Genomic DNA, 102,302 nt, shown 5'->3' with positions numbered 1-102,302 from the left:
AGCCCTTCCTTCTTATGTCTCCTTCTGCAGTCCTTCACATGAAGAAATAAACTAGTTGCACCTTGTTCTGTCTGCTAGCGTTTTGTGTTTTATTAATTCAGAGACCTATTTATAACAGCCTAGCCATGGCTGTTGATCCACTTGGATTGTTGATCCAATTCCTTTTGTATTTGAAACTCTTTAGAGAGCACCTTATGCAAATCTGTTGGACCTCGCTTACCATAAGAACTTCCTTTGCACTGAGACTGATGGTTTTGGCAGTTCTGACTGCAGCTGCTGGCTCAACCATGTTCCTTTTTATTCCATAGCAAAGCCTCAGCTTTCCTTCCAAGTGGGTAGTAGGCTAATTGCATTCTTTTGGACCAAAGATTTTTCTGCTCTCATGCAACTTGCGGTACAGATTTACTTACGTTATTTCTGATGCTAATAATACCATTAGAGAAAATGGAAGAAATGTGAGAAATACTTTGTGTTAGCTAATTTCCTGCTCACAGGTTGTGTCAGAGAGATAAATATGTTCCACATGAGAAAAGTCTTTCAACATAAGCATAAAAAAGTCTGTAGTAGTTAATATCCCCTTTAAATAAAAGATTTGATGTTCCATTACTTCAAATAAAATATATTTTCTCTGAATTTATTGTAACATATATATATTTATGCATGCTATAAATCCACAACAAATATTCTGAGGTTTCTTATAATCCTTTATGTTATTTCTTTTTCACAATATAGTGTGAGATATTTTATTGCAATCTGGCCAGTTAATATCATAAGCATGCTGATTTATAAGGGTATGGGAGAGGCACATGGCTCTCTCAGAGGTTTTTGGCTGAATAGTTTGATTGTATATGATTCTTCTGAAGTCCAGAAAAAGATGGTAGACAGACTACTTTGATGCTTTCAGGTAAAAAATGGTATATAATCAGTCTCGTGGTCAAAGCAGAGTTAAGGATTTGCCAGAACTGGAGACCTGAACTATTCAAATATCTGTTGGGAAAGAAAGAGAGGAGGACATGGGTGATTCAGCAAGTTCTGGGAATGTGTTAGTGGCAACTTCTTTTTGCAGAGGCAAAGGAAGTTAATAGATAAGTGACAGTAATTGTATCTCTTTGAAGTTAAATTCAGACAGAAGTCACATAGTAATGTGAATTATAGGCGACTACAAAACAATACTGTTCCAAATAAAGGAAGGAAGTGCTGAATCAAATTAAAGCAGAGATGTAGGAGGATATCTTTAGAAGGCATTTCAAAGATTATCTATGGAACAAGAAAACAAGTAGGAGACAAAAAGCTGATTAAAAAGAAGGTGCATTTGCTAAGAGCAAAACATCCCTTTTCAGCTCTGTTTCCTCTTTTGCAGGATAACAGCTTAAAGAGGAGGCAGTGGTTGATTATCTCAGATTTAGTAAGGGTTTTGAGGAATGCCATAAGTAAGCTTGGAAAACATGATGGAGATGATGGGAATGTAAAGGCTGATGCTCAGAGAGCAAATTCTGCTCATGGAGGAGTCAAAAATGGAGTTCTGTGAAATGAGGGATATTTCAAGGCAATGTTGCAAATTTAGTTCCTGTAAATGGCTTGACTTTTCCAAATCCAGTAATTTAGGTTAACAATGTATGTGATGGACTAAGGAATAGATTAATAAATTTATACTTCAAATTGTATTAGAAAGGGTGGAAGCACTGGAGACAAACCACAAAGGTCAGAGTAGGTTTGGTATGTTGGGGTGATGGTATGTGACTATAAATCCAAGAAAGAAAATATCAGGAAAAAAAATTAGTGTCGATTAGGGAACTGATTAGGCAATAGCAGCTCTGCCAGGCATATGGAAAACAAAATCACCCAGAAATGGAGTTGGCAAATAATGCAAAGCAGTTGCAACTAAGACAATTTGCATTGCATATAGTAACAGGGTTCTTGTTCATATAACATGAGAGGTACTTATTCAACTGTATCCTTATTGGGAAGACTTTATCTGGCACTGAAAATTCATTGGGTTTCAAAATCACATTTTGAGAAAGATGCACATAAATTGGAGACAATACAGAATAGATATCCAGGAAGAAAATTTTTGGAAAATATGATTTATTTGGAACAAATTTAAACAACTGAGTTTGTTTATATAAGAAAATACTAAGGGACTATTGCTTAAATGATAGCAGACTTCCAATATGGCAAGAAGGTAGCAAACAATAATTTTCTGTGTTAACTGGATTAAGACAAGGAGTAATCTCTTCAGTTTTGCATGGGAAAATAAATATTTATATTCTGTATTAGGGAAACTCTACAGCAAGTTTTTCTAGTTTAAGGGCAGAAGCAGACTATGATGGGGGGGATTGTGCACTGTTTTGGCTGGGGTGGAGTTAATTTTCTTCACAGTAGCTAGTATGGGGCTGTGCTTTGGATTTGTGAGCACAACAGTGCTGTGAATACAGGGATGTTTTAGCTATTGCTTATGCAGCATCAAGGCCTTTTCTGCCCCTCATCACACCCTAAGAGGGGAGAGACTGGAGATACATAAGGAGATGGGAGCCAGGATAGCTGGTCCCTGCTGTCTAGAGAGATATCCCATGCTGTCCAGAGAGATAACCACATGGCATCATACTCAACATATAACAGCTGGTGAAAAAAGAAGGAAGTGGTGGACTTCCTTCTTGTTTGTTGGGATGATGGCATTTGTCTTCCCAAATCACCACTACCTGTGAAGTAGCCTGGTTTTCCTGCAGATTGCTGGACACCTCTCTGCCAGTGGGGGTGGAGAATGAATTTCTTGTTCTGCTTTGCTAGCTTTACCTGTTTAACTGTCTTAACCTCAGCCCACAGGTTTTCTCACTTTGACTCTTGGAGTTTTCTTCTGCATCCCAATGGGCCTGGGGAAGTAAGTGAGTGGCTGTGTGGGGCTGAGTTGCCAGGTGGTATTTAAACCCTGACAAGGGCACTAAGAATTCTCTATGAGTATGTTAAATCCATCTGAATATTATGATCTAGCAGATGTACTTGATGACAAAAGCACAGATTAGATGCCCTTGTGACATCTTTCAAGCTACATCCCAGCTTTTACCTTCAAGGTCCTGCAAGGGTTTATGGAGTCACTCCCCCTTCATGCAAACAGAAATGTACACATGCATTAGTTTAACGTGTCAGGTTAGGCACTGAACTCTGTAGTTCAAACAGCTTTATCAGAGTCTTATGGACTACTTCAGAGTCAACCTTTTCTTTGTGTGCACTGAAGCAGAGAAAACTTTGGGTTTTTTTTCCCCCTCAGTAATCCATCAGACCTTTTCCTGGAGCAGGCTGGAAAAATTCCTTAATCAGAAAAATTTAAGTGAGCAAAAACCAGACTCAATCTGCAAGTGAGAGCTGAGTCCCTTCCAGTAGACCAAATTTTCCCTTTGCTTCTCTTGAGGAAGAGATGTAGTTTAACCTCTTGACAGAAATACCAGGTCTGCTTTTTGTTCTCTGAGGTTGAGCTTCATTATTGAATGTTTGAGCTCAGTATGCCATAAAATCTGAGAGGTTTTCTCTGGAAGCCTTAAGTGACATTTACAAATACCAGGATGCAAAATTCACCTTAACACCTCTTCCTCATGCTGCCTTTCTAAGTCTGTGGTCTGTGGACACAAATACACATTTTGCATAAACATACATTTCAATTTTAGCTCAGATCCACAGATCAAATAACAATATAGCTCTATAACGAACTTTGTGATTTTGCATTTCCAAAAGAACCTAAGGACCTTTATTCAGCATTTTCTTACTTTCTTTCTAAGCTTCTGACCTACGTTATTTGTTTTAACCAGGCAAACACTGCAGTTTCTTTACTTCACTGTTTGATTTCTGGGTGATTTACAAGCAGCTACTTTGGCTGCAGGAATTTGGACGTCAGCAGCTGGTTAACAAACAGGTTGAGTTATTCACATTGACACCCACATTGATCATGCAGCCTGTGAAAGTTGCTCAAGGCTTTTCTATTGAATCAGGGTTCTGATTGTCCTCTGGTAGTTTTGTAACCAGTCTCAAATAAGCACATTTGCATTTTCAGTCGCAGGTACTGTAAACCACTGATACCCCTTGGAAGAAATTAAAAAGGAAATAAAAATATCTTCCAAAAAGTAGATCTGAAGTTTATAGTTCAGAAATAAAAGGTCATAGCCCCTGTGCAGCTTTCTAATGGTTATTCACCATAAAAATATAATTGCTAGTCAGATCATTGCCAAATAAAATTAATTGTAAAGCAAATTCCTTTAACAAAATTATTCCCCTCACTCTTTTTTCTTCCACATTTGGTTGGTTTATGGGATTTTCACATGTTAAAGTTGAAGATCAGGTGGAATCAACTCAAGTTATATTCTAGGGATAAAATCAATTATAATATGATAAGGAAGAAGATCTTTTCCTTGCCTTGCCCGCACACGTCCAGGAGGGTCAAGTGATGGAGGTTGGCCTGTGGTTTTAAAGCTGGAGATGGTACAAACCATGAGCTCCTGCCTGCATGTGGCAATTGGCCCATTGGATTGGGAGGCTGCAAGAAGCCTCTGCAAGGCTGCAAGGAGATGGACCCTCCACAAAGAGCAAAACCTGCTCCCATTCCACACACATTTTATCTGCACATCCTTGCTGAACATATCATAACTGTGCCAGCTTGGTACGTGGCTTGGCGCCCAGCCAAAGTTGGCAACCATCCATGTTGTGTTACTCTGGGCTGAAATTCCTGTAAGGATTAGTCAAAGGCTGGGTGAAATTTGCAGTTATTGGCAAGTGTGTTGTGATGATGTCCTCACCAGCAGCCATGGAAAAAACAAGGTCTGAGAGCACAGAGCAGCTTTTAATTCAGCAATGCAGATGGCAGCGAAGTGCTGGGGAAGATCCTACAGCTTTCATCAAGTTTTTTCTTTGAAAAATAGAACTCTCTGAACTCAGAGAGATTGTTCAGTAATAATTTGGCTAAAAACTAAGTGTTAGGCCTGAGATTAATTGGCTCTTTCTTCATTTGGTACAGCTTGCCTGTATTCCTAATTACACACAGCTGTCCTTTCAGTTCATACCTAGTCTGCCAGTTGCTGGTGACCAAAATGTGCCTATCATTCAAGCACATATCCTTTCCCAGCACATCTCAGAAGTGGGATGCTGCTCACATCTTGGGATGCTGCTTTGAAGAAGCTGCATGATTTTTGGAGGTGCTGAGACAAGGACATACCGCCCTGACAGCTTTGGTAGTACTATCTAATTAAGTACTTGTGAGAGCAAACTGTGCTAGATGTGGTCAGGCAGGCAGAACAAAACCAGCCCTGTGCAAAAGCAAAAGAGAAGTTAATGTCCATATGCTTAGTTCTATGATTTAGGTTAAGATAATGCTGGAAGGAGCAAGGAGCTGACTCAGTGATCCTTATGGTTTCCTGCCAACTTGAGACAGTCTATGATTCTGAAAGTTTAGATTCAAAGCTGTGATTCTGGAAAGAGGCAATGCCTGGAGAAAAGGCAGACAGGTTGGCAGCAGCGTGATCAGAGTATAGGTACTCATATTTGTTTGATTAACACTTAACATTTTTTTTTCTTAGTACTGTCCTAGCTTCATTGCTGCTCCTTTTCCGATTAAGGGCTCAGTGGGCATATGAGCTCAGCAGATAACTTAAACCCAAAAGTGAAATGGCCTTATAAAAGTTAGTTCAGGAAAAACATTCAGTGTAAGGAGTGAGAGGTGCAGCTTCCTGAAAATTAGTGGAAACATTTTTAGCAGAAACCGTGCACACATTTCCTGCTGAGACTGAGATTCCCAAGGGCAGTTGTGGATTGTTATTGTGGGCTGCAGTTTGCACGAAATACAATGCATCAGTAATTTCAGTCAAGCAGTCTAGTCTGGTAGTTACTCATTATTTCTGCTATATTAGTATCCCAAGCAGAATCAGGGCTGTCTTCGGTACTTCATATTCTGTACTTCCAAATATGAAGAAAAAGAGAAACTGATTTGCCTTTATACGCATATGCATATATCTGTGTATCTTCAAACTTATTTAAAACTCCATTTTTTCCCTCCAATTTTCCATTGACATCACCCTGTAAGTAACCAGCCCTCTCCAATAAGTTTAGTCAGAAGCAGATCAGGTCTGTAAGCAGAAGCTGCATGAAAGACATGCATGCTTCACTGTGATACATAGCACTTTCCTGTGCAAAAAGATGTGCAATGAGACTGGCTTTCAAAAGTGAAGTGAAAAACCAAGTTACACTTTGGGGGATGGGGGGTGGGGGGGGGGGGGTGGAGATTTTCCTTAAAAGCATTTGGTTGTGACATGTGACAGCTCTTCCTTTAAATGACTGTTTAAGAGAGATGAGAGCCTTGCAGATGCCTTTTCCAGTTAATCCATTTGCCCAAAACTCTTGCACAAAGGGCTCAGAACAAATAGGACTCATACTGGAAACAGCATGCTGATGCAGTTCTTGCATAGTAGGGGTTTAAAGGTTTGTTTCAATAATTAGCACACACAGTTGGCTACCAGAGAGTACAGCTTGCTCCCAGTCACTGTCATGACACAGGAGTAGATGCTGCAGTGAACCTGAATGGAGCATGGAGTTTAAAGGGATGAGTGATACTTGAGGCATACAGTGGGGTACAATCCTCTTCCCACTCAGATTAAGGGCAGGGCTTCCACAAACTTCAAAGCTCCTGTCCTGCATGCACAGTGAGAATTGCCCTGTTGGCACATTTTGAGTATGAGTGAGATATGTGACAATATGATTGCAGAAAAGCAAGATTTCACTTGACTTGTACTCCTATAAACGTGGGCTTGGAAGCTTCCCACTTTTCCTTACCAGTCCTTGAAATATTTAAGTTCCTACTACATGAAGACTGAAGCTAAGCAAGAGAATAAAAGCTTTTTGCCTTGAGGGGATGTGATTACTGCTCCAGGCAGGCTTTACTTGCCATAACATGGGCTTTTGTACTGCCAGCCAGAGCTTTGGTTTTGTTGTGGCTCATTTAAGGTCCCAGTAATACAAATAACATTGGAAGAAGTGGTTTTATCTTTTGTATGTCACTGTCAAATGAAATAAATTATAAAAACACAGAGGAGGCTTTTTGGTTTTAACATGCTCTGCAAAAGACAGAAGCAGCTGGTCTCAGTGCTTAAGCAGTTAGGATACTTTTTGGCTGTGTAATGCAATGAGTAAATTGATATAGTTGGGCTCAAATTAAAGTTGTTCTGACTGAAAGTGATTTAAAAGTAAAAAAGAAACAGGAATTTACTTAATCAGACAACCCCATAAAACAAGATAGAAAGTTTTCCTTCACTGAGAACAGAGTTTTCTTGATTAAAACTTCAGTTACTGGAAAATACTGATTTATTAAAACCTAAACTTATCTTAAAAATTAATTAATTTTGGCCAAAGTAATTTCTGTGAAGAATTTTTTTTTCTGGGAAATGAGAGAGCCAGGCTGAATTCTTTGTCCCAAAGTGAGTGAAGCATGAGATTGAATCTTTCTCACCCTTGCAATTTTGGCTTTTCTTCAGGACTAGGATGTTATTTAGGTTTCTGGTGAAAAACTTAGAAAGAATTGTCTTCAAACCAATGTGTGAAGAAAAAAAATATCCATTGCTTCGATCTCTTCACCAAAAGGATTTTTTGGTTTCCTCATAAATCCTTTAGATTTTGGAGTGAGATTCCACAGGCTTTTTGAACTAATTTACATAATAGTCTGGTAGTTACACTTCCCATTCATGTCCAAATTCAAGATACTATTGGAGCATGTGTCTTGCCACAGATCTTTTTGGATTTCCTCTCAATCTGTACTGATAAGACAAGAAGAAAGAACAATATTTTCACAACTCACTTGGCCTCCTCATCATAGACTGCAATATTTTGATCATCACTGGCACAGACCAGGAACAGCTTCAGAGTGGCACTGTGAGAAACTGGAGCTTTTATAACATCAAACCCAGCTCTTTTATATGAGTCAGCTGCAGGACAAATGCAATTCACGTGAGAAAGCATCAATCCTTCTCCCCTCTCCTCCTTCTCCTCCTTCCCTCTCCTCCTTCTTCTTCTTCTCCTTTTCCTTCTCCTCCTTCTCCTTTCTCCTTCTCCTTCTTCTCCATCTACAAGGGAGAGAAGGGAGCAATATCTGCTTTCTCACTCACTGTTGATAGGGGTATTTTAGTCTGAAATTTTATTTGAGGGCTATTAGGAAAAGGTGGTATTTCATACTGCCTTATGCAGATTCAAGTCACTGATGCTGCTGACCTTAGGAGGAGAGATCTCAGAGGGATCCTACTGACCTCTGTGCTGGTACTTGAAGTTTCTTTTTCTCAAAAAGGCAAGGTGACAGACTTTGCATGTATTCCAGAATTACTTGGGCAACTCAAATACATTAAAACATACTGTAAGGACTGTGAAAGGGTCTTATTAAATCTTCTTGCAGAACCATCTGATAAAATGAGAGGTTTAAATTTAGTGTAGAAAAATAGAAATCCTGTGGAAAACCAGTATTAGCTGTACTGGAAAGAGTAAGCACTGTCCAAACAGCTGGCTCTTCATTAGCTATGTTCTCACGTGGATATCACTGTGACTAGTTCTCTGAAAGCAACAGTTCAGTGATGAGCAGCAGTCTGTCAGATGGGCTCTCTGGTGTTGTTAGGAAAGGAATGGAGAATGGATCCAGGACTCAGTGTAGGTTCAGGTACATAGAACAAGTGGCTGCACCAAAGCAAGCACACCAGTGCCTTGGGAAAAGCATAGAATCCTAGTCCTCCAAATGCTAACAAAATACAGCAGAGAGGAGGGTGTCACAGATGATTGGTGGTGTGGGATGGCTTTGCCAGAAGGCTCTTCAGCTGGGAAACGCAAAGAGGATCCTCTGAGTCACAAATGGTGATGGAGAAAGTGAGCAAGAGAAGAGGTGTTCATGCTTTCTCACATAATCAGAGTGAAGGCTGCCCGGCTGTTACAGAGGGGCAGATGAAGAAAAAGCAGCAGTGTTCCTTTTTAATCATAGTGTGTGTCTAGTGTTGAATGATTAATGTGCAAGTCATTTCCATGGGATGTGAGGGCAAGAAAGATAAGAAGTTTAAATAGAGACTAGAGAGAGCTATGAAGGGAAAGTTAATTTGTAGCTACTAAACAGGGACATGACCTTTTGCTGATGGGATGCCTGAAATTTTATTACTGGAAAACAGGAGAGTATAGCAAACACAGACAAAACTCTCATTAGCCTTGCTCAACTGCTGTTTTTACAAGTACCTGCAGCTGGCCATAGTGTGAGACAAGAGATTGTTTCAGGGGTTATATGGCCTCCAAATTTGGCCTTATATGTCTGTTCTTCTGCCACATTGCCTCTGACAAGTGGCAAATTTGAAATGCTTTTATTTTGCGAGCCCACAAGTTACTATGTTGACCAAATGTAGGGACTGTATTTTCTTTTCCAGTGGCTTCTGGAAAATTAAAACTATTTTTAATATAAACTGATGCAGCATCAGCATGAGATCAGATAATGCTCTATTTGTACATATGAACAATAAGAAAAGTGGGAAGGCAGTGCAGTGGAGGTGAATATGAAAAGGTTTCAAATGGACATGAATTATTAATGACATAAGTCTGTGCTTAAACCAGGCTCGAACTGAGTTATTTAGTGGAAAAATAAGAAAATGGGGTTTAGACAGCACAATGTGCAGCTTCCTGGTCATCAAAACATAATGTTCTGACACCTTCTGGGGCTCCTTGGGGACACTCCTTACTTAGTTTCCTGTTTGGACTCCTGCGCTAATTGCCCATTCGGCCCCATAATTTGTACAATGCTCCTTGATTGCTGCGCCAATTGAACACCCCCTACACCTCGCACGTGCCCAGGCGCGCTCTGCAATTCCCAATGTGACGGCCATTCCCGAGTGGGAATGATCGTCACATCTGCTCCCGTATCAAGAAGGCCCCTGACCCGCACTCGATCGCTGCCCCTTTTCATAAAGCAAGTTAGTCTTGGCTTGGTTTTTCCAATGCTCTCCACCCAATTAACAGAGCGCAAATTGTTTCTGCCGCTCAAGTTAACTTTTTTGCGGAAAGACGGGAGCCCTGAACGTTCTTCGGGGTCGTCTGGGTCCCATTCTCCCATTTGAATATAATCTATAAGGTCTACTGGAATGGCCTGAGCGACAATCGTCCCTTCTAAAAGGACTGCAGGCGGGTCGGTGCAGCGAATTTCTATGTAAAAGTGCTGTGGGTCAGAGGCCGAGAGTGCTGGCCAAACGTGTATATTAGGTGGTGTGTATTTGGTGTCCCCAATGATGAGGTACCTGTTGTCCAGGAGGTCCCAGGTGTTCGGGGCCTCAGGCGAGCGCGATAAACAAACTGGCTCAGCATCTCGCAGGTGTAGATCTTGAGATAGCTGGAGCCTAAAAGGAGAACAGAAAGAGAATGTTAACAGAATCGGTAGATGGGGTCGAGCAATAATAAATGTCCTGTCCGGGAAAATGTCATGATCGGTAGCAGTAGCAACTGGAATAGTTTCAGCCACTGATGGAGCTGGCTTTACTGGCGGCGGGTCCCCTTTCTCCCCCTCCCTGCTTTTTAATGTTGTGTTGCTGTCCCCGCCACATTTCTGTCGTAGCGCAGGGGGGGGCCTGCGCTGGCGACTTAGTTTTTTTGTGGTTCGGGCTTGGCCCGACTCTCTCCCTGCCTCTTGCCCCTTTTGAACTCTTGGAACTCCGCCCGCCAAGGGCACTCGGGCATCCAATGTCCAGTCTTTCCGCAAAGGTGACATGGCGGAAGGTCTCTTCTCCCCGGCCCGGGTGTCGCTGGGTAGGCTGTCGCTTCGTCTAGTCCTTCTTCATCGAAATGATGTTGTTCTAATGCTGCAACCTTTTTCGTGGCGGGCCTCACTGCAGGTCCTGTTCCAGCAGCAATCAGAGGAGCCTTGACTTCACATGCATCCAGCATGTCTTGGAGTGTGGGTGGTGGATGCACAGGCAAACTGAGGAGTACAGACTTGCAAACAAGATTAGACTTGGTCAAGGCAATCTCTCTTACCAAGGGGGCCCTAGCTGGTTCTTCTAGAACCTGCTGCTCCACCGCTCTACGCACACGCTCCACGAACAGCGAGAATGGCTCGCTGTCATGTTGGAATATCTGCGTGTACGAGGCTAGTGGAACAGCAGGCCGCAGGCCCAAAAATGCTGCCTCCGCCGCCCGCGCGGATCTCTTAAGATTTTCAAACAAGATCTCGGCGGCTGCCACGTGCCCGTCTGCCCACCGGCCCCTCCCCATGAGGTGGTCTTTAGAGATAGTTTCCCCTTCGCTGTCTGTGGCGAGCATTGGGTCCACCCATATAGATGGTAGCAACTCCGTTACCCTCTTCTCCCACCCCCTCTCCCACACCGAAAAATCGGTGGGGTTGAGGAGGCAGGAGAAAAGGGAACGGAGGTCCGTGGGAGTTACCACGGACTCAACTAATGTGGCCCGCAACAAACCTCGAAAATATTCATTTTCTCGGCCGAATTCTTTTTGTGCTTTGCACAACTCACGGACTACGTTGTGCGGGATGGGACTCCACTGAGTAGTTGTGCCACCATCTAGACTGGGGTAATAGGAGACAGGCGCAGCTGTGATGGTGATGGCCTGTTTGTGTTCTCGTTTCCCTTTGCCACCACCCCCGGCCCCCGGCTGCTCAGGGAGAGCCGCTTCCCCACTGGTTCCCGGCGAGGAACCGTGGGAAAACATGGCAGCTCCGTGGGAACCGGATGTGGGGGCGTGGGAAACAGGAACTTCAGGGGCGGGGCTTCTAGTTGTCTGGGCAACAGGGGTGGAGTTTTCAAAAGAACTCTGCTCCGCCTCACGAGGCGGATCAGGGGGCGGGCACGGGCAGGAGGGCGGGTTCGGAGGAGGGGCCGAGTAAGAGGGAGGAGCTGTAGGTGGTGCCGAGAAGGAGGGGACTGGAGATGCGGGAGGGGCTGAGCGACCAGGGGCCGGGTCAGGGGACCGAAAAGGATTGGAGACAGGGAGGAAAGGGTTCTGGGATGAAGAACTTGGGGGGAACGGGGGAGGTTGGCGCCACTCTGCCATGCGGTCCCCACCATCTTGGCCTTGAGAGCCATTTTGTGATGTACTGCAGGCGCCATGTTGAGTGGTGGGGGACCGAACCTGCGAACTGGGAACTGCAACTGGGAAAGAGGGGGACAGGGAAAAGGGGTTCAGGGAAGAGCCCGCAGCAGTCCGGGCCCATGGACTGCTGTGGGTGGGGAGCCCCATACTCTGAAGGGAGCCGGGGGACTGATGGGCTCCCCGCCTGGTGCTGACAGGGGCTGCTGCTTTCAGAGGCTGGGGAATTGGAGGGGTAGCAGGGAAGGGTTTAAATCTAGGATCTTGGGGAACAGGATAACCGGGAAAACGCTGTCTAGCGGGCGGACCTTTTCGTTTCTCTTTCTCTTCTTTTTTCTCTAATGCGAGTCTAATTTGGTTGGCCCAGAACAACATCTTCGCGCTCGAGGCTTCTCCTGCTTTTACTGCGCTCTCTAATTTCGCTATCACCCCCTGCCAAAACTTGAGGCTTTGGAGGCTTTCTGGAGAAGCCTCGGAGAAATGCGAAAAGATCCACCGCACTAGTAACTTTAATTCCTTCTTATTGAAGGACAAATCTGCACTAACTAGGTAACTAATAACTTTATAAACAGCCTCCTTCTGGGCCGTGGAGAGGCGCGCACCCATCTCGCTGGTATGACACGGCCACACTACAACAAACCGATCGCAACCGAAAAGGGAAACTCAAACGCACAAACACCAAAGCTCCGAAAACCTTCGTCAAAGAGGGGTGCCGCGGACACCGAAAAGAGAAGCCACTCCGGGGCTGGAACACCGCACACCGGAGGGCTGAGGGATCCCACAGAGGGGCTAAAAACCGACGAAGGGGGCAAAGGAACCGCCGCCACCGACAGCAACCGCCAACCCACCGAGAGGAGCGGGGGGAAGCGCGGGAGGAAGGGGGAAGCGGGTACTTCACCGATTCCGGAGCTCTGGAACAGAAAACCGGCTGGAGATCGGCTTCGCTGACGAAATCCGCTCCTGGGTGCAGGGAGCCGGAAATCCAAGTCCCCGGAGCGAAACCTCGGCAATCTGAGGTCCGCTACCACGGGGTGGGCGAGCGGCCAGGGGGCTCCTTCGAGCCCGTCCGGGGGTCCGAAACAGTCCAAAGCTCAAGGTCTTCGGGCTCTTCGGGCCCCACGTTGGGCGCCACGCCCTGCTGGGGTTCTTGCCCTAAATCCCGGCTAGAAGAAATGGGCAGCACGCTTCCAGCAGTCCCAGGGGGTGGCTAGCTGCAGCAGCAGGCGATAGCTCTGGTATAGAGACGAGCCTGGCAGGCTAGCCACCTGAGGATGTGACTCCCTGCGTCAAGGCAGTGAGCTTCACACCTCGACCCTCGGATGAGGGACAGAGAAGGCCGCCAGCCAGTCAGCGAGTAGTGAAGAAGGAGGCAGCAGACCACCTCAGCAGAACAGGGTTGGTTTATTAACCGGGGAACAGGGAGGCGAACAGGGGAGCGGCTGAGGAAGTCTGCCCACAGGAATACAGTGCACATAGGTTAAATACAGAGTAGGATGACCCCTACTGAGTGAAAGTGATTGGGCATACAAAGAGAATGGCAGAGCATGAGACAAATGAAACAGACAGAGGGGAGGTGCAAGGGTGTGGCCAGGAGCCAAGGGCCAACCACAACCCAGGCTGGAGAGAAGCTTCTGGACCCTGGGCTGGGTTGGGGGATGACAGACACCTATAGGGAGGGGTGGACACCCGAGACAGACAGGAGAACTAAAACACTGATTGGGAGATTGGGAGAGAGAGAGCATGAGTGATGGGAGGCAACTTGCTCAACCATAAGGGGGCTGGCTGGGATAAACCAACTTTGAAACAGGGAGAGAGGGAGGGAATTGGGACAGACCATTGAATAGTACATAAAACTGAACCCGTACAACAATTGTGGATAAAGAAAAAAAAACGCACGCACCGCAACAGACTCCCTAAAAGACACAAGTAGTAAATGATGAATCATAAGGAAGGGATTATCATCCAGACAGTGCTTTTCTTCTTTTTTGGCTCCTCCTGAAACACAGCAATAATTTTTAGGAGCCACAAAAGTGGGATATCATGCTGCCCATGTGCTTCAATATCTAAGTGCACAAGTTTGTGCACAGGATGTTTTAATGAAAGGACTTTTGTCCTAATGAATTCTGCCATTAATTTATTTTAAAGGACTGGCCACAGATCACGATTATTTGCTAGAAGTTATGCCTTTCATGCAAGAAAGAAGCAATGAAGCAAAGATGTGGATCCTGCTGTGCTTGTGACAAACCAATCTTTGGATTAGGTAATGTTAGTCAGACATTTGAGATTTTTGTAAGTGTTTTTAAGCTGACAGGATGTCCTCTGGATCTTGGCTAGGAGCTAAACCAGAGTGGGGGTTTTTAATGGGGTTTTTGTACATCCAGCCAGTGAAAATCAAATGACATGACTCAACTCATCTTTCTAAGATAGTGGAAGACAGTAGATTTCTCTTCCACACCACAAATTTAGGATGAGATCTCCAAGGTGTAAATATAGATACACAGTTGAATTTATATTCTCCAGTGATTTCTCATCACTGAAGGCATTATAACAGGAATATACAGCTAGTTGGTTTAAATTAATTTTGTTACCTGTGGATGGGGAAAGGCATATTAACAATAGTTCAGCATACTGAGGTATGAAAAACTGATAAATACGAGAACAGTGAGAATTATACCAGATATACCCATAATATCTTCTGGAGTGAAACTGTCTCCTCCAAGTAATGACAGCTGCTGACCAGGTCCTTTGCTTAGATCGTTGCTCCAAACACATGGAAGCTGTTAATGGGGTTTTTGTACATCCGGCCAGTGAAAACAAAATTATATGACTCAACTCATCTTTCTAAAATTAGAAGCAGCACCCTAGTGAGTAAAGGATGCAGGAGATTTACAGTTTTTCAGAGATGCTGGATAGGCCCACGCAAGGGTGTTGCACAAACCATGTAATTGGAAAAATCTAACATTAACTTGATCATTTTAAATCCCAAGTTGTGCACCACATAGTCCAGACCTGTAGATCTGCATGGCTCACACATAGGTCACCTCCTGTTAGCTCAGATTTACTCTCTGCTTTCCTTTTATTATATACTCCTTACTATGTTTAAGTTGTCAATATAGCATAACCTTGCAGCTGTGTTATTAAAATGCACAGAACAATCCCCTGATATTGCTAACATGAGTTCAATCTCACAAGCAATTAAAACTTTTTATCCTGGTGCTCAGTCTCCATCAAGTTATTCAGTCTAAGGGTGAAAGTGTGAACTGCTTCATACAGTATAATAATCACAGTTTGGCCAACTACTTGAACTCTTAATTAGCTAACATTTTCAGCCTCTAGACTCAAAGGAGGCTTGTGCTGTGTCATCCCCTATTATTCTGAGTTTCTACATATTTATACTGTGAATTTGAATAAAGGAAGAGTATCACTTCAGCTCTCAAAGTGAGGTTTATTTTGCATAGAAAACAGGGGATGAGGGGTCCTTACCATGTACTGAGGTGCCTCCCCAAAGAGGTTGTTAGCATGGCTGAGGCCTGTAGCTGGACCTAGTTCTGGGTACTGAGACCTCAGCACTAGAGGCAAGTTTAGCTATGGGTGTCTTCATAAAACAAATGTGAAATGATCATGGGAAGCAGGGGGAAGACAAATATGGTTAGAATGTATGTTTAAAATAATTTTCAGAAATTGTGGTTTTCCCCAAAAGAATCAGCCCACATTGCTCAGAAAACTTCAAATGCTTAGGGCTATAATGTGCTCTCAGTTGCCATGTTACACAAAATAATTTCTGTTTCAACAAAACTTTTTTTCCCTGTGGCTTATGTGGTCTCATTTCTGTAATTACCTTATAGAATGATACCTTACAAAAACTATTTGCAGGAGGAAAAGCATCCCATCCCCTTGGGAATAGACAGCACAGAGTGATGGTAGTGTCTGAGCCACCTCATGGGGTGACTGTTTCCATTTCCCTTTTCAGTTTGAAGGGACATAAGAATTCTTTATCTCTTGAAACTCCAAATGTTCTGTAAAATCTCCCACTTGTGTTGCTTTTTTGACCTACTTGGTTAACCAAAATTCAGCATCCTGTGGGTTGTCTCTGTCTCGAGGAGAGGTTGATGATGGACTCAGATATCTTTGATGCACTTCTTGTTTTGCAAATAAAGTCTTATTTCTTCACCACAGAGTGCTTTGTGTAGGAAACTGTTTTCACTCACAGTTCCAAATACTCTTTATGTGAGTTTTATTTGATAGTTTATGAGATTTATTCTTGAACTATAGATTAGTTGTGACTGTGCATTCTTGTTTTAGTTTAATTATATGCTGCATATCTGCTATATAACTTCTTAACAAGCATCAGTTTGATGGTTGCTGTGTTTGAACAGGTTGCAGAAAAGCAGAGCTACAAACTGGTTACTACTGGTCATTATTTTGATCCAGCTGGCTCACAGAAAATTGTTTCAAAACAGGAAAGCATCTTTTGCAAGGCTGTGGAGTGAGACTGCTATATAATGCTGTGTTGTGGAACAACATGAACAAAAGCACAAGTGATCATCTAGCACTATTTTGCTTAGCAAAAATCAGAAAAGTAGAATGCCTGCAATACTGAAACTGTTGCTGGAGTCACCAACAATTGGCTGCAAAACAAAGAAAAGGCAGAACAACCCAGTATGACAAATCTTGCTTTACCCAGTATGACTTGGCATCCCAAGAGCTATAGATGTTTCCTGCAAGTGATGGAGAGGGTATCGATTGCAGGAGCTGATGGCTTCAGGCAGCAGTGTTGACCTGACTTCCTATTTTCTGTTTTTATAGAGCTGACACTAGCAGGGAGATAGAGAAGGGATACTTATTATATCTGTTTGTCTAAGAAAATCTGTGCAGTGTCCTGAAGACATGAATTCCTCCTAAGGCTGATGACTGACCTTTCCACAGAGGCCTTGTTGCTACCTTGTTACCTGCAGGGCTTTTGTGATTCCTTCTGGATAGTTTGAGCTCCACTAATTCTATGCCTTGTTGCTTATATGACAGTTTCTACATAGTGTGTGGCATATAGCCATAGAATTGAAAGTCATCATTGTCCTGCAAAGCTCTGCTAAGGGCTCTGCTAAAGCTCTCTTCTCCAACTCTCTCTTCTGATGAAGGACACAGAACTGTGGGACAGCAGAAAGTGAGTAAAATACAACAGCTACAAAAAGGGTCAAGGTTGAGTTCCAGAGTGCTCTTTTCAGTTGGGCTTCCAGGTGGACAGCTGTCAGGGATCAAAGACATTTTGACCTCCAGGACGGTCAGCAGGCATGAATTTGAGAGCATGGGGTGTTAGCAGAACATGGAATGGTCCTGATGGAATTGGAGTCAGAATGGATGAGAGCTCTTATGGACTCCTTAAGGACCAAGCTCTCCTCACCATATGGACTAGGAATGTATTTTTCTGTGTGGTTCATACACTGCGGAACCAGGACTGTGAAAGAGGATGGAAGAGCTTCAAGGATTAATAATCAGAGAACTTTAAGCACATGCTGTCGAGCAGGAAAATCCTGTCTGCGTCCTGCACAAGGTCTGAGGAAGAGAGAGACTAAAACCAGGAGTTTTTTAGCTAGAAGAATAGAAAAACATGTTCAAAGGTCAAATATAAAAGGGCAAAAAAAGCTGAATATAGCATGTAAGCAGTCCTTCACCCTCTTCTTCAGTGGGGGCTTCTGTGAGCAAAACCCACATGTACAGGTTCTGGAGAATCAATGGCAAGCCAGAGCAGCGAGGGCTTCTTTTTGCTGAATGATGTTTTCAGAAGGAAAACCATGAATGTTTGGATAAAATCAGAATAGACCAGATAAAGCATTAAGTGCACTTAAGATAGGAAAGCAGAGAAATTAAATGGAATGTTGCAAAATGAAAAGTGAAGTGCCCCATGGAATGCTCTGCTAATTTTCAATGGTATTTCAACAGAGTTTTGTGAGTTCTTCAGTTCATGTGGATTCACAGAAGATACACACCCTGCAAATCTTGAAGTGACTGCATGCTTTGCACTTCCATTCCTTGAGATTACTCTTTGAGATAACTGAGTGTCAGAATGCTGCCTGCTTGTCCATACTCTCTCCCTCTCTCCCCTGTGTAATCAAAGGGAGTCATCACTTTGAGTTATTTTTAACATTTAGCAAGAAAACTCCTAAATAAGTTGAAACATTGTGTAACAGGAAATGGAATAAGTGGGTACTGTGGTTTAACCCCGGTCAGCAGCTGAGTGCCAAGCAGCCAATTGCTGGCTCCTCCACTCCGCCCCCAGTGGGATGTGGAGGAGAATTGGAAAAAAGAAAATCTTGTGGTTTGATATAACAGCAGTTTAATAATTTTAAAAAATGATGATGATGATGAAGATAGCAGTGCTGAAAAGGAGAGATATACACTACTAATAATAATATAATAATACTAATATAAATCTAATCCTTTTAATGATAATGATAAAAACAATAGTACTGGAAAGGGGAGAGGAATAGACCCCAAGATGCACAAGTGATGCACAATACAATTGTTCATTGCTTGCTGACCAATGTCTGGCCCATTCCTAAGCAGCTGTCAGCCCCTCCAAGCAAACTTCCCCCAGTTTATGTACTGGAAATGATGTTCTGTGGAAGGGAAATCCTTTTGGCCAGTTTGGGGCAGCTGGCCACAGGCTCCCCCAGCTTTTGGTGCACTGGTGGAGGAGGAGACACTGAAAAGTCCTTGACTTGAGGTAAGCTCAGCAACAACTGAGACATCAGGGACTTACCAATGCTGTTCTCGCACTGAATCAAAGCACTGTACCAGCTAGTAAGAAGAAGATTAACTCTGTCCCAGCCAAAACCAGGATAATGGAGCAGATATTTTTTTTTTAAAGTGCTTAAAATTTTACTAAGGGTTCATGGGTTGAGATAAGGGCTGGGAGAGATCGCTCATCAAATACCATCACAGGCAAAATAGGCTCAACTTAGAGATATGAAGTGAATATATTACAAAAAAAAAAAAAAATCAGAGCAGGATAATAAGAAGTGAAATAAGTCCTTAAAAACATCTTTCCCCCCTACTCCCTCCTTCCAGCTCTACCTGTTACTCCAGCAGCACAAGGAGACAGGGAATGGGCGTTACGGTCAGTTCATCACCTGAGGCTTCTCCTGCTGCTCAGGGACAGGAGTCTTTCTCCTGCTGCACTGTGGGGTCCCTTCCACAGGAGACAGTTCTCCATGAAATTCTAGATGGGGCTCCATCTCACGAGCAGCAGTTCTCTGCAAACTGCTGCAATGTGAGTCAGTCCCATGGGCAACAGTTCTCCCAAAACTGCTGCAGCGTAGTCCCTGTTATGTGGGGTGGAAGTCCTCCAAGGATAGGCTTCTCCAACATGGGAACAAGGGCCCCCTCTCTCCACTGGGGCTCCCACAGGATCACAGCCTCCTGCAGGCATCCACCTGCTCCACATGGGCACCTCCCCTATGGGCTGTGGGTGGATCTCTGCATCCCCCGTGGATCCCCATGGGCTGCAGGGGCACAGCTGCTTCACCATGGTCTTCACCACAGCCTGCAGAGGAATCTCAGTTCCAGCACCTGGAGCACTTCCTGCCTGTCCTTCTCCACTGACCTTGGTGTCTGCAGGGTTGTTCTCCTCACATGTTTTCATGCCACTCTTCTCTAGTCCCAATTAAAATTGCATGACAATGTTTGTTTTGATTTTTTCTTAAATATGTTATCACAAAGGCATTGCCACCATTTCTAACTGGCCCAGCCTTGGCCAGCAGCATGTCCATCTTTGCTAGGGACTGGCTTTGTTGGACATAGTGGAAGCTCCCAGCAGCTTCTCACAGAAGCCACCTCTGTGTGCACTCCCACCCTCAAAAACAGGCCATGTAAACCAAACACATTCCACCCCTAGCCAGTCTAGGTATGGTCAGTTCTGTCAGGATTGGGCACAGCAGTGTTTTTCACTCGGCTTTATAAAGTGTGTATACATATAGCTGCTAGGAGGTGCAAATATTCTCCCCAGTTAGAGGCAGAATTTCTTAGGAAGCCCCTGTTTCCCTCACAGGGCTGAATCAGGTTATAGGGAAGAGTGAGCTGATGCACACTGGGAAGAAGCATCAGCCTGGGAGTGCCACTCATCTGGCAGCTTGGGGACACCTCCAGGGCCCCTGCATTAGGGCAGAGATGCACAATGTGAGAAGACAAGGAGCACTGAGTCACTTTTCCAATTCTGAAGCTGTAAGAGAACTAAAAAATTACCTGCAAAGGATGTAAATATTGTGAGAATTAGGGAAATACTTAGGCACACTGGCAATTTTTTTGGCAGCTAGAGAATTGCTCTGAAGTTGAATGCTATTGTTCTAATCTAAAAATATGCAGAACTTGACAATGGAGGAATATGGTTTGGCAGCATCTTCTCCTCTTCCCAGCCACACACAGAAGAAGATAAAACAGGAATCTTCAGCACATCCCTTCATTGTTATATAGTTTTCCAACTGCCTGGAAATGAGGGAGAGAAATGTGAAGGGGTAAAGCCAACACTATCTCCAGAAACATCAAAACAACTTTAGCTGCTCATAATTTGACACATTCACACAGTGAAAATGACAGTTTCCAATTTCTAATGGATTTATAAGTATTTCTAAGTTATGCATGGGTTTATAACCTGTAAGGCATGAAAGAGAGAGAAAAAAGATTAGGTGGGAAAGGAAAAGGCTATGTAAGGGTTGGGATGATGGCAATCATTTCAGGCACAGGTCTCAAGGTTTAGCCAAAACTAGTTTGAATATTGGCAATGTCACAGCATGATTTAAGTAGTGCCTATTATGACCTGGACGAAATCCCTCCCTGTTGAACAGCTGCATTTTATATTATACAAAAATGATCTCATTTCTTTGTCAAAAAATATTGTCTAATGTGATTTTGTGTAATTCTGGAAAGAAATTCTAGATTAAAATGACTGCCTGGTTTCTGTTTTAATTATGGAACTTTGACCTTATGCTCACTGGTAAACAAAGGAAGAACTTTTTAATCCTTTGAGCAGACCTTGGCTGTCATCTTGAGTTCGGACTAAATGATGCCATCCTGCACCACATTTTCTTGTAAAATTAAGGTAAGAAACCATTTGCATTTGAAGACGGCTCAGCTGTTTATTCAGTACTGACCTGCTCCAAATGAACAATGAATCTGATCTGTAAGACTTCACAAAGCATTTCACCTAGTGAAAACAGTCTATTATTTTTAGTAAAGATGTTGTAAAGTGAGCACTTATACAAAAATACTGGCTTGCTTGGCACTGTGTATGAGAAAAATGAAGCCCCAAGAAGCTGTCTTCAACAGAAAGGACAACCAAGCATCAAAGAATCACAACTCTGTTGTTAAAATGGGTAAACTGCTGATTATATTTAAGACAGTGATTTATAAAGGTATATATCCTGCTTACTAAATCAGGAAAATTTCCATCACTAATTGGGTCAGCTAACCACAAAGGCACATGCCTCACTTCCTCTTCAAGCATGTCCTTTGGTGGCTTCTCAGAAAGTTGCAGCTTTCTGGCAATGCTTTGAAACACTTCAGAAACATCATCAATGTTCCTTTTGCAGTTATCTTTTCTGTATTTTTCTACTTTACCCCCCTTTTATTTTTATAATTGTAAAATAAAATTCCACTTTTTCATCTTTAATATGTTCAGCTATTTTTTATGAAATTTTGAACATTTGGGGTTTTTTTTCTCATAATAACACCCTTTTCTGTAACTTTTTTAAACAATTTTTTGGTTTTATAAATTCTTATTTCTCTGTGTTTTACATTTCTTCTCTGATAAAACTGGGCACACATGGCAATTTCTCCACTTATATCCTCAATTATTTACAAGTTCAAAATACTTTTTTTCTCCTCCTCTTTTCTACCTCAGGTTTGCCTTCCCATTCTTCTCTGATTTGTTTAATCTTGATTTCATCCATATGAGAAATTAGGAACTTTGAACCTAAAAAACCACAAAATATCAGTGTTGTTAGCTCAAGTATGAAATGTATTTGAGAAATAGGGTGAGATGATGTCAGATGTTAAATGTCAAATTGCTGCTTTTATACAAAATGGAAAATTGCCCAATATGGTTTTCAAGAGAGTTCTGAGGTTTAGCAACCTACAGTTCTGAAGATTTCAGCCTTAATGAACACGCTCCATTGCTTTGTGACTCTTAGTGCTGAGAGACGGAACAAGTCTGAAGAGCAATAGGACTCTTCAGTCTAAGAAGAAATGTGGACATCTCCTTGTATTTACTACATGACAATCAAGCTGAAAACTACTACTAAGAGAAGTAAACATGGTCTCTCCTCAGATAATGGTGCTAATCCCACAGCTGGAAAGTGGGCAGCGGGAATTAATCTCCCTGAGTGCACAGGGGGCCTACACCTGGGCCAGAGGGAAAGGAGTGAAAGAAAGAAGTACATGATGAATCTCAGAGAAGAAGTTGAGGGGTGTGCCTGCACAGTAGGAGATCTGGGGAAAACTGAATATGAAGCCTAAGACTGAGAAGAGAACTAACTCCCATTAAAGTTGGACTAGGAGCAAGTGGGTCATATTCTGGTGAGCAGTTTGAAGGAACAAAAAAAAAGGTGGGTAGGAAAGAGAACCTGATAAAGAGAAGGAATTTTTGAAACAGGTGAAGATTGTCTAGCCAGGGAGACTGGTATTAGCCACTTTTGTAGGTAGACAGAAGCAACATGCGGAGAATTTGACAGGAGACAGGTGTACAGGGATTGGGAGACAAATAAATGTGTGTAGGAACTAGAGAAGAGGAAACTGTGAACTGGTGAGAATACAGGGAGGGTGTGGTGGAGGTATTGTTTGAAGGAGGAGGTGAGTGAATATATTTGGAATGATAGTCACTGGGGAGGAAGCAGCTCATGGACAGCTGTACTATGGGAGCATCCAGAAACAGGGAGACTGGAGACACCTGCTTTGGAGTAGGAGAGAATTAGACTGCACATGAAAGAAGACTATGATTGGAGTTAGAAATCAAAGAAAACAGAGATGATGATAGTAAACTCCATCTCCCAAGACTGAGAAAGTAGGCAAAAAAAGGTCAGATAAATGTCATGCAGATGGATGTAACATAATGCATAATAATCTAGCCCATATCTACACAATTCTGAATGTAGAACTGGCACTTACAATTCAATAAAGAAATTGTGGTCTAATGTGCTGAATGCATCTTTGTAATTACTGACAACACTGACAAAAAAAAGGAAGGGCACACCATAAACCTGCCAGTAGAACTTACCTATCTCATATGTCTTAACATCAAGAAACTTAATATCAACTAAACAATAAAAATTACAAAAGGCCAAGCAAAGATGAGATACATGAAATTCACAGACTACAAGTGGCTCCCATCTCTTCAGAATGGGGGATGCTCGAGGAATATGACTTTAGGAATGAAAAGCAGCATCTGCTCATGGGTCCCAGCTGCTAGTCTGCACATGGGTCACATTCATATTGCATATATGGGCCCCCATATGCAGTTGAGCATAGCTGTGAACTAACTTGTATGTATTGTAGACAACCAGGAAACTAGCATCCTGTTTGACTCAGCTTGACAAATACTATAAAATATCTGAAAATGTTGAACTGAAAAAAAATGGATAATGTTAAAGCACTTCTTTAACAAAAATCAAATTTGCAACATGTGCAAGTGTTGATGATACTTTTACTGCTTATGACCATGACAGTTTTTCCTTTAATGAGTGTTACAGGGAGAGGCAGGAAGCCTGGCAGACCACAGAGGACCAAGTGCAGTGCGCTGGCACCTTTTGACAAACTTTCCAGTCTAAACTGCCTTAGTGCTGCACTGTTTGCTACTGTGTCCTATATTTGATGTGACACACATGATTGCCTTTGTGTAACCCTGTGAAAGCTTCCCCAAACAGTAGCTCCTTCACAGCAGCCTATCAATGCCACCATACAACTCTGCCTTGATTACACCGTTTCTTTTCCCTTCTCTGCTGTGGCTTTCCTAATGATTAGATCTCCAAGGTTAACAGCTAGGATGGATAGCAAAGGTCATGGGGAGGTCCAGGGAGGAAGGTACTGGACACAGAATCTTCTGGAAGGCCAGGAGACCTCCTCTGACTGAGACACAGCCTGCTAATCATGCTCTTTCCCTTCCCCACCAGATGCATTTGAATGTTGGATAAGCAACTTCACCTGGTCAGCACAAACGTATGTCAGATTTATAATGTTTTCAGCAAACTGAAACATGTCCTTGAAAAGCTGCTCTTGAACAGAGCAAAAAAAGCTTTGAGAACCTTCTGCTAAAAGAACAATGGAAAACACAAGTTTTGTAACTTGTTGAATCTGTGCGCTTAACTTTCTGAAAATGGAGATGAAGTCTGTTCTACAATAAGAGCCATGCTGGAGACAGCTTATCTAAAGCACAGATTTGGCTTCTCTCCTTTAGCTCTGTTCTTTCCCTTGCAGTCCTTTTTATCCTTTGCCTTGATTGTTCCTCCACCCAAGTATACCATCATCCTACAACTGTTCCCTGCAACGCTTCTGAGCAACACAGCAACAGCAACACACAAAGGCTGGGGAAATAAAGAGAGCACTTACAGTTGAATCATGTGAACAAAAATTACTGTTTCCAGTTTGCCTGCATGTAATGTGAAATTCCACCCTTGGTGTGTCCCTGTTTAAGAAAAAAACCCCAACAATGTGCTGTGGTCTGACTCCTCTTCCACTTCAGGCTGAAGCTCAGGAAACTGAAATCAGGAGGATGTGAAGTTCAGTCATCACCTGGTGGCATAAGGGAGGCCATAAGGAGGCTGGGAGCATTCAGAGCTCAGAACTGCTGCTCCTGTTTGCTCCAAGGATGGACAAGATGCTTCCTTGCACGGCATCACCTTCCCAGCTCTGCGAAGAGTGGCCACTCTTTTACCTGGAGAGGCCACTCTGGATGTGTGGATGGAACTGGTCATTACAGTAAGTTAAACTTTTTAATACATTTTAAAAAGGCATTGGAAAAGCACAGCTGCTTTGTCCATTTGAATTCACTTTCAAGCCCTATGTTTAGTACTCATGAGAGGTTTATATTACCAACTTAATAGCTTACACTACCATCAGCTCAAACTACAAGTGTGACTCCAGTTAAATGCTAGACCCTGGTCCAGGTTTTTGTCTCTTCTTACATGATACTCTGGTCAAGTTAACAGCTTCTCAGACAGTTTAGTACCAGTTTTAGGGAATGGCCCAAAGGAGTAATCTTTGATGTGAACAGAATGTTCTCTTAAACTGATTACATTGCTCAATTTCACAGGCATTGACCTTCACCATTTTGGTGTGCTCACTTTGAGCAGGACAAACATCAAGGCTGCTGTGAGCAGTGGTGAATGAGATGGGTCTGAATTCATTACATTAAATTAATTCCATTCAGTATTGAAAAAAAAAAAAATCAGCAAAAGTGGATTTCATAAAAACAGTAAAAGAAAGCAGTTATATGGCATGAAAGAAAGCAGCTAGTTGACTGGAGGTTATGAGGTTACTGTCACAAGATTTCTTTGCAAAAGGATAGACAAGAAGCCCCCCAAAAATCCACATCAATGATGATCTTTTTTTGATTGCTTTGAATCCTGTAAGTAAGATCAGGACTCCTCAAACAATATTTGCTCCCACTTGGTCCTCGTGATTATTTAACAAGTTTTTGATACTTCATGTAGACATATAATAACACCCTGGCCTCCAAATCCGGAGAGTTCAGTTGAAATGAACAAAAATGGAAAGAGTGACACGTTTCTCTCTCCAGCTACACTGGTAAAACAGTGGTTAACCTCTCAGTCAAAGCTGTGGCTGCTGTTCATGCTGCTCCACCCCCTTGCCACAGCAGCATGATGAACACTGAATGACGGATTTGAGTAAAGATTCCAGTTCAAATATTTGTCTCAAACACATTCTCTAAACTCTTGATTGCTCTTTTGCAGGAAATCATGAAGAAACCTTTCTGTACTTGCAAGCAAGCCTTACTATACTTTGTAATAATATTTCACTTTACTTTTTTAAATCTTGCTTTTAGATGTGGTCTCAGAAATCTGACTCACCCTCCTTTCTTCCTACTAATTCAAACTCTCTTCTTGCCATTCACTCAGCATGATAACACTAAAATTTTGAGAAGGCTGTCTCTGACAGTCTGTGTAGGTCCTGCTCAACTTTTTCTCTTCTTTATATAAGTCTGGCTGGTCTGATAAGCTTTGAAGGTCTAAGACAAAGGTTGAGACAGTAATACTTCCTATAAAATTAAAATTATCAAAATATAAGGAGGTTTATCTCAGAACGGGATTTGGAACACACTGCATTGTCTCCCTTTGGAGACTATAGCAAGAGTCCTCCTTTATTGTTATTAAGGCGGTCCTCCCATATAAATCTCTTGGTGATATAATTTAATTTTACCTGTGTTCCATGCTCTTCAGGGCAAAAGTGTACATCACAGATGTTTGTGCCCTGCTTTGCATAATGGGCCAAGACATGACTGAGATGCAATATTATAAAAAGGATGATTATAAGTAATACAAATAATGGTTACGCTCAGTTAAAAAGGCAAGAGACACTAGAGTCAGAAAGGTGTATAATTAAGGGATTGCAGCACTTGAATTTCTTTGCTTTCTACAGTATTAATTTAAGCTCTGCACTTTGCAGCAGGAAGGTCTGGGTGCTTCAGAGGAAGCTGTTTCTTTGGTAGGATGCTGGGAGGCAGGAAGATTTCAACCTTCCTATACTATCACCCTCTGTTTTGCCTTGACATCTCAAGAAAGAAAGGCTTCAGCTCCTGTGCAGACAAGTCAAATTATTTAAATTATTTTCACCTATTTTCACTATGAAATACTTGAATGCAGGCTGCATATGGGAGGTATGTTCACTTTTGTTTCTAAAACTTGTACAATATTGGAACCTGGTACTTTACTTGGGGCATGAAATAACTTGATACACTGGGAGGAGGTGAAGAAAATAGCTGAATATAAAATATTAATCTTAATCCTCTAAGTTCACCAGCATTAAGCATTACACTGGTTAGCTGTTTTAGTTTTGTGTAGATCCAGCTCAGGCTAGTACTGTTAATTCCTGATAAGACACAGCCTAGACTCCTTAGTCTTTGAGAAGACACAGCTTTGCACAGTTCTCCTGGCTTGCAGAGCAAGGCTGATTTCAGCCAGGCCTACCTGTTGATGATCCCTGAACCAAAGCAATTTTTGCCCAGTGAGAGTGGGGTATCACTCACACTCACACCTTGCACCTTTTGCCTTTGTGAGCTTCTCTCTCTCCTCCACTTCACTGCACAGCAGAATGGAAGTTCTGACCATTGAGGCTTCTGGGTGCAGCCCCCCCAAAGAAAATCCAGCAAACACACCAACAAAGAAAGGTTAGCGAGAGCTCCGAGACATCCCTGATAAACTCAGACCCTGACAAACTCAGTCCAAACTTCCCTGATGGGGAGCAGTCAGCAGAACAAAGAATCCCTGATGGATGCAAAACAAAGAAACTGACCTTCCATGAAAACAGGAATCAGTAACAACTGTTGTAGGAACTGACATCCTACACACAGATACCTACGCCATAAAGGTATAAAAAGTAACTCGCTGCCTACCCAAAATGAACTTCTCTGCAAATCTTATTCTGCATTTGATTTCCCAGACTGGGGGTGCACATGGATGATCTTCGAAGTAAAACTTCTTCTCTGTTGTCAACTAGAACCACTCTTCAGAGTGGTTTGGTGACCATCATACTGGTAGCACCTTGCATAGTATATTTACAGGCATGCACACAGGTAAAAGTTTGTGAGTATGTACTTGTTTCACTCATTGGAATTCTGCAGTAGCTTCTAATATAACTATATTTGCTTTACTCTTGTAATATAAATACTTGTTTTCATAGTAATTTTGTAGTGACTTCTAGCATATATTTATATTTGTTTTTACTACTATTAGTAAATTTTTTTTGCAATTTGTAACAAAGAAATTCACAGAACCCCTGACTTCTGTGTCCTGGTGTATTGCCAAATCCTGAGAATGCCATCTTTACACCACCATCTTTACACACCCATGAGTCAGGTAACCCCCACAGGTAGAAATTGCTGCAATGCCCATCTCTGCAGGTACTCACTCTGAATTTAGAGAAAAGATAGAGGACAAAAAGAGCACATGGAAATCCAGAGAAGAAAAAAATTCAAATTCAAAGAATTTCAAAATGAACTTCATGTATTTTGGAACGTGGCAGCTTACTGTACCATCTGCAGCGGTATTTACTGTGAGTGGAGACCTAACTTGATTATCAAAATCCAGGCAAAATATTATCCATGCCAAATAACTCAATAAACAGAGCACCAGTATTTTACTGTAACTTTCTTATCACAAGTCAGTTGCTAACACAATTAATCAAGGATCATGGGAAAAAATGTGACTAGCTGGACAAAAGCATACACACAAGGTTCTTTACTCCCATAGCAAGACAGTCCCTGAGTGACTGCCAACAGGAAAAGCCAACAGGAAAAATGATGAAATTTTAATGAAAGTGAGCAGAAAAGCTCCCGAGGCTCTTGAAAATAACAGTATTGGAGTTTGCTTGACTGTTCTTGAATTTTTCCTTTTTCTTGCCCCCCCCCTTGTCTTCAAAAGCCAATTTACAGCTGTGGTCCAGTTGTGTTTTATAGCAATGAAAACACACATAGTGAACGTCTCCAAAGGAGAAAATATTAGTGGGAGCTGGGATTGCTTAGCACCACTGTCGGCATTTGCCAACTCATTTTTAAAGGTTGCACTCACAGACAACCAGCTCATGAATTGCTTCTGTATTCCACATTACTGTTTACTTTCCTTTGGCTGAGGAGAATTGCCAGGTCTTTAGGCAATGGAAGGTTTCCTAGGAGAACAAAAAAAGCTCTCACAAGTTCTTCTGGAAGCCACAAAAAATTACTATCTCAAAACATAATGCAACACACAAGGGAAATTGTTTTCCTTCTCTTCTGTAATGTGCCCCAATGAAAGCAATTATCATAAAACAAATTATTAAAATAAATCCATAGAATTTGAGAACCTGTGGACTGTTCAGGAAAGTCTGAAGTCTGGGTTCATCTTCCCCCGCATACGGATACAGAATACACATTTCTGTGGCCGAGATAATTTTGAAGCAGACAAAGAGGAGCAGTTTAGAGAACTGCTCCCCACAATTCTTGCTGGCCACAGATGGATTATCTGATGAGATGAAATCTAAGTGCTTAAGTCAGGCTTTGTGAAAGTCAGAGAGACCTTGGAGCTGAGAGGTCTGAAGAGCTTGCCCTGAAAGGAAGGGAGGAATGTGACATGTGCATCTGGGGAACTGGAAGAAGGAAGATCTTAGGATAAGTGTGGCAGGGAGCACTCTTGACAGAAAGAAAGCTGGAGACTCTTTTATTCCCTGCTAAGGCCTGTAGGACAAGACTGGATGTAGGAGAAGCTATTGTGCTGAAAGGAGTTGGTCTCCTTTGGGTAAGATGAGAGGATTGCAAATTACTGTTATGAAGTTTGAGCTAATGTTACTGTTTGAAGGACATGTAAGGAAAAGGGAAGAAGCAAAACCATCTGGTAGTGTTATGTGTGGTGAATGCTGTTAATCACTAAAAGCCTACTGAGAAAACAGTTGTTTCTGATCAATGTCTTACAATGAATTACAGGGATGCCACAGGTAAGATTTTTTGGTTTAAATGCAGGAATGGAAATTAAAATCTGCCTGATAGGCTTTAAATATTTCCATTTTAAAGGCTGATCAATCTTAATTCGGCCTAATATAATGGCACTGAGAAAAAGCTATGTCATGATACGGCCACAGCAGTTTTCTGTCTAAAGTGATTTGATTTTGCTCATCTTCTTCCACATGTACTGCTAATTAGATAACTGCAAACCAGTTTCTACTTCTTATTTCTGATCAGACTCTTTCTATTGTCTTTCCTGTTTGTCTGTGGCTCCTATTTTTGCAACCTAGGTTGATGGTAGGTTTGGTACAGAGTGGTTGCAAAGACAAAATTGTTGTGCCAAGAAATGTATTTTAGACTTCACAACATATAGCCAGAGAATCATGGAATGTTTTGAGTTGGAAGGGACCTTAAAGATCATATACTAAAGAATAGTGGTTAGGTGTTATAAATAGAGAAATAAAAAAAAAATAGGAAGCATAATTTATTATTGAGTGAATGAGCAAGTTGTAGTTCCAGCTGTGTTCAGCATTCCAAATTATTTAGGCTTTTCCTAAGACTTCCTTGCAATTAGTTTAACATCAGAGCACTATTCAGCTTGTGCACAATGCTTCTGATGACTAATCAATTAAAAATGACTAACAGTGGCCATGCTATTTATTTGTTACAACACTTTAGCAAAAACAAGGCATCTGCAAGAGCACAGTGGCAATGCCAGCACAAACTCTGAAACACGTACCCAGCAGACAAAAAAATTGACTTCTTAAAAAATATTAATCAAACTATTTTGGCCAGTCTCTGGAAACATTTGAGGCAGCACTTAGCACAGTGATTCATGTTCAGCCTTAGAAAGACAGCAGATTACTCTCCAGAGGCAAAGGGTTTATGCTCCAGTCATGGGAAATCAATTGATACAGAGAATGAATTCTTTTATCACAAGCATTATCTTCCAAACAGCTGCTACTTTGATTTTCTTGCCTTTTAGCTGAAAGGAATGTGAAAGCTCAGGCAAAAGTAGCTTTGAATTTGGTTTCCTTTGTCTCAAACAGTTCTAAGCTTTTGCACTGGTAGAAGAAAGCAGCAGTACAGTAATTCCTGCATACTTCTAAGGAAGTAACCCTTCCTAGAGTGAAATCACCAACACACCCTAGTGTCTGCTAAGAGTTTTATTTTTCAAAGCTCAAAAGTTACTGCTTTTAAATATTCTTTCTGTTTCAGCTACCATATTTCAGAGTCTTCTGTAATTGTGGATGTCCTTTTTGTGCTCTTCTAATAATTTAAAGATGAACAGTCTTTAATGTATGTCTTTCCTTGGGTCATTCTGTTACTCCAGTTTACTTGTTGCTTTTGTTCATGTAATGACAGGACAAGGGGGAACGGACTCAAACTGAAAGAAAGTTAGTTTGTTTAGATTAGATATTAGGAAAAATTCTTAAAAAAATTCTTTACTTTTGCCCAAGGAATATGAGGATGTTCCATCCCTTGAAGTGCTCAAGGTCAGGCTGGATGCAGCTATGGGGAACCTGGTCTAGTGGAAAGTGTCCCTGCCCATGGCATTGATGTTGGAACTACATGATCTTTAAGATCCCTTTCAATCCACACCATTGATTCATTCAGCCATGATTCTGTGAATTTTAGTGTACTCTAGCATGACACTGGGTAATCTAAGGAGAGACATGCAGCCACTGTACAGTTTGTCCAGAGTTTATTGTGTGCTGTACCTTTCTGGCTGGGTGAGAAGGCTAAATCTTGAAGTCCTTTGCTCACAGTTCTGGGTTTCTTTTCTGCACGTTTGTCCTTACCATACAATATTTAAGAGTAATTTCTGAGCACACATTGTACAAACTAATGAGCAAAATGTGAAAGCAGAAGTTAGAGAGCTGCTCCATGATAACACCAGACAGACTTAGACAGACTTGTTTGTTAACAGATGAGGACATTTTAAACTCACTATGTGTGTGTGTATATATACACTTATACATGAGGAATAAACCACAGCATTCATCTTACAGACCTCACTGCAAATTAATTACAGCCTGTTTAGTTGCACTTCTGCTGACTCCAAGAGCTCTAACCCACAAAACAGGATAAGATCTTGAGGTGGATGTGTTGGGCAGAGATATGAACTTGTGAAACTTGATTTTCATTTCAATGACTCAACTACTGGCTAGTGAAGGCATTACTTGCTTTGGCTCTGATGAGTTTTGTTAGTGCCAGAAACTGTCTCCACCTCAAGGAAGTTTTAAGGAGAATCTTGAATCTATTCCAGGATCTGCCTTGAGAACAGCTTTGGTTCAAACCAGAACTATTCAGGTAATGTCAGTAATACAAGGATAGCTGATTTACTGAAGCAGTAATGTGGTAAAACTTTGGGCCTATTTAGTCACAGTGGAAATGAACAAAGCTATAGAGCTTCTGTGTGCTGAAGACAAAAATGAAAATTTCCCCACAATTTTCTCAGAAGTCATGGTAAAGAGTCACAGAATGGATAGAATAGAAGCATTCTGCAAAGATATCCACAGTGAGCTTGGGTGGTACAGAAGGAGAAGGGAGCTCCTAACATGCATTCCTGCTTAGGTGTGGCAGTGACAGTCACATAACTGCCACAACCTCCTCTGCAACTGCTTAAGCAGCAGTTGCACTTGAAAGGATGTGAAAAAGTGATTATGATGTGGAACTGGTGGAAGATTTTCTAGCTTTTTTAAAAAAGAAAAATTAAACCTTGATTGTTTTTTTTATTTTAAACCAGATTCCAATTGCAAAAGCTGTCTCTTGAGAGAACTGGTATGTTCATGCTTTTCACTTACTTAAAATGTCAGTTTGAGACCTATTGCTCTATCCAGTATGAATTTGCTGTAAGTGCAGATGGATGCACCTGAACAAATATGAACTCTCTCTCTCTTTCGCATGGAAATGCTAAACAAACAAATCTCAAACAAACAGATACATGAGAATCTGTTTTAGGTTACTGCCATGTGTCCAAAAATAGGTCTGATGTGTCTTTGCAGGAGTAATGCTAAAAGCACTGTTATGAGTGTCTCTCCTTATGCTTCTGTTGCTACCTTGTCCTCTCTAAGAAGAGTGAGCTTTGTACAAGAGGGCATTAATAGATGGGATTTACTGGGATATGTAGTCAGTTTTGATTTGGACTTTAAACTTGGATAATAAGACAATCAACCACTCCCAGATTTAAGATTTTCCAGAATGAGGACCTTGGTGGCCACGACTTCTGTTGTTGTGGTAAAGTCGCTGTGTTCAGACTGTAGGAGACTCAGAACTGGTTTGTGTTTCCAATGATTTGTAGCTTTTGGTGATGCAGCAAGTTGTAGTAAGATTTAACTAAGTATAAATAGTCTTTCTGACATAAATTTGTGTTTCTTGCTTGCTTTCCACATTAACCTATATTAAACTAGAAGTCAAAAGAGCTCCATGGAGGACTTTGGTGGAATTACCAAACAGTCTTTGAATTAACTCCTGTGACACAGTCACTGCTTACAACATCAGTGATTGATGTGTTGGGAGAGGAGCTGCACCTTTCAGGGCCAACTGGAACATCTTACTTTGTTGTTCTGAAGTTCACCCTGGACAGTGTCTCCCGAATATTGAATGACACAAACCTCTGTCTGGCCTCTTGGTGCTGACTGATTTCTCAGCAATGAAGTCTTGATAGAAGCACAGGCATTGAGACGTCAGATGCCTGCAGCTGGATGCAATGACACATTTTGTCCCAATTGTGTGAACATGTACATATATTCAGCACACAGTACACTCAGACAACTGATGCAGCACTTGAGGCAACAGGTTGGGTTGTAAAACTACTGAGGAAAACAGCTCTACAGTGGAAGAAGAGCTATTTTTGCAAAATTACTGCTTTCTGACTGGAATCTTAATAATGTTTCACGATTGATTCATTCACATCATTCTTAAAAAAGTCTAGGGAAGATCCTCTGCTCTGTGAAAAATGCATACTTTGCTCCTGAATCACAATTTGGCAGTACTGATTGTTACGGGCGTTCTTTCAGAAATGTACTTTCAGTTCATAGTGATTATTTTCTCTAAAATGAGTGCCAGAGAGTACTTTGGGGAGTTACTTTAAAAGTGTGGTCATGACGCATATAGAATATGGATATAGTGATGTGTGCCACATTCTACAAATAACCATTTCATCTAGAATATCAAATATTGCAGACACCCACTATATAAGTTGTTACACTTCCTTGAGACTGATGGGTTTCTAGCATGCTTCCTATTCTCTTGCTACATGGTGGAGAGCTTTCCTGCAGCTTAATTTGAAGCACTGCTGTTATCCTCTAGTTAGATATTGTGAGGAAACATATTGGGCAGATAAACACTTAGAAAAATATTTGTTTTTAAATTTCTATGGCCTATGAAGTTTTCCTGATAGAGTCAGTCACCTTAACATCAAAACCAGTGAAGGCAAAAGAAGATTAAAAAGTATTTTGTGCAGCTAAAATAGAGTTTGCAAAGGCTTACAAACACACAGTAATAGGAATAGAAGTTTACTCCTTTAGCTCATAAAGAGTTTTCTCCCCATTTATATTATGATAATCTGGTAAACATTTCACAGCTTTCCTCCCTGAGAGCTCCATTGCTCAAGCCAGCCCTTCATCCTGATACTGAAAACATGGAAGAAGCAGTATGAGAATCCTTTATTTCCTCAAATTAGTATTGAAACCAAGAGGGTAGAAAGCTAACCCTTCTACTACAAAAAAGTCCAAGCTTTCCACTTGGAAAAGAGTAATGGTTCTATGAGTCTGGATCACAGATCTTGTTTACCATTTAAGAAGTTAAAACATGCCTTCCCACATTTTTCAAACTCATAATCAAGTGCACAGTCCTTTCACACTCATTTGGAAATTGTTCAAACCTCAAGTAGAAGCTTCTTGTTACATTAGATTTTTATTATTCCTATTAAAATGTATGTTTACTTAAACTAGAATGTAAATAAAGTTAATGAATGTGGATCTTGAACAAAAGCAGATATGGGGATAAGCAATCACTGAATACCCTACAGTCATGTCTTTGAGGAGTGAATAAAAGTAAGCTTATGGGAACCAAAATGTAGGAGATGAAGGCAAGCACAGGGGGAAAGGTTCTGAAAACTATGGACAAGGAAACAATTCCAGGGAAACTTCACCCTGGAAAATTCAATTTCTGCTTGAATAAGTTTAGCTTTACCACCAGACTAAACAGTGAGAACTGTATAGAGTTTCTACACAAACCTGAAGGACGAAACTATTGTTTGAACTAAAAAAGTGATATCCTGGCACAGTGGAAGGGATAGCTGATCAAACCAGAAAAAAAGTAAATACTTAAAATCATAGATTCAAAGAATGGTTTGGCTTGGAAGGAATCTTAAAGGTCATCTGTTTCCAAGTTCAGTTTACATGGTGAAGTGCAAATAGAACTCTGCTCTAAAAAGAGAAGGTGAGCAACTTCAGGTGATGGAACAGAGGAATGGTGGCAGCAGACACTCACATTGCCTGTTCCGGTCAGTAGCAGACAGACGTGACAGTGCCTGGACTCACTTCATGAGTGGGGTGATGGATTGCCAGGGACTGGTTTCTCTTGTGTGACAGTTTCTCAGAGCAGGCATGATTAAGCCTGGCATGCCCTGGGTGCAGTGGTGTGCACAGGTACAATCTGTTTCTTTGAATGCATGAAATGCCTCTGTTTCCACCAGACTGCCGAATGGGCATCGGTTCTGCTGTGCAGCAAAGCCGGGCGCTTTCTTTCCAAAGTCAGCCCAGCTAAGGCTTGCCATGAGCCCCGAGAGCAGCCTGAGCGAAAACAACGCTGAAGTCAGCTCGGCAGCCCGGGGGATCACAGTCTGAAGGGGAGCTAAACCCAGGAGTGACGGCGAAAGGAAGCGGGCTGATGCCCGAGAAAATTGGTTTAGCCAAGCTGCGGGGAGATGCCTCGCAGGAGGTCACACAGGAGGCCGCCGTGACGACCAGCTCGCCCTATGCTGCATGCCCTCGGGACTCGGCGGGGCTCCGCAGTGCTGGCCGGCTCCCAGCCGCCATTCACCACTCCCGACCCTGTCCGCCGAGATCGGCCGGGCCGGTCCGGGAATTGTCCGGGGGCGGTCCAGGGGCGGTCCACGGGGGGCGGTCTGGGCCCGGTCCGGGGGCGGTCCGGAGGCGGTGGCCGTGGCTCCCGGGCGAGGTAGGGAGCGCTGCCCGCCCGCCTCGCTAGTGGAGCGGGCAGGGGCAGCCGGCGGAGAGCGCAGGGAGGTGAGGAAGGGCGGTGGGCGCTGTGGGGACAGTGCCTCGCTCGTTCCCTGGTGCTGGGCTCGGCTCGGCTTGGCTTCCAGTGCCGCCTTTGTGGCGGGGAAGAGAGGGGAGGGAGGCTGGGTGGGCTGAGGGGCGCAGGCTGGGGCCAGCTGGGCTTTTCCTTCCCCGCGTGTCTCCTGCCGCGCCGGGGCCCGTTTGCCTTCCTTGGTTCCGTGGGGAGCGGTGCTGGGGGGTCCCCCGGGCCGGCGCCCCCAGGGCGGTCGGGGTGCCCTGGCCAGGTGAGGTGCAGTGCTGATGGCTTCCAGAAAGCCAGCACCGAGCCCCTGGGTTTGTTGCTTTCAGCTGTGTTTTGAGGCCGTGTATATTTCTGCGGGGTGTGTTGGCGCAGTCTCCCAGTCTCTGTAGCTGCTGGTTTCTCAGCTTTTATGGCCCCAAATATCTTCCGTGGAAGTAATTTTTTATTTTGCTTTCGTGTCTGCTTCCTTCTTGTGTGTCACATTGTACAAGCTCAGGTAGGAAGTACGATGGACAAATGAAGGCTGTAGGAGTGCTAACGCTGCCACATTTTTTAAAGTACTTGTAACAGGAAGCGGGATAATGCTTGCCGTAAATCCTCTTGACCTGCTAAAACACTACAAAAACTATTTCTCTATTTATTTATTGCATAACGATGATCAGACGGGGGGCTCTTTATTAACTGCTTGTGTGACAAGAGCAAGGTTTTGGGTGAAAGAGATGGCTGTGTCCAACCCAGGAAGGAGCTGCTGCTCTGGCAGTCCCGGACCTGTGCTGGTCACAGCCTTGATGGTGCTTGGCAGCAGCCTGGGGAGCCACAGCTTGGGAGGAGAGATCTACTAAAAGTTACCGAGCTGAATCAAGGCTCTAGTGTGCTTCCAGCAGCAGCTCTTAAGTTATAGGATTTTCTTCAGGGACTCGAGAAAGGAGCAGGATGTGTTTGTTTTTCTTTTTCAGAAATGCAGCACCATCCACTTAATTGACTTGGACCATTTGTACATGTTTAGATCCTTAAAAAACAGGCTAAAAGGTCTTGCACAAAAGTTGCAGAAAAGTATTTTAGAATGCAGAATCCTTGAGTCAGGTATTTTAATTCACATATTTTATGAGAAATGAGACACCTATTACTTATTTCTTGGTATTACTGGTTTCCTCTCTCCTCTTGAGATTAAGACATTATTTTTTTAATACTTTACATCACTGTTTTTGATAAATATAATTTTGTCTGTATGAGCTATGCAGGTTCTTTTAAATGCCTCCTAACAGTACATTGAGAATGTTACTGGATACTTAATAACTTAATTTGGATTTAAATAAACAATGCATCACATTAAAGTTCTCATTACTTCATATTGACAGGTATCAGGAGTTAAAATGACATAGAAAAGTATTCAAAGTATGGACTGTGAAATTAACTCCTTACACGTGATACTGAAAGAAGGTACTGTTTTCAATTTATTTGAATATTGATAAGGCTGCCCTTTTCTCTGGGGTTTGGATACACTCGTTGTCTCCAGTTTGAAGAAGTACACTTTCTTCAAGTTCAGATTTAGAACAGTTAATACTGTCTCAAAGTTGAAGTAGAATGTAGCTTGCAAAGACTATTGCAGACTTCTTTGACTGCATTTTGATGTAGCTTCACCAGAATGCCTTGAATAATGGGTTTGTCTTAAAGGTACAACTTTTCTGCAGTTCTGCAGTTTGCAAGATTGTCTGAAAAGGAGACACAAGAACTAAAGTTTGTGGTCATTGTGTCAATGTCCCAATACCCTTATTATAATGCTAATTATTATCTTGCCCTAAATTTAAGTATTTATTTCCTTTTAGTTGTTGAACCTATCTTACAAGATTGCTTGACAGATATGTAACATTATGTTGTTTTTGGCAGAAACTTCTTCTCTGGAAGATGCTTGCTAGAATTCTTGGTCAGTCTCTACTGCAAGTTTTGTTGCTCTTTTAAGTCATCCCTCTAATGGACAGGGGCATGCTCTTGCTTTTACATTTAGGATGTCTGTAGAAAATTTAGTTTTGTATGTGTATGCTGCTGTCCAAACTACATGTTTTGTAAAATGTTTTTTCCCTTTCTCTGCTTTTTACAGGTAAACTGAAACTCCAAAAATGATGACCTGCTCATTGGCAAGTTACAGGAAAAGCAAGGCAACTAAATAAGCACTGTGGTATGAGGATTTAGTCAGATAAACTGTCCAAAAGAGCTGTTTACCTGGAGGCTGTTATATTAAATTATTGAGCTCTGCACTGTGTGACTCTCACTAATACCCCAACACATCTGCATATGAAATGCTTCAAAAGAAGGAACTGCTGTGGCTTATTTGTGACTGAAGTGAATTACATTGGATATAAAAGTAAGTCACAGCTTACTTTTTCATGGAATAAGTTATCTGCTTCCTGCCATTTGTGGCTGCGTAGAAGGCAAATATTAACTAGGACCTGTGCAATAAATGTTTTGCAATGGAATGCTACATGTGAAACCAGCTTGCTTTAGAGTGAGAGGCAGCAGCATGCAAAACAATCAAAAGCTGAGGAAAGACAAGGCCACTGAATGCAGATCTTAGCCTACAATGACTGCCAGAAGGGGAAGGATTTAATTGTTTGCCACCTGATTGACAGTAGAAAGCTTGGGGAGATCTCTGATGACACCTTACCAAAAAAATGCTGGTGCATCTGAGAGGGGAACAGGGCTTGATGAAGGTTCAGAGTTTCATAGAAGCCACTTGTGGGCTATGAGGGCAGTGGTTGTGTGTTCAGTCATGTCTTTGTTGGAGAAAACTGAAAAAAAGACCTGAGATGTGAATTGAAACTACAATTTATGGACACTTTTTTTTTGTGTGTCTGACCGCAGCAATTCATATTAGCTGTGGTTTCCACAGATATTTGGCTTTACATGCCAGTTTTAAGTGGCAGATGACAATGAAGTTAGAGTATGCTTGTCCTTCTGCAAAGAACTGCAAGTTACTGTTCTTAAAAGCTGCCTCAGCTGTATAAGAGCAGTTCAAAGAGGGAAATCTTGTACATCTCTCGATTGTGACTCCTGAAAGCATTTGGAAAGAAGAGTAGATTAATCAAGCTTGTTTTTAAATTATGCAGTATAGCTTAAATCACTATGCTAGCATAATTTTTCTTTGCTTGAGGGTATTGTTTTTTTTTTTTTTTTGCTTAACTATGCTGGTAAAAGGCTATTACACTTATGCAAGAGTAATTCCATTGGGATAGTTCTAGTTCCAGGAAAAGTTCTAGTAGAAAGCTGAAAACTGAGCGGCTGTTTGTGAAGGCCAAGAGTTGCTGTAGTTGAAATCTTCAGTAACTGGGGCTAAATTACCAAATCCATGTTTTCCCTCCCCAGGATGACTAATGCTTCTTCTGATTTTTTTTTTTTCTTAAGGAGTAATGCAGGGTGCAGAGAGCAGTGCAGCTTGAGCAGTCTTACCACACCAATGGAAAAAACTTCTGGTTTGCAGCAAAATATGACATCAATATTTTTGCTCATTGGTCATCTCATTGTACTGATACCTCTCTTCAGTGCTGGTAGGTTAAATGCTTTGTTGAAGCTGCCATTTTAAAAAAGAAAATCTGCACGAGATGAGTTATGTCTATTTAGTAGGAAAGAGTTACTGAGAGCAAGCAGTGAGATTAGGGTTTGTTTTTGCTTTAGCATATTGACAATAGCTGGATACCTCTGCTGGGTTCATATTTCACTGGGGATATCATGGACAAATGGAGATAATTTTTTTTTTTTAAATTTAGGGCTCTGAGGCTTTGATTAGCCTCTCCATGTTTCTTGTGAAGAAATCCCAAAGTGATAAACTTCCTTGACCTAAGGTTAACTATAGAGTGCCTTCTTCATGAGACATTCTGTATGTCTAGTCTTGAAAGCAGTAAGGCTGAGTTTTCTTTGCAATTAAATTAGTAATATTTTTAATGATAGGTCTAGTATTTCAGTAAAGTTTAGAACTACATAAGTTAATGATGCTTGTCTTGCTACTCTTGGTATAAGCAGTCTAATACTAATGTGTCTAAATTAGATTGAACTATATGGAGACCTACTTGGAAGTCTTTAAATGGGAAGGCAGTGATATTAGAAAGATTAATGAAGATTTTATTTATTTTGAAATTGAATATGTTAACCTTGTATTTGTACAGCCATTCAGCCAGATTTGTAAAATCAGTTCAACCAGATGTTTTGCAGTTTCATGAAAATTCAGTGTTGGACATAAAATCACAGAATGCTTTGGGCTATAAGGGTCCTTAAAGATGATCAGTCACCAGTCCAACCCCCCTGCCATGAGCAGGGACACTTTTCACTAGACCAGGTTGCTCAAAGTCCCATTCAGCCTGGCCTTGAACATTTCCAGGGATGGGGCATCCACAGCTTCTCTAGACAAATGCATGCAGAAGCTTCAAAGTTTTACAATCTGCTTTATAGCCAAAAGGTCAGCTCAGTTTGTGCTACAGTAATATTCTCCATTAAGTTTTTGTTTGCATGTTTGAGCTCTTGATAACTTCTTGCAATATCTGTCCTTTTTCTCTGATTTTTTTTTTACTGGTGTTGAAAGAAATGCTTGCTAAGCTGCATGATTGTGTCCTGTCAACTTGTTACACAGGCATAGTAATGGGCATTCTGGTTAAAGGTGAAAATGTAGGAAGGAAATAATACATTATAGTCAAGACTTCTTAATCTAAATGCTTTTTTTTTCTCCAAATTTTTTTCCCCTGATTTGTTTTTGGCCCCACAGTCCTAGTGGCAGAATACTGTCAGGAGCTCTGCACTGCTGCTGTTTGCTCTGTGCTTTACATAGATAGTATTTACTTTAAGAATCTGGCAATTCTGCAGAAGTACTAGCATGGTTAAATAACAAGGACATGACAGGTAAGTTGGGAAGCTTGGAGTTGCTTGATGAATCCCATGGATCTTCTTACACTCTGTTTTGCAATGAGGCTGTTTGACTTATATGTGCTTGTCGCTGGCTACCTTAACAGAGGGAAGTTGTGCCTTAAGCTTGTAAAATATGTGATCATGTTCTCAACTAGAAGGGGGCAACAAACAAAAAATAATAACCTTGTGATGTTTATTGTTACAAAAAGTTTTTCTAATTCTGTGTAACTTGGAATGGGTATTAATACTTCCTAAACATGAAAGTATAGAAATTAAAATATTGATATTTTTTCATTTTTTTTTTTTTTTTTAACAGAAGGGTGTGTTATTTGTGATTACTTTGTGCTTGTTGGAGAGCCTATAGCTATTACTTGCCCAGTAATTACATTGCCAGTGCTTCACTCTGATTACAATTTGACATGGTATAAAAATGGTAGTGCTACAGCAGTGACCACAGAGAGAGATGCCAGGATCCACCAGCGAGAGGGCTTGCTTTGGTTTATTCCTGCTATGCTGGAAGATTCTGGACTTTATGAATGCAATGTAAGGTAAGGAAGGAAACAAGTGGATTGCTAGTGTTTGCAAGTGTGATCATTAATTTGTGAAACTTGAGTGTACAAAACTTTTTGTTTTAGGTAAAATGCTTGGATCAGTTGAAAGCATTGTTTTCACCGTGCCTTTAGTTTCTGCATGCTGCCTGTGTTTCTCTGCTATTCCATGCATTTAGTAGTGCAAAAGTGGTTCATACAGAAGACTCTCTTTATCTTAAAGCATGACAATACTAAAAATGGTCTGTGGGGGTGGTTGGTTGCTTTGTTTATTTTGGATGAAGTGTAAGGTCACAGGAAAAGGCCTTAACCTCTTTGGCTTTTCCTGTGTTCAAATTGCTGTTTGATACTGACAGATGAGAAGAGCACTGGTTTCTTTGTAGGACAAGGCTAAATGTAGGAGAGCTCTAAGAGGAGCAAACAGTGCATTTTATCACCACACAGACTTTCTGGAGAGTTTAGCAACTTTTTGGAAATCTTACTAGAAACCCACAAGTTAAAAGGCTGAAAACAGTTTTTATGATGTATTTTAAAATATTGCCCTTACTGGTCAAAAATGAGAATACATTAAAAGAGCAAAGCAGTGTGTTAGGTAGCTTTAGAGACTGAAAATAATGTGTCTCTACTACTAATCAAATAATCTGAGTGAACAGAGAACGAAAAAGGAATATATTGTTTGAAAAGTATCTATATCTAGCTTTTTTAGTACTTTAAAGTTCTGGCTAGATCAATCTAGCCAAGCACTGGACTTCACTACTGAATTAGGTCATCAAATCTTTTTTACAATGGTTGAAATTCAATGTGTGCTGAACAGGAAATTAAGTTTGGGAAGACATACATAAAATGTTCCTTTCCTCATGGTGTTGCCACAACACACACAACACACACGAGAATAACCAATACAGACGTTTCAGGTGCCCTTAAATTTGATTTAGGAGTGTGTAGTTACATGTTCTGGTGTGCATACAGTTGTGCTGGATGGGTTTGGGTTGTGAGTGATCAGCAGAAACTTCCAGTGTTGCAGGCACATTCCTTCACTGGATTTTACCATGAAACCAAAATTGGAAGTCAGAAGACATGTAATCCATTCAAAGCTACCCAGCTACATAATTTTAATGTAGCCTTTTACTGCTATGGTTTTAGTTACTTGAGGTATGAGATGTGTTCCTGTGGGCGCCTCACATCCTTGGCTTACGTAATATCAGTAGAACAAAAAACCTGCTAAGGTTCAGTCATATTAACTGTAAACAACATTTTGTGCATCAGACACTTAAGCCTTAACTGGAGCTCTGAGAAGTCCTGATGTCCCCTCTCATGTGTCCAGAGCAAATTCCATTTCTGCTCACAACAGAAACTCAGAGCTTATTCCCATCCCTTCACCTGGAACAGCAGCTGAGAGGCTGAGGATGGTGTTTACAATCTAAGGGAATATAGCAGGGGTGTTATAGAGGAAAGGCTGGTAGAGATGCTGAAGTCTCTCTTCCTGACTTGCTAGAAATAGTGCACTGTTAATTACATTACTTGTCTGCTGTTCTAATTACAGGAGCCTTAACAACTCTAACAAAAAAACTATAAACTTAACAGTTTTTAAGAACAATAATGGATTGTGTTTTAATGGAAAAATGAAGTTTGAACAAAAAGTGACGAGCACGAATACTGGAAAGATTATATGCCCTGATCTAGAACAATTTAAAAATGAAGACAATAATCAGGCTGAAGTACATTGGTATAAGGTACTGAGCATGTATATTTCATATATACAAGATACAAAATGTATTATCTAAAATGTCTTATGAAGTAACTGTGAAAAGTTACTTCCCCCTCCTTTTGGAAAGGAAGGTTTATTTTCTCTACAGTTTGAGTACGGTATAAGTGTGAATAAGATTTGTGCAAATCTGGTTTATCCTTCGATTATTTTATGTAGATAATAAGTTTTTAAACTAATAAGTTTCTAAATAGTAAATAATTTAGAAACTAATAATAAGTTTCTAAACTTGTATATTTCTGTAAATAGAAGGCTTTGCATAATTATTTCAGTTTCTCAGAATATTAGACATTGTTGACTATGCTGTGGCATTCTTATGCTGCTTACTTTGGTTCTATGAAAATACTCTGTAGACTCTGTGCAAGCTTGAAAACATGTATTTTACCTGTTTTAAGGTAAAAATCTAAACAGTTCAACTCCTAATTCTGATGCTGGTATTAAAGCAGCTACATGGGCCTATACATGTTAAATAATCTGCGTGCCGCACCTATACATCTTTTGAGGTGAAGAGATTCTCTACTGCTTGCAGGTCAAGGAGGAGAAGGAAACTTTTTTCCCAGAGTTTGCATTGCCACAGAAATGGGGATACACCCAAACAGCAGGAGGCGCTGCTACAGCAGCTCTTCATCACAGAGAAGTAGGGGTGGAGGCATGTGTTCTCATAAACTCTGCTGCACGTGTAGTAACTTCTATTACACCTGAGATAGAAAACTGTCAAGCTGTGGACTAAAGCACAGTGCTTGAAAACTTAAAGGGTTGGCTGCAGTGATTTTTTTTAAAGTGCAAATGAGCAAGGTGTTACCAGACTTTGTCAGACTGTAGTAATGCTTGGAAAAGAATCTGCATCATGGCTTTGAAAGAACTCAATGTTTGCCAAATATTTTAATCATCAGTAGAGTACAGTAACTGCTTTGTCAGATTTTTTTAGTTCCCTTTAAGTCACATGTACCTTTGGTGTGTTTAGGAGTGTAAACCTGGATTTCTTGAAGACAAGCGACTTCTTTTGGCAGAGGGTGAAAATGCTGTCTTGATTCGTAATGTAACTGTGCAAGACAGAGGAAACTACACGTGCCAGATGGTGTACACATATATGGGAAAACAATTTAATGTTTCAAGAACCATAAGTCTAGAGGTTAAAGGTGAGTGCATGAGGTTATTCTCTTTTTGGCTCTGCTGTAAACATCTGTATGCAGGCATAAGATATTTGGCAAGCTACTTTTCAGCTCTGTGAAATTAGAGTTGTAAGTGTTCTTTAATTTATTCCTGAACTTAAAATTGAAAGGCAGTGTGGCATGTTGCTACCCTTGAGCGTTGCTTTTGAGGAAGAATTGTCATGAGGAAATGAGTAATGCAGGGTTAGGAATGAGAATTAGAAGAAAGAGTGGTTCCTGGGGTGGAGGTATTGCTTTTGCCAAAACAAATAGTGCACAATTAAAGTAAATAAACTTAAAAAAAGAAGTTTTTTCTTGAGAGTATCACAGCAAATGACCTGCTTGAAGCCCTGTTGGTGAATTTGCTTCTCCATTGATGGGAAAGGAGATGTGATAAGCTGTGTAAATAATAAAAAAGTTAATAAATCTTCCTCTGGAAGGGGTTGGCTTACTGTTAGTACTTGGTTTTGCTTTTCTGCTGTCACTCTGCCAGTAGTGTAATTTATTGCATTTACCATTGTGATTATGTCTTTATGGGCAATGTTGCTGGTGACCTGGCTAGTAACATGATAAAAGTCCTATCAGAATAGTTGTCTGGAGATAGCAGGTCCATCTTTTTAGGTTTAACCAAAATTCTGACTTTATATAGGAGATATAATAACAGTGGGTTGTTGGCAACCAGTCTGTACATAATGCAGAATAATACGATTCCAGCCCAGTTTAAGTATGTGTTTTTTTAAACTTTTAGTTAAAAAAATATTCATCTTATCTAGGAAGTCATTGATACAACCCTTTTCCTTATCCATCTCTGAAGAAGTTAACTGTGTTTTTTGGTTTTGTCTTTGTTTGTTGGTTTTGTGCTACTTTCATGTCTGCTGCCAGAAAACTTGAGATTTTTTAAAAGCATTTTAAGGTTGTTTTTTTTTTCTGTTACCTTGGAAGCTAAGATAGAATAACTTGGAGAGAGTAGGGCAAATATCTTATGAGACATTTCTGTTGTAAATTTGAAACTTTTAGTAAGTATGGCACTACAATAATACCAAACAATAAAACCAAACCCACTGTAAAAACCACAACTATTGTCAGTCGAACTAAGTTTTGGATCTTTTCCTGCCTGAAGGTTTTGTTTTCTTTGTTTTGGTTAGAAAAACCACTGCAGATGCAACCAGAGTTTATTTATCCAAGGAACAATACAATTGAAGTAGAACTTGGTAAGTAGTGACTATTTAAGAGATCATTAATGAAACAAATACGCTCCTGGTCTTTTTGAAAATATGTGTGAACAGTTCCACAGACTTCAGCAAGACTGGGAGATTAGTATGTGGAGTGAGACTATCTGGAAGGCAGAGGATAGGTAATAGAACGTGATTCCCATGAATAATTTGTGGGGGGAGGTAACTGTGCCTAAGATTGGAATCTCTTGACCAGCAGTGTTGTGCAGGATGCATATATTTATCTTCTGTTATTTCCATCTATCCTTTTTACCATTTCTCAGTGTTTGTGTGTTGATGTATCTTCAGGATCTGTGGAAATATGGTTGATGTACATATAGCACATTAGGATAGTTAGCAGTTGACCCATTCAGTAGCTCTTTCTCTTCCTGTATGTTTCCTGTCTCCCTTCCCTCTCCACAACGTGGATTTTATTCCTTGTTTTAGGGTAATACAGATTTTGGATACTGATGTTTTGTGAAACAGTGAGCTGCTAGTTGATGCATATCCCAGGTACTGTTTATCTTGGAAATGTATTAAATAAGAGATTCTGGGTATAAAGAATAACTTCTTCACAGAGAGGACAGCTGGGCAGTGCAGCAGGCTGCCCAGAAAAGTTGTGATGTCTGTCATTAGAGGTTTTAGAACCTGACTGAATAAGTGTCTGAGCAGCCTGATCTGATCTCAGAATCAGGCCATACTTTGAGCAGGAAATGGATTGAAGACCTCAATTGTTCTGTAATTCTCTGGGCCGAGTATATGGTGTTGCAGTCTTTTCCCAAGCAAAGTTACATGTGTTTAAAGTGCACCACATATCAGACAGTTGTGTTCTACTGACGAAGTCCAGAAGAATGATATTGGAGCTACTTAAACTGTATTTTAAAAAATCATTTTGTACCAAAGGGGGCGGTTTCAAACAAAATATTTGATTTAAAAGGGCATTAACTGATTTTGGAGAAGCGTGATTGGCTATTTACTAGAATTTCTTAGTACAGGAAACAGTTTTGTAATCATTTGAGGAATTAGATCATTAGAGAAGCTCTGAGTAAAGGTTGCATTTGGACTCTGACAGCACATGGGAGGTTAGTCCAGAGCATTGTGGATTATTTTTATGTGCATCACCCTCATGGAATCTCACATAACACATCTACTTCTGCTGTTGCTTTTTCTGACATGAAGCTTGTAAATTGTGTGCAGCAGGTGTTGTTTTCTCCTATTAAAACTTCATGTTTCTTTTTGTATATCATGTGAAATAGTTTTGTCTGTCCAAATTCTAACCTTCAGTATATATGGTGTTAAATTGGACAGCACTGAAACACTAGTGGGTTTTGTGTGTGTGTTTAGGGTTGTTTTGGGGTTTTAGTGTTTTTTTTGTTCTGTTCTTTTCTTTTTGGCCTCAATAGCTTGTGAAAGATAAAGACTTATTCTGAAGTTGCCAGGTTTTGGTGAGCATTGGTAGATTTTGACCAGAACTGTGATTGTGCTTTAACAGAAATTATGTTCTTCCAAAGTCCAGAAGGCTTTGTTTTAAACAGTGAGAATATTTAGGATCTGATACAAAAAGTATTATTTTGAAAGCTTACAGTCCCGTGGTCTTCAGATGGTTATTTAATTCTGTTGAAGTAATCTAGAATCACTCATCAGCCCCTTGTTTTGTGGTAATTATATCTTCTCTGTCTTCATTACAAAAAATCCATGCCTGAAAAACTTCCAGTTCTTTCACTGTTAAGGAAATTTGTTCACCAGATTTTGGATAAAACAGGGAGACTTTCCCTAGTAATTATTTTACCTCACATAACCCTAATTTTTGTGTGAAAACTTGACTTTTTGTTTGTAACTGTAACTATGGAAGAAATGAAGTAATGTTACAGTTGGACTTCCCTGTACTGTATCTCCCACCCATGAAAGTATCATGTAAGTCTCATCCCCAGTTTTGGCTGGTAGTTATTTAATTCAGAAAAGTTCTTTCTGATGCAGCCTCTACTCAGGAGGAGTCTGATCTGCAGGCTTTTAAATTTACTGAAGGCAGTATCAGGGTTTTTTTTCAATGCTTGGTAGTATTTTCTGAGCAATTTATTAGTCCAGGGGCTGGCTGCGACTCTCAGCCTGAGTCATTAAGACTGTGTTATAGGACAACTTTTTTAGACTCCTTATTGTAGAATTTGGTCCATATTTGTTACAACTTGGACACAGCATTAAATAAAAGTTGTGCTGGTGTATTGTTAGGTGCTTTGGACCACCTAGGATGAGCAAACCTTGATTGTTTTACAGACATTAGAGTAATAGCCACAGGTGAGACTAAAAGGAGACTCCAGCCACAAAGTGGGTTTGTTGTGACTACTGAGATCTACAAATGATTCCCTATTAGAGGAACACATATGGGGGACACTTCTTAAAGGAATTTGAGATTTGGTTTCGTTTGTTTTAAAATGACATTGCCATTCAAATATTCAATATTCTCTGTTCAGTACCTTCAGTGGGGTACTGGGGAAAAAAATAAAACCTCCTACTGTATGCCTGGCTGTGGGGCAGAATCTCTAAGCAGCTGCATGAACACTTGTATGGAAACAGCTATATTATTTTTGAATGAGAAGTGGCAGAAGGTGGTGTAGAAACTTAACAGTGCATTCATGAATGTGTGGGCATGGAATGCTTGAGGGGTTTTTTTTGAATAATTGTGCAATGCACTAAACCACATCTTAAAAAAATTAACTGTTGTGGTAGAAGGACATGAGGGAAGAGATCGGGGAGCATCTGTGATTTCTGTGTGAACTCTTGTTCCAGTAACTGCTTTCCATGTGAGCTAAAGGTTTATTCCATACTTTTGTTAGAGACCATCCCTTGGTGGAAGCATCTAGATCTGATGCGGTTCTAGGAAATGAAAGACTAAGATCTTTACATAGGCCAGCTGAGAGAGCCCACCTTCTGCTATCAAATCCTAACTTCCATGGGTAAAATACAGAAGGAAAGGAATTCAAGAAAGCTGCTTGCCTTCCTGTACATGGAGCTCGCTGAGGTACATTGGCAATAAATACATTTTGCAAATTGGCTTGCTTAATACTGAGGTGTTCTGTAAGATCTGGACTCTTGGTGGCAAAGGAGCTGAGTGACAGGCGAGCTTGCTCTGGAGGTAAAGTGTGATAATATTCAGAAACCATCCCAGTGGACAGTGCTGGCCAAAAGATCCTGATTTGGTGTAAAGATATGCAAGGTCACTAAGAATGGGATTCAGCTCCCAGATGTAGGTTGTCTGCACATGGGTATGTGCATATGATCCGAGGTCCTTAACTCAGGCCAGTATCAGCAGGAGCTCAATTCAGTTGCCTACACAAAGAGTGCTGTTTTGGGTGGTCTGGCTACTCTAGCCATGCGGTTCTCTTGAAGATCTGGAGTCTTGTCTGACAACTCCATATGGATACCTTGGATGCTTGAGAGCATCTCAGATGTCACCATAGGTGTATGTGCAACTGATTCGAGCCCTGGCGATCTTTCAGTGAAGTCTGGAGAGTCATTCAGTTAAGGTATCTGCTTTAATGTGAGTGGACTTCAGCAGAGATGAACTCTGTTACTAGCTTAGACAACTAGCTTTTATGTAGATGTGAACATTTAGACACTTATATTAAGGGTGGAATTTATATCCAGATTGTAGACACCCAAGTTTGAATTACAAATGGATGAGTTTTAAGGACTTTGCTTTTCATAAAGTAAGTAGGTTTCTTTTATATCCCTCCTTTTCCCAGCTGTTCCCTCATCACCTGAAGGTCCTATTACAAGACCTTCAGTTTCTGTGTTTACATTTGTTTTTTTGTAGGCTCTCATATAGTTATGGTGTGTAACATATCAAGTGGCATAAATGGCTTGATTCCATTCTGGCAAGTTAATGATGAGGATGTTGATGTCTTTGATGAAACCTACAGGGAACAGTTTTATGAGTAAGTATCCTTATACATTGAATTTGTAGTGCATATGTAGGTGAAGTAATCTGCAGTAGTGTGCAGGGAATTCATTATAAAGTAGACTACTAGTCAAATGCCACTAGTCATTGAAAGGCTGATTAGAAGTCTGTGTCAAACACAAGTATGTTCTTATTGCTTGGTTTTAAAAGAATAACATTTTATTATAAATACTGTGTCTGATACAAATAGAATGAAGCAATCATGTAGATTTTTATAATACTATTGTGAAATACAATTTTGTAATACTTAGTTATGTATTTTTTCCTTATGTGATTTTTTTTTTAATAGTACGTTAAAGCCTGTCCTCTGTCATTAATATAGGAAGGATATATTGTTCCAAAATAAAAAAGTCACCCAAATTACTGTTATTTGTGAAAATGGTCCTTTTTAAAGTACAGACGCAGCTGCTAATCCTCAAGAACACAAGGCAGAAACTCTTGTTGCAGGACATTTAGGTTCCAATGTTTGACCACCCTGAAGTAAAAAAGTGTTCAAGTGGAATTTCAGATGGGAAGGTTATTCAATTTGTGTTCATAGCCTCTTGTCCAGTCAGTGGACACTACTGAAAGGAGCCTGGCTCCCTCTTCTCCACTCCTTCCTCCCATCAGGTATTAACTCATGTTGATGAGATCCATCTCCTGCCCCCAAACCTTCTCTTCAGGCTGAGCAGTCCCTGCTCTCTTGTATGACAGATGCTCCAATTCCTTATCTGTTACATCACTGCGCATGACTTGCTCCAGCAAATCCATCCATCTCTTGTACTAGGCAGCCCAAAACTGGCCCTACACTCCAGGTGTGACCTCACCAGTGCTGAAAATCACTGAAAGATCATTTCCCTTAACCTGGTGGCAGTGTATTTCCTAATGCAGTCCAGGATGCCTGGGATCTGGTTATTCCTGCTCATATGAAGGATTTGCATTTTGCTTTGAACTTCATGAGTTTTTTTTTTTTTTTTTTTTCATTTGTCAATCCTGTCAAGGTTCCTCTGGATGCTGGCTGTTGTATCAGACATCCCTCTTGAGTTTTGTGTCACCTGCAAAACTGCTAATGGTGCACTCTGTCCAAATTGGGGGGGGGAAACTCAGCAAACTCAACCCAAAAAAAACCTGAAACAACTAATCCCAGTATATTTTTAGTTCATGAAATTATTCATTACAGGAGTATATTTACTGTGCTTCACTAGCTTCTTAGGGTTATAGAGATAAAAAAATTAATGTCTTTGTATTTGTGGATAGATGAATCTGTCTCATATTCAGCATAGATATGCAGTTATATACAAATGTTTTCCTTGTACCTTTTCTTATGACAGGGAGGGGTTGCCTCATGGACTTGCTGTATCTGGAACAAAATTTAACATTTCAAAAGTGACAGTAAAGGACTATGCTCATAAGTTCTTCTGCCACTTCATATATGGTTCTCAACAATTCACAGCCTACATCAAATTAGAATACCCAGGTAAGAGATCCCTTCTTGATAAAATGGTGATCATTGACTTACTTGTCAGTTAGTTTGACCATGCCCTACTTAGAATTAAAGCTGTGTGATATACTTTTATGCAAAATGGGCAGTGCATCTCAGTACCTTTCTTTGTAAATTTTTTCCTCACGTTCTTAGCAAAATGAAACAAAACAGTGCTTTTGATTTGCTTTGTCTTCTCTCATTCAGTATTTTGGGACTGAAAGTGAATATGAACTCTAACTTGTTACATGACTATAATTTCTTCATAAAGATTATCAGGGTAGGATTTAACTTCAGAAATTCTTTAATGCATTGACTAAAACATGCAGTTTGTGGGGGGTGTTTTAACGACAGTAAATGAGTAGGTTCACTGACAGGTCATTGAAGGCAGAGACAATGAAATGCTAGTTGGTCTGGGGAGATTAGGTCAGGAAATCACCTCCCCACCTTTCCGACTTCCTTGCTTTCCGACTGACAGAATTTTGTACAAGAATTCTCATTCTACTGCTGTGCTATGTTATATGTCAATATTTTGTTTTGATGTTTCAGCTGAAGAGGAGCCTCATTTATTATATTGTTGAGGTATTTTTTTCTCTGAAAGATAAAAGTAGGCTTATCAGATAACAGTAATGTCAGAAAGCATAAATTAAACAGTTTGTCCTGTTCTTTCACTCTTTTTAAAACAAAAGTATTTTAATGATTAAACAATTTTGTACAATCCTTGTCTTTCCCTGGTTCTAGCTTATAGTTGTACTTTATTTGTTTTCTTTCCTATTCTGTGCTGCTGCAGCTCGAAACATTCAGGGGTACTTAATTGGAGGAGGAGTTTCCTTGGTATTTTTAGTGTTTTTTACTCTCTTTATCTACAAGATCTTCAAAATTGATATTGTGCTTTGGTATCGGGACTCCTGCCATCCTTTCCTGGGGAAAAAAGGTATGTTTATGTAACAGTGCTGAGTGTTGTTTTGAGCTTCCACCTTTACTTGCAAAGCAGTGAGTTACTGTCATGGATCATGATTGGTCTTCCTTCCGGTTTTTGAAAGGATAATAGTGTTTTTAGGATGTTTAGAATTAATTCAGATGACAAGAGCTGGGAAAAAAATCAGCCACTTCCCAGGAATCCAGAACTATCATTTCTTTTCCTGAAGACCCACCCTAGTGGTTTGAATACTGCTCTGACAGCAGTTTCTCAGATCACTTTTTAATTACTGTTGTTACAGAAAGCAATAATACATTAGAAGTGTTACGTGTTTTTTATTTTCTATAGATGAAACAGGGAAAATATAACTTGGCGTTGTTTTCTATTTAAAGGCACTTTTGATTATTTTACTTTCTGGAAATTTTGCTTTCCTGGCATTCAAAAAAATGCTGAAAGGGTGTTGTCTATGAGAGTATGCTGAAGTATGGGTAATTTCCAGCCATCTGAGAGGAGATACTTTGTTTCTCTAGCCATGTATCTTGTGGAGGTATTGATATTCTCTTAGATTTTCTTCAAAGTCTTTTAAATTATGTCTTTCTGAAAAGTTTGATCAAAAATATCCAAAACAATTCAGATCTTGAAATTTGACACTTAATTTGTTTTTGTTGTCATGTCTAAGTGGTTGCTGTGGTTGAAACTCCAGGTTGCAACACCACTTATAAGTATGATGGCAAATGGAATTTTAAGTATCAGTTGTACCACTGGGTCCACTGTTTTTCAAATAATTCAGTGATGACTTTTTAATTTTGTGTTCAAAAGAGAAAGTTTCAACTTAATTTTTCAGGTCTCTTTTGCCTATTCAGATTCAGTATCCTGAATTCTAGAAAGCCTGATCCTACAAATATTTCAGGCTTTGTATAATCCTACATGCTTAGGTAATATAGCAGGATTAGGATCTAAAACAATGATTCAAGTAAGGGAAAACCCCCTAGAGTTTAGAGATTTTGCTTGTTTGCTTGCTTGCTCTTGTATCTTTAGAATTTATTTTTATGGAAGTTCTATTGTTCACTCCTTAGTTTCAGATGAGAAGATCTATGATGCTTATGTTCTGTATCCAAAGAACAGAGGAAGCTGCTTGTATTCATCAGACATTTTTGCCCTGAAGATACTGCCAGAGGTCTTAGAAAGGCAGTGTGGACATAAGCTCTTCATACTTGGGAGAGATGATTTACCAGGAGAAGGTGAGTTAGCTGAAGACAAATTTGGCTTGAGTTTTCTTGGATTTTGGCAGTGGTTTGAGAAGGAAGGGTTCCCTGAGAAGTAGAATCTAAAGTGCTGCTTAAATTTTTCAGCTTGAAAAAAATGCAGTAGTCTGTTCTCAGGGTTTAGCCATGGGGTTTTGGTGTAGTATTTTACCATATTTCACTGTTTGTGACTTAACTGACTGGAATGCCATTGATGGGGGGAATCTTTTTTTCCTCTTCCACTTACTGGAACAAAACCAGTTGAGCACATCAGAAACAGACCGTTTAAGGTAAAAACCTCCTGTGGTTCTGGAACTTGGGGGTTTTTTGCATTTGTACCTATGATGGTAATAAAATGGCATTAGCAAGATTAGTAGATAGTTGGTAGCTCTTCTCTGTACTTGCAAAACAAGGATATAGACATATAGACTCTAATGGGGTCAGATTGTGTTGCATTGGCCAGATTTCTATGGTAGGCTAACCGAAGGTAACTGCTTGCATGTTCATATCCTCTCCCTATTTTGATGTAAAGTGTGTCAGCTTAAATATCAAACAGTTGATGAATCAGCTGCAGAATACTGGTAACAGAAAATAGAAACGTAAAATCTTAATTTTGCACAACCTTTTTCTCTACAGCTGTGATCAGTGTTGCTGATGAAAAAATCCGTCAAAGTAGGAGAGTGATTATTATTTTAGTACCAGAGCCCTCCTGTTACAGCATTCTGGAAGATGAGTCTGAAAAGCAGCTAGCCATGCATAGTGCTCTTATCCAAGATGGCATTAAAGTAATTCTCATTGAACTTGAAAAAATACAAGATTATGCAACCATGCCAGAATCCATCAGATATATTAAGCAAAAGCATGGGGCTATCCGATGGAAAGGGGACTTTTCAGAAAGGTCCCACTCAGCAAGAACCAGGTTTTGGAAGAAAGTGCGCTACCAGATGCCATCCAGAAAAAGTGGCTCTTTATCACAATTGCATTTGTTAACAAAAGACTTGAATGTTCCTTAAATAACAAATGAGAAATGACACTTAATGACTGATTCAGTTCACACAATTGGTGATGGATTGACTGAAGGTCACATGTATCTGTTTTGTGCAATCTCATCCAGATTTACTGGAGTGAAGGTACTAAAGTTTCATCTACAGATGTGAATCTTTTTTACTTCTGGCTGGATCAACAGAATACCGTGAAATATCGTCAGTAGCACATGTAGGAAGTACACAAGTACTTTTCCAAGAATGATTCTGTGAAATTCCCTTGTATTAAAAAATGAAAGGACAAAAAATTGTCAAAAACTTGAAGCCAATGAAGAAAATTTGATTTTCTCCCCTGCAATTAAAGTTTCAATATGAAGGGAATTACACTCATTATTGTTGTGATATTACATAAGGTGCATGGCTGGTGCCAGTAAATATTTGTTTCCTTTTTTTTTAATGAAACGACACAAACATTTTCTATGTTACAAGTTTGTTATTTGCCTTGTTCAGTTTGCGGAAAGATAAATCCCCATGTTACTGCATCAGTGTGTTATCATCCAGGAGAATTCACAGAATTCATATCCAGGAGAAAAGGTAAGAGAATTCCCGCCCTCTGAAATTGCTGTTGAACCTGACAAAGCTTAAATACTCTTTCTTGATCTCTTTTACATGTGAAAGATCAGTGCTGTTTTTAGTCACTTGTCACATGCAGATATTGTAAAAATACCTTTATAATCTGTATCGAGTCAAAGAATTGATCTCCAGAGAACTTTTTCTTTCCAGTTAAATGGCTTAATATATTTATTTACCCAAGTGGAACAATTGGCTAATGACACAGTGTCTGTCATGGGAGGTACAGGATGATTGACTTCATCCACCTTACCTTGAGGACCATGTCAAGGGCACAGAGAGAGAGATGCCCCTGTGTTACCCCCTGCAGCTGCTTGCTTTTCTCCTTTCCCTCTGCTCTGATATGTAAGGAATCTGAGATGATTGTGTGCTGAGGGCTGCAATCATGACTTTCCAGACAAAAGGGAAAGGAAGTTGTGTAAAATGTTGAATCCTTTCTCTTTCATTTTAAAATATTTTAATAGTATTTTGTATGCCCAAAGTGTTAACTCTAAAGTTATTTTTGACTTGTAGGCAGTGATATAGTTTGCAATCATTAGTTCTTTTTTTGGGGAAGAGAATCGATTTGAATTATTACAAAAAATCATCAGACCTCTTTAATGCTATGTTTATAGCTAGTAATTTTATAGAAACAGGAGATGAGAGCCAAATTCCCCATGTAATTTCAGTCTGTCCTTGAACGTTATGCTTTTAGGTTGTGAGATCTTGTTGTATAGGGAAGCCTCAGGAACTCACTGTTACTGCTGCTTGCAACTCTGAATGTTTGTGTCCTATCAGCTTCTTTCTTGCAGCACCTTTTGCTCTCCTCCCATTCAAACTTCAACCTGTATTTTCTTTTGCAGCTTCTTTGTCTTGAAACAAGCAACTTGCTTTTGTGTCAACCTCCATCACTTTCCAAGCTCTGATTGAAGGCTCTTGCTAATACAGTATTAGGCAGAAATTTTCCCTCTGGTATCTCCACTTGTTTGTCTGAAAAAAATTATATTCTGCAACCTTTAGAATTCATCTATTCATTTACACACTGAAGTGTTGGGTTTTCTTCTTTCATGGCTCAAGCAATTTTCTTATGCCTCCATACTCAACCAAACAAAACTGCTCTGGCTGATAAGTGACAAAACCAGTGGAAGTAAGTGCTTTTCACAACTAAATTAAGTGCGTGCTGGAAACTAGAAACAGTGCTTTTGAGAGACAGTGCCTTCTGAGCTTTGTGAGTTGTGTGTGTTTGGCAGAATAGAATAAGAATCTCTTAATTTCAAGAGGAAGGGGGGAAAGTGCATTTGAAATGTCAGACTAATTCAAACTGTTATGGTACTGAAGTGTTTTATTGATGAATGTCATGTATGTACAGACCTGTGCAGATGCTCATAGTCTTCTCCCATTGTGTGTTTTAGTCACAAGAGGAGTGTCAAGGGACGATCAGTCCTAGTCACGAAGTGCCACATTTACTTAGCTGTTCATGCAGTCTGCCTATATATGGTGTGTGTTCTGTGGCAGCCTGTTGTAGGGTAAAAGAGCTTTGAGATCCATCTGAAGTTACTGAAAACCATCTGAACAAGGCTAATTGTTATGGTTCACGCTGATAGAAGAATCAAATAGAACAGAAACTCCATGGTTTGGTCACAAAACTCTTCTTTAAGAAGATGCCTGTATCAGATGTGAGGACCAGACAGTGACATTATAGTATTTGTACTCTGAGAACTAGGGTGTGACACTGACTTTGTGCTTTCACCTTGACAGCTCACAGTCATGCAGGCCAGCCAACAGAGTTCCAGCGACCTCAATCCTCCTAATTACTTCTGCTGACTGGAACAGATTGAAAGGAGAACCGCTTGTTATCCCTAACTTTAGGAATGGAAGGTTATTTTACTGAGCCAAAATGGTGGTTTTTAAAAAATACTTGCTCCTTTTGATATATTTATATAAATGATGCTAAAGTTTTCATGTGAGTTATGTAAAGGCACTTTGAGGAAGAGTTCGTTTTAAAATTTAATAAAGGCACTACTTATTTTTTTCATACACACTGCTGTTTCTTTTGCCCTCTTTCTCCACTAAAGCATACTGCGAATGGACAATGGCAAGCAGCAGTTGTGACTCAGTGGCTTAACAAGACAGCTGTGATGGATCTTCATTCAGGCTGTTGCCAGTCAATCTGGCTGTGGTATGACACTAGCACAAACCACCTCACCCTGTCTGTGCAAAGAGAGGCTGTGAGCTTGGCTCTGCTCTCTCTGGTACTCTCCTTGCAGCAAGGTGAAGCTAGAGGAGTCCCAGGGCTGCTGCATTGCTCTCTGGGACCGGCATGGTCCTCAACAGTGCCATGTTGAGCAGCCTTTTGCTGCAGCTCCTCAGGAGCTGGGGAAATGCAGGAGGCCTCAAATGGGGGAAATGTCAATTGCTTCTCAGCAGCAGTGGGGAGGCAGCCTTCTCTGCTCAGCCCCTGGGGCAAGTGCTTACTCTCTCAGCTGCTCAGGGAAAGCCAGACCCTTGTGTTGTAGCAGTTGGGGTGGCCCAGAAACCAATTGCGTCCTGAGCTGCATCAAAAGCAGCATGGCCAGCAGGGTGGGGGAGGTGATTCTGCCCCTCTGCTCTGGTGAGGCCTGACCTGGAGTGCTGCATCCAGCTCTGAGGTCTCCAACATTGACCTGGAGTGGGTCCAGAGGAGGCCACCAAGTTGGTCAGAGAGATGGAGCACTTCTCCTCTAAGGAAAGGTTGAGAGAGTTGGGATTGTTCAGCCTGGAAAAGAGAAAACTTTGGGGAGGACAAATAATGGTCTTCCAGGGCCTGAAAGGAAATTACACAAAAGATGGGGCAAGACTTTACAAGAACATGTAGTGACAGGACAAGGGGAGTGGCTTCAAAGTGAGAGAGTGTAGGTTTAGGTCAGATATCAGGAAAAAATTCTTTACTCTGAGGGTGGTGAGGGACTGGAATAGATTTCCTGGGGAAGCTGTGGGTGCTCCATCTCTGGAGGTGTTCAAGGCCAGGTTAGATGGAGGTTTGAGCAACCTGGCGTAGTTGATGGTATCCCTGCCTGTGGCAGGGGCTTTGGAACTAGACAATCTTCAAGATCCCCTTGCAACCCAAACCATATCTATGATTTTGTGAGTCTGAGTAGCCTGGCTGACTTGTCCTTGCCTACCAACTTGAGTCCCACACAGGCTCATGCTGATTGCTGTGGCTCCAGTGCATAGATATAGGGCAGTGAAGAGGGGAGTGCTGTGCTCCTTCTGCACCTGCCTCTTCTGCAGAGTGGTTTCACTGCAGGATTCAGGTTTTCAGCAGGTATGAGTGATTTGTCCCAAGTTACACCTCATCTTTTTTTTTTTCTTTTGTCTGAAATTTCTTACATGATAGAAAAAAAAAGTAGTGGAACCAGAAAAATGAAAATGTGAGGAGTGGGAGGATGGAGGCAATGGTAATTACTCCTTTTTAGAAGATTGCTTGTTTTGTATTAGTACATCAGACAGCAGCGAATTTGATTTTAAATGCAATGCACTTCCCTAACCTTGTGCACTGATTTCACTAGAAGTTAATGATGAAATAGTATTTAGGAAATAAGGATGAAATAATGTAAATGTGACACACTAAAATGCTTACTCAATGGTTTTCTCTTCATTATGTGACAAACTGTAACGAAATATGTTTAAATGCATTAGCACTTAGAAATGCTGATGGCTTTTATTCTTATATTATTTATTATTATGGCTGACAAGCTTGAATATTGTGTGTCCTTATCAGTAGTGCTTCAGAGATGAGAAAGAATGCACTGCCCATTCACTGATACAGGGTGTAAGACATTAATCTGACTGACTCTACCTAATTTTTAATTATGGGATTTATTTTATTATGTTTAGACAAAAGGGGAAATAAATAGTCATATGAACTTTTTTATAGCATAATTGAAATATTTTTAATCATCTAAATGCATTGTGATTAAACTGAAACTTTATTGTGGCAGCACATATATCCATTTTCTTTTCAGCTTCTACTTAAATAGTAAATGCATCCTACTGTAAAAAAGCAAAGGTGTTGTTTAAGTAAGAGCAACTTTTTATATCAAGCTTTTATATTTCTTGGTTTAAATATTCAATATTCTAGGTTATTTTCGCTGCCCTTCTTCAATTTCTAAATTGCATTTAAAAAGGACACCCTAATTTTTTGTCCATATAAAGACACAAAAAGTGATAGTTCTCTTGGCTAGAATGGCTCTAGAAGTAAAGGCGGCTCAGTGCATCTGAAAAGCATCACTGAGCCCCAGAAACTTTCCCACACGCCTTGGCTTGATGGACTGCTCCAGCTCTGCCGGGGTTGTAGGAGGCTTCTCAGCAACTCGTGGGCAAAACCAGCAGTTAGCAATGATACTTAAGGTGGAAAAACCCCCAGTTTTCAGAGATGTTTTAATGTGAAAAGGATTGCTATTGTTACCAGCAAAATTACTTTCCTGAAGGAGTGTTACAGATTTTGAATTATTATTTCTATTGTCTATGTTTTAATAATTAATTGCTGTTGCATTTAGAAATTTAGTCAGCCTAAAGACAAAGTGTTTCATAGTTTCTGAGGGGATCTTGTTCTGAATAATTGTGGGTCCTTAAAGGGCAGTCCTGGACCACCTACTCTGAGGTAGCTGATGCTTGGGATACCCTTGTGCTGAATTGTGGTGAAGGAAAGGCAATCAGTTAGCCTTCAGGCTCATGTACAGGCAACAACGATTTAAACTTTATGGTAGGCTGATGGTCTGTAGCGGCAACTTCAACATTTTTGAACAACATGTAGCAGCCAGTGGTTTCTGAACAGCTTGTGGATTAAGCTTTTCTGGACAACATGTGGGAACAACAAATCAAACTTTTAGGAAGAGGAAGAAAGGAAGAAGGAAAGATAGGATAATAGAGAAGAAAATATCTGGGTCACAGGCCAGAGTTCCAGCACTGTCTCTGGTCCCGTTCCCGTGGATGATGAGTGCAGGGTTCACACCCTGTCCCTCTCTGTTTTGCTACTTATAAACCAGTCCTTGCCCGTGTGCATTTTGTTATTCTTTAACTTTTCGGAAGGAGACTGGGGGGTCTCGTGATTTCAAATGCCTTCCCCTGACAGATGCAAGTGCACTGCTGTCTCAGCCTTGGTTTTAGAAATAGTTCCCCAAGATAAGCAAGTTGACCCCAGAAAAGCACTCTACTACCTCCACAAGACCCTCTTTTTTTAACTGCACCTTATCTAGATGGCATGGTTTTTGCGGTATTTAATTCCAATAGCATGGTAACATTCCTTTTACCTTCTGCCAAATGTTTGCAACATTAACTCTTTCAAGTTTCCAGTTTCTCACACTGATATGACTGAAAAAGGAGTGGAAGGAATTGCTTAATGCAAATCACATATGGTTGCTTGGGAAAGCGTTATTTGCATAAAAGTTACTAGTCAGTCTTCAGTCTTGTGTAAAAACGTGATACAATTCCATGGATTTTTCTGTAATTTCTTTATCTAAATCCAAAAGTTTGATGTGATGATTCTATGTATTCACGAGGAATATTGAATTGAAACACCCAAGTTTTCTTCAATTATAGTAATCCTTTCTAAAATATCAAGTTGTAATAGAATAACTAACACTTTTAAAATAGGTTTGTGTTTAGAAGCACATTCACTTTCAAATTCAGAGCCCAGGAACCCAGACATTACTCAACTGCTCTTTAGCTGGTGCTTCTTGCAGAAGTTTAACTATGGACCTGATGCTGAGTTCACAAATAGTCTATGAACTATAGGTCTGGTTGCATTCATAAGAGACAGCTGGATTAATGAATAACAGGATTTATTGGCTGCAACATCTTTGGTTCTTTTGGATTGCCAGTGATAAAGGCATTAACTGCAGAATAGCTGTATGTAGCACTAACAATATGATTGCAATCACAAGCTAAATATCATGGATCAACACTTGGCATAGCTGAGGACACAAGACTTACCAAAAGGTATCCCTTCTGGGGAGGGCAAGGAGGACAAACCCATCAACCCGTCCCTTCAATTTCATGTCACGTTCTCATCCCCCACTTAGGTATAAAATGTACCCCAATTTCATATCTTACTAACCACTATTTTGCAAAGTGCTCCAAGTGGGGCTGCAGTCAAACCTTGCATTCTTTGTTGTTGCATTGTACAGAATATTTTTCTATAGGAGGTGCACTTGGTTTGTACAAAATATTCCAGGATATCAGGTAGAAGGATGAGATCCTATGGCTTCCACCTCTCTCCACGTTCATTACCCATGACAAATCACACGACCTCCATTTGGTTTTCATGATTACATTGTGGCTCCTCTGATGTACTGAGCTTTGCATTATCCAACAGTGCTCTTGCCACCAGTTACTCTTTTCTAGTCAAATGATGTTTATGAGTGGAAAGTGACAATGTGAGTGAAAATCACCATCCCAGAACTTACTCAACACTTATCGGTTCTTGCAGGGCAAGTGTGATGGGTAGCAAGCAGGTTGCAGTATGTGGTGGTTCATAAGGCTGTGAATGTGGGCAGTTTAGGTGCCCTCCTAGTACTGCATCACACCTTCATTGCCTCAGGGGTGGAAGGAAAGCAGGTTCAGGCAGCCAAGTCTTCTGGGGTTGAGCAGAACCATAAATCAAACTTTTGAGAGCTGTCTGTGACTCCAGTATTACAGAGTGTTTTAGTTCTTCAGTGCTCTTCAGCCTAGCTGCCCAGCACAGCTGGGATGTCATGTGGATTCAAACCACCTCTTCGGCTTTTCATGGAAGAAAACCCAGTCTGCAGCCAGAAGGGAGTCATGAGCATGCTCTGTAGCAGAGCCCCAGCATGCAAATGGTCAGTGCTTTGAGAAGCTGAAATATTACGAGAATTTCCAGTGCAAACCCTTGATTAACACAGAAGTAAGGTTGACAGCCTTCATTTCCCATTTCATAAAGACCCAATCTGTCAGAGGCTGCTACTTTGTTTTTCAGTCCCTCTTTTCAGCTCTTGCTTGATTCACCCAGGAGCCCTCAATGTTGTTCCTTTCCTGAGCAATCTGTTCTGCCTAGACTACCAGTGTAAATAAAAATATTGTTACAGTTTCAGTGTTATGGACTTTTTCCAACCAACTACTGCTATGACTACAAACTGAGCAAATAATGACAGAAAACATCTGTTTGTTAAAATCTTCCCTAATATTACAGAAATATTTTCAGTTGGATTTTTTTCATGCAACTGAAAAAGGCACCAGGGAGTTACAGAAGTCTTGATGCCATATTAGTACCATGTTTGTCCTAAGAATAGATAATTACTCAAACAGTGAAAGGTGATAGTGTTGGAGCTTGCTTGTTTCTGGCTTAAAAAGAAAATAATGGAAGCTTGGTTCTTGGATTGAGATCATAAACTAATCAGCAGATGAAGTACTTAGCAGTCAAAAGACTACTTTTCTTTTTTCTTTTTTTATTAAATTATTCATTTTAATGTGTGTCTACTACATAGGTAAGGTATTTAACAAGAAAGCTGTACCTTAATATAAAATAATATTGTTCAGGTATTTCTAGTTAGAACAATGGTTCCTCCTTTTCTTCCCTTGTACATAATATTTTGTTAGATCTTCTAGGGATTTTTTGTTCAATGCTATATTCAAACATAACAGCCCAAACAAATAACAAGTGGAATGACATTTTAAAAATAGTTATACCAGACACAAATGAGAAGAATTAATCTGCAGACCTATTTTTTTTGTTTTGTTTGTTTTTTGTTTGTATTTTTTGTTTGTTTTGTTATGTTTTTTTGTTTTTTGTTTTTTGTTTGTTTTGTTTTTTTGCTGTTCATTAGCAAAACAGAATGTCACTCTATTATCTGCTAGTGAAATTTCTAGGCTAGTGCTGTCCCACTTGTTTTGGTACATATTTTTAGGCTAGTACTTTTTTCTCAGATAACATTTTGTATTTGCATCTTCAGGAGGAAACTGAGCTTCTTTTTCTTGGTAACTACAGTGGAGCTTAAGGGGGAAATGCCAGAGAGGAGACATGTCTGATGGGGAACATGCGAAAAGATTTCTGTTAGAGGAAATTTAGTACATGCTGGCATCTGGTAGAAACTTGTTTTAATGACCTACACTGAAGTTCTTACAAAGATGCTGGAGTAATTTCTGACTAGTTTTAAATAATAAAAGAACCCACTACAATTGGGAGATTTGACTGTGTCATGGGTTTACAGGAAGCAGGTTTTCTGGGAATGGAGTGGCCAGAGGCCAATAGGTGTTCAGATTTTAAATTGACACCAGGCTTGGCCACTGAGGGTGGATGCGCCTCTGAGAACACAGGGGTTAGAAGCAGAGCACTCCCTTGGGCTCCCTCTTTGATTTCCGGCCAGCAAAGAGGCAAGGCCTCCCCTGCCCGGCTTCGAGCTGGGCGGGGGAGGGGAACACCTGCAGCCCGGCAGAGGTAGGCCTGACCCCTCGGGATGGAAGGGTGGTGGGGGCACCAGGAGGCGTTGGGCAGCCCCCCAGGAAAGACAGAGGGAGAGAGGCCCCGAGAAGATTTGGGCAGCACCCCCCTCCTCCCAGCCAGAAGACGAGAGAGAGAAAGCTGGTACAGGCCTGTGGCCTTGAAATGATATCAGCCTGTGAAGAAGGAGGGGGAAGGGGGGAGTGCAGCAGGGAAGGAGCCTGGCCGCGTGCAGAAGTTTGTTAACCCCTTTCTGGACAATGAAGACCTCACAGAGCATTTGGACCTTTCCCGGAGGGGAGATGGAGTGGATGATAAAGAAGAAATGAGCAAATGAATGACAGTCGGAGCAGTGAGTGAGGCTGGGAGAGTGAAGAAGAGGCCGGAAAGAGATGATGGAGTAGCTGGTTGCTGGACTCTTTGGTACAGCCATGGACAGAACCATGCTTCCTCGCGACACAGAGGCTGCATGCAGGGGGGAGGCGATGGCTCAGAACTGAGAGGGTTCAGTTTTGGAGACCCCCCGGCCCCAGGGGGTAGACAAGTATGGGGGGGACAAGAGGTCCCGAGATGAGAGAAAACTCTGCTTTTTTTGGAACTGGTCAAAGCACCCTTAAAAGGATAACCCTTGAAGCAGCTCTGTTCCTTGTCCAGTGGTGAGAGCGCTGGGCATGCAAGGAAGAGGTCACCATGGCCCCAAGAAGGACTCCTCTCCTCTTGATGGACTGAAATTGAGTATTTACAGGGTGATGGATGGAGAGTTGAAATTTGGAAGATGTATTGGAAATGTGGTGGGGGGGAGGAGGAAATGCTTTTTGTGGAGTTTTCATTTTCCAGGTGTGTGTGTGTGTGTGTGTGTGTGTGGTTTGTTTTCCTTTTGTAGTTTAGTTAGTAAACTTTTTTTTTCTAAGGTAGAGGCCTGCTTTGCTTATTTCCTGGTCACATCTCACAGCAAACACCAGGGAAGTATATTTTCATGGGGCACTGGCATTGTGCCAGTGTCAAACCATGACAGACTGTCTCTGAATTGCCCAAAAAAACCCTTTTAGGAAGTTAGAGACCTACATTTTGTTTTGCATTTTCTTGAAAGTTGTGGTGATTGATGCAATACTTTCATTATGTACTTCTTTCCTGTTTCTCATTTAGCTCAAAGTTCTTGTTAGTTGGTTGTAGGACTCCTTGCAACAGCATTTTTAAATGTTACAAGATGGCATTAAACCCTGTCCTCTGCCTGCAGAAAGGGGTTGTGGTTGCATAATTGCACAGATAAAGTGCAGTTAAAGTGCAATCCTGGGTCTGCTGAGAACATTTTAGCTAAGTAATTGTGAAGACTTGCAGGTGGCAACCTCATGGAGAATCTTGTTTGGTAATTTCCATGTAATCTTTTTATCATTTAAACTGTAAGGCCAAATGCTGCCTTCTAGTTTTTAGAGGACTTAATCTCAAACCTCCTAGGTACAATTTTATGACAGCGAGTGTCACATGTATTTGATTATAAATGCATTTTTTTTCCTTGTCTGTGACCAAAAAATTGGCAGTAGATACCTGTGCAATGTGTATATATAGCACCTGGAAGACATGAGCTTAGGAAACACAAGATAGGAAGGGGCTGCCCCTGCCCTTTGGCTAGCTCATTCCTATCTCAGGTATCCAGTTTTGTTGTTCTCTCTGTAAGTTACCACGCTTCGTCCTAACAAAGGAGTTGTTCATTGGTATATACTGGATGTATTGTTTATAGGCAGAAGTTGTAATCTGTCTTCAATTTAACCTAGATAAGCCAAATTAACTTAAAACTTTCCTGAGATGTAAGCTTCTTATTTCCCCTATTATAACCACAATTCAGTGAAGTCTCTTGGGATTTGTGAACATATTAACAGGACAGAGCACAGCATTTCATCTGAAAGTGGGCCAGTGCCCAAAGAGTGTGGTCAGGGATGTGTGGACATGCAGAAGTTACTGATCCATGAGAGCTGATGCAAGTGGGTGCAGGCCCTGGGCCGTGTTGGATGTACCCTGTGCTGCAGGTACAGGTGGAGCCAGCTCACCTGTGTGGGGGAGCTTTAGGCAGCTCGCACTTGGCACCTGGTGACAGCTCCACCTTTTGTCTCAGCTTAACTTGAAGTGAAAGAGCCTGTTTTCATACACTGTCCTTTTTTCATGCCAGTGAAGATGATGAATAGAGTTTTCTACTTCTGAGGACACCTTGTAAAACTCTGAAGCCTTCAGTGCTGGCAAATGTGATGGGATTTGCATGATGTGGCATGTGCTGATGAGAGGTCTGGCTGAGGCTGCACACCTCTGGGTTCCCAGCATTGGAAGAGACATGAGATTATCTGTGCTATCATCTCCTTTTACCTTCTCAGATTATCTCCAATAACCCCAATTTTAACCAATATCCCATGGGTTCTGAGCACTTTTCTCAGCACTGGACTCTATAATAATGACTTGCATCAGTGCATTGCAGATGCTTTTACTTCTCTAACTCTACTGGAAACAGTTCACCTGATTTAAGGCAGCATTTCGTATATTTTTAAAAAAATTTATTTAAAAGATGTAATGTACTGGTGAATCATAGGAATCTTGAGCACAATTCTCCTTAATCTGTGCTTCTGGATGACAAATGGTTATTTTTGTGTTTAAAATTAAAGAAAATAAAATAGTGATGTAATTTTTGAGTCCAGGAGGAGTAAATAGGTAAAAATCAGTATGAGCCAAGCTGCAGGGTCACATACTTCTTTTCTAACTACTGTGCCATTAGTAAATTACATAGGAAAATTTCTATTTTTTTTTTGTACTGCCAGGACTAATGAAAACATTGATATGAAGGCCATGGCTAATCCCCTGGCAAGTTCCCTCCATGGCAGTAACTACTGCCACACCTTGGCTTCTCCCTTTTCAAGCATCTGCTGCCATCTTTTGCTAGGTGGCTTTCCAGTCAGCCCTGCAATTCTGGCTTTGCAATGAAGTTCAACTTTCTTTGCTCACCATGACAACTGGTTACCACAATGAAGGCAATAAGGATATTGAAACAAAACAACAGAATAATGTGATGCAACCAAACATTGCAACATTACTTTTATATTTTGAATTTCCAATTTTCCTGTCCTAGCTTAATGTCTCTAAATCAAAATATTTGCATACCCTGCAGATTATACTGTTCTTGAATATTTCTTCCTCAATAGAAGACTTTTCTGTTCTGAAATCATGTATTACATATGTTTTATGCAGCTCTAAGTGTACATTTATGTAAATAGATACCTTTAACTTATGTAAATAATTACCTGCAATTACATTTCTTGATATTTTTATTCCTGTAGCTTTAAAAGATTTGTACATACAATGGTAATCCTTATGTCTTCATCAAAGTTACCTTGTGCAACAAAGCTTAAAGTATAAATGGTATAAAAAATTACATAAAGTACTTTAAAACTCTGTTAAGTTTTTGTTTGCCCTGCTCAGTTTCAGATCAGAAAGATATATGATGAATTCATATGTCAGCCAAACCAAAAAAAATATGATGGTTGCTATAACCACAGTTTTGCCCTAAATATACGTGTAGTTGTCTTAGAGACATAGTATGACTCTTCTCATATAGAAGGGATGATTTACCAGGTGCAGGTAAAACATGAGATTACTGGATTCTGTAATTGCCTTAAAAAAACCTAACAACTACATTTGCTTGTCATTGGCACTTGTCCTAAAAAAAATCAGGGCAAGTTTTGCCCTGATGTTTGCAGTTCAAGTCAGTTGGTGTGGAGGACCTGGTGACCACACAAGGCATGCTTGAAAAGACATAATTTCAGACTAACTGCTGTCAGGTACTGTTGATAGGTCACAGATGTTTTTTGGTCATGCAAAATAATACAAAAACTAAAAATCTTGCATAATCTTGCATTGTTTGAGAATTAATGAGAATTATTTCCAATATTAAATATGGATAGAAGTAGTGACCAAAGAGAAACAAGCTGACTATATAAATCCTTCTGTGTTTGCCAAGTCAGGAATGAATTAATTTTCTGCGTACCTCCCAACAGCTTCGGAAGTCTTGCCATGTGCCTCCAGCTAGCACTACATACATTGATAAAAGACAGTTTATGTGGCTACAGCAGGGCATAAGCTTTCATCTTCACTTATCTGCAGCTAGTGGGCAGGATGTTTGAATGTTTCCATTTGATAAATATAATAAATAATAAAATAGTACCAGAACATGAAAGAAGTACCAAAGCAGGATGAAAAGGGGTGGAAGGGACAGGACATGTCTGGATTATTCTCCACAGTTTTTGTAGAATACTTGCAATTTGCTTCGCAAATGTTATTATGTATTTTTAACAACAATGAGAACATCTACCTTGATAGCTCTGTAGTCCATGATTGTTGCCTGCTTTGTGAAGAACATAAGAAAGAGCTTTCCCCTACCTTAATATCTAGTTTAGTAGTTAGTCAACAAGTAAGTGGCAGTGCAGTGTTAAAATTGCCCACATTAACAAAATAGTTTGAGGAACTTCTGCTTTGAAAAACTCTGGCTCTAGCTGTGTTGTGAAACAGAGAACTAAGAATCACCAGAACCTAGAGAACATACTGTTCCCAGAACAGCCACAAGTTAAGTGATCTATGTAAAATACCAGGACTACTTAGTAGCTGTTAAGTTTGTAGATAAAAACTTAGGGACTATATGAGACTAACCTGTATGTTCAAGCTTCCAAATATCTCAGTGTCAGTCTGGGCAGGTCAGACCAAGCAGCCAAAACAGCCTACTGAATAAGCAAATAAATCAGCCGATGTCCCCAAGATGCTCCTGCCAACAACCTCCAAGGAGTCCTGAAGGGCTCTTCCTCTTCCAGTGACACGGTCTCTTCAACTGGGGAGGTTTGCACCTGCTCGTACTTTGAAAACAAACAAACAAACAAACAAACAAACAAATGTCAGTCACCTCAGATCTTGCAATCTTGGAGGATTTCCTGAGGCGGAGGCTGAGCGAGGGGCTGGGGTGGCTGCTCAAACGCTTTGTTTTTCGGACCTTGCGTTTAACCAGCCCTGCTTACCTGCGCCGGGAGGGGCAGGGAGGGGACGGGGGGTGGCCCTGCCCTGCCCTGCCCCGGGGCCGCCGCACCGCGCTGGGGACAGCCAGGTTTGCGGGCGGGGAAGGTGAGGCGTCGCTGGGAGGAGCCGCCCGTGCCGGGGCAGCGCCGCCACGCTCCCTCGGCTGCCGGGGCTATCTGGGAGGCGGCAGCGGGGCCGCCCCGCTCCCGCGGAGCAGGTAGGGGACTCCCCGGGCCCTGGCCCGGCCCCAGCGAGCCCTCAGGTGTAACGGGGCTCAGGGTCTCTCCCGGCCCCGAGAGCGGCCGGGGCGGGCCGGGCCAGGCAGGTGCGGCCGGGAGGGCTGCGCTCCGTGGCTCCCGTAACGGGGCGGGCGGCCTCAGCCGGGCCGGGGTGATCCGAGCAGCACATCCATAGAACTGCTGCGCCCGGGGTCGCACTTTGCTCCCATGCCTCGCTTTTGGGGCTGGGAGGTGACTCGGGGCGAGGTATTGTCTGCTGGGGAAGCTCGGGCTGGGGATACTTTAGGAGTCGGGGTGAGACCTCTTGTAAAGGGTCAGCCCTGACCGCGGCTCGGTTCCTGACCCAAAGCGAGAGAGCGCCTGTTCTCCGCAGCTGCCCCTCGGCCCGGGCCGGCCTCCCTGCACCGCCCAGCGGCCACAGCCCCTTCCAAGGGAATGCTTCCAGAAACACGTCGCAATTTAAATGAAGAGTATTGGAAAATGATTTCCTGCCGTACCCGCTGAGGGATGCCAGCGTTTCCCAGAAACACGGCTATCGCCGTAGTCGCGGCGATACATCCTGACGGGGCTAACACAACTCTTCCACACTGACTGGGTATGTCCAGTGAAGGAATGCATGTATTTGCTGTCATCATTTTTTTCGTGATCAAAAGTGAGACACTTGATTAATCTCTCTAGAAGAGACATGGTGTACCTTGCAGTTAATAGGAGCATTTAAGGTACTATGAATATATATATATATATATATTCATATTAATTTTTTATGATTTAAAATGTTCCTAGGTTTATATACCAGAAATAGTGTGATACTCTGACTTTCGTTTGGTTCTGTCAGTTCTGAGGACTGTTGCATGTTTGAATCAGCTTGTGCTTTTGAATAAGAGATTAAAATAAGCCTGCTACAAGTTTGCCAAAGTCAGTGAAACCTGTGATCCTTTGAAGTTTTGAGGAGACTTCTTTTTTCAATTGAGTAGATCAATTTTGAAAGGACTAAAAAGCAGATTCAAAGGTGATTATGCCAATTTAATGAGAAATTTTAATGAAAATTATGCCTACATGCCATCATCGATGCTGTGATTGTAATTCAGGTGCACATATTATTGAAGACAATTGATGGGTTTTTTTTGGGGGGGGGTGGTTGTAATGATTTTTTTTTTTAAACTGCAATTGATAAAAATATTTCCTTTCAGAGTGAAACTTTATGGAGCTGGCTTTGCATACCTGAAATTTTTTCCCCTTTGGGAAATCTGGAAAAAGATAACCAGAGCTGAAGTCTGTTGTGAATGAAAAGCTCCACAGGTCGATTGAGTGCTCAAGATGTGGACAGAATGGCTGGGGAAAGGGAGAAATTTAGCTGTTTATCATGGCAGAATGGGGTAGGAAAAACATTTGCAATTGGTTATGCGATTGTGTGTATGTTATTTTCATCCTTATTTATGTGAATGCATGCACAGAGAAGAGCCTAATTTTGCTATTGTGTCTACCTTCCATAGAAATGGAAATTTTTCATCGGGGGAAGTGAGAGATGAGGGAATCTCCTCAAAGTAGTGTGTATGGTCTGGCCCAAGGCTGTACATATGTTTGCAAGTCTTCTATGTTGACAAAAGGGCAAATTATAAATTTAAATAGAAAGAACGTTGAAATTATAGAAAAGTAGGATTGTGGAAGACTTTCTTTCAGGATTTGGTAAAATACTACTTCTGCATCTGCTAAATCTACTGGTGGGGCAAAAAACTTTTTGAGAGATCTCTTGTGAGACAGACCACTAGAACAAGAGCAAGGTAATGTTGTAAGAGAGCAGAGTTTGTGAAAAAGCAGTGATTCAGAGAAGTCATAAAGAAAATACTTATTCATTAGTGGAGTCTATTCAATCCTGTTTTATCTTTAAATTATATGTTACAATATTATACTCTTCTCTGAAATTAAAAATGATAGATTTTTAAGAGATTCTGTGCATCATGAATAACAGAAAAAGTTGTAACTTTTGTACAAACACATATAACCTACCTCTGGAGATTTTAATGTTTTGTGTCAGAATTCTTTCAGGGACTTATCCCATCTTAGAGCTAGGCAAGAAAAGACCTGCCTGGTAATTTGAGTGGAGATTTGCCAAGAGGAGGAAAGAGAAAGGGAAGAAGGGAAGCAGGCCCTGCAAGAAGCAGTGTGGATGACTCAATACATGGCACACTTGTGAGTCAGTCTGCTGAAGTAGGACACAGCAGCCAGAAGCATCATCTTCGACTCTTTTAGAAAGTGATGATCAGCCAAATGTTTGTCACGACAGGATGGGGTACCCCTGCTCATACTTCAGTTGGAATAGTTGCATTTGTCCTCTCACTGTGCTGTGAAACACTGTGGTAAGCTGAAAAAAACAGTAAAGCAGGTCAAGTTAAGGAGCAGCCTGCCAGAGGCATGCAACTAAGAGATCCTTCTCCAAACATGTTAGGGACCAGAGGACTATTAAAGAGTCCTGACAATCATTCTCAAATATATAAATAAACATGTAAAAGATAAATACCTAGATTTTAGGTGAAGAAACATCACTACTAGAGTCCCAAACAACTCTTCAGCATGTATTTTGATGATCTAGACAGAGGGAATCTGTTTCAGTGGCAGAATTTGCCAACAATACAAAGCTATTCAGGCTGGAACATGGAAGTGTAAATTGCAAAGAATGGCACACAGATGTCACAATAGTAAATGACTGGGTAATAATAGCAGAAGAAAATTGTTGTAGAGACATATAAGAAAAATTTAAAATGAAAATGTATGGCCAAAATCCTAACATCATGTGCTCAACAGCTGACTGAGTTTGCCTGATTCTTAGTCCCCAGTGATGAGATCTTGAAATTTTACTATAGGCCTATGGAAATATCAGACCAATACTCAGTAGTACTCAAAGAACAAAGATAGCGTTAGAAATCATTAGGAAAAAAAAAATCAATAATTGTCTTTGTTCATAAATCCATAGTGCACTTATATTTTGAAGACTGTATGCAAGTTATGTCCTGTCCTCCCCATCTCAGACAGGCTGTAGCATAACTGGATGCAGTACAGAAGTGGGTGGCAAAAAAAGTCAGAATTATGAAATCAGATTCCATCTAAGTGAGAGTTAGAGAATCTATGACTGTAGCTTAGGAAAGCAGGAAGTGCTTTCCTAAGCACTAAGGGAAGGTGTGTGCTAGAGATGTAAAAAAACCCAAGTGCTTGACAAGTTGAAATAGGAGATGTTTACTCTTTTTTATGAGCTGTCAGGTAAAACAAGCAGGTAACAGGCTCAAAACAAGTTAAAGACAATGCCAGTATTTCATGTGTCCTCCTTAATCTGTGTAATTACTATATTAATTGTGTAATGCAGGTGTTTACTTTAAATTATGGAAGTTCATATTGGAAACCACTAACTGAAAGTTTTCTTTCCATTTCAGCAGGGAAACATGACAGCAAAAACACTGTTTTCATGTAACATTGCAACAGCATTTCTGTCTTTAATTATTGCAAGTAAGTCTGTTGGTGGCTATGGAAAGTCTTGTTCTGAACTTTTAATGGAACTTTTTTCACACAAGCGATACTAACTTTCTGTGGAAGTGGCCATAATAGTGAAATTTACATGCATGCCAATGATTTCTTTTAAATTGTGCCTAGAGCAGGAACCTATAAAAAATAATATGTGGTATTGCATATTCTAACTTACAACAATCATTTAGGTTGGAAAGGAGCTCTTGACCTCTAACTTTACAGGGTCAAGATTTTGAAAACCTCTGCAAATGGAAACTCCACAACTTCATTGGGCATCTTGTTCCACTGTTTGATCACCCTTGCAATAAAAAAAGGGTTTTTTTGTGTTCAGATAAAATGTTTTATGTTTCAATTTGTGCTCATTGCCTCTTGTCCTGACAGTGAGCAAGGCTGGCAAAAGTCTGTCTCTTTGTTCTTCATTCCCTCCCATCAGTATTTACATACAGTTATAAGATCCACCCACACACTCCTCAGATCTTCTCTTCTCTACGCTGAGCAGTTCCTGCTCTTTCATCCTCTACTCAAGTGACAGGTGCTCCACTCCCTTAGTCATGTTTGTAGCTATGTGTTGGACTCTCTCCAGTAAATTTAAATCTGGCGTGTCCTAATGCTTCCCAGGACAATGTTTCCCAGGACAGCCTTCTTTTGCCATGAGGGAGCATTGGTGGCTCATGATCAGCTTGTGGTCTACCAGGACCCCAATGTTCTCTGCAGATCTGCTTTCCAGCTGAGTGGTCTGAGCATGTGCTGGTGTGTCTTACACTGGTGCAGAATATTAGCGTTCTGGGCAAAGATAACCAGACCTCAAGTCTGTTGTGAATGACAAAGCTGCACAGGTCGATTGAGTGGCAGAAAAACATTAGCACTTCCTGTGGCCACAGCATATCATAATCACCACAGTTATTATGGGGCATTCAACTCAGATACCTGAGTAATTCAATGTTTGGATAAGTAATTTGGAAAAGATTTGTGGTGAGGTGATGAGAACTCTGGATGACACAAAATTATTCTTTGGTGGTAAAAACTGATGCTTGCTATGCAGATGGTGCCTGGTGCCTAAATAGTTTAGTGATAGAATGTCAGTCAGTAAAATCAAGTGGATGTGAAGGGGCATGAAAGGGTCATGCATGTATAGCAGAAGAAAGTATGCTGAATGTGTGTGACGTGAGCATTAAGTTAATTAATAGCCACCTGGGAAAATGCTGCTTTGATATCTCTGGATGCTCTCTGGAATCATTAACTCTGTCATCAGTGGTGACCAGAAAACCAGAATTTTTGGAAAGCAGCAGAGCAGAAAAGAGAAAGCCTCATTATGCTACACTTTAACCACACAGTGAATGTGTGGCAGTTGAGCTCTGCAGTTCTGGTCATTACATCTCAGAAAGATGGTATCAGAAGAGGTGGAGAGATGAGTGACAGTGTTGTCTGATATGGGATGGCTTCCATATGAGAAGTCTCCAAATGAAGGAGGATTGAGGTAAAGAGACAGAAGCAAGATGGGATGAAGGTCTATAAAAATGTAAATACCATAGAATAGGCAGATGAGAGGAAGTTTTCCATTTCTCATAACAAGAAATGCATGATACTCAGAGAATTTATAAAATGCAGTGAATGGTTTTGCATGCAGAACATAAAGGGACTGAAATCGGAGTAGTGTTGTATTTATTGTGTCCTCCTCTGTTCTGCACATTTGCCACTGATAGTTATCAGAGACAGGATTTTGGGCTAAACAGACACTTGCATGACTCTCTGTGGCAATTCTTATAAAATAACAAAGCAGGGAAGTTTTGATAAATGTATTACTGACTTGGGAATGTGACCATGGTATCCAGAGTTGGTGCCTTTTTGTCATATTGCAAAAAAGAAAAAAAAAACCCCAAACCAAACTCTTGGTTTGCTCTTTTTCTGCATGAGTCTGTGTCAGAAGTAAAGAAAATGAGCTCATTGGTGACTGTAATGATTCCTCTCTAAATGCTCATAATATGAAGGGTCAGTTGAAATTCCCATAGCAAACTTAATATTTTTACAACACAATCTTTAACTTCTGTGTCCTCTTAGGACATTTAAATATAAAAAATATAGTCTGTCTTAACTACAGTTAAGTGAAGTAAAAAAATAAAGACATTAAATGTGAAATTGGTGTGCATGTGTGTGTTTGTGTACATGCCCATGGAACAGACTGGAGAAACACAAGTACTTTAGTAATTTGCATCTGAAATAAAACTGCAAATGACAACTCTGCTACAAAGGCTTTCTACTGAGTGTAAAGATTGCATTCGAAAAACAGTATTTCATTTTACTGGCTTAACTATATCTGTAAACTACTGAGTAGTACTCTCAGCTGTAAAGATAAGGGGTTAAAATTGTATTTTTAGTAGTTTAGTAGTTGACTTGAGAATGGAGGTGAAAACTCCAATGAAGTTTGTAATTTAAAATCAGGAAATGAGTTCAGTATATTTTTGCAGAATGTTTGAGTTTTTCTTTAATGCTTATCTCTTTCCTTTAGAGAAATGTGAAGCCTATGATGTGATGTTGAAGCAGAGTCTTGTGCCTGATGGGCAGCCTCTTGCTATTAAATGTTCAGTGGAAAAGAGCTTGAAAAGTGGAGACTACAACTTAACATGGTATAAAGTTGGTAACAAGAGAGCTGTGCCTAGAGACAAACTGTCTAGAGTTCATCAGCAGAAGAATCTAATTTGGTTTCTACCTGCCATGTTAGAAGATTCTGGAGATTATGAATGTGTCATAAGGTGAAAGTTAAAAAAAATTATATTTTTACAGAAATGATTTGCAAAATTAGTACCTTACAGAAAGAAAGTAAAATTTTGAGGGTAAGATAAATAATAATGAAGAAGAGGGAATGTATCTACAAAAAACCACTCTACTTTGGGGAAATTAAATCTAGTTTTGGTTTTTTTTCCTTGTAAGCAAATCTGTTAAAGAAACTGTAAACATTTTTTCTTCTCTTTCTTCTCCAAACAGAATGCCATACATTTTTGACCTGCAAAATGTGTTAAATGGGTTAATTTAATTGTGTTCTATTAATTGCAGGGATTTGACAAGCTGCAAAAAAATGTGTACAAAAGTAACAGTTTTTGAGAGGATTGATGGTTTATGCTTAAATGAAAAATTTGCTGTGGAGGAGGTGATATTCACATCATCTTCTGCAAAGGTCGTTTGTCCCCACTTGGATTATTTCAGGACAGAGAGAAATATTCATCCTGTTCATTGGTATAAGGTGAGAATATAGTGTTTTGTTCTGTCTTATACCTGTCCATTATTTATAAAAATTAGTGGTCTTTGAGAACTGGAAAAGAAGAACTAAAGATTTACTGTAAGTTGGAGAAAAATTCTTTTAAAACAAATTGGAAGAGGATTAAGACTTTCTGTCTTTTAAAGGTGTTCTTGATTATCAGGGCAGAATTTCAGCTGAGGTGTGGGAGTGATGCTGACCCACGTATCCACCAGGTGGCATCTGTTCACCTGACAGGGAAACACGACCTTGGGTGGAAACAGATTTACTATGGCACTTCCATTAACTGCTCAATCTGTTCTATTCCATTATTCTATTTCTTGTTGTTCATGCTCTCTTAAAGGCTCTTTATGTTACAAAAATGTAGCACCTTCTGCGAGATTCTTGCCTCAGGCTCATGCAGTACCAGTAGCATTGAGGCTCCTTTAAAAACAAAGTCTAATTATTGCATGGGGTGATGCTTCATTGATGAATACTTTTGCAAATACCAACAACCCACATTTTGATTTCTTATTTCTCTAATATAAGAAATTTTTTTCCAAAGGGAATGAACTGGGGTGTCTTTAAAATCTCACCTGAAGTGAAGTATGCATTTCTTTATATTCTGCTGCCCTCACTCTTCCTCAGCCTCTGCATAACCATCCTTATGCTGTGGTCCATTGAAACTTCAGATTGTATCAAAGAGAGACAAACCATGGAAATATACAGAGATGTGAATTAACAGAGTTCTCTACACATTTTAGGACTGCCAGCTGCTAGAAGGAAAACGGTTTGCCCTTTCAAACAGTGACCTTATAATTTTCAACGTAACTGTACATGATGGAGGAAACTATACGTGTGAAACAAGATATACCTACAATGGGAAACAATATAACATTTCACGAGACATCAGTCTGGTTGTAGAAGGTACGTAAATAATTTCACTGTGTTTGTGCTCATAACTAAAGTGGAAAGACCTAATTTGTGTATGCTTAGGACTACTTTTTTTCACCTAAATGTGCAGTAATGCCTACCTGAGATATGGTACTTTCGGTATTGAGTGATATTTTGTTATAAAATGGCTGACAACCTTGTCTTTAGCATGAGGGGTGTTTTTAGGTTGTACTTGCATTATAGAACATAAAACAGACTGCAACTGCCCCTGGTTTTCTGAAAAGCACTTTCTTTCTTTTGCTTAGTGACCCCACCAAAAAAGCCTCCAGAAATAACTTACCCAAGAAACAACTCCATTGAAGTGGAACTTGGTAAGTAGTTTTCTCTAGAGAAAATATGAATTTGTATCCTAGTTAAAATGTATTCTCAAGGAGTGTCTTAGTCTGTGCTTTCTTGTTTTTATTTTATGAAAAAACTACTTCAGTAGTCAGTTTCTCTCTGTTGATCACTCAAAGGAGGAATGAGGGGTGAGAGGGAAAGAAACAAGGCCTGTTGCTTGCAAGGTCCTAAAGAAATTTCTCAGCTGCAAGGAAAATTGTAGGAACCCAAGTGATTATCTGTCATATCTGTTGCTTTCCATTACTCTGGAAGTGATTCTAAGGAACAGATCCATCTCAAATCTGCAGGCAAAGTGATGCCCCAAGGAGAAGCATCTCCTTCCTGGATTCAGCTTCTTCCATCCTACCATTCTCTTTCTGGACTTGCAGATCACTGAGAATACAGACCCTCTGTTAGAGTAACTTTTTTGAAAGGGTTTAGTATCAGCCTTAGCTGGTGTGCATGTGTGAATCTGAGAACAGGATTGTATAGACTTTAATTAGGTCATGGAAATCAACTCTTTACTTTGTAACATAATTTTATAGGCTCACAGGTTACTGTGGATTGCAACACCACAGGTGCCGATGGGTATGAGGTGTACTGGACAGGACATGGTGTGTATATTGATGTATTTCACATGAGCAGAATTTTTTCAAGTTCCTATGAGTAAGTATATTTTTGGATTAGAAGATATATGTGTTGGCAACCAAAGTGGAACTTTCTCCCTTTGACATTAAAATATTTAGCAACATTTTTCCCTTGCTTTAAACAGCATTCTTCTTAAAAACTCTAATGCTTGCCTTCTCCAACTGACTTCCTGCTTTGAAATAGAAACTTTAAACATAGTAGGCACATGAACTTCACATGTGATTGTATGTTTCTTGCTCATTGTAAAAAATCAGTCTGAATTTCCAGTGTTGGGAAAAAGTGTTTTGTTACAGTCCCATAATTGTAATGCAGTTTCTTTTGAGCAAGCTCTGGCCTGGCAGAGACCTCTTTTGGTTGAATCAGGCATGTTCAGGTGCATGATCTTCAGACTGCCTCTTTCTTCTGTGTTCCACATCTGCCTTCCTGAAAGGTTGCAAGAGGACAAATGTGTGCTCTACAGGAAAAATCAAGATTTCCAGGTTTAAGGGCATTAAGTTAGAGAAATTTAACTGAGATAAATTGAAGAGATAATGGAAGACTTTATTGAGAGCATTTGTACTGAAGCTTAGGGGTTAGAGGGGAAAAGGGAGACAGATTACCAGTGGTGAACTAGGTTTTGGGAGGACTTGGGCTGAGTAAAGCATGTGAAGGGCAAGTGGGAGATAAGGTGATGGTAAAAAGCAGGTCAAATGGAATTAGAAGAAGAGAAATTATACCTGACTGGAAAAACCAACTCAAATTGGAGCAAGAGGCAATCTGAAATTTTCTTAGACATTACAGGTTTTGAACTAAAGATTTCAGGGTTTTTTGTCAGCTCTTATGGTGGCACTGTAAATAAAAAAATGTGATAATTTTTGTAAATTCTGGAGCACTATCTAGGACTAAAAAACCAGTGACGAAAAGAGAATGATGTCTGCAGAGTAAGAATATAGTTGCAAGAAATAAGTTTTCATCATAAAACAAAGGGAGAAACAAAATGCTGACTTATTTGGGTGCTCACCAAGAGAAAACACTATGCAAAAGTAATATATTATACTGTCTTAAAGAATTATAGTGCCATAAACAATTGGGCCATAAAGCAGAGATACATGGTCACTGAATTGATAATGCAAAAGCAATGTTATTTTTTGTACTTCCTAACACTTACATGGTTATCTTTGGTCACTTTCATTAGTGATGTTGGTTCATTCATTCCCTGAATGTCATATCCCATTGTGAAATATCTACGTCCATCTACTCTCACAGGGATTGGCAAGCCCATAACAAGAGTTTATTTAGGTTTTTAAGGCATATTTTTGAAGTTTCAACTATAGAAACCTTAAGTTCCTTTGGGGAAACACAGCTGCAGATAAGATAACGTCTTGATGCTTTCCAATGCATGTGCTACATGTCAGTACCAGGAGAGGTCTGACTGCTTGGGTGTCTTTCATATGATGTAATTGTTCATCTGTTGGGAAGTGTGGTTGACATTTGCAGAAGGAAATAACCACTGTTGTGCTGCAGATGTTAGAGATGAAGCCATTCCTGAATGGGCTGTGGTTTTATGGTTCTATTTGTCACCATTTGGACAGGGGAGAAACTTCTTACGATGGGCGCCCTATGCATTCTGTGAAGCTAATTATTTCAGAAGTAAGCAGTGAAGACTATGAACAGCCTTTTGTCTGTCAAGCTTCAAATGCCTTTGGGCAAGTTGCATCCTATATTATATTAAAACACAGAGGTAAAAAATACTATTATTTTGAGGCCTGTGAATATCTATACTTCCCCAGAAGGTGTTTTGATACCAAATTCTCGTGTATCATGATGAAAGAAAACAGATGTATTACAGTTTGCAGTATGCATGTGCCTGTGCATAGGGAAGAAATCACTATAGCATTGTATTTATCATTATTTTAAAAACAAGGTGAATAGGAATAAAATATGTAATATTCAAATTTGTATTGAATTTATATGTAAGATCAGATTTGAACAAATTCAAAATGTAAAACAAATTTCTTATATTTTTGTGCAGTTCCTGACATACGACGATGGCTGACTGGAGGGCTTGTCTCTTTGTTAATTTTAACATTTATTACTTTAATAATCTACAAGATTTTCAAGATTGATTTGGTACTTTGGTACCGTACTTCTGTCTGTGCCCTTACAAGTAAGGAAGGTATGTGAGTGTGACCAGGCATGTAAGAGTAATTAGCCTATTGATTTTTTTCTCTTGCCTTTACTTCTGAGAAATAATGGGATTATTTAGTACAATGTACATAGAACTTCCATAAGGAATTTTCAGATATGCACAAAGACATTTTGTGCAGGATTTTTTCAGTCATATGGGTAAAATATATAATTATGCTTAAATTAATAAAAACTGTGTAATATTGAAGGCAATCATAGTGAGATAGGCCAAAAGAACTGTAGGTTATTCCAAAATGAGCATGTTGTTTTTTGCTTTTCTGTAGTTTCTTTACATGTAGATTTATGGTCACTCTGATGATGAACAATAGGTGTCAGCAGAGCTACATCCTGTAAACTGGATGTTTAAAGACGTGCCTTAAATATTTATTTTGAAAATCAGACTCATTTGTCAGATATTAATTTTATTAATTTTTTTAATTTTATTGGTATTTTTTTTCCATTTTGCAATTTCTCGGTTACTTTCACTTTCCTTCTAAATCCTGTCAGTTATAGTGTTGACATATCAAAGAGAAAATTTGCTGCTAGTTCTGTGTTTAGGGATTCTTCTAATGTGTTTTAGTTTAATGCACTGTAGGCAAATATATTGGACAGGTGTGAAAAATTTGAAATAAGCACAACATCACAGATATATTTCATGTCAGTTCTCAAAATCAGACTGTCTGAAGTTCCCCATGGCTTGAAAGTGAATGGATTATGTACATTAAGATAGTTGATGTTTACTCATGGCTGTGCTAAATGTTTTCACAGGAAAATAATTTCAACTCCTGGTTAAAAATTCAGTTTTACTATAATACTGTAATAGAGTTCTAATTAAAAGAAAAAAAAAATCAAAGTTTTTAACTTGTTGAGTTAGATCTGATTTTGGCTTGGTTCTTTCAGTCCAGCTTGCTAAGCAAACCTTCAGAAGCCTTCTGGGCTTTTCTTCTACATTAGAAAAGCCCTCTCGGGATTATTACAAGAAAGAATTGCCATTTTTCCACCTTCTCTTGCGGTTAGTCAGAAGTGGAGATAACTGCTCATTAAGTTTCCTTCAGGAGAGGTGGTGAAGAAAGGCCTGTGGGAGGGTACTTCCTCACTGTCCGGGCACCTCTAGGATTGGGAGCTCCCTCCTGCAGGTCCCAGGTCCTGCACCCAGCTCATTTGGTGACTCCTTCATCCCCAGGATAGGAAAGGAAGTCAGATGCTCTGGCTGGTCATCTTTATTTCCGTTCATAGAACATTTTACGTCTGTGAGGTGATTCTGTCAGAAAGGTGAAATCAGCCCCACATTACTATTTCTAAACAGTCCAAAAATGAAACTTTGCAATAAAGGCATTTTTCTGAGTTTTAGTTTTTTAATATAAATGTTTGTGTTTGTTTTAGATGGGAAAATCTACGATGCATATGTCCTGTACACAAAAAGCAGTGAAGGCAGAAGTATATGTTGTCTGGAAACCTTCGTTCGTAGGATACTCCCAGATGTTTTAGAAAAACAATGTGGATATAACCTTTTCATATTAGGAAGGGATGATTTACCAGGAGAAGGTATGCTTTAATTAGCAGAGTTAACAGGTTGCCTTTTGAAACATTGTTCTCAGGTTATAAGTTTATCTACGCAATTAAACCCCACATTTTTGGAAAAGAAAGCTGTATTTATTTAGTTTTATTATGATTTGCCCAGTGAAAATTTTTTCTTTTTCCTTTTTTTTTCCTAACTGAAAATTCTGTTCTGATGTTATGAGGGTCTGCACTTTCTTAGTGATGAACAAATGAGGACTTAACAGCATTACTAATACTGTTGAGTTTTTTTTGAACAATAAATTCTCCTGAGGGATGAAGAAAACAATTTTTTTAGAAGTTATGTCATGCAATGGGTCATGAATCATGACTGTCAGTGTGAAGATCTTAAAGCAATCACTGCTCTGAGCTAGCCACAACTTCACATGTTTGCAATTTTAAAAGAAAGAACTATTTTACACCAGTTGTAAAGTTTCTATGCAGACTTTGATTGTTCCTTCATCACTTACAGCTGTGGTCAGTGTTGCTGATGAAACCCTTAAGCAAAGCAGAAGACTGATGATTATTTTGGGATCAGAAGCATCTAGGTGCTGCCGGTTGGAAGACACCTCTGAGCAACAACTAGCTATGTATAATGCTCTCATCCGTGATGGGATCCAAGTGATTCTTATAGAAATGGGTGAAATACAGGACTACACCAGCATGCCAGAATCAATCAGATACATTAAGCAAAAACATGGAGCTATTCAATGGAAAGGGGATTTCTCAGAGAAATCTTGTTCAGCAAACACAAGATTCTGGAAAAATGTGCGTTATCAAATGCCACCCAGGAAAAAGGGATCTTATTCTGAAGTTCATTCCTTGTCCCAAATGTCAAACAGTTCTGCAGCAAAGGAAAGTTAAGAAGCACTTATTAAATAATACTAAGAAGGTAATTCTGAATTGGGATGTTTCTTGCATATTTTTTTATACTACAAAGTAGATGTTTTCTTCGAGGAGTAGAAACTGCTCATCTCTTCCATAAATTACACCCCAAAAGAAAAAACTCAGTGCAACTTTATTTCTGTTACTTCTGAGCTTTGGATAGTGCCACAATTTGTTGTGTTAGTCTCAATCAAACACTATAAGTAAAGAGGGTGAGGATGATAGGCTGTTAAGAAGCTGTGGTCCACATAAATGTTTTATGAAAAAACAACTGTGAAGACCATTTTTAAAAAATCAAAACTGCAGTTGATAAAATTAAAAGTCTGTTTCTATCATCAGCATTCTCCTAGTCATTCTGTTCCAATTCTTGTTGCCTCTCCATGATTGTCTGATTTCCTTATTGCTGCAAGAATCTGCTTTGTGCGAGCTTTGTCTCCTGAGCAACAGACCTTACCCTTGCTTCTTGAAAGGGCTGGGGAAATACATGACATAGCATATATTAAACTCATCACAACACTAAATGTGTTTCTGCTAAACAGTTGGTACTAAATGTGTTCAGCAAATGGAAGGGAATGAAATCTGTGGATTTTTAGAGTGCTGAACAATTCTGTAATAACTGGTGTATGTTTACTTTTGAAACTTAGTCTCTTGTAATGCTCGGGAAACTGAAAATAGTTCGTACTTGAGAACGGGAAGCTTTCTAGACTGTGCTGCTACTCTGGAAACCAGATGTTCTCATGCTGTGTCTCAAACTGCATGCACAGAAATTCTCTGAGAATCTACCAAAGAGCTGTGCTTGGGCTGGGTGTCCTGGAGAGTGGGAAGTGGCCAGTTCTGAAACATGACCAAATTCTAATGGCAAGAAATGGTATCTCATCTACTTGTGAAAGAAAAAGTTAGAGGCATGTGGCTACATCAAACTGCTTGAGAGTAGCTTGGTATTTCTGGATCCCAGTCTACTTTTGGTGTGCATCACTGTGAGAAAATGACATGCTGCTTCCTTTTCAAGGTGGTCTGAAGCAGCAGGAGTTTTCACGCTCTAGCTTTAAAGAATATCATCTAAATGCAAATATGAATTTTGCTTGCTTTTTAAAAATTATTTTCTGAACTTATGTAGGTTCTACCATTGTGTTTATTGCCAGGATAGCATCTGTCATGGAATTCCTTTCAGTTGGTTCTCAGAGGTATGTGTATCTGGAATATATTCTTCATTGGGCTGTATTGATGGGAGAGAAAGCAAAATCTAGGAGTGGAAATATATAATAAAGGGAAAGATTTCCAATAGCATTTAATGGTGCTTTTTTCTTTGTAAAGGTGTAGTAAATACTCCTTAGGAGCAGTGAGCAGTGTCTCATTCTCCTGGCTGTGGGGTTCACAACTATGTAATTTTCCCTAGCTTTCACTGACTAGAGACTTGTTTTGAGGTGTCACCAGGAAAACTAGGAACAGGGTAGATCCATTAGATGAGGCGCTATTGTCCTAGTAGGTGTTGAATCCATGTTCTTTGGAAATGCATAATATTTAGGCTGGAACCCTTAAAAAATAAATTTAGGGTGTTAGAGAATTGAGATAACCGTAATTGTCAAATTTTTACATCATGTTTAGCCTTAGCTTGCTCAAAAAAGTATTTAAAATTAGTTTCCTTCCTTCCTTTTTAAAATTTGTGTTTAAAAACAGAACTTTCTTATTATCCATCTAGAAAGAGAAAAATAGTAAGGAAATGGTGTTGAAACTGAGGTAGATTTTTTCAGCTTCCTTATTTCATGTGCTTTGAAATAAAAAAACTCCAAACTAATGACTAGGACTTGCAGTACTAAATAAAAGTAAATTGATTTGCAATTTGTGCTGGTATTTTTTTTTCTTCTGTGAATGTGCTGTTATGATATCTGGCTGCTTTTTTTCATAGTTCTTTTCAGAGGTTTGTCACATTATTCAAGATAATAATTTTCCCATTTCTCTACTAAACGAGACTCCTAATGACTCATAAGTGAAGAAGGATGATTGTGAGTCAATATTGATTTACCTGATACTTTCTTTCAAACAACTGTTAGTATGATTATTTTGTATCCTTGTATAAAAGCGAGTGTGGGAGATAGATTTTGGTTATTGTCAGCTAGCTACTTCAATGTAGCACGACATGAGATGGCTTATCCTTTTATCAGGGGGCTTAATTTTGAAGCCGAATTTTGTTTCTGCTTTCTCTCCTTGGAAACTGTTTTTTGCAAGTCACATTGGAAAACGGAATATTTTTTTTTGTGGTGCAATAAAAGAACTCCCATAGAGACAGATGTGCTCGTTGCTCTTTATTAAAAGAAAAATTCAAATCCCAACAAGTCCACAAATGATTAGTTGGCAAGAGGTTTGCCCCTGAAAACTTGGCAGATTCAGAAGGAAAAGGCAAGTGCAGTGTAATCAATGGAAGGGTATTTGTTCATCACTTTATAGTAGATATATTTATTGTTTATGCTGACAGAGAGCAAAGTCTAAATGGTATGTGGTGTAAGGTACATTGAAAGCATTCTCTGCACCATTTTTAGCTTTGCAACCATAGCTATATATTTATTCTGTTAGCTTGCTCCTGTCTATTTATTGGTACTCCAGATTGCACTGTCCTTTCCTTGCCTTGTGATTAACTTGTCTGAATTTGCTAATTCCATTACATCTTTCCATCCATATTGTGATGCTGGTACTTTCTGTGAGATTTCTTTCATGATTTTTTCATTATCATATCCTGCTTTCTTACATCTATGGTAAATAGCACTGAGATGTGGCCTGTTTCATGTTCTAATGTACACATCTGGTTTAACCCCAGCCAGCAGCCAAGCCCCACACAGCCACTCACTTCCCCACTGGTGTCGTCAGGGAGAGACTCAGAAGGGTAAAATAGAGAAAACTGGGTTGAAAGGAAGACAGTTTAATAGGGAAAGCAAAACCCACACACATGAGCAAAGAAAAACAAGGAATTAATTAATTGCTTCTCATGGGCAGGCAGGTGTTCAACCATTTCCAGGACAGCAGGACCCCATCATGTGCAATGGTTACTTGGGAAGACAAAACCATCACTCCAAACATCCCCTTATTCTTCCTTCTTCCCCCCACTTTGTATACTGAGCACAATGTCATCTGATCTGGAATATCCCTTCGGTTGGTTTAGGTCACCTCTCTCAGCTGTGTCTCCTCCCAGCTTTCCATGCAAAACCAGCACTGCATCTATTACCCTATTAATTCATGGGTAGAGGTTTATGTGATTGGGAGGAATGTGCTCTGAGCTCAGAATGAGTTTTTAGGACCTGGTAGATTTAATGCAGTAGCCCCAGACAGGACAGCCCTGACTGACTTTGGAGCTTGTTTTCTTTTTTTTTCCCCCTTTTCCTTTAAATTTACCTCTGTATTGCACCCTAGAATGTAGAACAGTGCAAGAGCAATTTTCAATTTTACATTTTCCCTATATATTGGTGTCTTGAGCTTCTGTTAGAGAGGTAAGCCCATCCTGCCTTTTGTTCAGACACTATGGTAGCTCAGTGACTCTGCTTCCTTTCACAGCTGCAGTTAGTTTCAAGATGAAGCAGGCAGGATACAGTTAATATTTATGACATCTGTGCTAAGGAGAGACCTTTTCCCTAGAAGTACCAAGGAAGTATTATGTTATAGAGCTTTGGAATACATGTAAATAAAATCAGTGGCTAGCAGCTTTCCTTCAGGGTATTTCCAGGTCTCAGGTTTAGTCAGAGATGCTACAACTCATGAACACATGAACAGTAGCATTTCCTCCTCTCATCTTTACACTCATTATTCTCAAGAGTAAAGGCAAAGCACACCATTTGATGTGCATGTTTATTCTCTTTTAATTTAGGATAATATTAAACAGTACTTGATGAGTTTGTTGAGACAAACTGAGCATTAGTCACTAAAAGGGGGCTAAAAATACTAGTAGTAGAAACATGTGCTGTCTCAGCCCACTCTAAGATTGCTTCCCATGTTAAAATTGTTTGAAAAAAATGAGTCTGATATCTGTTGGACATCAAGGGGCACAGTTAAAATGTACAGCTTGTGTGACTCCTCTGAGAGAGCCCCTGGACACTGTGGCATTGCAGCTGGAGCTAGAGCCCTACTTGCTAGTTTTTATCAGGGGTTACTATCTCATCCTGAAGAAAGGTGGAAACGTCACCAAGTCATTAAGGTGAATTTTTTGCTCCAAAAAGTTGATTTTGAATTGCTGCTCCAGATCAAGTGACTTAGATGTGTAAATATTTCTGGTTCATTTCTGCTGTCAGCCTCTCATTTGGTCTTTGCCCTAGTTTGATTTTTTTTTCTTGAGCAGTGGCTGTAGTCAGAGGGAAATTTTGAATGCTGTCTCATTGGTTTTTTTCTTTCTTTTTGATTGAATACTTTCCCTGATGGGCTTTATTTCTGTTGGCAATTATTAAAATCCATGTTCTCTCTTTCCCTTATCTCACTGGCTATATGCATCAGTGGAGTGCTTCCTTTTCCTGCACTGTCTATGGTAACACACTCCAGTGCTGCTTCATCTCTCCTTGAGAGTCGATCTTTTGCACTTTCTTTCTCTGTTCATCTAATGTCCCCTGGAAGATGTAAAGGGAACAGTCCTTAAGAAGGCATTTTTTTCTCTCTTTGAACACATTGTTTCTAATATCCACACTGTTTGTTTGTTTCCTGATTTCTTTTCTTTAAAAATATGCATAATGTTAATATTTCTTCTGTGCCATGGAATTGGGGGACTTAGACAAGCACTGGATTTGGAAAGAAATTCAAGTTATCCGCTCTTTTCTGACCTCTTGCTGCTAGGGAAGCACACTCAGACTGTATCAACTAGATCTATACTTTCTGGGTAAGGTGTGAAACAACTACATAATTTCAAGTGGAACATAGCAGAAATGGCAAGACAAATGCATCTTTAGGACCCTGAGATCAGCTCAGTTGGTCAGAGCATGGTGCTAATAAAGCCAAGGTTGCATATTTTATCCCCATATGGGCCATTCACTTCAGAGTTGGACTTGATGATGCTTGTGGGTGTCTTCCAACTCAGAATATTCCATGATTCTGTTTAAAGACCCTACTGAGAGGTAAAGTTTATAAATTCTGAAATGGCAAATAAGCAGAGTATTTGGGAGTTACAAAAAATAACATTCATCTGTCCCTTTAAAACAGAAAAAAACCTTGGCAGTTAACTCCCCTACATATTGCCTCCAGGAACAAACAGGGAAAAAGCTAAAGAGCTGTCTGGACAGGGACACTCACAGTGGGAAAAAACTTGTGTGCCATATGTCCCCCTTCCATCTGTGTATGCTCTCTTCTGGGTCGTGACATCTGGTTCTGCTTGATATCTGGCTCTGATTCCTGTATTTTTAAAGTAAATGGGACTTAATTCTCCTCAGAGACTGAAGAGAATAGACCACATGCTGACTTTTAAAAGAAAAGCCAAGTTTTTCATAAAAATATGTTTCCTCATCCTAGATCTGAATGGCTTGATACACATATGCATTTAAATGAGCCAAAGATGTGCCAGCACCGTCTGCTGTCACTTTTAAAAAGCTGCTAACTTTGGCATGTTTGACATTTTTGGAGGGTTGGACCATAAAGTTTGTTGGGTACCTAAATTAGAAGATGAATTGGCTTATTATTAAGGAGAGGATCACATACAAGAGAGCAGACAGCTGAGGATGGGAAAAGATTGAGTGTTCCAGGGTGAGCCACAGAAGCTGGCTGCGGGGATCCTGAAACCCCTGGAGCTGTGAGCCGCACCAGCCTTGTGCTGTGCACTGCCTCCACCTAGTGATGCCTGACACTGAAGCTCCCCCCTTCCAATAAAAGCCACACTGTTTACATGAGATCATAATGAAGTTCTGCTGCTAATAATGCCAAGCCCACAGCATTAAAGAAAAAAAAGCACACCCAAGAGAGAGCAAAAAAAGGAAGATGCTTTGACAACTGCTGTTCTGAATTATACTGTAATTATTATTTTTAATGCTTTTTCTGTCCTTTTTAAGAACTAGCAGGGAATTTAGTAGAAAATGAGAGTTTTGGCCTTTGAGTCTGTACAATTGTTAATCCAGAGCCTCAGAGCTGATTGGGATATGGGGAGTAGTAGAGCTCTGTAGAGCTGTGTTTCTTAATCAGCCTCCAGCATATGTCAATTAGATCTAATCGAGCAACTCTTGCCTTGATTATTCCAAGAAGAAGACTACTATTGGAGACCACTTCATCTGGCATCTGCATTCATCAGATCTGCTGTGCATAATGGCTGGAGGATCATTACTGGCCATGTGCTACCCAGGCAACTGAGAGTCCTAGAATTTACTTGACATAGTGATAGATGAGGAATTTGTGCCTAATTTAATGATCTAGTCCCCTGAGCTGTGAATAAATGGATCCAATAGTTACATGAGAAAATCTTGGAGTCTTGGATGCTGAATTGTTTATAGGAAACCAGACAGCAAATGGACAGTAGGCCCCTGGAGTCCCTGAAGAAGAATTGCCTCAAGGCTGCCATCGAGAGGAGCAGCTAGTGCATCATGAAGATAATCTGAAATGGAACATCAATGCATTCTCGGGAGCAGAAAGCACTGGCTGCCTGAAATTACCAATCCTCAATTCCCAATCCTTACCTTCAGTGGTGTGCTCAGATCCCAAGGGACCTTGCAAACTCTTTTCCTAATGATATGTAGTGTTTTTTGTTTTTTACCCCCTAGTTAATAATCTATAGCCACATGGTTTGTAAATTGAGGAGAATTTGCAAAATGAAAGTGATCAGGAGGTTTCAAAGTCTATCCAGGACCTTGGCTGTTAAAATGTTATTATTGTTGTTGTTAATATTGATATCAATAATAAGTGCAGCCAAATAAAAAATCTTGCTATGGTTATGGCTCAGGCAAAATGATTCTGCGTTCCAGAACTAATAGTGAAGATGAGACTGCAGAACGTGATTAAAGCAATTAGCTCAAGGAGGCTGGGGCAGTGTGGTTCATAATTCAATAGCTTTCAGTAGCAGTGGATTTTGTAGTGAGCACTCAGATGATCATTCTTAAAGCTTTGTAGTAGTATATGCATTAAGATACATGAAGGTCCCTTGATGACTGAAGGGACCCAGAGCAGCCCCAGCCACGCTCCTTGTGTGCGCATGATATCTCAAAGATGTGCCCATGCACCCTCAAAAATGCAGGGCTGCCATGACTGAATTTTTCTGTCCCAGCTATGGGAGGCTGTGAGCAGTCGCTGATATCTTTGGATAGGCTAAGAATTATGGAAGAGAAGGGCTTAGTGGGTTTGGTGAGGCTTCAGGAATCTTTGAGTCAGGCCATGCATTTGTTTCTGTTCTTCATTTTATCTCTCTTCCTTGAAACTCACCAAAAGAGATGGCCTCTAGCTGGCCTCATACTCAGCATCACACAGCTGTGTCTCTCAAAAAACCAACCCCCTTACTCATATGTTTGCACTTGTAAATTACAACAGCTCTTAGCTGGGATTGGCCTAGAGCACTTAGACATTTCTCTCAAGGATGTGAATAATACAGAATGGTGGCTATCTCCATTTCTAGAGTAGGTGGATAGTATGGGATGGTCTTCCATAGGAAATGAAATGAGAATTCTTGGTTGCATCATAATGGGAGTTAAGTCAAAGTACATATTTTGCAAAAGAAAACATGTCATTTTAAAAAATAGCCATATGACTTCTTTGGTAGCTAAATACCATCTCAACTGAGTAAGATGCTAATTGGAAAAAACCAAAATTCTTGTAATGCTTTGCAAAAATTTGACCTGGACTTGGCAGCATTATGAAGTCTTTGTGACCTGGCCTGGCAAGAAGGGAGGAGGTGAGGAAGAATCAAGACAGCAGCACTGTACATAATTACTGATTATGATCATATGTTGCATTTTGAGCTACCTGTGGGACACGTGAAGCAGGAAAGTGCCATTTTTTCTTTGTACCTCCACCTCTCTAACCACAAATGTACTGAATATGGACATATTCATTGCTCTTGGCTTTTTTCTTTGAAGATAACTCAAATCAGCCTGATGATCTTTAGATTTCCTGAGTGGGGCCACCTCCAGGATCACCATGTTCCTTTACAAGCCCCAGTGTAGTGGAAATTCCCTTGCCTTAGATGCACAATGGATTTTTTTCTTCCACTAAAATCTCCTGGTTTGGTGTCAGCAAAGTATTTTCCAGCTGTGAGTACAGAGGTGGGCTTTTTGAGGTGCGCTGTAGTAGGAGTTATTTTTGACCTACAGTGAAGAGATGCACCTGTATATAAGGAGTGGAGGGTATACTGACCTGCAGGTGGCCATAAATCCCTAAGTGAGGAAAGCAAGGTTTTTGTTGTGTATGAAGCTTAGGTACAGATGCTGTGAGTCCCCATGTTCCTCCAGCTAGGGGTATGTAAGGGCTGGAGGGAGATGTGCCAGCTGAAATAGCTCCAGCTGACTGATTCCTCTGGCCAAGAGCTGTCTCACAGCCAAGGGACACAGTTTACTCCAAGGGCTGATGTGAAAAACAGGAACAACAAACACTGGAGGAAAGCATGAGAAATGCTCGGCAGAGTCAGGCCCAGCTAACCCAGCCAGGCATTCTGCCTCCAGCCATGGTGAAAGGAGTTTCTGAAAATCAGACTGGCATCTCACCAGCTGCCCCAAGCTGCTGGGCTGGCTCTCACATTTGAAGCTCCACTGACAGAGGACACTGCACACATAGGAAGTCCACATGGGTTCCTGCAGAGACCAGGCTTTGCATGGTGTAGAGGGACACAGTATGGGTAAATGAAGGTGGTATAGAATGTAATCTTATCACCTAAAGAGCTGCAGCTGAACCAAATACTAAAGATCAGGAGCAGGCCTGATGTTAACAGGCCACAGCTGTAGCCAATCAGAAGAGTGTTATAAAAGAGTGGATTGGTTGGCTGAGGGGACCTGGAGTCAGTTGGCTTCTGTGAGGATAAGGGACAGTCAGTGCCTGGGGGAGCTGCCTACAAGAAACATCAAGGAGGTACGAAACTCTAGCAATATGGAACCCTTGCAAAGACAATAGAACTCTTGCACTATAATGATAACAGAATGAGAATAAATAGACAAAACATTAACAGGCTCAGGACATTCCTTGTGGTGGGAGACTTTGAAGGCTAGGGCAGTACTGAAGTAGGGTTGCAGTGTGTGTTGGATATGATTTTACTCTTTGTTTTTCTTAATAGCCCTTACCTCAGAAGAAGTACTGAGTTAGATGGTCCGAAGCAGCACAGCTGATGTCATATTTCTATGACTTGAACTATGAAAGCAATACAATGATGGAACTATTCCATCAAAGTTTGCTGCCACTGTTGGCAAGCATTCTTTTTGTGTATTTTTTTTAATGTGTCATTTATTGATAGCTTATTTTATGAATGGCAAGTATTGGAAGGAGAAATTTTGTCTGAATTTTAAACTTATCAAAATTCAGCATTGTCTACTTTTGTCTATCGCTGCCTGTTTCTTTGTGTCAACAACATTTGTTGTCATTGTCCATTATGTAGCCTCAAGAAACTCCACAGTTGCTTTTTATCCTTCTATCAATTTGACGTTTTGCCATTATTTCAGTAATTCCAACTAGATGTTTGCTGTTTCAGGATTTGGTATTTCTGTTGTTTATTACCGTAAATTTATTTGTCTTTTCAAGATTTAATGGACCATCTGAAGGGACTTTGTGAAAATCACCTTGAAATCTTTTGCAAGGGCAGGTTCTATTTCTGTCATCACTAATCTATTGTCTTAGTCTTTGGAACATAAATACTTATTTTGTCTTGATGCAAATGATACTGCTTCCTGTTGGACTTCACATTTTGACCTAAACTTCTGGGTTCTTCATCCTTGTCATTAATTACCCAGAATTTCAGTCACTAGAAGTTAACTCCTTCTTTCCAGACATTGCTTGACTCAAATGATCAAACCAGAAGAAATAGGTAGAATATTTTTAATAAGAAGACAAACTCAAAGACTTCACTATCTCCCACCTATTTTTTTAAGATTATATAACGTAGCAATTGCTTTACAGATAAGTTTTCTTCATTGGTTTGTCAGCCAGGGGGTTGCTGTTCTACTTATGACTACTTTTATATTGTGTATTTCCAGCCTTTAGCATATGAATTCATAGAAAAAGACTGCTAGTGATATAGAGAGATAAAATCAATTTTCTGGTTATATTTTTATGAGATACTGCCTTTTCTGCTGAGCTCTTAAAATTCAAACTGTGGCTATCCAAAGGTCAGATCTGACACCTGAGGTTTTGCTGGGGCAGAGAACCAGCTTGACAGAAACATTTTGCTGATTTACCAGTATTGATAAGCTTTGTGATAACAGCAGGAGGAGGGTCTGTGGAAAGATTCTCCACACAAGCACTCTCATTCAGAGTTTAGGCGCACTCACAGCTCCGAAAGGGAGAGGGATGGTCCAGTCTGGTTAGTGGCAGAAGCTGAGGGCCTCTAAGAAACCCAGAAAGAATTCTACTTTCTTATTTGGCTACTCTTGATTAGTCCTTATTGTTGAATTTAGAGGTAATTAATGGGAAATACTTAATTCCACCCCCAGTCATGATGTAAGCTGGCCATCTGTCTTCTGAGAATAGATGTTAACAGAGCAGAAATAGCTCTGATGATACAAAAGAATCTGATTGCATGCTGTGCCTCTGCTCAGTTTTTCATTCTCATACTGGCCTTGTGGTTAGAGCAGTGTCATGGTCTGATCCTGGCACAATGCCAGTGCCCCCATGAAAATACTTTCTCCCTGGTGTCTGCTGTGAGATGTGACCAGGAACAAGCAAAGCAGGCTTCTACTTAGGAATAGAGGAAAGAAAGCTTTATTAGCTAGCAACTACTACACTACTACTACAAGTAAAAAGACACACACACACACAGATGGAAAATGAAAACCTCACAACAACATTTCCTCCTCCCCCCACCACATTTCCAATACAGTACATCTCCCAAATTCCCAGCTCTCAGTCCATCACCAAAACCTTCAGACACTCAATCAATCCTCATTTCATCAAGAGGAGAGGAGTCCTTCTTGTGCCATGGTGACCCCTTCCTTTCTTGTCCTGTGCTCTCACCACTGAACGTGGACCAGAGCTGCTTCCAGGGTTGTCCTTTTTTAAGGGTGCTTTGTCCAGTTCCAAAAAGGGCACAGTCTCACCTTTGGGACACCTGTACCCCCCAAATTTTTTCACCCCCTGGGGCCGAGGGGTCTCCACCCTGAACCCTCTTGGTTCTGAGGCACTGCCCCCCCCTGGATGCAGTCTCTGTATCACAAGGAAGCATGGTTCTGTCCATGGCTATACAAAGAGAGTCCAGCAACAAGCCACTCCATCATCTTTCCCACACAGGGTTCTTCTCTGTTCTTCCAGCCTCACTCACTGCTCAGACTTTTATCACTTGCCCATTTCTTCTTTATCCTCCACTCCATCTCTGCTCCAGAAAAGGTCAATGCTCTGCAAGGTCTTCTTCATCGTCCAAAAAAGGGTTAAAAGCTCCTACACGCGGCCAGGCTCCTTCTCCGCTGCACCCCCCCCCCCCCTTCTCCCTCCTTCTCCACAGGCCGATATCAACTTCAAGGCCACAGTCCCAAGCACCGAGTGCCGGCTTTCTCTCTCCCATCTCCTGGGGTCGGGGGGGGCTGCCCAATACCTCTTGGTGTCTCTCTCTCTCTCGGGGGGGGCTGCCCGATACCTCTCGTTGCTGTTTCACTCTCCCACCCTTCCATCCTGCAAGGGCCTCTTCACCTCCCCTCTCTGTCCAAGGCCCTACCTCAGGCCGCATGGCTTCTCCCCTCCCCCTGCCCAGCCGGCAGCAGCTCGGACAGGGGGAGAGGTCTGAAACTCTTCCCGCTGGAAAATCAAAGAGACCGCTCCCAGGGGAGAGCTCTGCTTTAACCCCTGTGTTCTCAGAGGCATATCCAATATCTCAGTGGCCAAACCAGGTGCCAATATTCACATCTGAACACTTATTGGTCTGACCACAGCATCCCAGAAAACCTATTTCTTGTCAAACCACATCAAGCAGTCATTAGGAAACTGGTGACCTCCCTTGCCCTGAAGAACAATGTGCTCCCCCACCTTCTCCTAGGACACTTTCGGCTTCTTCTGAGGTACCTGGCTGAACTTGTACCTGGTAGTACAGATTTGCTTCTTGGAAGCAAATATGTGAGAGCTTAACCTACTTAAAAGGAGTCAGAGGCTCAGAATATAAATTTCTTATCAATTTCTGTCCCCCATATGGCTAGAACCAAATTCTCTCTTGACTGTTCTCTGTTTTCCTCATTACCTCCTCCTTCCTACTTCCAAGCAAGTAGCATCCCAGTTTCAGGATACAGGATGGAGTGTTCTTCCTCAGATGTAGAAGCCCTTACAGACCTTAGAAGTTGGGTCTTCTGGTTTCTGATTAATTTTCTGACTGAAAGCTTTGTCTGGGCATTGTGGATTATTCTCAGTCTGAGTTGTAAATCACTTTTCTTTTATAAATCTTGGTACTGTCTGGGAGTGCAGTGTCTGACCCAACCAAGTCCATGTCACTCACCTGTAATGTGACATCTGCAGCAGTGTGGTGTCACAGACATTTCTTTTATGAAAAATCCTCTCTTAGGATTTTCCTGCTGAAGCTGAGAAGTTCAGCAACCAGACATAAACAATAGGTTATCTGCTTCTGTGGAATGCAACAGGTCAGTTCTGGATTGGCCCAGATTGAGTGTTTGGAGATAATAGCCAATCCAGAACTGAGGTTTGTTGATCATTCTTTACTTTCTATTCTTAGGTAGCTAGCAGCTTCTGGAAACTCTCCCTTTCTTTTTCTTTTTAGTATAGTTATAATAGATGTATATATCATAACTTAATAAATCAAGCCTTCTGATCATGGAGCCCATCTCGTCTCTTCCTTCACCCCGAAAACCTTGTGTCCAACCGGCGACAATTGGTGACCCCCCTCGTGTTTCTGAGGACATTTATCACTTGGTGAGACCCCAGAGGAGCATTGCTGCATTTGGGTAAACCCCGAATATGTGGCATTGATGGTCATCTCACAGGTGACCACAGAAGTGGATTTAGCCAGGAGCTGAAGAACCGAAGATCCAGATTTGGACAGAGTTCACAGCAAGGCTGACCACAAAAAGGACCTTTTGAAGCCTCCAGGAAGATGCCCAGAGAGCCTTTCAGCCTCGAACAGGAGCTGGCCAGAGAGTGCTGGACTCTCTCAGAAGGTACTATTGGGTTTTCCCTTCCTGAAGATGCTGCCCTGCAATGGTGGTGGCTGGAAAAGTGGACGAATTTTCCCACTGAAACAGAGGTCCATCTCTCTCCGTCAGAGGAGAGACAAATTTCCCTCTGGCAAAAATGGGGTGAGGAGGATGGAATTCTCCTGTTGACAAAAGGTTTATATGACTTTTTTCGATGGGCAAAGTTCTTTGGATTTTTTACTAATGTTCTATATGCATTGGATTCGTATGTATGGGAATGCATGCAATTTGTCTGCCAAGCTGTTTGGGGTCGGACTTCCCGTGTTCCTCGCATTTATCCCGTCTTCATGGCATTGTTCCCAGTTTTGAAACGAAAAGCAGCTGCCTTTCCCTGGATCGCGGAAGCGAGGGGGCAGGCGCCGTTCCCCCCGACTCACGGGGGACGACCCTTCGGAGGGGGACAAATGGCTGCTTCCCAGCCCCCCCGTCCCAGCGGGGGGGGCGAAGTTTCGCCCGGACCTGCAGGTTGTTTTCCTCCGTCTTCGGCGCATGCGCAGATGGGGCCACCTTCTCCCTCCCCCCGCCGCTCTCAGCGGGGGCAGCCAGCGCTGCCGGCCCCACTCCGGCCGGTTCCGTGGGCTCCGCCCTGCCCAGAGGTGTGGGCGGCACCGGTCCACGAGGCCACGCCTGCCGAAGCGAGCGGGGCCGCCCGGCCGGCGCCCCCAGCGCAGCCCCGGCGGCGGCAGCGCCGGCCGCGGCACCGGCCATGGCTCCGCCCCCGTGGCCCCGGCATTGCTTGGTGATGGCGGAGACGCGGCGGCTGCTTCCGTCCCGGCGGGGCACGAGCTCCCGCCGCCCCCAGAGCCTCCAGCGGCCTTGCTTTTGCCCACAGCGCCGAGGTCGGAGGTTCCACCCGAGAAGAGCGACTCACCGCCCCCGCCGCCCCTCCCGGGCCGGCCCCGCCGCCTCCTCCTCTGTCTCCCGGGCCGGCTTCGCCGTTTTTGCAGACCGCGGCTGCTTCCGTCCCGCCGGGGGACAGGCTCCCGCTGGCCCCACAATCTCCAGCGGTCACGCTTTTGCCCGCAGTGCCGAGGTCGGAGGTTGCACCTGAGAAGAGCGACCCGCCGCCCCCTCCGGCCCCTCCCGGGCCGGCCCCACCACCTTCTGCGGCTGAACCAGACCCCCCAACAGCCCCGCCGCCTCCCGCCGACCCGGTTCCAGTCCAGGATGATGCCGAGTGCGGCGATGGGACCGCCTTCAGAGCTGCCCGCCCCAGAGGTTCTGGCACCTTCGGAGGCCCCGTCCCCTGCACCCAGCGTGGCTCCCACCCCGAGTTTTTCGGGCTGTCCCAGGGCTGTCCCTGCGGGAGGAGCTGGGACAAGGGAAGAGGGCTTCAGCCTCCCTTTCCGTGGAGCAGGTGTTGCTCGTCAGCTGAATGCTGGTGTAGCCAAGATCCCTGCCTTCAAAATTAGCGTTTTTGGGGGGTTTGGGGTCCTTCCTTGGAAATTGTCATCTCTGCCGCCCCTTGTGCGCCCCAGTGGCGAGGGGGCGGTGGGTCCCAAGGGGTCTGCCTTTGGTCTGCAGCCCAAAGGGGGTGTTTGGTCGGTTTGTTCCCCTTGAGGGGCGCAGATCTCTCTGCCACCCCTCGCTCTCTCCAGTGGCGAGCTGGGGGTGGATCTCGAAAGTTCTGCCTCCGGTCCCCAGTCCAGAGAGGATGGGGGTGATGTGAGGGGGCAAATGAGAACAACACCCTCTGCATCTGCATGGCAGAAGCAGGAGGGACAACGGAAAGCCATCATGGCTCGTTTGCTTTGGGGAACAAATGTTCCCAAACGCGAGATGGAATTTCTCGGGGGTGCTTCTATTCCCTCACTGCTGGCATGTGTCAGTGGTTCTAGGGAATGGAGGCCTTTGGTCACCCCTTCTGCCAAACTGGCAGCAGGGTGCTGGCCTGTGTTAATGCAGAGCTTGCCTGAGGGGCCTGGCCCCCCAGGGTCTCTCTCAGGCCCCTCTGCTGCTTGCTGGTGTTTCAAAAAAAAAAAAAAAAATTAATAAAAAAGGGTTGAAATACCTGCAGCAGCAGCTCAAAAAGCATTGAAGGGCCAAAACCTACCTTCAGCCCAAGTTGTTCAATAAAGGGCTGTGTCTAAGACATTTTAGAAACTTTTTAAAAAATTGTTTGGAACTGTTTGATAACTATTGATGGATTCTCTGCAGCAAGTCTGTTTCAGGACCAAAAGAGACTTTCACAGATGGCAAAGAAGAACATCTTCAGTCCATGGACTTTTCCTGAAACTCAGCTGTTGGGACTTTGTTTTGCATTGTTTTTGCATTTTCTTATATTGTAAGATTGTTTTACTGATATCATAGAATTTTATGTTTTATAGGTGAAGAAATTCCCTGTTCATCCCACAGAAGCACTTGATTGAGTTTGATTGGCAACAGATAACCTGTCAGGTGTTTGTTCCCTTCTCTGCATGACTCAGCAGAAAAAATTACAAACATTTTTCTTTTTAATTTAATTAAATAAAAAAGAGTCAGATGTCACAGACATTTCTTTTATGAAAAATCCTCTCTTAGGATTTTCCTGCTGAAGCTGAGAAGTTCAGCAACCAGACATAAACAATAGGTTATCTGCTTCTGTGGAATGCAACAGGTCAGTTCTGGATTGGCCCAGATTGAGTGTTTGGAGATAATAGCCAATCCAGAACTGAGCTCTCTCGGACACAGTCCGAGAGAGCAAGGTTTGTTGATCATTCTTTACTTTCTATTCTTAGGTAGCTAGCAGCTTCTGGAAACTCTCCCTTTCTTTTTCTTTTTAGTATAGTTATAATAGATGTATATATCATAACTTAATAAATCAAGCCTTCTGATCATGGAGCCCATCTCGTCTCTTCCTTCACCCCGAAAACCTTGTGTCCAACCGGCGACAGTGTGGGAGTGTCTGTACTGAGCCTGCTGAGGCAGTGTGGGGCATCCTTGGCTTGGCCTGGCCTATGATCCATGTGTTACCCACTGTGCAATGTCTCTGTAATGTCCCCTGAGGATGTCAGGCAATTTTTTTAAGATTCAAGAGCCTCAAGATCCTCACTGAGCAAATCAGTTCTCTGGACAGCGGGTGTGACCCTCACTTGTACAATTATCTGACCAAACATTCAGGGCTGCCTGCACTTGCTTGGGAGTCCAGTACATAGTGCACACTCACTCTGGAATCAAGAGTGTGTGAGGGCTTACCTGCTGTGATTTGTCAGTGTTTGCAGGATGAATATTCACTGAACCAATTCCTTTTTTCTATTTCCTTCATAATTTCTATTACTTACTTCTACATTAGGGGTGTTTATGTACCCTGAGAGATACCAACATGTCCACATTAGGTGATAAAACAAAGTGTACTTGACTTTTCCTTCTTTTACACTTGCTTGGTTCAGCTGCTCTTTTGTAAATAGAAAGGAAGTGAAATATGGTTTCTCCTTCACACTGAGGAATAGTTTCCACAGCAGTGGAAGGACCTAGAAGTGCCCAAATCTGCTGCTTTTGCATGCACATTTTTCCCCCAAATTCTCTGCTTTAATGCAAACAGAGCCTGCAGTTGAGGCAGTGCCCTGCCAAGCTGTGCAATGTGTCTACAGTCTAGATCTTGCCTCTGTGGAGCAAGAGTTCCTTCATATCTCACTGGCAATTTGAGCACAAGGCAGGTTTAATTTCCTTTTGCACTCACAGGGTGCAGGTGACCAGTTAGCAGAACCCAGAAGGTGAAGCCATGAGCGATGAGGCAGTGACAGAAGATCATGGCTCCAGAGAAGGGCTGCTTGAGCAAGGTGCCCACAGGCCCTAGTGCCCAGCCTAGATGAGTGAACTGAGCTTTCAACAGAGCTGGGTGGTGCTGTGGGACTTAAGGGGCTGGAAAGAAACACCAAGGAAGAGACTGCCAGAAAGTCTGTTTCCCAAAAGGGCTTTGACACAGAACTAGAAGTGGGATTTGGAATGGGAAACTGTCTGCTGGCATAAAATATTAGGTTTCTTTGCTTAGAAATGCAAAATCTTGCTACTTTACATTTCTTCTCAGTGCTCAAAATTAATCTGTTTAATTGCCCCCTCTCTCTCTGGAGAAGCATTTTTTGCATATATCTGCATTACTCTATATTTCTGAGCCACAAAGAATGGAAATTTGTTGTTGTGAGCCTTTTTCTTTTTTTTTTTCTTCCCTAGAAGGTTTTTCTTCTCCAAAGTAAGAACAAAAGGGAGGAAATGAGCAAACTTTCTCAAAAGCACAATTGAGAACTTACAGGAACAAATCTCCAGACTGCAGGAATTCTACGGAAATGGAAAAAATTCATGGAAATTGAAAAAAAAATCTCTTTTGGCTCATAGCAGAATTATTAATCACAGTTCTTGTGAGATGAAATTAAGTAACTGAAAAAAACAAAAAAGGAATATAAATTCAAATGAGTGTTGCCTTCACTTTTGCATTTCTTCTCTTTTCCTGTTTATGTAATTATTATCATACCAGCTTGCACAGCCTCCCCCACCCGCCACCCCCAGGTCTTTATCCTATTGCTAACCAAAAGCACAAGCCATCAATAATGGGTGAAGGAGAGGATGAAAAACTCTGCCAGTGTCAACCACAGGGGATGGACAGCCTCAGTTCAAAGCAGCTTTTCCAACAGCATCTTACGTGGTGATCAGTGTGCCTCTCCTTGAGTCAGGCCTCTTGAAACCAACTGTGCATTTACTAAAAACTTCACATGGCAATTAGTTTTGCGTTTTACTTATGTGAAAGAGTAGTGTTTTCTGCTTTAACTGTATATCTGATAATTTCCCTGTTTCCTTTCTCATGAGAGCTACTGAAAAATAGTTTCCAGTGTAATTTTTCCTGATGCTGAAAGTCCTCCTCTTTCTCAGCCAAAGAGTGACAGACAATTTGGTTTATTCTTCTAGCAAAAGCCCTCTTTGCCTCTGATACCCTTACTGCTTTTTTTAATAACTCATTTTCATGCTGCAATATCTTTTTTGTCAGTGAAGACCAGAATCACACCCAGTGCTCAAGATAAGGATGTGTTGCATCATTATAATAACATTTCCTGTTTTGCTCTCTTGCTAGTAACTCCTCACAATCTCTTTGCCCTCTGGTAGCTTCTGAACATCAGGCTTTTTTCAGAGAAAATCCAAAATTACCTCAAGATGTCCTTTCCGTGTAGTGAAAGATGATCACTTTGTATGTGTTTGTAGGATTATTCCCGTGAGAATAGGACTTTGTTTAGTTCAACAGCTGAAAGAAACCAAATAAAGCTGGAGGACACCTGATCTCATGGCATTTCCCATGAAAATTTATCTACTGTTCCAAAGCAATCATTCTTCTACAGAACTGACTGGCATTTCAGTTAGTTTCACAGGATCTAGGAAAATTCCGGAGTTTGGGCCTCATCCTGGAGCCTCAGTCCTGGACTGGTGTTTTTGGAAGGGACAGGTACAGAGTATGGCAGTTGGGTTCTGGCATGTCAGGCAGAGAGGTGGTGCAGGAGGGCAGAGAGGTGCGCTGCTCGTGCCTCACAGTGCAGAGCACACTCTTCACTGCTGATGTGGAAGGTCCCAGACCAGCTTGTTTCTGCAGGCTGTCAGCTGCTGAGGATAACTTCAGGAAGTTTGGCCCATGGCCATGGACCCTGAGAGCAGTTGGGCAGGTGTGCTTGGAACCTTCAGCTCTTTGAAAGCACTGAGCTCCTCAGAAGCTGTAAGCAGCCTGCAAGCTCTGCTGCTGGCTATGGAGACGAGGCGGAACACAGATGCTTACAGCTGACATTTTTGGATATGAAACAGCCAAGAACTGACCTCCACATCTGGCTGAACACACACACTGAGGACTTGTATTTCTAGTGCAGGCATTGATAGCTGTGGGTTAACCTCCTCACGGAGGAGGCAGGAGATTGGGCTCCACTGTCTCAGAGAATTGCCCCACAGAAATCATGGACCCAAAATATGAAGAATAAATTACTTTAAACAATGTTTGTCTTATGTTGACTGCATCATTCAGCCTTGTTTTCCTGTAGAACTGTGGATTGCCTAAATTATAATGCCTACATCCTGTGGGGAAAGCACATGGGGTAGAGTTTTGACTGTGTCTTGACTGCAATGTGTGATTCTTGCTGGCACCTTGCAGGACAAATTTTTGAACAAAGATTCACAGAGCTGTGAAGAAGTCCTGGTGAAGACCTGCCTGTGTTTGCAACAGGCCATAGTTACACCTAGGTTCTTTTCCGTGTAGAATCCTACAGAAATTAGGATTTTGGCCTGGTTGACAATGGGAAAGTGAGTAATTGATACACCAAGACCATGTTATGTGGTGGTAGTTGGCATGGTGACTATGGATAAGAATAAATAGCTCATTTTATATTGATGGGAAAAGAAGATTAGCTCCTGGAACAGCTCATCTGCTGGGAAAACTTGCAGAAAATCATGTGGAAAACTGTAAGAAGGTTTTTGATAAAGAAAGGATTCTTGGTTAGTGAGGGAAGGCAAAACAGATTATATTGAGTTTCTATTTTCATGGTGGAGAAACAAGACTGAAATCTGGGGTAATAGGTGCTAAAAGGCACTCTTTGGTACCTCTACAGTTTACAGAAGTAGGCAACAGTCTATATTCTCAGAATTTGTTAAGGCTGGCCAAACTGGGAGCATAGAGTACAATTAACAGCCCATTTTCTGACATAGTCTATTCTAATTTCCTTGTGAATAGCTGCCAAAAGCAGGCCCAGAGAAAGTTTTGAAGTTCACAGCCCTCCCTGTTTTGACAGGTGCTCTAAGGTCTAGGAATTAAGTGCTCTAAGAGTTCCTGAACTCTAGCAGAGGAGTCCTTGGTGTTTGGATGCCTGATGTTTCAACTATACAAAAAATAACAAATATGTTGATTTTTTTTATTATAGAGAAAAACCAACTTGGGTGATATTTCATTTTTATGAGAAGCCTTGTTTTTCTTTCCAAAATAATTTAAACTTTCAGGGAATGCAAACTCTAAGTTGCAGCCAGATCTGATAAATGCAATTAGATAACATTAAAGAGAAAACAGTTCTTCCAAAAACCCAGTCCATAACCTAGAGGAAAAAAAAGATACTTTCCTAAGTAGTGGTATTGTAAATTTTTTTTTATGACTGAAGCTCTGTTTTTGCATGCTGTCAGTACGTCATGACCCTCTTCTCTCAGTAAGTCATTAACTTCTAGTAATTCATATACATTAAGGCACAAACAAGACTATGTAGTAAGATGTCTTTATAAAGAATATAATTTGTCAAGAAATTATCTTCAGTTACTTTCCAGAGAATTGAAATTCATTT

The 102,302-nt window shown here is 41.1% G+C and overlaps 2 protein-coding genes and 1 long non-coding RNA gene across 8 annotated transcripts; all 3 read left to right on the top strand.

Annotated features, from left to right (window-relative positions):
* The first annotated feature begins 35,942 nt into the window (after positions 1 to 35,942).
* Positions 35,943 to 57,066, top strand: LOC115910411 (interleukin-1 receptor type 1-like). 6 transcript variants are annotated; one of them, XR_004061192.1, is made up of 15 exons: positions 35,943 to 36,027; positions 37,402 to 37,483; positions 38,142 to 38,405; positions 39,443 to 39,585; positions 41,250 to 41,481; positions 43,025 to 43,214; positions 44,211 to 44,385; positions 45,543 to 45,608; positions 49,420 to 49,540; positions 50,874 to 51,019; positions 51,813 to 51,956; positions 53,018 to 53,182; positions 53,822 to 54,581; positions 54,679 to 54,762; positions 56,536 to 56,589. XR_004061192.1 is itself a non-coding variant. In XM_030960575.1 (14 exons), exons 4-14 carry the CDS (start codon positions 39,495 to 39,497, stop codon positions 56,586 to 56,588), a joined length of 1,467 nt encoding a protein of 488 aa, XP_030816435.1. In that variant the 5' UTR covers positions 35,943 to 36,027; positions 37,402 to 37,483; positions 38,142 to 38,405; positions 39,443 to 39,494; the 3' UTR covers positions 56,589 to 57,066. The 6 variants fall into 6 exon arrangements, 2 of the variants coding, with proteins under 2 accessions (XP_030816435.1, XP_030816413.1); XR_004061193.1 differs by having other exon boundaries at positions 35,943 to 35,959; positions 53,822 to 54,762; positions 56,536 to 56,599; XR_004061191.1 differs by having other exon boundaries at positions 53,822 to 54,762; positions 56,536 to 56,599.
* An 11,324-nt stretch (positions 57,067 to 68,390) lies between these two features.
* LOC115906798 lies at positions 68,391 to 69,807 on the top strand. Its single transcript, XR_004060957.1, has 3 exons — positions 68,391 to 68,471; positions 68,867 to 69,088; positions 69,684 to 69,807. It is a non-coding gene; the product is annotated as an uncharacterized LOC115906798 (long non-coding RNA).
* Positions 69,808 to 69,821: 14 nt separating this feature from the next.
* LOC115906793 (interleukin-1 receptor-like 2) lies at positions 69,822 to 81,886 on the top strand. The gene is made up of 11 exons (XM_030954278.1): positions 69,822 to 69,869; positions 71,922 to 71,991; positions 74,516 to 74,759; positions 75,061 to 75,247; positions 76,006 to 76,168; positions 76,441 to 76,506; positions 77,059 to 77,179; positions 78,733 to 78,881; positions 79,173 to 79,316; positions 80,711 to 80,872; positions 81,357 to 81,886. Exons 1-11 carry the CDS (start codon positions 69,822 to 69,824, stop codon positions 81,746 to 81,748), a joined length of 1,746 nt encoding a protein of 581 aa, XP_030810138.1. The 3' UTR covers positions 81,749 to 81,886.
* Positions 81,887 to 102,302: the final 20,416 nt, after the last annotated feature.

This window comes from Camarhynchus parvulus, chromosome 1 (genome assembly GCF_901933205.1).
Source record: "Camarhynchus parvulus chromosome 1, STF_HiC, whole genome shotgun sequence".
Classification (NCBI taxonomy): Eukaryota; Metazoa; Chordata; class Aves; order Passeriformes; family Thraupidae; genus Camarhynchus; species Camarhynchus parvulus.
This window is presented reverse-complemented; position numbering and strand designations above follow the sequence as displayed.

Bases quoted from the DNA above. Each gene is read 5' to 3' on its own strand.
- LOC115910411 (XM_030960553.1), top strand. From the start codon at position 39,495: ATGGAAAAAACTTCTGGTTTGCAGCAAAATATGACATCAATATTTTTG. The intron at 44,386-45,542 runs GTGAGTGCATGA...TGTTTTGGTTAG, and splicing joins CATAAGTCTAGAGGTTAAAG to AAAAACCACTGCAGATGCAA. The intron at 49,541-50,873 runs GTAAGTATCCTT...TTCTTATGACAG, and splicing joins TACAGGGAACAGTTTTATGA to GGAGGGGTTGCCTCATGGAC.
- LOC115906793 (XM_030954278.1), top strand. From the start codon at position 69,822: ATGGCTGGGGAAAGGGAGAAATTTAGCTGTTTATCATGGCAGAATGGG. The intron at 77,180-78,732 runs GTAAGTATATTT...CCATTTGGACAG, and splicing joins ATTTTTTCAAGTTCCTATGA to GGGAGAAACTTCTTACGATG. The intron at 79,317-80,710 runs GTATGTGAGTGT...TGTTTGTTTTAG, and splicing joins TGCCCTTACAAGTAAGGAAG to ATGGGAAAATCTACGATGCA.